Genomic DNA, 144,179 nt, shown 5'->3' with positions numbered 1-144,179 from the left:
AACTTGTTCTATTTCTATGTATGATTCATGTCTTGTGATTTGCCAGTCGGACTATCCAGTGATGCAAAGTTATGAGGTTTCTTAAACATATGGCCTGGTTCAGTGGGCCTAATCAAGTGCGATTTTTTTTTGTGGAGTCGCAGCAGCGGTAATATGCAAATGCTAGTTTCAGCCTACTCTTTGTGTACTAGTGTACACCGGATAGTTCAAGCCCTAAGACACCCACTTTCAATGTCCATGGACAAATAAAATCAACCAGTGGTTCCAAACTTTACATCAGTTCCAAACAATACATCAGCCCACGATCACGTCCACCATCAACACTTGCCTATGGCTGGCACATTGTCCCTTCAGCAAAACAAGGCCTCTATGACAGCAGCTTCGCATTTTGGAACCCAGCTGTGTAGACTAACGCCTGTAATGCACCCACAGCATTCCCCTAAGACTGCCTTTTGTTTGCGTACACGTCAGGCCACCTCTCACATACCAACCTGGAAAGCCCATGGTATTGCCTCACCAATTCTAAAGCCAGCACCTCCGTACATAATAGCAGACTCTGGGCCCCATTTACAATCAAAATATAACCCCTTTAGCGCTCGCTAAAGGGGTTATACCATCTTCCTGTATTTCGTAAAAAGCGGTAATCTTAGATTACCGCTGTTTATACAGCATCACTCTCACCATCTAAAAGATGGCGAGAGCGATGCGGGCCCCATTGCCGGCAATGGAGACCCGGCGGTGCCTTTCCGGCTTCAACAAAGCCTTCCAGGCACTGCTGGGTCTCCCTGTCATGCACATGCGCAGACGGACCGTTGCGCATGCGCATGACACTGGAGCCCTTCACTGGCAGCGCTAGGCTGCCAGCAACCCAGCTGAGGACCTCACTGAGGACTTCGACTTCGCGGGACCTCGCCGGAGGGGTAAGTATTACCAAATACCAGTGGAATTTTCGTTTGTGTCACAGTGATACTAAACGAAAATTCACGCTGGTATTTCCCTTCGTTTGTAAATGGGGCCCTCTGTGTACAGCCAGAAGAAAACATGCTCTGTAGCGGTTATCAGGACTTTTTGCGCATGCGTTTTAGCAATTCGCTCAACTGAGCAAAGATTGGAATTGTGTCCACCTCTGGATAAAGACCATAAAATGGGGTAATTAGGATGACATGAAGTTCAGTCTAAATATCCTATACTGTACATTATGGAAATAATTACTAAAAGTGAGGCTAGACTGAAAAAATAAATTAAATAGATCAAAATAGTTTTCCCTTTATTAAAGTACAATGTTAAAATGACCAAGTAGTTGGTTACTGAGATAAACATCTGAAGACTTATTCAAAGTATGGAAACTACTATAAATCTTGTATCAACTTGTAACTTTAGCTGTGGACAAGTAACGTTTTTCTGAATAACAGCAGTCCTATAAAGAAATGTTGTCATAACACACTGCTCCCTACGCCCAAATGTAATAGCCTGCAATGTATGGGCACGGTGCAAGTTCAGCGATGTACTGTAACTGCTAGATTTTAGTCAGTAGTTAGTTTTAAAACAACATGAACCTTATTTTGCCTTGACACATTACATCTAGTGACTGTCGCTAAAATCACGCCGATGCTCACAAACATGCTATTATATTTTATTTATTTGTGTAATGTGATTCACTGAATTAAATTCACTTATATTGCTAATGTATTCTCTAAGTTAAGTTACTAGTACACAGGAAAATTTTATTTCATATTAAAGATTTAAGAAATGTTGAATAGGTCGGGGGTTTATGGTGGAAATAAATAAACAATTGATGTACAGGCTGGAAATTATGCCATAATGATTATATATATTACTTTACTCAGACAGTACCTCCAATACATATAATTTCTAAGGGGATGGCAACATTCTTATGATCAGAGATATATTTACTAAGCAATGGTTTTGCATTTCTCATTAGTTTTCTGGTGGTTTTGCAATCAGCGTATTAACTAGAGAACAGACCAAATGGAAGTCACAGTTTAGAATACAATTGAACATCGGTTCACATCAACGTTTATTACATTACAAGTATGCAGTATAAACTCCATTTTTACTAAACAGTGGTTTTAGAACCTCTGCAAATCTGCCAGAATACCTGGCCAGCACATGATGCAGTGGTGCAAATTATATGCTACGGACAAGGTAGCGATTCCCAGGACCTTCACACCTATTTTTTAAGTTAGCTTCTGTGTCGCATCATAAGTGCATTGAAAGTATTTTATAAACTTACAGCAGGAATAATATTTGTGTCACGATGGAGTTGGCACAAAGTCTCAGATTAAGAACAGCTCTGCATGGTAGGATGCATGGAGTGACTCACCTGTATCCATACCTGATATTTCAAGTTGCACACTGCTACAGTACTGCATGCAATGCAAGCAGCTGTGTCCAGGGTACTTGTGCATTGCACTATTGTTGCAGAACAGTTGTGACTAAGATGCACATTAGGTACACAACTGTGGGTGATGTATTAGCCTCCACCCAGCAGTGCCCCCAGTAGTAGCCTCCCCCCAGCAGTGCCCCCAGTTGTAGCCTCCCCCCAGCAGAGCCCTCAGTAGTAGCCTCCCCCCAGAAGTGCCCCCAGTAGTAGCCTCCCCCCAGACAGACACACATGTAAAAAAAATAAAAAAACTCCACTTACTTAATCCCCGCTCCGGCATCCGCTCCTCTGTCCGCCGGGCTCTGGCAGTCCCCGCAGGCCACTTGCATGATGGGAAAGACATTATGACATCTCTCCCATAACCCACATTGGGAGCCGGAAAATGGAGCTCATGAGTGAGCTTCAGCCCGGCTCCGGCAGTGGGCGCAGCAGCCGATGTCAGTCTGTCTGACTCTCACCGGCTGCGAAAACAAACACACAGGTTGTGGCGCCAGCAGCTGTGTGATTGTTCCTATTAGTGTAGTGCGGACTGCACTTATGTGCGGTCCACACTACTGCCCTGCAGGGCTGGCGTTCTTAGGCAGCTGTCTAAGTTTGCCTAGTGGTAGCACCGGCCCTGGCTATATGGTGCAATTTGAGAATAGTTGTACAGTAGGTGGACTCATCTGTAAATGACCTGCCTCAGGTAGGTAATTGAAAGTACCGCACAGCTTAAAAAGATCTGTGCATGCTTTTATTAAAAAACTGTGAAAAACTGATGGCACTTGGAGAACCACAAAGGTAGCATTCCTTGACATTAATGGCCCGCTGAAACCTATTGTCTACCTTTAAGAATATATTAAAAAAGACAGGACACACACCGCAGAAAAAATACTTTTATTATATCTGTACCCAAAGCCCTGAGGCTACGGAGAAGAGCCTTGGGCTTAAAGCCCATGGCTGATTATACCTTCTGTAGGTTAAGCCATGTCCTTTTTAGGGTGTTTCCAGCCCTGAGCTCACCAGTCTAAGGCTGGTTGACATTATAGAAGATGGTCAACATGATGTATGTCTCCCTGCTATAGTATTACCAGCAGTTATTGTTTGTTAGTGAAAAATAGAGGGGACTTCATGACATTTTTTTCTCCTATTACTCACTTGCAACCTAGGCTTAGAGGCCTAGTGCTGGTTTGCATAAAAGCCTGCAGAATCTCATTGGTTTGTCCTTGGGTTTGTGGCAGGAGAGGGTCCCAAAAACCAGTGGTCATCAATGGCGGTTTTAAAATGAAAATCAAAAATGCTGCCAACTAATTGTGAGGGATCACTGCACATCTACAATTTTTAAAATTGTGATGCAAAGTTTTATGTCTTAACATTGCTCTAAAGCAGGGATGGGGAACCTCAGGCCTGAGGGCCATATAAGGTCCCTGGAATCATTTAGTCTGGCCTTCAGAGCTTTTTTCTGCTAGCCTCATCTGGATAGCAAGGTGCCTATAATGGCACTCTGCGGCCAGAATCTATACAGCAGTGCCACCTGGAGCTGCCCTTACAGCTCCCCAGAGCATCCTCAGGATGCTCCACGCATTGCTGTAATCACTGGCGGTTGTGGCCCAGTCCCAGTGTGACATTACACAGAGGGGGCATGGCCTGCATGAATAATGTTATATCAAAACGGCCCTCGGCAGAAAAAAGGTTCCCCACCCCTGTTCTAAAGTGTAATTCTCTGCCAAACATACAGAATAGCAAATACATAATTTACCTTTAAAAATGAGTGGATACATTGGTGTATCTATAATGGGTCCCTAGGCCCAGAAGGACCCACACTACACACCCTACACCCATATAAAATGTATACTAGTCTCTCCGTATTTCTGTGTCCGGTGGGTGTGACAGACTAAAATCACCTGAAAAATGGTGCAGCAGCCATTTTCCCGGTGATTTGAGCATATGCAGTAGAGATGTCTCCAGGAACATAACATGGACACCATGTTTCCAGAGCCCTGTGCATGCGCAGTAGACTCTGGCACAAATCCAGGGAGATGAAGACCCGCATGGAGGCTGCATACGGGGCCCCCTCCTTTCTTAAACTGCCCCTGGGAGGATATTGTACTCTCCTAAATAAGCTTTATAGTCTGGGTACAGTACATACATATTAAAAAATACAGTGGTTTAGTGATAATGACAAGCTTTCACAATAATGGCCACATTTTGTACATATAATCTCTTATTCATTTAAAATCACAATTTTTTTGGATGATTTTCTTTAGAGTCCTTCGAATGTCTTCATTTTTCAGACTGTATATAATAGGATTTAATAATGGTGTCACCATTGTGTAGAGAACAGACACTATCTTCTGTAGACTCAATGAGCTTTCTTTGGCTGGAATAACATAATTAATAACTAGGGTACCGCAGTAGGTGCACACAATAGTCAGGTGAGAGCTGCAGGTGGAGAAGGCTTTCTGTCTTCCTGAAGCAGACAGGATTCCAAAGATGGTATGGAAAATGTAGATGTAAGTTAAAGTGATAAAAGCTAACGGGAAAAACAACAGAGGAATAGAAAATGCAATATTTCCTATTTCCACTGTAGATGTATCAGAGCAGGAAAGTTTAAGAATGGGTGAAAGGTCACAGAAAAAATGGTCAATGACATTGGATCCACAGAATGACATGTGGGCTATCTGTACAACAGTCGTCAGTGGGAGAGCAATTCCAGATGCCCAGGAGGAGATGACCAAATATATGCAAAGGTGAAGGTCCATGATGGAGGTGTAATGCAGTGGGTTACAAATAGCCACATAGCGGTCATAGGACATGGCGGTGAGAAGTAAGCATTCTGCAATGGTTGATAATCCAAAGAAATAAAACTGTGTAAGGCAGGCACCAACTGGGAACGCGCTGCCACCTTTCAATGTAACATCAAGCATTTTTGGAACAATAGCTGTGGGGAGGAGGATGTCAGTCAATGACAAATGACTGAGGAAGAAGTACATAGGAGAATCTATGTGATTTGTGGTGACCACTAAGCAGATGATCATGCTGTTTGCAGATAATATGATGATGTAGCTTAGCAGGAAGAAGAGGAAGATTAAAGTCTTCATGTAATGAATGTTCCCAAAGCCTACGAGCCAGAACTCCTCAACCACTGTCTTGTTCAGATGACTATCCCACTTCTGTTTTAAAAGGTAAATAAAATAATATTGAATGCATTCAAACAACCATGGAAATGTTGTTTAGTGAAATTAAACCTTGCTTGCAGCACCCCTGAAGCTGCGGATTCTTCAGGGGTGCTGCAAGCAAGGCAGGAGTCCTGCTTCAATATCAGTCTGGTTTCAGCCACTCAAGAATCCTGATATTCATCTCACAAACACATATGAGTACAAGATGGAAACACACAGAATACAGAAAGATGTGTCCTTTATAGTGTCAAAACCAGCCTCCACCCATGACATAAATTGAAAAAAGCCCTGGGAATTCTCCTCCAATCCTAATAGATTTTTCAGCAGGGTCAACAACTTGTGAGAGGATTTAGGCTGCACTGAGCCACCCAATAAGGATTGGATTTCTCCGAGCCAATAGCAAAGCCTTTATTAGTTTGATTTGCATGCTTACTCTGACCAGTCATGAAGGTAGGAGACTCTTATTGAAGACAAGAGGGCTTTAACCACATAGATACTAGATACCATTTTTGAGCATCAACATGGCAGACTGAGGGCTAAGCACCTTCATATTATTTTGTATCTGTGCGACAAGATAAAAGTCTTAATAAAGCTTTTTATGTTAACCTATGTGATGGCAGATAAAGTCTTTATGTGGTGACTGCTTCCAGTTACTTTTGTGTATAGTGTAGCCTGAGGACCCATCTGAGGGGATATTTTGGATTTAGAACCCCAGCAAATACCCTATTTTGTGCACGTTCTGCACAGAGTGGAATTGTTTCATCGCTGGCAAATCAGTTGCTCCTTGCATTTCTTTGAAATTAAAATTGCCTACAAAAATATCTTTTTTAAATTATTTAAAGTGCCATCAATAATAAACCTACCTCAAAAATTAACCATTGTGAAATACTGCATATAGGGTTATAGGGTCTGATTCATTACCGATCGCAACTGTGATTATGCTCGCAATCGGCCGATTGTTGCGTTCTGTGCATGTGTATGCATTGCAGTAAGTGAAGATTCCACTGCAGTCGGGTTTGCGATCACAGTGACTACGCAGACCCATCACAGAGTGATTGACAGGAAGTACCGATTGGGGGTGGTCAGCAATACGCAGGCATGCCAGTGCGTTTGAATGCCACTGATTATTCGTGCATAAATTAACCATTATGATGTCATATGCAGCCCGAGGTTAGCAATTCCTGAGTAAGGTCAGACCTTGTGCAAGTGTGCGTGAGGCTGCGATGGTACCCAATGTTACCAATGATTTTGCAGTCTTGCTTAGTATTACGGATGTGTGTAAGGTAAAGTGGGCATCCTTATGTTAGGCTGCGTAAGACATTGCAATTGCAATCATTAGCATATCTTTGCAGTGAGACTGCATGCGTAATCGCTATTGCGATCGCAATAGTGATCCTTACTGAATCAGACCTACAGTGTACTACATCAATGCAGCACTTAAAATCCTATATATAAAATTAATTGGTCCATACACCCCTGCACTGATTGGGACAAAACTAATGTGAGGTGGTCCAGTTGGATCCTGGACAGATTTTAGGGGAGTAAGGGTCCTGGTTGGACCTCCCATTGGTGTACGCTGGGCAGAACTTTGACTCAGGGAAGCTATTCTTATCCTTCCCCTGGATGGATTTGGACAAAAACTTCACAAAGTGGTAACATTGGATCCTAGAAGACATACTAGGAGGTTGAGTTCCCATCAGACCTCCAGTTGGTGTATGCTAAGCAGAACTCTGACCTGGGCATGCTGGTCAGAACTTTGACCTGGGGAGCCTGTTCTGGCCCTTCCACTGGATGGATTTGGACAAAAACTTCACAGAGTGGTAACATTGAATCCTGGAAGCCAAATTAGGGGATTGAGGTCCTGGTTGGACATCCCATTGGTGTAAGTTGTGCAGAACTTTGACCCAGGCAGCCTGTTCTGAGCCTTCCAATGGATGGATCATCACAGAGGGATGGCAATAGGTCTGGTCTGGGCAATGGAGTGGTTGAGGTCTTGATCGGACCTCACAGTGGAGTGCACTGGGCAGAACTTTGACCCAGAAAGCATGTTCTGGTTCTTCCACTGGGTGGATTTGGATGACATCACATAATGAAACTTAATAACTTGGGGAATTAAATATGGGAAATTCTGGGTACTTTAGCTAATGTTATATAAAACAGCTGAATGCATAGCTATTTAAGAAAAGTTTATTGTGCTTATCTAGAATATCCAGTTTTGTTTAAATTGTTTCTGTATGTGTATAGGTGCACATTTATTATATGGTTGCTAAGTAAACTAAAATAGACTTACTGTACACTCAATATAAATATAGGCCTTGCAGCCACATTTTATCGAAGCCAACTAGCAAATATACTACATAGATTACCAAGGTAGGTATGGACCACATAAACACTACATGATTAGAAAAACACATAATATACAAAACACTAATTAAAATAGTAAGTGTCCGACCTGTGTAATGTACCTCCTAGAGGTACATCTGAAAAGCGAGCATTATCTTCTAAAGTTTGCAGGTGAAAAGTTCTAGATATTGATTCTTCTCACTTTTGAGAAAATATAGTAATTAATTCATATATTATATACTAAAAGTTATCTTTTAATACTATTTAAACCACTGTTGTAATTTTAATATTTAGTGCCTGGGGCAAAAGAAGTAATTTCTTACCCCCCCAAGACCTCAAGAATAAATAAATTAACCCAAAAATATAATTCTAAGTTTCCCCTTCCAACACTATGCCCTGACTGCCTGCCAATCCAGCACAGTCATAGTTATAGCTCTAATTTAAACTACTGTTTACTAACCGTGGAAGTTTTCTTTTTGATGTTTGCCACCATGAAATTTATTCAATGGTGTTCTGATGGTGGCTTCTTTTTTTTAATTCCTAGTAGCTATGCATCCCCTGGCTCCTTGGCTGCTGTCTGCATTAGGGAATCTTCGTAGGTTTGTCCTGGTTGCTGATCAGCACTGTCAATGTCAGCTGTAACACAGCAGAGCAGTGCAGTACTGTCTCTCCTCCTTGGTGCCTGGCTGTAAAAATACATGGACTCACTTCAGGAGCCTCCCCACCTATGCCAGGCATGCTGGAGCTGTATATGTACGGTACCCTACAGTACAGCACTGCTACATTAAAGAGTACACAGTATGTATGTTGTTGCTCTGGCCCCAACCCTGATCCCACCCCTAGTCCCACCCCACTCCCTGCCTACCACGCTGCAGCGGTATCTGCAAATCCGCTTATAATATAAATAATTTTTACCATCAGATTTTATTGATGCAATGGTTAGTTACCATCGTATTGAAAATTTAAATAGTGGAAACCCAGCTGATGTCCATACCTAGTGCATATTTTCAGTGGGATGTAGTTATTATCCCAACGGTCAGGATGTTGGTGCTCAGAAAACTGCAGCTGGAAACCCGATGGTAATTATTAGGGTTAGGGGGAGGGCTATGTTTATGGTTTGGATTAGGTTAGGCTGTGGGAGAGGAGGTTAGGAAGTGGGGACAGGGGTTAGGGTTAAGCTGCAAGGGGGGAGAGTTAGGGTTAGGGAGTGGGGACAGGGGTTAGTGTTAGGCTGTGGGTGGGGCAAGTTAGGTTTAGGGAGTGGGGACAGGGGTTAGGGTTAGGCTTCAAGGAGGGAGAGTTAGGGTTAGGCTGTGAGGGGGGGCTGGTTAGGAGGAGTGTTAGGGGTTAGGGTACTTACCTAGTTGGGTCTTACTGTTGGGATGCCACTGTCGGTATTGTGACCACCGGTATCCCATACCCAATCCATTTTCAGTAAGTGAATGTGCACATATACTATGTATGCGAGAATAGTCTCCACTGACTGGAGATGAGGAATGTGATCCACAGTGAAGCTACCGTTCCCTGCCCAGTTTCTAACCAGTCCTAAGGGTCAAGTGTGTTGGGCTGAGAACCATCATTAAATAGGTTTTTGGGTGAAGTTTTTGCACCCAGTGAGGCTAATTCTGAGTTATTAGTAAAGCAAAAAAAAAAAAAACGGAACTCTGCACTGGGACAGACCATGCTGCAATACACGAGGGGCAAATACATTTATTATGTCTGAATGCAGGGTATATACTGGTTGCTTTTGCATGTAGCCCACAAATGCTGGACAGCTTTATTCTTACACTGCAATTTAGATGTGAGTTTGGACCTCTTCCCAAATGACATCTATCTGCACATTCTATATCTGCCCCACCTGTAGGAGAACATGGTTTTACCAAAGTGTTTTTTGTACGTATTTGCTCCCTCTTCAGAATCAGTCTCAGTGGCTACTCCTTCCTCTATATCAGCACCTACTGTATAATGACAATTATATAGAGATATACTTGACGGATAATGTCAGGAGCACTAACAGAGAACAACCCAAATGCAGCATTTATTAGCAATTTATTCCACATTTGAGTAAGATGTAGCAGCATTTTTTATTATTTATTTATTTTCTAAAGAATGGATATTAAATTAAAGTAAACATGAAAAAAATAGGGCCCCACCCCACATCTTACCATAGTCTCTGTGTGTGTTGCAATCTCTTTGGAATTAGCATTTTCTTAGGTGATGCATTATTAAGTTGACTACATTCAACCTTTTATATTGGAATTCAGCAACAGAACATATAAGCGTACAATGCTCAGAGGGACATATACAGATATTCCCCAATGGTCACAGTATATTCAAGAAATAATTGGAAGCTGTGGCTTATTACTAAAGCAATTAAAGTATCTTCAGCTACAATAAAGAATAGGTAATTAGACTTAAATTGTACATGGACATGCTTATTTAAAAAGTATATATCTACAGTAGGCAGGTAATATGTATTGGTTATTTTACTCAGGTGTAGGATAAATACATTGTATACTCTGCAACACTGCCCATACAACAAATATTCACATTGAGCAACACTGACAATCCAAAAAAATATACTATGTGCATTTAGGGCTTAATGTTAAGTTTGGATATAATCGCAAACCAAGGTTATGGATGGAAAATTGTAAAGCAACACGTAATCGCGTTTGTAGGCAAAGTTTAAAAGCAAAACATGAGATGCCTTATATTAGGCATGTAATGTTTTATTTTGTCTTGAAAACAAAATATGTATTTACTATTAGGTGTTAGTTGAATAAACAGAACCTCTCAAAACCTGCAGGTATAAATCTCTTTCTCATATGCATATCATGATAATAATAATAATAATAATAATAATAATAATAATAATAATAATAATAATAATAATAATAACAACAACAACAACTTGCTAAAACACACTCACAATAATGTGATAAATGCATGAGCAATGGAAATAATAAAAATTGATCATTAATCATCTTTAAAAGAGAATCTACAATCAGCCAGTCATCATCATCAACATGTATTTTACCAGCCCTCAGGCCCCACTAATGGTACATACAGTAGAGTTCTTAGTAAATAAATGAAGTGGTAGTCCCGGCGCTGAGCACCTAATGGAGGGTGCAAAATCTAGAAGAGGGGTTCAAACTGGGGTAGCAGCAAGGAACATACACAAATTCTGTATTGATATGCAAAGATGGATGTAAATATAAAGAGGAAAGTCGGCACTCAACCCAATCAAAAAACACTCAACCTCATAAGCAGAAAATAGTCAATAATTAAATTATAATACTATAATGAAGAAAATAGAAAATAGCAGAAACAGTAAACAGATGATAAATGCTGTCTGAAGTAATTGGGTAATTAATGAAGATGTGTATATGGAGAGACAAACCAAACAGATAAAAATCTAGGATAAATATACTATATAAAAGCAAAAATTTGTCATTCTGTCTTTCTATACAAATCCACAGTTTACAAGCCACGTTCGTGAAATTTTACATACGAGCGTATTAAAACACGGTGGAGGCAACTAAAAAAATTTAAATCAAGATGAATTACTGTTAATTTTTAATTAATGAAAAACCACAATTTTTGCATAGTATTCGCCCACTACAGGTCAGGTATGGAATTACAAAAGGATTTAGCTTATCTACTATTTTTTCTTTTCTATCTTCTCTACTATATAAAAGCAAAAATGTGTCCTTCTGTACTTCTGTATTTCTATACAAATCCACAGTTTAAAAGCAAAGATCATGACATTTTACATATGAGCGTATTAAAACACAGCGGAGGCAACTAAAAAAAAATGAAATCAAGTTGAATTACTGTTAATTTTTAATTAATATAAAACAACAATTTTTGCATAGTATTCACCCACTACATGTCAGGTACGGAATTACAAAAGGATTTCACTTATCTACATTTTTTTTATTTTCTATCTTCTCTACTGAATCGAAATTAATTACTGTTACTTTTTAATTAATTAAAAAACACAATTTTTGCATAGCATTCGCCCTCTACAGGTCAGGTATGGAATTAGAAAAGAATTTAGCTTATCTCCTATTTTTTCTTTTCTATCTTCTTTACTATGTAAAAGCAAAAATGTGTCCTTCTGTACATCTGTCTTTCTATACAAATCCACAGTTTACAAGCAAAGATCATGACATTTTACATATGAGCATATTAAAACACAGTGGAGGCAACCAAAAATTTTTTTTTAAATGGAAATTAATTACTTTTACTATTTAATTAATTAAAAAACACAATTTTTGCTGGATGCTCATTGTGGGGCCTCACAGCATATGGGTAGGGCCACTGAACAATCGTTTTGTGTTGTCATGTTTTGTCATGATCTTAATGTTTTTTATCAAAGAGAGCTTTAGCAGACTTTGCCAGCATTCTCAGCTCTCTGACTATACCAAATTACGCAACAAAATTGACTTCTTTCTTTGAACTGTGGGCCTGATTCAGAGCCACTCGTAAGTGGCAGCTCGTTCGCTCCGAGCGATGTTTGCCCAACTGCGCATGCGTACGGATCGTTATACGCATGTGCGAACCAGTCAGTGCGGTCGAAATTCATGTGCTCGCAAAATAGCGAATGCCTGCTAATTTGAGTGACAGAATGAGGCGTATGTGGGTGGTAACAGGGGAAGGTGCTTGAAAACGGGGAGTGGAGATCCGATTGCAGGCGTGCTTAAAGGTCAAAACGGGCGTTTTAAGGGAGTGCATAATTAATCCAGCAGCGTCATTGACCATGTCACTTGTTTTTTTTTAACTCAGAACTGCTCGCAAAATAGTGGTTGAAAGAACCAACCACAAGAATAGCGAGCAGTTCATACGCTGGTCGATGTACTTGATTAATCTAATAAATAGCGGACATGACGTATGGTGCGAGCGGCCAGGGGGCATATTTTTCAAATTTACGTTCGCATGTTTTGCTCGCTCGTTCAGACTTAGAGGCGTGAACAGACCACAAACTGCGAACGGTTCATTTGAATAGCCACCCCTTTTTAGAAAACGAACGACCGCAAATAGCGAGCGGCTCTGAATGAGGGCCTGTGTCAAAAGGATGACTTTGCACAGACCCTGTTGTACTGTGAGCTGCCAAAATATTACACATGGAATGCTTCTCCAAAAGTTTGTCTGTGCAGAAAACATGGAGTCGCTGTAGATGGTCATCCTGGTATCAGAGCAACAGAAGCTCTTGGCCGAGTTTACACTGTACATCTGACAAATTTTGAATGCTTCTATTTCTGAAGTTTGCTTTACACTGATACAGGTCCTACTTCCTTTGAAGACATTAGGACCATTGATGGGGAAGTCTGTCACACTTTCGTGAGGCCTGCCTAAGGAGAAGTTTGCTGGAGGATGATGTTTAAACAAACATTCTTAAAATCCTGGGCAATGCCAGGTACTCCAACTAGTATATCATAAATCAGTAAGTTGGTATTAGTACTAAAATATATTTAATATTATAATAATAATGACCAAATAAAACAAAATCAACACATACCATTCAAAATGTATCAAATACTACTACAATCGACAGTAATAAAAAGAATAAACAGAATAGTTGCAGATCTCCTAAAAATAGTAACATGTGTCACTGGATACTGTAAGTTCCCTTTTCCCAAGCTCCGGAAGCAACTGATAGAAACATATACCACAAATCTCCAGCTGTATATAATGAATCAAAATATTCGAGAGGTACAGATCTGCCCAGCTATTTTGTTGCTCATGGCGTGGCGTGAGTCGCGCCATGGACTTGTGGCGTGGCGTGCAGGCCTCTGAGTCGCGCCATGGACTTGTGGAATACTGTGGTATTCTTCAACGAAGGATATGGTACGGCATGTAATACAGTGCTTAACCGCTGGGTGGCGAGTGCTCCACTTTTGTAATTGCATGTAATATAGTGCTTAACCGCTGGGTGGCGAGTGCTCCACTGTACTGAATGTCTATCATATTCACAGCATTTGCATGAACACACAACCCATACTGTATTTTTAATGTCGCATAATATACTGTACAAATCACTGCACATACTGTATTGTACATACGGTATGGTGCAGTAACTGAATAGTAGAGAAGTTGCCGGAGTTGTTGTCACGGTATAACCGATACTGTAGAATAATTAGATGCACGCACAGCTTTCACTGATATGGGATGCATTACAGTATGACATTTTTTTTTTTTTAAATTAAAAACAGCAGCGGGAGGAGTGCACAAGGATGAGGCCACTCTCTGTGGTTCACTGTAGCTGTCGTGTGGGCTAGTGGTTAGGTGATCACTTTGGTAGAATTATGGTCCGGGGTTCGATCCCTGGAAAAGAATATACTGTACCGTACTGTATATTTTTTTTTGTCACTGTCTGCTCTGGACACTGTAGTGCCCAGAGAGGGCTCTGTACTGTACTGTATTTCACTGAATAGTGATTTCATACTGTGGCTATGGTGCGCCCAGAAACCGCAAAACGCAAACATGCGACAACGCATATGCGGGTACAAATTAGCGTTGCCTCCCAAACTGATGACATTGGTGATGCTGCTCCAATCTTGCACACTAAGTACGGTAGTAGTGGGATCTGTAGGAGAGAGAGCTCTCTGTATTACACGGTTGGTGCTACGGTGGCTGTCAGCCATCTGCGATGGATTAGAAATGGAGGGGGTTACAATGGGATCTGTGGCGCCAAGCCATACGCCATGTAGCGCTATGCTATCACTGAGCATGCGCAGTTGGCTGTATTACTGCAGTCGGTACAGTATTGTATTCTGTTGCATTTCCATCTCTGGCGGGTGCATGCCCAGTAGGAGGGTTGCGATGGGATTTCTGGCGCATGCCCAATGGGCCGAGAGTCATACACAGTGCATCAGGTCCCTTCCCCCAAAGCAAGCCAAGAGCCTCACATTACCATAATAAAGGAAGCTTTGTTAATCCATTTACTGTAAGCAGTCAGCTCTGCCCTAGTGTCCTGAAAAATGCTACGAATTGTCACCATTGCCAAAGACACCATCCCCCATCTGCAAGGACAACTAGTGTGCTGCTATGAATGTGCCTGTACTGAATATTCAAAAGTGACAGTGCCCTACAATTTAGCACCACAGAATAGAGATTTCATAACTGCAGGAACTGTTAGTGAAACTACTGTCTAGAATGTGAGACAGGCCTCTGCATCACAAACTGTGCGCCCAGAAACCGCAAAACGCAAACATGCGACAATGCATATGTGGTCTCAGCCTCACGCACTATGGCTACGTCCCGTGGACTGTGTCTGAGAGTGCTTTCCGTCTGTGAGAGAGCGCTCTGTGTTCAAAGCAGACTGTGCGTTTGATGCGCAAAATAGCGTTGCATCCCAAACTGATGACATTGGTGATGCTGCTCCAACCTTGCACACTAAGTACGGTAGTAGTGGGATCTGTAGGAGAGAGAGCTCTCTGTATTACACGGTTGGCGCTACGGTGGCTGTCAGCCATCTGCGATGGATTAGAAATGGAGGGGGTTACAATGGGATCTGTGGCGCCAAGCCATACGCCATGTAGCACTATGCTATCACTGAGCATGCGCAGTTGGCTGTATTACTGCAGTCGGTACAGTATTGTATTCTGTTGCATTTCCATCTCTGGTGGGCGCATGCCCAGTAGGAGGGTTGCGATGGGATTTCTGGCGCATGCCCATTGGGCCGAGAGTCATACACAGTGCATCAGGTCCCTTCCCCCAAAGCAAGCCAAGAGCCTCACATTACCATAATAAAGGAAGCTTTGTTAATCCATTTACTGTAAGCAGTCAGCTCTGCCCTAGTGTCCTGAAAAATGCTACGAATTGTCACCATTGCCAAAGACACCATCACCAGTCTGCTAGGACAACAAGTGTGCCGCTATGAATGTGCCTGTACTGAATATTCAAAAGTGATGGTGCCCTACAATTTAGCACCACAGAATAGTGATTTCATAACTGCAGGAACTGTTAGTGAAACTACTGTCTAGAATGTGAGACAGGCCTCTGCATCACAAACTGTGCGCCCAGAAACCGCAAAACGCAAACATGCGACAACGCATATGCGGTCTCAGCCTCGCGCACTATGGCTACGTCCCTTGGACTGTGTCTGAGAGTGCTTTCCGTCTGTGAGAGAGCGCTCTGTGTTCAAAGCTGACTGTGCGTTTGATGCGCAAAATAGCGTTGCTTCCCAAACTGATGACATTGGTGATGCTGCTCCAACCTTGCACCCTAAGTACGGTAGTAGTGGGATCTGTAGGAGAGAGAGCTCTCTGTATTACACGGTTGGCGCTACGGTGACTGTCAGCCATCTGCGATGGATTAGAAATGGAGGGGGTTACAATGGGATCTGTGGTGCCAAGCCATACGCCATGTAGCGCTATGCTATCACTGAGCATGCGTAGTTGGCTGTATTACTGCAGTCGGTACAGTATTGTATTCTGTTGCATTTCCATCTCTGGCGGGCGCATGCCCAGTAGGAGGGTTGCGATGGGATTTCTGGCGCATGCCCAGTGGGCCGAGAGTCATACACAGTGCATCAGGTCCCTTCCCCCAAAGCAAGCCAAGAGCCTCACATTACCATAATAAAGGAAGCTTTGTTAGTCCATTTACTGTAAGCAGTCAGCTCTGCCCTAGTGTCCTGAAAAATGCTACGAATTGTCACCATTGCCAAAGACACCATCCCCCGTCTGCTAGGACAACTAGTGTGCCGCTATGAATGTGCCTGTACTGAATTTTCAAAAGTGACGGTGCCCTACAAATTAGCACCACAGAATAGTGATTTCATAACTGCAGGAACTGTTAGTGAAACTACTGTCTAGAATGTGAGACAGGCCTCTGCATCACAAACTGTGCGCCCAGAAACCGCAAAACGCAAACATGCGACAACGCATATGCGGTCTCAGCCTCGCGCACTATGGCTACGTCCCTTGGACTGTGTCTGAGAGTGCTTTCCATCTGTGAGAGAGCGCTCTGTGTTCAAAGCTGACTGTGCGTTTGATGTGCAAAATAGCGTTGCATCCCAAACTGATGACATTGGTGATGCTGCTCCAACCTTGCACACTAAGTACGGTAGTAGTGGGATCTGTAGGAGAGAGAGCTCTCTGTATTACACGGTTGGCGCTACGGTGGCTGTCAGCCATCTGCGATGGATTAGAAATGGAGGGGGTTACAATGGGATCTGTGGCGCCAAGCCATACGCCATGTAGCACTATGCTATCACTGAGCATGCGCAGTTGGCTGTATTACTGCAGTCGGTACAGTATTGTATTCTGTTGCATTTCCATCTCTGGCGGGCGCATGCCCAGTAGGAGGGTTGCGATGGGATTTCTGGCGCATGCCAAGTGGGCCGAGAGTCATACACAGTGCATCAGGTCCCTTCCCCCAAAGCAAGCCAAGAGCCTCACATTACCATAATAAAGGAAGCTTTGTTAATCCATTTACTGTAAGCAGTCAGCTCTGCCCTAGTGTCCTGAAAAATGCTACGAATTGTCACCATTGCCAAAGACACCATCCCCCGTCTGCTAGGACAACTAGTGTGCCGCTATGAATGTGCCTGTACTGAATATTCAAAACTGACTTTGCCACTACGGTTATGACTACATTACAGTGCACCACAGACGCCTGCCGTAACAAGAGAATTAGTGTCGGCGTGCGTCGTGCGTCATGCGATGTATGACATGCGTCACTGGCTAGTCAAAATGTCTTCTGTCAGGGCAAGACGCTACTCGTCCGGCGAGCTCTTTGTCTTGGTTAAGTGGCGGGACCAAGCGTTCGCCACTAACCAAGACAAAGTGCTCGCCTACAGAGCCGCGAGTAATGAAATATACAGCCAATATGGCATTCGCCGCTCGGGTCGCTCACTGCAGCGCAGGTGGAGTGACCTGCTTCGGAGGGACAGGCCTCCACTACATTGAATTCAGAGGCGAATAATTCGTAGTAAGTACAGCATTGCTGTATAATCACATGAATTACAGTATATTGTACAATAACGAATACAGTACAATGCATGACTCTGACATACTGTACATTACTGTACACTGCACTGTAGGGTGTTGGATAGTACAGTATCTGACGATGACTGACAGTTAGTGTAATGGTAAATAATCAAACCAATACATTACTCTGCCTGTACAACCCTTTTGCGGGTTCGAAGCTTGAAAGGTTACACTTTTTATTTTTTATTAACAAGGTTAGACTTTTTCGTCAAAGTACTGTGGCATAGAAATACCAGAATTTCTGGATAATGTACTGTATTAGTGAAGATTTAAAACAAAATAAAATTACCGTATAAAGTATGTACTTTAAAGGTCTCGAACCAGCGGGACAAGAAAATGGTAGATGCAGTAGGGCTAGGCATTAGCCCCCTAGACTACTGCATCTACTGTACTGTAGTTCCTAGAGTCAGGGAATCACTACAATATATACCGTATTGTACTTACCACTACAGTTATAAGTACCATATAATACAGACAACTGGGCATGCGCAGTGCTATGAGACTCAATACGCCACAGTGTAGCGTGCAACAATGCGGTATACTGTATGGCGTACCGTATGGAGCAACAAACTACAGTACTGTAGCTGGGCACATATACAGTACAATAGATTGATTTTTGTAAGGGTTGGATAACAAGACTGAACTACAGTACTATAGTGAACATTAAAAAAATCCATTAAATTATAAAGGTCTCAAACATAAGGAGAGAAGTGTAAGCAAGACGGATCACCTAAGCCCTTGCTCACAAGTCTCTCCTAGTCCTCTACAGTACTTTATGTGACATCTACAGTACCATACGATGACGTACAGTACTCAGGCGTCTGAAGCGTAGAGGTAAGAAATCGTACTTCTACATTGCAGACGTCTGTACAACCCGGGTTCAAAACCAGGAAGCTTAATAATGAAGCTTTTCATTATTATTAGACAGTCAAGGTTACACTTTTTATTTTTAATATTATTATTACACAGTCAGTGTAATAATAACACACTTTCACTGTGTGTGAATCATGACCTGGTACTGTACAGTATGATATTCCATACTGTACGCCATGGCGTACAGTACATAGCCATAGCACTACAAGGGTATGGCTATGGCGCAGCACCACTGGCAATGCATTGCAACCCCACCACTGGGCACAAGCCAGAGATCCTATTTGTACCGTAACCCATCAGAACTGGCTATAAGTTACCACAATGCAAACTGTGCTGACAGTTGACACAATTTTGCGGTTTAAATGCTGAGTCAGTTTCTACTAGAGAGACCCCTCTCTTATACACAGTCAACTATCAGTTACTAAACATATTAAATTAATAATGTTACCAAGTCTAAGACAGCATTTTCATTGACGCAAGTTTGCGCTCTGCATCTGCACTACAAACTGCTGTTAGTCCACTACTGTAGCACCTTATGTACTGTAGTAATGAATTTACTATTGTGTATACTGTGCGGTACTGTAAGTCTCGGACAGTGCAGAATGGCACTAGTGTGAAAATTCAACAGTACTGTTGGCAATACAGACAACTGGGTATGCGCCATAAAATAGCGCTCCTTGATGTATGGCTTGGCTCCACTGGACATGGGGCACACATTCCATTGTGATTAAAATCCGGCCACTGGGCAAGCGCAGACATTGACGCAATTTTGCGGTTTAAACGCCGAGTCAGTTTGTACTATAGAGACCCCTCTCTTATACACAGTCAACTATCAGTTACTAAACATATTAAATTAATAATGTTACCAAGTCTAAGACAGCATTTTCATTGACGCAAGTTTGCGCTCTGCATCTGCACTACAAACTTCTGTTAGTCCACTACTGTAGCACCTTATGTACTGTAGTAATGAATTTACTATTGTGTATACTGTGCGGTACTGTAAGTCTCAGACAGTGCAGAATGGCACTAGTGTGAAAATTCAACAGTACTGTTGGCAATACAGACAACTGGGTATGCGCCATAAAATAGCGCTACTTAATGTATGGCTTGGCTCCACTGGACATGGGGCACACATTCCATTGTGATTAAAATCCGACCACTGGGCACGCGCAGACATTGACGCAATTTTGCGGTTTAAACGCGCAGTCAGTTTGAAATACAGAAACCAGTTTCTTTAACAGGGCCCATTGCCACTTGATGGTCATAATAAATAACTATAATGTCTGCGTTCATGTCAGCGCCGGCATTGACGCAAGTTTGCGTTCTAAGGTACAGTACTGTATGTACAATAATAAAAATCCTAGTTTCGCTGTTTGACTCCCGAAGCACTGGGCAGACATGCGCTCCACATGTACTGTATTGAATACTGAATATTTTAAGTGAAGATTTTAAAAATAAATAAAAAAAACATACTGTATTTTCAAGGTCTCGAACCCACGGAACAAGAAGAGAGGAGAAGCAGTGAGACTAGGCATTAGACCGCTAGGCCACACGCTTCACCCATTAATAGAGTTCTGTAGTTTGTAAAGTCTAATGTCTAAGCTTCTGTCAAACAATCATCGGCCGGTGATACAGAACATACCGTACGGTACATTGGAAAGTGACACCTGGTGGGCAAAATGTTGTATTACACATCATGAAATCACACGCATGCGCTATGTAGTTTAGGAAAAGTGACACCTGGTGGGCAAAAAGTTGTATTACACTTAATGAAATCTGATGCATGCGCTATGTAGTTTAGGAATAGTGACATCTGGTGGGCAAAATGTTGTATTACACGTAATGACTTTTTTCACTAATAAACTTTCTTTGTGGCACGACTCATGGCGTGGTGTGTGGCGCGCCATACGTGGCGTGAGAGATAGCGCTGTGATGTCATGTTATAGCTGGGCACATCAGTAAATGAATAAGCTTGGCAAATATCTGTCTTTATTAGATGTATAATCTGGAGAGTGGCAATAACAGATAAGTATTTCATATATTGAAGCAGATCTAACATGCCATGCTGTGACCTGAAATGAGAGTAGCCACTTGTGGTGATATGCACATTATCGAATGGATGCAGCGGCAGAGCTCAATGTTAGAACCTATAGCGTCTAGTGCACTGACCTGGGCTTTAACTTATTGGAAGGGAAAGGTGTCCGTGTGTAGCGGGGGGCCCCCTTTAATATTCACTTTCCCAAGTAAGCATCATATGCCGCTGTGAAAGCAGTCTAGTTAAGCCGGATGAATGGGTACCATGCAGAGTCCTTCGTAGCAGTCTCCACCTGCAGAGAAATCAATTACAGCTGGCCATAGGCTCTTAGCCTCACTAGGAATAGCCTGCAGAATCATGGTCAGTGAAATAACCGAAGCAAGGTAGTCCTGTAGGAGATCAATATAACTGGGTCGTAGTGATACAAACATCCTACGCAACGTGTTTTGTCACAGTAGCATGTGTCTTTTTCAAACTCACACACTCACAATAACATGATAAATGCATAAGCAATGCAAAAAATTTAAATTGATCATTAATCATCTTTAAAAGAGAATCTACAATCAGCCAGTCATCATCATCAAGGTGTATTTTACCAGCCCTCAGGCCCCACTAATGGTAGATACAGTAGAGTTCTTAGTAGAGTCATCAAATCTGCATAAACATATATTCGTGTCCCATGCTGTCTTGGCAAGCTCAGAGCCAATTTGTGCACTTTATGCCATATACAGTAACCTGGATTAAGCCTCGCTAAGCATCAGCCTCTTAGTGATTAGGGTAACATGCATGATCCCAACTTGTCTCCAGGAGCTGCAAGTGCAAGTCAGGTGCCCACACAAGTAACTACCCTCATCTCCAGATTCATGTCTTAGGAAGTGTATCTGACACATATTTACAGTGTCATTTGTTTGTATCCCTTTCACCTTTGCTTCCACTGATGAGCCTTGGAGTATTGCAAGGCTCAGTTCTAGGTTCTCTGCTCTTCTTCACCTGTAGTTATCTAATCATTTCTTTACACTTGTCGTCCTGATTAATACACTTCTCTAACAGGAAATTTTGGTTATAAGCTAAGATTTATACAATATGGATTAATATAAGCAACCTATTTCACTCTCTATCACTCTACAGGTTCCTTTGATTCATTATAGCATAGAGTAATTATTCCATAGGTACACTGTACATCTAGCCCTCATGAGTTCCCATCACTAATGACATTGTACTGTCAGTGATCTAGATAGTAATGAATGGAAGTGCTCTGTATGTTCACAGGGCCCGATTCAGACCACTTGCTAGGCTGCATTCGCACATAGCCTGCCAAAGTTTCCAATGTGTGCATGTGTATAATATGCAGTGCGCATGTGCGAACTAGTCCATGCAATCGAGAAGCGCTCACACCCTGTACATATATACCTCACTAGGATGAGTGACAGGATGTGCCGTTTGTGGGTGGTGTCAGGGGTTGATCGATGGAGATGGGGGTGTGGTGGTGTGAATGCAGGCGTGTCTGTGTCTGAACGCCATTTCAAGGGAGTGCATAATTAAGATGCAGCGTCAGCATACACGTCACATGGCTGGATTACACACAGCAGCACTCGCTGTGCTTGTGGTAGGGTATGGTCAGCCACAAGTGCTGCACATGTGTCCGATGTTACTTGATGTTACCAATTGTTGCATACACTTCCTGGAGATGACGTGTATTACTAAGGGAAGGTTGACATCTTATGACATGCTGGTGGGCATCTAAATACACATCACAATTGAAAGCCAAGACATAGTGGGAGTGTTAATTTCTTGCCGTGCGCTCATGGGATTTGCATACATTGGCAGCTGATGGATGCGTGCGAACGCATCTAGTGAGCAGGTCTGAATCACTGAAAATGCTGAGAACACCAGAATGTCAGCAATGTGTTGGTTTATAACCCAATGCACATCACCAGGAGCTTGGGTTCCCTGTCTCTAAATACAGGTTATTACATCCTATAATTAGGAGGACAAAATATCACCTCAAATTGTGGTGACTTAAAGGGCCAAATATAATAGTGACATGATTCCAGTGTATTTATGATAACTTCCAGGTCACCATATATAGCAGAATGTGTCTACTGTACACATAAACTTGCCAGAATTGTACCTCAATTAATCCCACTGTGACACAACTCTACCTCCTGCTGATTTTTTAAAGTTAAACATTCATCTCACCATATGTAACTTGTTAAACAGTAGATGGGCCTCAGGACTATCTTCCTGTGCTCCAACTGTTTCAATTATGTTAAAATTAAATTATTTAAAACCAACACTAGTGCTTCTGCCTATGCTGTGATAAGTCCATTATATGAGAAGTTATTATTTCTTGAAACCACCTTATTCTCTCACATGTTTTTCACACACTGCTGTCTATGGTCTTATTGTGTTTTTATGTGTTTTTCACTTGGGACTTGGAACTATTTATTCCTCCTTCAAGCGTTAACCAGAAGTGATACTTGAATTCAGAATCTCACCAGATACTGGCTTCATGAAGATAGCCTTATCATATATATCCCATAAAGGCTGATCCAATAACATAAACTCACACTTTCACATGATGGTTACAAGATTTCTTTTAAAGAAACAGAAAAAAGATATTGTACACATTATTCAATGCCCAGTCAAGAAATAGATAATAATAAACATTTTACTTATACTTAACAATTTGTGAACAGAAAATATGTAAAGAATAAATACAAGATAATATAAAGACAACATTTGTAGTTACATGCAGCATGTTATCCTAGAAATTCATTCCCCAGTCCTCTCTAACAGCCTTTAGTCACAGTATTTATACTTTTCTCTATCTCTGTTAATTTACATAAACATGACGTTACATTTATATATTAATCATTATAGTGGGATATCCAGAACTTGATTGGATGCATCCTCCATCTTGGTGGCCTTGGCTTCACTTAGCGATCATCATTGGTCAGTAATTACATGGGGTGCTACTTATCCAACGTCACTTGGATATTTGGATGCTATCCATAAGTCAACGTCATCTTCGCACGTGTATTCCTTATCTGAAATATCTTTCAGAACAAACTATGTAGCGAGTGCATGGAAGCCATTTTAGGAATCGCTATTATATTTTTATTTGTTAGTTATTAAAAATAGAACTTTTCAAAATCGATATTAGTTATTACAAATAGAACTCTCTGCATCGCTGTACTGCACTGAATTTATAAACATTTTATAACTAGAAATGTTATGTCTGTGGACACTGTGTTCTGTGAATATACCACTAGACTATCCAGTCTGGTTATAATATACTTCGTTGTTTTTCTATCTCTCTCTAGTAATTACCTATATTGCATCCAGGTGTACTGCTTGAGATAGATTTGCTGTGTTTCTCAACGATGCCTCCTTAATTTTAATTCTATTTGTAATTATAATTATATTGTTTGTGATGGTATGTTTTGTAATGTTATTATGTTATAGATTCTTTCTATTATACTAGCTTTATAATATTAGCAGTATTTAATTTTTTGTATCTTGACAATTAAAGACATCTGTGTCTATTAATTAACTGTTATGAGAATTTCATTGGCTGAGTGAATAGTTAAATAGCCTACCTTTTAGTCCTCCATCATACCTTCTGATGAAACGGTTACAATATTACAACTGAGAAACGCGTTAAGGATCTGAGGACTGTTATGTATGCTGATCCACCATTACTGTGATCTCAGTACTAAGTGCTTAAACCATGGGGGACTTTCTCTGGATATCAAGTTACCATTCTTGGCCGCAGCTACAACCTCTGCAGTCTCTTTCATCCACTGGCCGTGATGTGTTGCTCCCGCTGACCTGGCTCCACTAACATTGGGTGGCTGCTGTCTACAGATCTAGGGGAGCGTGATTCACTGAGAACCTGCACACCTCTGCTGCTGCTGTTCCAGGATAGCACTGGTGAATAATATCTAAAAGCAGAGGTGAGGTGCATTCATGGCAGTGAGGCAGAATATATTATCAGCAATTGGCTAATAAATAAATATCCTTGTCCCATATCAAATGTACTGGATTTTTGAGAGACTTTGGAGGACTGCTTATTCATATATATATATATATATATATATATATATATATATATATATATATACCACATAAGAAGTCCACCTAAGAGCTCACACCTGTAAAGGTGTAGGTGGCAGATAACAACATCTATCCTTCTGTACCGGGGCAGGTTTACTAAAAGTTGTTTTATGCGATTTATGTATTTATTTGTATTGTAAATTGTTTATAGTTTTATCTCTGTTGATATACCAAGAATAAAATATTCAGGTATAAGAATTATGGGATACCATAGGGCTTTTATTTTATGAACAATATCCAAAACATAAACTTATGGTTAGTTGAAGACTAACTAGAGGGTTGTGTTTGACCAACAACTAATATTGCAATAAATCCACCTTAGTGGTGGAAATTTCTTCTGTTCAATTAATACTCAAAGTTGTAGCGTACCAAAGGTACCCCTTCTCTTTCATTTCTATTTTTAGGGCCTCTACTAACAGAGGTCCACCTAATTTTTGCAGCTGAACCAGTGTACGTGCGATATAAGGGTTCATTTTGTGTATATATATATATATATATATATTTACTTCATACCATACTTCTCCCATTATATATCTCAAGCACCAACTTTTCTTCTTTGCTTGGGTTATTTTGTGATTTTAAATTGATAAATTATGTTTAATTATATGTTCTAACAATCACATTATTTTAAATTAATTTGTTCTTATCCACCTTTTGGTGCTCTCTATTGTTTATTTATGTCTTTTTGACCCAGATCAGTTTTAGGGCCCATTCCCAAAGGTGCAGGCTATTTTTTTCAGGCCTGCACCCCTAAACCCCAATACTGCACTTTTTTTGGCAAGCAAAAAGCTCTTGAAAACTTAACCCCATTTTTTTATCATTGACTTTTCACACCAGCAAAAAGTCAAAGAAATTAAATATGGGGATAATTCAAAAAGGCAAAAATGACGTGATCGGACATAAATTATCGCCGAATCTGACTTTTCACTAGGTGGAAAAGGATCACCATATTCATTTTGAAGGTCTTTCTGCCTAGGCGGAAAGTTAATTCAATGCAATAGGCGAAAAAGTTTCGCTTATGAATAGCAGGCGGAAAAAAGTGCAGAATTGGGGTTTTGGGGTGCAACATTGCAGAAACCTCTATGCAGCCTTCTGACAGTCCCTCAAAGGAAAAGCCTAAAAATTTTGAATAAAACCCAATGTATAACACCCCAAAAAATCACTTTCATTTTGGGTGCTTAAAAATAAAAAAATAAAAAAATGGGGGACAAAGTTAAAAAAATAGTGATTTAGACTCCAGGGGGTCCCCAAGTATGCCCCAAGTATTTAATTAATTGCAGGTGCTTGCAGCAGGTGTTTTTTAAATATTATTTAATCTTAACTTTATCATCTTTAAAATATGCTAGCCCCCAATTTCAAGTACACCAAATTTGGTAGGATAAGTTATTTTCTGCAAAAAAAACCCAGAATACTATTTTTCACCACTTATACAAAATGCAATTTAGCAGCTATTGAGCCCGTTTAAAAAACACCACATACCTTCAGCAAGCCAAATCTGTGGTAACCATAGCTAACCCCCTTGTCAGAGCATCTTTTGAGGGGTGTCAGGCTGATTTCACCAAAACTGACATGACTTTCTGCTTGTTTAAGTTTCGTCAGGTCCTGTTTTCGGGTCCCATTTTCAAGTTTGCGCATGATACTTTTCCGTCTGCAAAACAGGCGAAGTAGGCGAAAACTCCGTGAGGCAGAAAAGTATCGCGGGTCCACTCAAATTGAATACGACTAACACAAAAAAAAAAACATGGGAAAAAACATGACTCACCAGGATGCCTTGGAGCAGGAGGTTGATCCATATCCTCTATATGGTCGCCAGGCAGTACTTCAGGAGAAAAAACCTGCTTCAACTCCTCCTCAAAGCTGCTAAACAATATCTGGACATGGCGTCCTCCACCGGTTTTGCGTGCTTCTCACATCTCATCTGCCATTTTTCCCTTTAAACCTCGCTTAACATCATTATATCTTTTTTTAATATTTTTCACTTCATGGGGGCAGGAACCAACAGCAGTAACAGCATCCAAAACAGTTTGCCACATAGCTTGTTTACGGGCCAATGGGGTCTTATGTGCATCTTCACCAAGGAGGTGACTATACAACGGCACAATTGTATGGACTAAGGCACATTTCTCTGCATGTGTAAAATGCACATTGCACCCTGTCTGCTATTTCCCAGGGCGTGGAGCAACTTCCACCTCAACATCCTCCTCCTCACCCTCTTCCTCCTCACTACCCTCCTCCTGTGTAGCATCACTGCTCCCCTCCTCCTACTAACTCTCGTCACCCCTTCTGTGTCTGTAAGACATGGTAGTGTAATCACTATTAGGCCAAAAAAAAACACACCTCTAACCTTCACAACCTCCTTCCCAAACCTATCAAAGACCAAAATGGAGGAACAGGGGTTTATATACAGTAGGGTCTGCATTGATCAGCAGTTATTGTTGTGCCAATGGTTGTCTTTGTTTTAAACTGATTTAGTAAGCTTTTGAAATTTGCATTTTGGTTGGTGCAAAAATCAAATTTTTTTTGGAGTGTAATCTCACGGAAACTCACATGTCACAAACATCAGTGCTTCAAAACTGACACCCTATTGAATTTGCGAGTTTCAGGACAAACTCGCACTTTTTTAAAGTGCGAGTTTGTACTGTTACCAAAACTGACACCCTATTACATTTGTCCCTATATGTTCTCTCATAACTCCTACTAAAAAGTACTAATACAAAAAAAGAATAAATCATTACTATTTTTCACCAGGAAAAGGTGCTGTACACTTTCTAGTATAGTATAGATTGCTTCCAGTGTTGTTTCAATAATTTCACACACACAATCATTGTATTCCAGTAATAATGCCAGGCAAGAGTAAGATAAATTTGTCAAAAATATTCTCTAAGGCTAGAGCAGCAAAAATTGCTTTCAGTGGTTACATTTCTGCACATACACAAATGAGAATGTACAGGCAAGCTCAGCGACAAATTAAGCTTTGAGCATCTGAGACCCAAGAGCAGACTATTATGCACCAAAAAGCTCCTGCTGACTATCAAACCTCCTTTCATGCATCCCAATCGGACAAACAACACAATGCAAGGCTTCAACAGAAACATGTTATATGCACTAATTTGAAGAGGGCTAATTTGGTTTATATGCCATAGATGGCATTTTACTATGATCCTTTCATCGAATACAGAGCTCAATGCAATGACAGCATTTCATATCCAGTAGAGTTCCTTAAAGATATCAAGGGTATATTCTCATAAACTCAACCTCAAAGTTGGGATTCCAGTGCTATTGATGTGCAGCATTGATGCACCCAAACCATGTAACAGTACAAGATTACATATTACAAGTCTCAACAAACTATAATTGGAGCTACCATTTTGACAGGATAAGCAAAGGGAGAAACTCATACCCAGGATTCCCATAATTCCTACAGATCTAACATTTCAATTTAAGCATCTCCAATTCCCCCTGAAGCTAGTGTTTGCCATGTCCATCAACAAATCACAGGGCCAAACTCTGAAACTGGCCAGTATACACTTGGAGATATCTTGTTTTTCTCATGGACAGCTTTATTTTGCGTGCTATTAAGTTTCAAGCAGTGGCAATCTGTAACTATTAGCAGAAAGAAAAACATTAAATGTTGTCTAGAAAACTGCCCAGCAATGAACTTCACTACTATTGTTTATATTCTTCATAATATTACTTTAAATCTCACTCTGATGTCCGCATACAAAATCTCCTATCAATTTAAATCTAAAGACATTTGCTCATGGACTTGCCTAGGCACTGTCGGGTACTATAGCTAGTTGACAATAAAATCTTGGTTTCAAAAACATTATAGCAACCATATAAGAATAACTGGGTCATAAACTATTTTATTTTAAAAAGACTTTTAACGTTCAAAATAATTTCCTACGTTAGTCTATATATGGTAAATACGTTTTCTCATTAACCTGAGAATTTCCTGAAATTCCTCTATTTGTACAAATGCAACAAATTGTCCCTCTTGAAGCTTTGTGGCCCTATCTTGGGTTATGGAGTTAGGTAATCTTGCCAATTTTAGATATTTCTTTCTAATTATTAAGCCAATACTTGTATTGAAGTTTCTTCCTAGAAAACATGCAGCATTTGGTATATTTTGGATATGCAATCATAGAAGATATTCTTCTTTTTATTGGGAAGAGAGACAATAATTAGTGTAAATTTTGAGGAAATTTATTTGGGATATTGACCATGATTTTCTTTTATTTATTTTTTTCTAATCACAAATTTGTTAATTCTTAGCATTTTGGAAGACAATTAATGTATTTAATCTGAATAAAATGAGTTCCTAAAACCCATGTGCAAAATAACAAAATGTGTAAACACTTTCAGCAAGCTGGCTTCTTGGTGACTGAATTAGTTACTCACAAAATATTCAACTGTATTCCCTATTGGTCTTGTTTGGGTCATTCCAATTCCTCCTCAACACTCTTAGATCACAAGAGCTTTTTTCAAGGTAATCACCACACAGTAGTTGCCCTGACCAGACTTTTCTGTTGATACATTTACTTCTGCTTTCAGCAGACAGAGAGATGTCCAGTTTAATAATGGTATCATTGATGATCTCTATGTGTTTCATCTGTATTAAATTAACTCTCATGATGACACCTTGCATTCACCAGAAACTTAAATCTCACTTAAACTAATAATTATTACACAAATATAGCATGTGCCTCCCCAGGCATGTTAATTCATTAGAGCTCAAAGATAACGCTGATAAAGTTGTAGGACTTATTTAGAAAATTTCTCCAGGGTTAAATTACAAGGAAAAACAGGTGAATAAAAAAGACATACATATATAAATGCAAAGAATGATGCAGGTATAAGAAAATGAGAAAGAATTAGAATCCTAAATTGTCTTATGCTGACATCTTAGGGAATCTGTGTATGGAGGGAGACCACCAGGGACCACAATGGGGATGCACTCTAAGCTCTCAGTTAGTCCTTGAAGAGTGAACCCAGTCCAGCAGGAGTAGCTTCCTCTTATGGTTCCATAGCCACCTCTCCCTCAGCAGCCCCCCACCCTTCCCAGGCTAAAAATGACTGACCTTTGTTCCCCCAGGGTCTGTGTAGATGTAAATTAGCACAGCTACAAGACCTAAACACTCATATAACAGTAGTTGCCCTGACCAGACTTTTCTGTTGATACATTTACTATTACTTTCAGCAGACAGAGAGTTGTCCAGTTTGATAATTTTATCAGTGATGATATATATGTTTCATCTGTGTTAAATCAAACTTAATCAGGGAATGCCTCTGAGAGCAGAGGGTCCCAACCGTGGTCCTCAAGGCATCCCAACAGTCCAGGTTTTAGAGATATCCATGTTTGAGCAAAAGTGGTTAAATAAAATTGACTGAAGTACTAATTAAATCACCTTTGGTCAAGCATGAATATCACTAAAACCTGGACTGTTAGGGTTCGTTGAGGACTGCGTTTGGGGACCTCTGCTCTGAGAGGTTTCTAGAATGTACAGTGCACATACTGATGAGTCCCCATACATCTATCCTCCATGTGCTACTATTATAGTCACATTACACATAACTTGTGAGCACCATGTGACTCGGTAGCACTGAGCTTCTTTATATGGGACTTTTTCCCTTCAAATGTGTCTTTTTCTCACAGTAATGTGAATAGAATGCACAGCAGCTGCTGATTAAAATGATATGCAGCATGCCTATATTCTGTGTGCGACTGTGGGTGTATCTGCATGCAAAATGCTATGTTACAGTGTAAAAGCCAAGTCTTTTCATGTGTCCTAATGTGCAAGGACTGAGATGCCCACTTTGAGCATTTTTAGATGTTCAATAACAATTGGTGTGTCTTTAAATGCACCCATTGTTTGAACAATTGAAACTTGCATCAGTCCTATGCTCCTGTAGGTGCAGATTCTCCATCTGTGTATTGCCTCAGATGTGAGTAATGAAGTGTCTGAGTGGAGAAGCACTTTCAGCAACACACCTGTAACACTCCCATACAATGCAACATCTCTGTACTTCCGAAGAGCTACCTATTGTCACTGACTAGGAACCCCCAATACATCTCTAATACATTTCAGAGATCCTTAGCAGTACAGCTACTCTGTGAGCAGACAATCAGGACACATGCATAGTGCAACTTAAAAGCAGGTGTAGTAGAAGCACATTGCTCCACTGAAGGTCACATTGGCATGATGTGCTCTTCATATTCAGGCCCTATTCCCAGCTAAAATGAATAACATTTCAGGAATTCCTTGGTGTTGTACACATCTTTCCAATCAGGGATACCCTGAGTTTATTGAAGACAGAATGGGATAGGATGGGAGAGAAAGTCTTCCAATTCAGGACTTCATAATGATTTGTTCAGAGGATTAGTGTCCTCTGGGGATCACACATGGTCACCAGTAAATAATCAGAGGTCAAAACATTTTCAAATGAGGGTATCCCTAAGTATGTGAGTTCCAGGATATGGGAGACAGAGCACTTTTATTTCTCTCTAACCTATTTCTTGGCTGTAAAAAAATATGCTGGAAGGGGCAGTATGTGAAGATGGCATTGCAGACTTGATGTGATGATGTCATCGTGCCCTATCACCCGGGTCCAAGCAAGAGCAACTATAGGGACTTTTATGTAAATTTCCCCCATTTTGAAACCCTGCAGTGCTTAGAAAGCCAATTTCAGCATTAGCAGTTGAAGGGGTTATTACTTTTTGATGCTGCTGTACATGCAATTTAACCTTTTATTATTGCTTTCTTTGTACTTGTGGAACATAAGATTTAAGGCAGGCCTTCATTTCCTGATTTCTAAGGCTGTAGATTATAGTATTAAGTAGTGGAATCCCAATTGTGTATAATATAGAGAGGATCTTGTTTAGCTTTAGTGAGTTCTGTTGAGAAGGTACCAAATATATTATAAATAATGACCAAAAGTACATGCAGACAGATGCGAGATGTGAGCTGCAAGTGGAGAACATTTTCTGTCTAATTGTTTCTATGGAAATGTAAAGAATGGTCCAAAATATGGACACGTAGCTAAGAATGATCAACACAAATGGGAAGATACAAAGAGTAATGGTTATTATTAAGGCTCCCACTTTCACCATGGAGGTATCTGTAGAAGACAATTGTAAAATTGTAGCTAGATCACAAAATAAATAATCCAAAGTGTTTAAGCCATAGAACTGTAAATTGCACATTGTCATCATAAAGATTAACATCACTATAAATGCAAAGAGCCAAGCCCTCACTGCTAGGTGATTATGAGTTCTCATGTTCATAATGGAGGAATATCTCAAAGGGTTGCAGATGGCCATAACTGTGAGGAGAAGACATTCAGCACTTCCAGTTGATATTCCAAAGTAGAACTGAGCAATACAAGCATATAAGGACATTGATCCACTACCACCCCACACAATATAGAGCATTTTTGGCATTACTACAGAGGTGAACATGATCTCACATACAGATAAATTACAAAAATAGAAGTACATTGGTGAATGGAGCCTTGGACTAGTCATTATCAAGCTAACAATAAGTGTGTTTCCAATTAGGACAGTGAGATAAAGTGTGAGAAATATAGCAAGTATAAAAGTATTCATTTCATGGGTATTTTCAAACTTCAGGAGAACCAGCTCTAACACTTTTCTATTGTTTGGTCCACAGGAACCCTGAATATGAGATAATAATATTATTGTTTTAGTTATATATTAAACAAACTGCAGCGCAAAGACAGAAGACAAGTATTGTCTATAGTTGTATTAATTGTGTCTATCTTCACCTGCTAAAATAGAGTAAGGAGACTTGGAACCCTTTTCTTAGACTAAAAGAATAATTAACAAATATTCAAACCTATACAGTTATAGAATACAGCCAGTTATAGAATACAGTAAGTAGATTTTCACATAAAATTATATAAAGCCAGGTTTAAGACCATTTCCTAATGTAGCAGATATAAGCTATGAAGGCAGAGCTGTAAATAGGGCCCTGAGTGCCCTGTGCTGGCCCTGCCCCCTTGTACGTGACATGATGTAGTGCAAAAGGGGGCGAGGCCACCAGCACCTGAAGCTGCAGAAGTGCCTGGAGCATCTTCAAGACACTCCGGGCAGCTGTAATTATGTCAGGCTTCAGGGGTGAGAATATTGGCAGCAGCATCTTGTCACCTTTGATCCTAGCAGGTATGTATGAGGGTTAGGGTTAGGCTTTGGGTTTGATTTATGGTTATGCACTAGAGGGAGGATTAGAGTTATACCTCTTTTACACCAGAGCAAAAACCTGGGTTATTGCTGGGTCTACCTGGGTCACAGCTCAGTGTAAAAGGGTCCCTGAAATATTACCTGGGTCAAGTGACCTAGCAGTCCAACCCAGGTAGCTACCAGGATTAGACCCAGGATAGACATGGGTAATGGTGCAGTGTACATGGCGCTACCCAGGTTATTTGACCTGGGTCATGCCTAAGATGAGCTGATTGATTGTTGTGGAGCAGTCATCTCCCACTTCTTATTACCTCACAAGTTAAGCAGGGCAGACCCAGGTTCAGTGTGAATGGGGCTGACCTGAGAATTACCCAGATCAAAGGTGCTGTGTAAATGGTATCTGACCTAGGTTGGAACTATGTCTGAAAACCCTGATTGGACCCATGTTTTTGGTGGAAAAGAGGTATTAGACTGCGGGAGGGAAGGGTTGGGGTTAGGCAGTGGGGAGGGAGGGTTAGGGGTTAGTGTAGGTGTACTTACCTTTGGGCATCAGGATTTTGACTGCCAGAATCCCACACCCAACCCATTGAACCATATTCCAGGGCAATAATTATATCAAATACAACTCATATGCATGCAAACATAATTTCATCAGTCTATAATTAACACCTATAAAGTGTAGTATCATGCAGTCCTTATACACATAGCATATACTGTACATTTAGACCATTCGATGGTTCTGTCATATGAGTCTACCAACATATGTTGTGTTCCTATAGGAACTTATGCAATTGGAAATATTTAACATATATTAGTTTTATTCATTGTTTGGTCTTATTAATAATCAGATTTTTAGTCTAAGGTACAAACGTATAAGTTAAGAAGATAAAGTGACTAAGTATACTAGGTCCCTTCTGCTGTCTGCCGTGTGCCATAAAGACAGCGAATAGTAGATGAGAGAGGTATATTCATGTGCATTCCCAAAGCTGAAAGAAGGTACTGTAGTATTACATCTGCTGTCAGTGCCACAGTTCGAGTCCTTGAAAATAAACATGTGTGAAGAGAAGTTAATTAATGAGCTGATGAGTGCAAATGAAAAACAGCAGAAATAAAGTAAATATATGATATCATTTAATATGGACAATGAAACAGTATAGCAAACAATCTTGCTTGTAGTTGGAACATTTATACCAGATCAACTTAACAAATAATCCTGACAATGAGTGTTGTTATATAATTACAGTTCTAGAGACAACTGCAGCTGCATATGATTGACATCTTAAATTAGTGTCAGATAGCAATGAAGGGAGCAGGGGTAGACAACCCTGATCCTCAGAACTATCAACAGTCCATGTTTTCCAGGTCTCCTCTGACAATCACCAGACAAATAATTAGCTCCACCTGTGGATATTTTCAAATGTTTTAGTGAGTAAAAAACCTGTGCACCAGCTGGGTGGTCTGGGATATGTGAACTGTTAGTAGCTCTCAAGGACCGAGGTTGGCTAACCCTGATCTATGGTAATGGATTCACCTACTATGCAATAGTAATATAAAGATAGGAAGGGATGGTACCTGACCTGACTCCATGGAAAAAGAGGATTGCGGGTCTGACTGTGGAGATGAGGGTGTCAGCTGTGCTCACATAAGGAAATATAATGTGTGTATCACTCTTTCCTGACTAGATCACAAGTAAAAGTGAGATCCCATCTAGAAGGTAGACAGCTAAGCCAGAAATATAATTAAAGATTGAATGGAAATTTTCTATTCTAACCATTGGAATATTTGGACAACATGGAATGGTATCATGTAGTTCACTACCTTCCTAAGGTCTGTAATTCATTTATCAGTACAGAACTTGCAAGTCACATTCAATGTACACCATCACCATTGTTTACTTGTAGGGCACCACAAACTCAGCTGAACCAGACAGTCAATAATGAAATAATGCAAAATACAACATAAAGACAAAAATTTTGTTATAAAAGAATTGCAGACATAAGGGGATTAGAGGCCCTTGTGAGATCTTACAGTTTAGAATGCAGGAGAAAGTTTGAGATAAGAATGGACATGAAGAGGGGATGAAAGATTCAAAGTTAGAGGAGAGTAGTCAGGTGGAGTAGGGAGTTTCCTCAGAGAAATGAGATGTATATTCTATGTTCTGTGATAACGATTTATATTTGACATTAAATAGGAGCTAACAGTTTGTATCCCTTTGGCCTAAAATAGTTATACTTAAACCTAAAAAAACTTTTTTTTTTAAATAAAAAATATTTGATAATAAGCAAACGTGATTTTTTAAAATATATATTATTATTGGAAGAACAAGATTGGAAATAGCTATATTATTATTATTATTATTATTATTATTATTATTATTATTATTATTATTATTATCATCCTTTATTTATATGGCGCCACAAAGGTTCCGCAGCACCTTACACAGTACATAAATGAACACACAAGAAAAACAGTTAATAGTAATAGAAAACAATGCAGGACAAGGATAAGGTTTATATACATTGCTGTATAACACAAGCAGCAGGGCATCAGCAACCAAATGTTGGGTGCCAATTGGGGAGTTAGGAGTAAATTATACTATAAGTAGGGATAGGGGAAGCACATGAGGGACGAGGGTCATGCTCGTGCGAGCTTACATTCTAAAGGGGAGCGGCAGACAGACAGAGGCAACACAGATGGGGTAGATAGTGAGGAAGGAGGGAGCCATGGTGTGGGATCATTTTTACAATACCTTTAATAATCAAACTAGCTTAGGTTTTCTGATTTTTTACAGGTACAGTAAATCTGGTGGAAGAGATGCTGATTTGGAACTAAGGGGTATATTTACCATTGACAGTTTGGTCTATTCAGGAGTTTCAAGCAGGCAATGAATAAGAGGCCAGCCTTTAGGAAACAACCAATGTTTTTGTAATGACAAGTATAGAAACCTCATATTTACTAGGTGTTGATTTTATACACCAAAGAAAAACTGTTCCAATCAACTTTTATCTGCGGAGGCAAATAGAGACAAATTGGTTTGGCCAGCCCAACCTTTATGTACTATATATCTCTATTATAAGTCACTGAACATACTGGTGATCAAATTTTGAGTCCACACTTTTACAATTGATTGTATGTTTTACAACATGTATGTCTATTGTTGCATTAGATGTTCACTAATATTACTTGTTTATTTAGCCAATAAATTATTTTCTTTTATATATGGTCTTCAGTACATAACAATTTGCGCTTCTATTGGTGGTTTATGTATCACCTTTTTCTGTCTATTGTCTAAAGGTAATCCAGATGACCAAATTTATCATTATAGAGTATTACATATTCATATTGCTAAGTGATTTTGAACCTGGTATTTGGGTTTTTATGAAAACTGACAAGAGCAGGGCTGGCGCTACCATTAGTCAGCTTTGGGCAGCTGCCTAGGGGCGCCGCGCTCTGGCGGGGGTGCCGGTGAGTCTACCTAACAAAAGAAAGATGTCTCTCAGAAACATTTTTCTTTTACGTGGTGCTGTCAGGACCGGATTACTGGTAGGATGAGCTGCCAGGCTCCCCCTCACACAGAGATTGTCACCAGGATGGAGCAGCGCCCAGACCCCTAGCCCCCATTTGCCAGTGGAGGCAGAGCAGACACAGATGAGGAATGGAGGAGCACAGCACAAGATGAAAGGATGGCCTGAGGTCAGTGAACAAATGGATAGAACACTGGGGGAGCAGGGGTGGCAGAGTGAAGCTTGCAAACCTAGCACCATCCCTGGACAGGAGATAATCAGAGAGCTATGTATTTAATGGTCCTGATTCAGGAGAGAATGCTGCTGCATCTTCTCTTGCATCTTCTGCCAGAGTCTTGGCTGCAGTAATTTGCAAATGCTAGTACCAGCCTTCACCTGGTTTAGTAACCTGTGTCTAAATGAACAAGGACTGATACATCCACTTTCAGCATCTCTGCACAGTATCAAAGCCGGTAATTCCTTAGACACTATTATCGCGCTCGCCATCTATACTTGCACCAACAATATGGCTGGTGCAGTTTCCCTGGCTGACTATGGCCTCTGTAGCTGTGCATTTGGAGACACAGCTGCTTTCACTGACACACCTGCACTGCTAGCCACCTCCCATTATGGCCCAGGAACTCCCTTCACTTTGCTGCCCCATATCTGACACTGTCTGCTTATGTAATACTGTGGCTGTAGCCAATAATGGGCCAAATGTAATAGGGATAGAGTTTAGAAAATGTGAGTTTTCTCACTTTTTAAACTTGGCCAATGTAATAGAGTCCGAGAACAAAGCAACAGAGCAAACTTTCATGTTGTTATACTAAAAAACTCTCATCAAGATATTTTCTCATTTTGCAGATAAAACTCAACCAATGTGAGAGGTTACTGCTAAACTCTCACATTTTCTAAACTCTCACCCTATTACATTTGGCCCTTAGTGTTTGTATGAGTCTCTTTGCTCACCACAAACATGAGATAAGCTGCACTCCACCAACTAAATAGAATGAGCTAGAAGTAAGAAGCAGAGGAACATTAGCAGCTTAATGATGTACCACAGTACCTAGGCAGGTAGGTTTTTTATGGTGTTGTTGAACATGAATGATGTGTTTCTATCATAATAACTAAAGGAACCTTTATGATCTCATCCAGGATCATCTTCAGTAAGACAATACAAGGTCAATATCAGTATTAGGTCTGCATAAGCTGCTGCTTTCTCTTATTTTTTTGCAGAGGTTCCTTTAAGTCACAGTGGCTTGAGTGAAGGGTCTTTTAGCCTTCTATAACTTCATAGGCATGTTCTGGGATCTATATAATCATATTTGGCAGTCAGCATCCAGGCACAGGTCAGTGCTATTCATAAATAGGCATCATGTATTTAGTAGTCAATACATTTTCAGGTGATTTCTGATGCAAAAATGAATATAATGATTGTTGTTACATGATACAATAGCTGAAGTCAGGATGATCTGTTGCAGAATCTGGCCTTAAAGCTACCAGATACATTAGATTGTGCAATAGACAGTGAGCAGGAAGGGCTCTTGTTACTGTTAGGAGACTCTCTGAACACAGATATTGGGAAACAGGCGAGACAGTCTTTGATTAACAACTACTTCACATGTAAGTATAGTTGCCCTTAATGTTTGGATTTTGTTTTATGACTCTTTATAAGCTTACCTTGGTGTTTTGTTTATATGTGCTGCTTTCAACACAGGTGATTAAATTTTGAAAGACAAAGCAAACCAAATTACTCCAAAACATATTATTCATAAACAAGAGGAACTGAATTGTTATAATTTCTTAAATATCTCCTAAATGAAAGCAACATTTCAAATAAAAGTAAAGAAGAAATAGCACATTGTGTTTATATTCCCTAAAACCTGACAAAAACATAAGGAAGTCCAGCAACTAAACCAATTGTATTTTCTCCTTTAAGTATATGAGGCCTGGAAGGGGTCTTTAGGGTGATCCCATGAATAGTCACCTCTGGTGCAGAGGTTATGTCTTTACAGATTTGGGGGGGCCAGACTTGTTGGTGACTGCTGCTGGCAGATGTTGTGTGGCCTTCAGCCAGATGAGTTAAGATTTGGCCAGGAAATGAAGCAATATACTGTAATTCCTTCATTCTCTAATACAGTATCATTTGTTTGGGAAATTGCATTCTAATATAAGATGTAGTTTGGGCCTCTATAGCTCTGGTCATCCTCTTTATTCTGTCATGTTAAAAATCATATTTTGTCTCCCTATCTGTCTAATAATAATTTTGCATGGTGTTAAGGTCTACTTAAGTTCTTTTTAAAATAGGCAATGACCACCATGTCCACTGCTGGATCTCTGGAAATGAGCACAGGTGGGAGCAGTATGGTTTCCTTGCAAATAAGATGCAGGTGGGGTTATTGAGAATAAGTGAAGACTGATTAAGTCTTTCCCTTGTTTTTCTCCAGGGACAGCATGTGGATTTTGTGTCTGATCATCTCCCACTATAACAGGGCATTATGTTAGAGATAAAGAAGGATAAGTATGTTGCAAGCATATTATTTTATCTTTTCTTTTTTTCTAAATTTACAAAAAACAAGAATTCTTTAAAAAAAAATCGCTGTGAGACAAAAAAAATTGTATAACAAAGCAAAAAACACCAAAAATAAATAAATAAAATACTTAAGAGCCTTGCAGTTTAAACGGGTTACATTGCTTAAAACAAAGACTTTATATGAAACAAACACTGTAAACACATTAAGAAAGAAATTTGGTTTACAAAATTAAAGGGTATTTATCATAATCATTGATCATAATCATTGATAAATAAATTAAATAGTAGGAGATTGTGATAGCAGCTAAAGTGTGTCTTATAAAGAAAATGCTAGCAAACCCTTTAAATAAAAATTTAAATATGAGGCATTCACCAGCTGGTTCCTCAGGAGTTGCACATAATGATTGCACCACTGTTGAGAGTGAGAAAGCAGGCATGACTGAATGATTTCCGGCCTTACAGCTGTAATAATTATTAAAATTGCAAAAAATAATATGACAATTATTACTGCATCAACATTTAAAATGTATGCATTTACCTGGTACCTCCTCATCTGTACTTTATCTTGCACCGGATGGAGACTTTTTCTAGGGTGGTGCTTCTGTCAATGTGTCTCATCATAATATAATTAAACATTTCTGCCAGACTTTGTTTTTGATGGCTGGCTGTTCCCATTACCTCTTTTTCCACCTTCTGTAAATTAGTACCTAACTCTGGGTTTCTATCCTCCTCTAATCTACCTTTCATCTTCATCTCTGTATTAGCACAATACAGACAAGACAAATACTGAAAAAAAATAAAACCTTCTAGAAATGTAATACTCTACTCCACGCTAGCACACCAGGGGCACTCAAATATAAAAACAGACACAACAGAAAAATAATGAAACAATAGAAAAAGTAATACAAATGTTTAAAGTACAGAAGAATATCCAATAAGAGAGACAACTTACAGCACCCACTTTACCTTTTAACAAAAAAATGACCGACCACTCCTAAAGCCACAAATTTCAGCATTTTGGCGCAACTCATAAGTGGTAGATTTATTTATCGCTGGTGCTGGATAGACAATCTATTTGAACCATGAAAATGGGTTGCTAGGGCCCTTTAAGTGAAATTTGGCATCTTTTCGTTTTTTATTTATTTTTATGGTTTCTTTTTAGAAGTGTTTTTGTAAATTGTGTATGTTATTTTTAGTTTTTTGATTCAATGTTGCTTCATGTGTTTTAATGGTTCAGAGACATTATTATTATTATTATTATTCATCTTTACTTTAATCGAAAATGCAAATATCATGCCTGGTCATAAGACCAAAAAAGCCACCTCTTATACATGGAATTATTTTAACCAAATCCTGACAAAAATTGTCTGGCCATCTACCTTTTGTAAAGTTTTTTCAGATTCTGCTAAAATAATATCAAGCAGTCCAGCATCAGCTATTTACCTTCTCTCAGCTATATGCCAGACGTGCAATCTCCTCATTAATTATTGGAGGTAGTCCTGCATCCAATTTGCTAAGGCTGACTGACTCCTTATCAAGTATTACTGAGAAGGATCCTTGAACACTAGGCCTGCTGCTATTTGGGGTGAATCTTCATCCAAGAAGGGGATCAAGAAGACTACTAGTAATTACAAAAAACAATTGACTGTTAAACAATCCTTTGAAAGACAATTTACTGTTAAACAATCCTTTGAAAGATGAAGCAAGTATAAAAACTGCTATCCAGTTGCACGGCAGAACACTGAAGTCATGATGGCTATGCCAGCATTAGATCTGCATCCAATATCCACCATCAATGCATGTGATTTTAAACAGTTAATTGAGGTCCTGGGTCCAAGCTATCAAATTCAATCTTAATTCCATATTTCTCACCTGTACCAGGACATTGAAAATAAATATTTTTTGGCATAAAAAAATGCCTTTGTACCTACAATCCACTTAACCACAGATATGTGGACAAGTGGTAGTGGTCAAACTAAAGATTACATGACTATGACAGCCCACTGGGTGGGTTTATCTCCTTCAGCAGCATCTAACACACAATGCCAGCTCATTCACAGGTACTCTCTGTATCACTGGCTTCACAAAGAGGCATACCAGTGTCATTAGAAAAGCTAAGAGATGTCATAGCAAAAATGGCTTACCTTGCTAGGTCTCTCCTCAGGATTTGTCATTGCTGATAACAGAACAAATATTGTGAGAGCATTATAACTGTGTGAATTTGAAAATGTCTCATGTTTTGCACATACAATCAACTTAGTAGTACAGATTTTTTTTTAAATGACAAGAGATGCTATGTGTTTGTGCTGTTGCTCTGTTGCTTTGTTTAGCCAGCCAGCCTTTGATCATATTGGTGAACAATATTGTGAGCAGTGATGTAGTCAAAATAGACAGGAAATTACTGAAAAATGTGTGTTATGGAGGTTAGTAATACTGTAGGAACAAAACCAGGTCCAAATTGCATGATTTTAGCTATTTTTAACATTTTTTATAAAAAATACAGATCCAAAACCATAACAAAAGAGGGTAATTTTGCCAAAACCAAAACATGACAATGAAATAGAACCAAATTCAAAACAAGGGATTAACATACATCTGTACTTCTAATTAGTGATAGTTTTTCCCCTAATTTAGAAAAACATCTCTGGGGATCTTGTTTAGTGGCATATTTATTTATCTGGGTGCAAATACGTTTTCTAAGTTTAACAAATAAAACTTGATATCCATCTTGTTGGTTTTTATCAACTTCTATGGTTCCAAATATATTGTATCTAACAAATAAAGTAGGTACCCAATATATTCTTTGTTGAGCTTTTCATGCATGTAAAGTTGTTGAGTAGAATTTGTATTGAAGTCAGGTTGAGATGTTGGGACATTCTGTATGTGTTTGTCTGATGGATTATTAAATCATTCATAATTACTTTGTGAGGACAATATTTTTCTCTCTTTTTTAGATCTACCAAGCCCTTTTACATTATGCAATATTATTAGTAAAGACATAATAGTGGGAGTAAAATTGTAGTTGACATATTTTCATAAGACTAGAATTTAGAATATACATTTCATTTTTATGTCCTGTAGAAATCAAATTAAAGGAATTTGGGTTCAGGAATGAAAAATAAATAAATAAGAATAAGTGGCACTTGATGGAATTAAGACTGGTCAAAGGTGCTAGTTAAATTAAATGTATTATATAACGTTCCATAATCACCCATTATTAGCAAGGGGCTATGCACCTAGGAGGAGGTATGGGATGGCAATGCTAAGCTTTATTATTGTAAAAATATTTACTATTATATATAATATATATTATATATTTAATATTTATTTATTTAATATTGACCAATGCTGATTGCCACAAATTTACTGGAAGACCTCATTTTAACCCTCCTGTTATATAGATATAGAGAACACTTCTTGAGTTTTCTTTACTTCAAAGTGCCCATTAATGAAATAATAAAGACAAATTCCTTATTTTACCTAAATAATTTGAATAACCTTGCCTTTTTTACTGTATGATCCGTCAAGGATCTGGAACCCAATTTATACTCCCAAACACACTCTTAAATAATACTGTTTTTTTTCCTGGCTCTAGAAAAAAGGAAAGTAAAAGTTAGACCAACGAAGCAAAAAAAAGTTGAATCTCTCTGTAGCATTTGATACTGTGGACCATGGGATTCTATTTGAGTGACTTTCTGTAGAGTGCATGGTACAGTCCATAGCTGTTTCAAATAATTTCTCACCAGCAGGTCACAGAGTTGCTTTTAGAGTAAACTCTTCATCACCAGTGCCACTTCCATGTTTTGTCCCATAGTGTTCTGTACTATCTCTAATGCTATTTGCATTATACATGCTATCACTTGGTGAAATAATCATATGTCATGACCTGGGCTATCACTGCTATGCAGATGATATACAAATGTACCTGTCCTATTCTCCAGGTACTGAAAACCTAATACCAACCCTAAGTGACTGTCTAGCTGAGCTCGAGGAGTGAATGAATGCTAGTTGACTGTGACTGAACTGTGAAAAAACTGAGGTTATGATGATAGTTCATAGGAGATGGATACAGCATGGCAAAGTAACAGGAATAATGATTGGGGGTTCAGAACTACAAAACACTGAACATGTGTGTTATCTGGTGTTGTCCTGGATAGTGGCTTGACACTTAAACATCAGATATCAGGCACAATCAAATCCTCATTCTTTCATCTGAGGAACATAGCCAGAATCAAGCACATAATTCCCTCAGAAAATCTGCCCAGAGTCATACATGCATTTATATCATTATGCCTAGACTACTGCAATGCCATCCCTTAGAATGTAAGCTTCTATGAGCAGGGCCCTCCTTGACCCTCTTGTGCTTCTACTTACTCTACCTTCATCTATTTCTTACTCTCTACCAGGGCACCTAACACTTGGTTGCTTTGCATTGTTGCTTATCTGGGTGTTATGGTTGCAAATGTAGCAAAGTATATTATCCATGTCCTGTAATGTATTGTATTCTACTGTACTGTAAGTCATTGTAAATTATTATTATTATTATTATTATTATTATTATTACCAGTTATTTATATAGCGCACACATATTCCGCAGCGCTTTACAGAGAATATCTTACCATTCACATCAGTCCCTGCCCCAGTGGAGCTTATACTCTATATTACCTGCCACATGCTCACACACATACACACTATGGTCAATGTTGTTGGGGAGCCAATTAACCTACCAGTATATTTTTTGAGTGTGGGAGGAAACTGGAGTACCCGGAGGAAACCCACGCAAGCACAGGGAGAATATACAAACACCACATTGTAAATCAAACTATTCATTTATGGACTTTGAAAGGCACTGCGGAACACTTGTGGCGCCATATAAATAAATGATAATAATAATAATAATAATAATAATAATAATAATAATAATAATCTATGTTGGTCTCCCAGCAACATAATTGCACCACTTGCAGATGGTACAAAATGCAGCTGCTAGGCTATTAACCAACCAGCCTCATTCCAGCCACATGACACCCATTCTCTACTTCATATTCTGGTTGCCTGTAAGGTGGTGAATCAGTTTCAAGATTGGCTTACTGACTTTCAAAGCCCTACATGACCAGTGCCCAAGGTACCTGAAGTAGCTTCAAATTCCTTACTGCCCCAATCAAATACTGCAAACTGTTGACAAACAACTGTTGACAAACAACTATTAACAGTATGAAGGATCTCCTGGAATTCATTTGGGGGTTGAGATTTCAGCTTTGTATCTCCGACTCTATGAAAATCGCTTCCCTGCACATTTCGAGAAGCCTCCACTCTAGATTACTTCAAAATCAGACTCAAGACTTTCCTGTTCACCCAAGCATTTCACAAATGTCCCTTGTTAAGCTTGTTTTATATTTTATGTTTTAAAGGCAAGTGTAAAGCACTGAGTCCTATTAGGAGAAACATGCTATATAAATAACATTATTATTATTATTATTATTATTATTATTATTATTATTATTATTATTATTATTATTATTATTATTACAAGTGGGATTTTGTTTGCATCAAAAGTTTTGGGAGAAACTTTTCGTACAATATTAGATTTCCACCATAGTTGTTACATCTGCAAAAGCTGTCTATAGTACTTTGATGAAATAAAAATGTTGATTACAATTTGTTAAAACAAAAGTATTCTATGATTTTATTCTTGTCTTTAATTGTTTAAGAGTTCTACTGTATGCTCAAATTTGAGATAACATTGAGTTATTAAAATAAATTTCAATTAAAAATGGAAAAAAGTGGGTGTTCTAAAACTTTTGACGAGCAATGTGTATTCTTTAATACTTGTGGTTAATCACAATTCTTTTTTAATTATTTATTTGCAGTTACTGTTAGCAGTACAAATAATAATAATCATCATCATCATTTGAATTTTTCTACAAAACTCTATAGCACCAGAAAGTCAAAAGTAGGGGTGAGCGGGTTCGGATTTCTGAAATCCGAACCCCCCCCCGAGCCCCCCCGATCCGAGGCCGATCCGAGTCAGGCTCGACTTTTCCCACCTGACTCGGAACTGAAATCAAGGCAAAACATCATCATCCCGCCTTCCGGGTCTAGCGGGTTTTGGATCCTATATAAGGTACCCGCGTCGGCGCCATTTTCTCACTCGGCTGTGGACAGTGAAGAGGGAGGGTGGGAGTTAGGGCTGGCTGGGCTGTGTAGTGTAGTGTAGTGTAGTGTTGTGCTGTGTTGTGCTGCGCTGTGCTGCTGTTGTCCATATGGGCAGTGTCCACTCCTCCAAAGTCCATAGGGGCTGGCTGGACTGTGTTGTGCAGTCAGTTGCCAATAGGGGCTGTGTCCACTCCAAATGTCCTGTGCAGTGTCCCAGTCCTAAAGGGGTGCTGTAGTGTTGTCCAGGGGGTGCTCTGTCCATCAGTGGTGCTCCCCCCAAGAGCAAAAAAAAATTCTGTGTTTGTGAATTGTGTGCACAGTAGGCGCACGTGCATCAACAAAGTAGTGCCAAGTGTGCACCTGTGTCATAAGTAAAGGGCCTGCTGGCTTGACCGTTAAAGGGTGCTGTAACCCCCAAAGTGCACTCCAAACAAAATAAAAAATATTTTCTGTGTTTGTGAATTGTGTGCACTGTGGCTGCACGTGCATCAACAAAGGAGCAGCGCCAAGCGTGCGCCTGTGTCCCATTAGTAAGGACCGGCTGACTTGTCCGTTAAAGGGTGCTGTAACCCCCAAAGTACACTCCAAAAAAATATATATATTTTCTGTGTTTGTGAATTGTGTGCACTGTAGCCGCACGTGCATCAACAAAGTAGTGCCAAGCGTGCGCCTGTGTCCCATAAGTAAAGGGCTGGCTGGCTTGTCCGTTAAAGGGTGCTGTAACCCCCAAAGAGCACTCCAAACAAAATAAAAAAATATTTTCTGTGTTTGTGAATTGTGTGCACTGTGGCTGCACGTGTATCAACAAAGGAGCCGCGCCAAGCATGCGCCTGTGTCCCATAAATAAAGGGCCGGCTGGCTCATTTCTTAATGGGTGGTGTAACCCACAAAGTGCACTAGTCTCCAACAAAAATAAAAAAATATTCTCTGTGTTTGTGTGCGCCTTAGCCGCATGTATATATCAATATAACATAAATGGAGGACCAAACTTTCTCCGATAAAAATAAAATATTGAAAGATCAAGAACCATTTCCTCATAGTGCTGTTGCAGCTGCTGGGAGTTGTTCATTATCCCAGAGAGGAAGTAGGAACACCACTACTTTTACTAAACAATTGACCCTCCAACAGTCCTTAGCGAGGAGGATGAAGTACGAAAGCAGTCATCCTGAAGCAAAACGTATAACTGAGGCCTTGACTGCTATGTTGGTGTTAGACATGCGTCCGGTATCCGCCATTAGTGCAGTGGGATTTAGACAATTGATGGTGGTAGTGTGTCCCCGGTTCCAAATCCCGTCTATATTCCACCTGCATCCTCAAAGCAGCAGCGACAAGCATGCGTCTGTCTGTTAAAGGGTGGTGTAACCCCCAAGGAGCGCTCCACAAAAAATAAAAAATTCTTCTTCTTTTTCCTGTTTTTGTGAAATGTGTGGGCTGTAGCCGCAACTGCATCCTCAAAGCAGCAGCGACAAGCATGCGTCTATCTGTTAAAGGGTGATGTAACCCCCAAAGTGCGCTCCAACCAAAATAAAATAATCTTCTTTTTTTCTGTGTTTGTGTGTGAAATGTATGCGCAGTAGCTGCACCTGCATTCTCAAAGCAGCAGCGACAAGCGTGCATCTGTCTGTTAAAGGGTGGTGTAACCATCAAAGTGCGCTCCACAAAAAATGAAAAATTCTTTTTTTTTCTGTATTTGTGAATTGTGTGCACTGTAGCTGCACGTGCATCAACAAAGGAGCAGCGCCAAGCATGCGCCTGTGTCCCATAAGTCTGTTAAAGGGTGGTGTAACCCCCAAAGTGCTCCAAAAAATAAAAAACTATTTTTTTTCTGTGTTTGTGACTTGTGTGCGATGTAGCCACACGTGCATCAACACAGTAGCAGTGCCAAGTGTGCGCCTGTGTCATAAGTCAAGGGCCGGTTTAGACATCTGGTCCGGACTGAAGGATGTGCCAACAATTTCTGACAAGTGTACTGTCACTGCATATGATACTGTCTTCAAAGCTGCAGTGACAAGCGTGCATCTGTCTGTTAAAGGGTGGTGTAACCCTCAAAGTGCGCTCCACAAACAATGAAATAATTCTTTTTTTTAATGTCTTTGTGAATTGTGTGGGCTGTAGCCACGCCTGCATCCTCAAAGCAGCAGCGACAAGCGTGCATCTGTCTGTTAAAGGGTGGTGTAACCCTCAAAGTGCACTCCACAAACAATGAAATTATTCTTTTTTTTAATGTCTTTGTGAATTGTGTGGGCTGTAGCCACGCCTGCATCCTCAAAGCAGCAGCGACAAGCGTGCATCTGTCTGTTAAAGGGTGGTGTAACCCTCAAAGTGCACTCCACAAACAATAAAAAAATTCTTCTTTTTTTTCTGTGTTTGTGAATTGTGTGGGCTGTAGCCGCACCTGCATCCTCAAAGCAGCAGCTACAAGTGTGCGTCTGTCTGTTAAAGGGGGGTGTAACCCCCAAAGTGTGCTCCAAACAAAATAAAATAATCTTCTTTTTTTCTGTGTTTGTGTGTGAAATGTATGCGCAGTAGCCGCACCTGCATCCTCAAAGCAGCAGTGACAAGCGTGGGTCTGTCTGTTAAAGGGTGGTGTAACCCTCAAAGTGCGCTCCAAATATATATTTTTTTCTGTCTTTGTGAATTGTGTGCACTGTAGCCGCACCTGCATCCTCAAAGCAGCAGCGACAAGGGTGCATATGTCTGCTAAATGATTACATCGGTGACAGCATCCAAGTAGGCATGTCAGACAGTCCGTACATGTACTGGCAGGAAAAAGAGGTAATTTGGAGGCCCCTGTACAAACTGGCTCTATTTTACCTGAGTTGCCCCCCTCCAGTGTGTACTCCAAAAGAGTGTTTAGTGCAGCCAGGAACCTTGTCAGCAAAAGGCGTAGGAGGTTGCTTCCACAAAATGTGGAGAAGATGATGTTCATAAAAATGAATTACCAACTCTTCCAGGGAGACCAGCCTCCAGAACGTACAGAGGGACCTGTGGTGGTGGATTCCAGTGGGGACAAATTAATTCTCTGTGAGGATGAGGATGTACACAACACTGAAGAGGGTGAGGAATCGGTGGATGAGGAGGATGAGGACGACATCTTGCCTCCGTAGAGCCAGTTTGTGCAGGGACAGATTAATTGCCAGCTTGTTTTGTGGAGGCCCAAACGAACCAATCATTTCAGCCACAGTCGTGTGGCAGACCCTGGCGCTGAAATTATTGGTTTGTTAAAGTGTGCATGTCTTGTTTATTCAACATAAGGGTGGGTGGAAGGGCCCAAGGACAAATCCATCTTGCACCTCTTTTTTTTCTTTGCATTATGTACTGTTTGGGGCCTAGTTTTTCAAACTGCCATCCTGTCTGCCACTGCAGTGTCACTCCTAGATGGACCACGTGTTTGTGCCGCCCACTCGTGTCACTTAGCATAGTCATCCAGCTACCTCGGTGCAACCTTTTGGGCATACAAACACTATTGTGAGGTGTGAGGTGTTCATAATAGACTGGAAATGAGTGGAGATTAAGGTTATTGAGGTTAATAATAGCATAGGAGCAGAAAAACACACAAATTCTGTGATTTTAGCTGTTTTTAAGCTTTTTTAAAAAAAAATAAAGATCCAGAACACAAAACCCAGACCCAAAACACGGAACGGTGGTTTTGGCAAAACCAATCCAGATCCAAAACACGAAGTAAGATCCAGATCCAACACCAAAACACAAAACACGAAAAGTGGCCGGTGCACACCCCTAGTCAAAAGTAACAAAATATACAAAATTACAGTTGCATATAAAACAGAATAACTACAGACCAGATTGATTGAAGAGGTAAAAGCATTAAGTGTAAAGATAGTCCATGGTCATGAAAGCTTGAAGTCTAGAGAGAGAAGGCAATGGTAAGACAATAGGAGCTAAAGAGACTCAAACATGGAATTGTAGCTGTTAGATCATGAAAACAGAGTAGTTCTACATGGGACCAGGGGAAGCTGTTAAAGTGTAATTATTTAAAACACTGTTTTTGACTACTTATTAGTCATAATTATATATATACATATTAGTTATATTCCCTTATTTCAATCTTTGCCACATAGTATAGTATAGTTGTACACAGAGTGTTTGCACAGTTTAATTACCTTATCAACAGAACTGTCCAAGGCCTGTTTTCTAACACACACTCCCAGAGCCAAACACACACTTAGGATATCTGAAACAAAGGTTCTGGACATTTCCTTTGATAGTCACACCCACAGGTGAGGGACAGAAGCTCAATATTATCATCTCTCACTCAGACATCATGGATTCAGAAACACCTGCATTTAGAAGATGGCTCTTTCTCTCGATGGATAAATATCACTTTATCTTAACCCACACATGGCCAGATAATGGAACTTGGATTACATAGATTTATATGTGAAATAGAAGGCTCACATGGGCTTTGCTTTAATGGTTAAAGGATATTGTGCTTATGCGATAGATTGTAGAAATATTGTAGGAGTTTGAATATTATTAACTGTATATTGTAGTTCTGTTGAGTTTTGTGTACCTACAGTATAGTGATTTATAGTGGATTCTTTGTCTATTCATATATCACAAGTTTATGGTTTGACTAGCTTTAAGAGTAATGATTATTATGTGATGATGTCAGGGCTGGCCCTAGCCAATTTGGTGCCCTAGCCAAGATTTTGGCTGGTGTTCCCTAGCAGATAATCCCACCACCAATCTTAAAGTGGATACAAACCTGACAGATATATCTGTAGATTATGGTTGTTCATATGCACTGAAAAATGAACACATAGCAACCCCCTCCCCGTCAGCATCTGCAGCAAGTATAATGCCGCATACATACTTGATGATAAGTTGGATGATACGAACAATAATGATATTGTTCTTCACGTTCAATATCATCCAGTTTGTATGCAAGGCATCATTAGCTATGCACACTGCTGCGGATCATTAACAATGTCTTTCATTGCCAGTACTTGCAGGGCAACCTGACGATATTGTCAGGTTCTGCAAGTACCAGATGAGGAAGGGTGCCATCACTGAGCAATATTGGTAACGATATCATTTAGTGTGTATGTTCAATGTTATTAATGACATTGAGCCCAGCAGTGCAGGTGAAACACTTAACAATATCGCTCATGGAGAACAAGTGTGTATGCAGCTTAAGGGTGGTTTGCTGATTGCCTGTACACACAGCACGATGAGTAGATATATCTGCCAACAGCTGTGCTGCACAGCCAACGTGATATGTCTGTGAATAACTTGTTCACGGACATATCGTGTGTACGAGATATGTCGGCATCATTGCATTGGGAAGCCAATGTCTACATTACAAGTGCCAGAATCCCAATGCTGAAATCCCGACTGTTGGGATACCAAGGGTAAGTAGCAATGTTGGGGGGAGGGTTAGGGTTAGGTTTATGCACTAAGGGGTGCGGGTTAGGTTTAAGATGCAAGTAGAGGAAGGTTAGGTTCTGGAACTAGGTGGTGAGGTAAGGTTTAGGCACTAGGGGGGAAGGTTAGGGTTAGGCACCAAAAAGGGAGGGTTAGGGGAGGGAGCGGGGGAGGGTTAGAATACTGACCAAAAAGTGTCTGTATGCTAACCCTGTCGGAATGCTAGGGTCAGGATTCTGACCACCGGGTGTTTATACACAGATGCCAGATGATATCTATCTCTCTCTCTCTCTCTCTCTCTCTCTCTCTCTATATATATATATATATATATATATATATTATATACACATTATATATAATAGGTGGGGTATTTATTGCTAGTGGCCGGGATGCTGCTGGTTAGAATCCCGACAGCAGCATCCCAGCAGTTAGAACCTCAACACCAATCAGTAAGTATGCTAGCACTAACCATAACCCCTACTCTAACCCTCCCTCCCCAGTGCCTAAACCTTACCTCCTCCCCTAGTGCCTAAGCCTATCCTCCCCCTCTCCATTCCCTAAAACTAACACTTCCTCCCAGATGCCTAAAATCTAACCTTCCGCCTAGTGCCTAAGCTTAAACTTCACCTCCCTGACCCTAAACCTAACTCTCCCTCCCTGATGCTTAACCATAACTTTCCCTCTAGGGCCTAACCCTCTCAGAACTGCCAATACTTACCTTCAGAATGGCGGCAGTTGGGATACTCATGCCAGGATCCAAAATATATAATATATATCACATTAAATATATACTCCACCCCAGCCAGTCACATGGTTGTGAAGCCAGAATGAGCTTCTATGCAGAAGCTCATTCTGACTTGGCTCTGGCTGTCACCTAACAGGTTGACTGCTGCGCTGTCCGATCGAAGCTAAGCTTCAATTGCAGTAGCAGCAGGGGGAAGAACTGCAGAGCCATGGAATGCCCCTAGACATTTCAGATGCCCTAGGCATTTGTTTAGAATACCTATGCCTAGGGCCAGCTCTTGATGTTGTACCATATTCGTTCATATCTGGATGGCTGGCTGTAGTAACAGTATCAGATATATATATATATATATATATATATATATATATTGTTGCTGTAACTTTAGATGTATCCGATGAAGAAGATATGGTTAGATGTGTGGGGCATTGTGGAATCAAAGATGGACACGTTCCTTGTGCTCTTGCACCTCTCCGCATTGAACCATGTGTTTGGAACAATGATGCAGCCTGGGATGCATATGAATGTGAATACTGGCTGCATTCTAATAGGATTGTGTGGTATGTGTTGTACTGTTGTAGTGTCATAGCCCGCAACAGAGACCCCAGGATCAGACTCCATCACTAACCTTTGCAGGCACTGACCCATGGTGTCTCCCGGCTCCCACAATGTGCAGCTTTGTCTTCTCCCTCTGGTGTGGGTCCCCCACTTCCATGCCAGCTCCTGCTGACTGCTCCAGCTCCAATACTCACATCCTGGAAATGCTGCCCTCCAGCCCATGGGTGCGGCCATCTTGGTTTTGCCCATGTGACTCAACTACTACCAATTAGGATGTTTCTCCTTATTTCTCAGACAATCAGCATCCTGTGGATCCTACAAAAGGATTCCCTGTTGCACTCACAAATTGCCAGTGCCAGAAGTCCCTTAGTCTGACTAAGTTAGTCCCTTCACTGAGCTCCATTAGTATTTGCTATCATCCAGCAAATTCTTCTGCAAACAGCTTCCCAGGCTTTCCAAGCAGCCTGTGCTTCCCAGGCGCACAAAGTAGCTCCCATGCTACCACCATTAACCTTACGGCTTCCCAGCTGCACCAAGTAGCTTCTGTGCTACCACCATTCACCTTACAGCTTCCCAGCCGCACCAAGTAGCTTCCGTGCTGTCACCAGATTTCAGCCATCCTTCTACATGCACTCATAAGTATCTACAGTTTTATACTCTTTCATGCATAGAAACTTCATCAAACCAAGTCTCCTCTAGAGAGCATCTGAGTTTAGTAGTACAGGTCCAAGACCCAGCCCAGGAACATAGCCTCAAAATACCATGTCTGTGGCAGTTTGGACTGGCCCTATGGACTCAACAAGTGGTCAGGGATCTGGTGCGGATTCCCTTCAAGATTTTCTTTCATGTCTGGAAAGACAAGAGACTTCCCAAGCTCATCTCATCCAATTTATTCAGGATATGTCATCTCGCTTGAATAGCATTCAGGCTCTGTTATCAAATCATGCTACTACTAATGCTCAAGCTGCAATTTCCTCCTTTGTGGTGTCTCTGCCTGCAGTTCCACCTACTCCTTGGCTCCAACTCGCACTTCCCAGCAAGTTTAATGGCAACCCCAAACTATGCAGGAGTTTCCTAAACCAGTGCGAGATTCATTTTGAACTTCAACCGGCCAACTTCCTGACTGCCAGAACCCGAGTAGCTTATATTATTTTGCTGCTCTCCGGACAAGCACTCGATCGGGTCTCACCACTCTGGGAAAAATCTGATCCGCTACTCTCTAACTACCCTAAATTAATTTCTATGTTTCAAAGGATCTTTGATGAGCCTGGAAGAACCATGTCCACCTCAACAGATATTCTCTGTCTTCGGCAAGGCAGTAAAATGGTCGGACAGTATGTCATCCAATTCCGAACCTTGTAATCAGAGCTCAACTGGAATGAGGATGCTCACATTGCAGCCTTTTGGAGTGGGCTTTTGGAAAGGCTCAAAGACAATCTAGCCTCCTGTTATCTTCCTTCTAAATTGGATGAGTTAATTTCTCTCTGTAATAAAGTGGATCTACGGCATAGAGAGCAAGCTCTGGAGAGAGGAAGATTCAACTATGGAAAACTATGCCCTGCTCCTCGAATACATTCACCCCCTGTGGGCAAAGAACCCAAGCAGGTTAACCATTCCCGTTTGTCTGCTAAGGAGCGACAGAAGAGACAGAGACAGAATCTCTGTATGTATTGTGGATAGTCTCAACATCTAATTAAAACTTGTCCCATCCTTTCAGGAAATGCCTCCTCCTAATTTTTGACAGAGAGGTTAAGTTAGGAGTTGCTATTGACTCACCTAGGAAATCAGATTCCACCATCTAGGCTCATTTGAAGCATCCTCAGGGTACTAAAGTCATTCTAGCTCTTTTAGATTCTGGAGCTGCAGAAAACTTTGTGACTACAGACTTTGTCCAAAAACATCAGATTTCTGTCGAAGTATTACCCCAAGTCATCACTTTAATGGCTATCAATGGTAGCCATATTATTAGTGGTACCATCACTCATCGCACCAAGTCACTTAAACTTACCATCAGAGTGCTTCATTCTGAGGAATTGTCATACCTAATGATTCCCAAAGCCTCTCACTATCTATTTCTTGATTAACCTGGCTACAGAGACATTCTCCACTAATCGACTGATCAGCCATGCAAATAATCTCCTGGAGTACTAATTATTTCAAGAACTGCCTTCATCGATTAATACCTGTTCGGTCCTCTGATCTACAGCTTCCTGTGGGTCTGCCTGAATCTTATTCTAAGTTTATAGACATGTTCAGCAAACAGAATGCAGATTTATTACCTCCCCATCGCAGTTGGGATTGTCCCATAGACCTGATTCCTGGGAAGAATCCTCCTAGAGGACGAACTTATCCTCTTTCGCTTCCAGAGACTCAAACCATGTCCGAGTATATCACGAAAAACTTAAACAAAGGTTTCATCCGACCCTCCACATCTCCAGCTGGGGCTGGATTTTTCTTTGTTAAAAAGAAAGATGGTGGTTTACACCCATATATTGACTACCAAGGTCTCAACGATATATCAATTATTAATCGCTATCCTCTTCCCCTCATAATTTAATTGTTTAACAGGGTAAAAGGGGCCACAGTTTTCACCAAGCTGGATTTAAGAGGTGCCTACAATTTAATTGGTATTCGCCCCAGAGATGAATGGAAAACAGCCTTCAACACCAGAGATGGGCACTATGAGTATCTTGTTATGCCCTTTGGTCTCTGCAATGCCCCAGCTGTTTTTCAATTTTTCATCAATTGAATTTTCCAGGATCTTCTGTACAAAAGTGTGGTCATCTATTTAGATGATATCTTGATTTTCTCTCAGGACTTAGAGAGCCATCGGAATCAAGTAAATGAGGTCCTTCTGAGGTTATGCTCCAACCAGCTCTTCTGCAAACTGGAGAATTGCCTTTTCAAAGTATCCAGTGTACCATTTTTTGGGTACATCATCTCTGGAATTAATCTTCAAATGGATTCCGCAAAACTTCAACCTGTTCTTGATTGATCTATCCTGACATCTCTTAAATCTATACAGCAGTTCATAGGTTTTGCCAACTATTACCGCAAGTTTGTAAATGGATTATCCACACTGGTTGCTCCTATCTCTTAAAGGAGCACATCCAACCAAATGGTCTGTAGAAGCTACTTCTGCCTTTCAACTTCTTAAGCAGGCATTCATCTCTGATTCTGTTTTGAAGCAGCCAGATCTTACATGACCCTTCAATCTTGAAGTCGATTTATCTTCAGAGGGAGTTGGAGGAGTTCTCTCTCAACATTTTGAAGATGAGAAGCTACACCTCTGTGGATTCTATTCCCAGAGATTTCTGCCAGCAGGAACTATTCCATTGGTGGCTACTCGCCATAAAATTGGCTCTCGAGGAATGGCGATATCTTTTAGAGGGGGCTCAGTATCCAATCACCATTTTTACAGACCACAAGAATTTACTAAAGTCTGCCAATTGTTTGAATCCCCGGCAAGTCAGATGGGCAATGTTATTTTCTTGGTTCAACTTCAAACTCTCCTATCATACTGGATCACAAAATTGTAAAGCCGAAACTCTTTCTCGTTCCATGGAAAGTGGTTCCAAACAGTTCACTGAACAGTCTCATCCAATCCTGGATCCAAATTCTTTTGCTTTTACCAATGTCTTCATGACGCCTCCTGTTGGGAAAACATTCGTTGTTCCTCATCTCCAAAAAAAGTTGTTGCAGTGGGCTCATACGTCTCATTTCTCTGGACACTTTGGTATTGACCAAACTCTTGAATTTGTCTGGCGATATTTTTGGTGGCCTTCAATGAAAGCGGATGTTATCTCCTTCATTTCCTCATGTGTCATGTGTGCTCAGCACAAAGTGCCTCGGCAGGCTACATCTGGGCAACTCCAACCACTAACCATGCCTTTACAGCCATGGACACACTTGTCAATGGACTTAATCACTGATCTTCCTCCATCTCGAAGTCACAATACAATCTGGGTTACCGTGGAGAGGTTTCTAAAATGGACCATTTTGTACCCCTTACTGGGCTCCCACCTGCGCCATTGCTTGCTCAAAACTTTATAAAAGAGATCTTCAGACTTCTACCACAAGAAATCATCTCTGAAAGAGGAATACAGTTCGCGATGAAGTTTTGGAGGTCACTCTGTTTGGCTCTTTGGTTGTAATATTCCACCGCATACAGTCCTCAAACCAAAGGACAAATTAGTGTGAAAATATCAAAGTTGAGCTTGACCGGAATATTCACAGTTTATTCACAGTTTATTCACAGTTTATTAGAATATTAAATACTTCATCACAAACTGTACTCCTCTTTCAGAGATGATTTCTTGAGGTCAAGCTCAACTTTGATATTTACACACTAATTGAGACATTTGTTTATTATTCACTAAACTGTGAATATTCCTGACAGTTTGTGGTAATATAATTAGGATAAAATGAATCCTTTAACCATGGCAATATTAGCTATGGCAGCAGTTTACATCAGCAGTTAAGAACTTGATATTAATGTTGACACTCTCTGTCAATTTTCATTTTGGCATTTGCAATATTATCTGCAACTCATATAACCAGGACTGTTTGCTTGTCTCCATATTAGTAGACACAGCATTAATAAGTGTCTATAAATAACACATTTATGAGACTGAAAGTTTATTAAGTCCAGTGTTTAAATGTATATACTGATAGATATATTACAGTACTCTAACAAACTATGAACATTCTGGACAGCTTTAACTTTGATATATGCATATCGAGTGATTTACTGTCCACTACATTGTGAATATTTTTGACAGCTCGGCTGGATGAATAAAAGTTCAAAAAAACTGGGGATGACAGGCGCGTTTCACCCCTCCTTCCACTATGGGGGCTTTTTCAAAGAGTAATCCATGTCTCCCTCAGTCGTCTTTTTTATACCACATGGTGATTTTTAATTAATATTAATTGTGTTGAATTAACTATTTGTTGTAAGCTGGAGATCAAATCAGATATTCATTTTTACACACCTAGATATACTAACCCAATTTAAGAGATTGACCAATTGAAAATCACCATGAGGTATACAAAAGAACAGAGGCAGAACCAAAAAGGCAAGATAAAGTAAACATAATCACATATATATATATATATATATAATGGGAAGACATTTTGTTACGACATTTGGTCCCAGAAGGCAATTTTTTTCTGTCAATTGAGGATGATGGTTATAAAAAAACAATATCCATGCTACAGGTCATTTACTGTGGGAGACCACTCATTCACTCACATCACCAAGAGTAGAGTATTGGTAGCACAATATAACTACAATACTGATTGCCAGAAAACTAGAGATGTGCTGTTTGGTTTACTCTGATTTATTCGGATCTCAAAAACAGCATCATATTGGCTATCAGGCTGTCATTTGTTTTGGATAGCCAATAAGAAAAATCCGAACTAATCCGAACTTGCGATAATTAAAACCAAATAAAACCGAACCCGCACATCTCTATAGACAACATCTGTTTTTTACCAAGAATTCTAAAAAACTCTTATTCACTATCTCTTCATCTCCTGCCTTAACTACTGCCACATCCTGCTGTCCTGCTGTCTGGCCTTCCACTCATCTATCTTCCACTCACCTATCTTCCACTCACCTACCTAAAAATTCTGTCAATGTCCCAATATTTATGGACCTGACTGTATAAGAGTTTTTTTATCAGGATTTGAGTTAAAGTGGTTTCTTAAGATCCTGATTAGAAATACTTTTGACTTTCTTTTTTGTGTATGTAATGATCTGTCGGTATTTAGTAAAGTGTGTGTTTTTAAAAGCAGAGTTGTTGCCCATATCAACCAATAAGATTCTAGCTATTATCTTCTAGAATTTGCTACATGAATAATAAGTAGAAAATGATAGGTTGCTATGGACAGCAACGTCACTTCTAAAAACCTGCATCTTGGTAAATATACCCCCTGATCTTGTTTTATTTTTATCTTTCCCTTTTCCCATCTGAGGTTTTTTTTAGTTTAGGCTCTCCACATGATTACTTAGAAGAAAGATTCAATTGGATTGGCCTTCATTCTATTTTTTGTGTGTATAATTTCTTTCTGTGTAATTTAATTTCTTATGTGTTGGTACAACATACCTATATATGTGTATGAATCTTTTGCACCCTGAGAGTTATAATGAGATTTCCATTTGCATAATTTTATGATGCTTATTCATATTACAGTAAATTATATTAGATTATTTTTTTAGGTAAAATAAATATAATTGCTTTATGCTCTCCAGGTCTCAGAAACATTTGTGCCATGTATTCATTATGTACATTTATCATGTTCATGTTACCAATGTCATGACTGTGATAAAGCTTTCTTGGACCATTTCTGGTTTGCAGACCAGAGCAAAATGTCGGGTTTATAAACAGAGCCCCTCCTTTATAAATTTCCTTGAAAAAATATTGTTTGAGATACAATATCACTGGCTGATCGTCATGCATCCTCCCTTGTGTGCTGGGTGATTGATATTGATCAACCAGCACACCACATACTTACTGTCAACTATAGCAACCCGAGATCAATGATCGTTGGTCCCTATAATAACTTACTTGATATCGAGCAAGTTGACTGGCATGCACGGCCGATGGACAATATCACTATCATCCATACATGGCCATGCAAAGCTGGTATAAGGTAAGTTGGTAGGGTCATTTTTAAGAGCAATTTGAATGATAATGGTAACAATAATGATATTGATATCATTTTTGTTCTAATCGCCCTTTAAAATCGGTATGTGTGTATGCACCATTGGGAATTAGGCAGAGATTACCTACTGGTTGATTATTCTATTAAGAAGCAAGTAGGTTGAAGTTGCAGATAATCCTCAATAAATCCATAAAACCCTTCCTAATAATTCTGTAACCACGTAGTAAGCACTCTTTGTTTTTATATTTATGTATAAAATTGTTTCCATATAAAATGTATTCCATGGTCTATACCAGTGGTGTCAATCTCGGGCCATCCAGCTGCAGTGGAACTACACATCTCAGGATGTACTGCCACAGTTTTGCTCTTAGGGCATGCTAAAACTGTAGAAGGGCTAGCTGGGATGTGTAGTTCCACTGCAGCTGGATGGCCCAAGTTTGACACCACTGGTCTACACTATGGGGGTCTACGTAATAAGCCTATGAGAGAAATCAAGTGGATGGAGATAAAGTACCAACCAATCAGCTCCTGGCAATTTTCAAACACAGCCTATAAAGTGACAGGAGCTGATTGGGGTCTTTATCTCTCTCCAAGGCTTAGTAAATACTAAATAGATCCCTATATTCCTTTGTTTTACCCATTCTTTCCACTTGATAAATGTCTGGGTGGTTATTTCTAAACCTTATAGAAGATGATGAAACAATCTACATACTATATGACCTATTACATACAGGCTTGCCTACCCTTCCAAATGTCTCACCAGCCTCTGGATTTACGGGTGTAGCTCCCGCCCCCCGGAAAGGTAGGCAAGCCTCCCGGCAGCCAGCGACCCTCCCGACATCCCCCCAGATTAAACTAGAAACCCCAGCTGCGGGTGGGGGGCAGTGATGTGATTCGCACTGAATCGCGTCATTGTGGCCCCGACCCCTGCTTCACAATGCTGAAAATAACAGCATTGTGAAGAGGGGGCAGGGCCTGGATGATGTAATTGTGTGGCACTGCAACCAATATGACATCAATTACTGGCCATGCCCCCCACCGTTAGCCGACAATCAGCTCCCTCCCAGAAGGAGGGAGCTGATTGTCGGCAAGTATGGTTATATAATAGGTGTGACTTCTGTGGTGGTAGAGATGATAACAGTAACCCCTCTTTGTTGGAAAAAGAAATTACCTATTTGATAAGGATTACACAATTTCCCTATTAGTTCCAATAAACACTTCACAAAAGTGAATTGTAATTTGTATTATTTGATTACACTATGTAATTGTACTCTCCTTTTTCCATTGGATTCAGAAGAGGAAGAAAATAAAGTAACTACTCTGATACAATCATATGTCCATATAAACAAGTATGTTTTAATGTGAATGATAATTATTACCTTTATTAGTTTATTATTTTAGGAACATTTGTACAAGTAGGGGCAGGTCAGTGCACAAGGTCCATATAGGAGATCAAAAAAACAAATTATTATCCTCTAACATAAAGCATATTACAGATACATTTCCTTTAATGAGTATGAAAGAAACTTAAAAAATATATATTATAGATACTGGTGGTGCTCTCCTAGGGGTAAAATTACTAAGGATTGAGTCTGGTTGAGTTTTTTTTTTATGGTGATTTGTCACTCCTGAAACTCTCAAATTTACCGAGAAGTGAGTTTAGCTGAAAGTGAGATGTCCGATGGTGAATCAGAATGAGATATCTCCCCCGAGTAGCATGTTTTGCAGGAGATTACTCACCCAAGATTGCTGTTTCTTCTCTCTGCAAAACTCTCCCGAGCAAGCAGCCCGCACATATCAGTGAGATATGTGAAGGCTGCTTGTGTTTTAGGCTGTTAAAAAATGGGTTATATGTTAGTAAAAGCTTAACCTGCCCCTGATTTTCCAGCCAGTCCTGATTCCTAATATTATAGGGAACAAAATGAGTAGGGTTCTACCTTAATTTAGGAATCAGAAGCTGGCTGCAGGGTCAGTCCTGGTTTTAATTGTAGGTGGAAATAAAATGTGCAGGGGTCTTTCTATAATTAAAACTAGCACCGGACCCAAACTGACAGAGCTGTAATGCCACACCCCAGAGACCCTTTTACAGGGGCTCCATGGCCAAAGCATTATCAGCCCAAACCGGTCAGGCTAAGCCGGTCATGGATACCCCTGCTTACAGAATGTATAAAACAATCAGGATCCAGCCTGAAAATTTTGCATTTACAGAGAAAAGGCACCACAGTGACAAATGAGTGCTAATAAGCATGTCTTGGAGGTGGAAAATACTCATTCCTTACACATAGACAAAAACATGTACATATAACATTTTAATTGGTTTTATTGACTTTGTCAAGACAGTGTCACGGATTAGGCAATATTATATTTTCTATACAGTATTCATTAGATAATTTAATTACATATTTGAACTGGAGTTTAATACTATAATGAAAACACACTTCACATGTAACAGTTACTATAAAATGTAATAAATGACATTAAAGTTAATGGCTGATAAAATGGCTTTCACTCTTTCTAAAAATGTAAAGGATACAATAAAAAAGCCTAATGTATCCAATTGATAATTTCTAACTTAAATTTGAATTATCTGGACAAAGTAATATGAAATATTTGCTATCCTCTCATACTCTTTGACATTACTGTGTTATGGCTGTACCAATTGCTTTCTTTGTACTGAAGTAAGATATAAAGCATGCCTTCATTTCCTGATTTCTCAGACTGTAGATTATAGGATTAAGTAGTGGAGTCACAATTGTGTATAATAGAGAGAGGATTTTGTTTAGATTTAATGAGACCTGTTGAGGAGGAACCAAATAAACAATGAATATAGCCCCAAAGTACGTACAGACAGATGCAAGATGTGAACTGCAAGTGGAGAACGTTTTCTGACTTACAGTTTTGATAGAAATTTGAAGGATGGTCCAAAATATAAACACATAGCTAAGAATGATCAACACAAATGGGAAGAGGAACAGAATTGTGATTATCAGTTGAATTTCTATTTCTGCCAAGGAGGTATCTGAAGAAGACAACTGTAGAAGTGGAGCTAAATCACAAAACAGATAATCCATAGTGTTTAAATCACAGAACTGTAAATTGCAGATTGCATTGGTTATGCTGATCATCACTATAAAACTAGAGAGCCAAGCCCACACTGCCAGATAGATACATGTCCTGATGGTCATGACTGTGGGATATCTCAAAGGGTTGCAGATGGCCAGGTATCTGTCATAGGCCATAACTGTGAGGAAAAAGCACTCAACATTCCCAGCTGATGCACCCAAGTAAATCTGAATGATGCAACCATACAATGACATGGATCCTCTATCCCACCACACAACATAGAGCATGACTGGTGCTCCTAAAGACATGTAAAGCATTTCACTTACAGACAGATTACAAAGAAAAAAGTACATTGGAGAATGGAGCCTTGGACAGGTAGTTATTAAACTAATAATCACCATGTTTCCAATTACAGTGAAAATATAAGCTGTAAGAATTAGAGCAAAAATCTAATTCTTTATTTTTTGGAGATTGCCAAAACCAAGAAGAACCACCCCCAGCACTTCTGTCTTGTTCTGTCCACAAGGAGCCTGGTAAATGAGAATTTATCATTATTTTTTGTTCTGTAGTTGGACTTTAAATAGATGAGGAATGTACTGCACAGAAAACTGATACATTTTACAAAGGTGTTTCCTCTTACATCCTTGACGATCATTCTATAAATGTGCATATGCATCATGCCATGTGGTTAGCTGCAGTAGTGTGCACTATGCACCATGCAATACTATGGAGTTGTGGGTGCGAATACAGTGCGCTTATACGCTCACCGGCACATGGCTCTCACCATGCCTTGCACAATTTTTCCCGCGTACACAGCAATGATGTAGCAGATCTGTATCTGTTTTAGTAATCTTTACCTGCCTACTTGGTGTTTTTGTGAGGTGATTTACAAATAGGGGTGGGTGTGCCATTTTTGCCATACATATGTGTCCTCATGCATCTTTGCCGAACTCACTACAAACGTACGCATGCATCGCGCCATGCAATTAGCCGAGGCCACTTGCGCTACGCTATGCCATGGCTTGTGCGCTGTTCACACTATGCAATCCTATGGAGTTGTGGATGCGAACGCAGCGTGTGTACCTGCTAGTGTATATGCGACTCACACCATGAGTGGTGCGATTTGCTGCTAAAATGGCAAAGATACAAGAGGACACATCTGTACCATGTTGTAATTTATTAATCCATAGTCATTTACTGCCTTTGCACAATCGTCCCCCTCCTCACTTAAATTATCTTTCCATTTCTGTAAAATCGTCCACCCAATATTTGGCACCTGGACGAATATCACATGTACTATTTCCACCAATGAGCTGTCAGTGTGCATATACAAAACATTACAGGTCAGGACATTTTCTACATCAAATCATTGATAATAAAAATAATAATAATAACAATAATAATAATAATAATGATAATAACATATAAGGTTGTTGGAGAATATGCAGATTCTGTACATAGTAGAGGAAGTTCTTGTTATATGAGTTTAAAATCTGAAGCAATCAGATATTGCTGTTACCAAATATTCATTATATACTGTGTAATAAGTATCTATATTGTAATATTTTAAGTTAGTGGAGTGTCTTCTATGTGTCAATTTTATGTATCTTTTGCTGTAATATTGTCTGAATATTTAGCAAAAGCTATTATAACATCTCAAACAATAATTTAGAATTACATAATTTACACATTAAAATTATAGTGATATTCCATAAATCTTCTGGTCTACAGAAACAATTATTATTATTATTATTATTATAGATCTGTAGGTCTGGTTTCCAGAAAGCTAACGACAATCAAATTTAGAGGTTCTGAGTCATAATAAGTCCCATCTCAGTTCTCTTTTTAATTTCTGACTTGAACATGGTCTCCACTTGGTTCTGTGGTCAGTTTAGAACTTTGTTTTCAAAAACAAACTTGGGCAATGTATTCCATGTAAACAGGTCAAAATTACATGATTTTTGCTGTTTTTATCAATTTTTTCAGGGATCCAAAACGAAAACTACCGAAATAAAATTAAATACATAACCAAAACCATTGAGAGTGGTTTGGCAAAACCAAAATGTGAAGATGAATTAAGAACCAAAATATGGAGGTCTGTGCACATCTTTAATTATAATTTTTATTTATATAGTGCCAATATTTAACACAGTGCTGTTTAGAGAAAATTTACCATTCACATTGGTCCTTGCCCCATTGGAATTACAGTCTAAATTTTCTAACACACAGAGCTCAATCAACCTACCAATGTTTTGGAATACGGGAGTAAACCAGAGCACCTGGAGGAAACCCACACAAGCAAAGGGAAACAATGCAAAATCCCATAATACTCCCACACCCTTTGGTTAAATATGATTAATTTGCAAAAGCTCAGTTTCCACCCCAAAATGACACTATTAATGGAAAGATAGATCTGGCTAAGATTTGTCCAACTCAGAATAAGACGGACATATGCAAAAATGCATATATTTCTTTCTGAGTGTACGTTTTATTTGTGTGACTAGAATCAGCCTCTATGTCTTCACTTATAAGGTGGCTGGCTGGGGTTAGTGAATGAAGTTGAAGGAACCCCACACTACTTGGAATATGTAACGTTCATATCTAGATCTGGGATGATAATAGCCAAAAGCTAATTACTATATCTGGGACTACAATGGGTGAAAGCTCATGACTAGATCTGGGATGGCAAAGGGCAAATAGTAATTTGTGTGTGGTTGGGGTAAGGTTTATAGGATATTTGCACTACACTATAAGGAGTAGGAATATATATATATATATATATATATATATATATATATATATATATATATTAAGCCAGGACCTATATTCATGCTTAAAATGTGTGCAAGCATGAGCCAAATGTGGCAGATCAAAGATCATATGTCTGAGTATCTGAATGTCTGTGTAAGGACTGGCCAGATAGTAAGGCCGTGAAGTGGTTGGTCAGCTTGACAAATTATTGAACTAAAATTCCCTGTATTGAAAGGAATTAAATTTTGAAAAGTAAGTGAATGCCGAGTGTGTGATATATTTTTTGTTGATCGTCTGGTCACATACAGTACCAGGAGCACCACATATGGTTGAGGGCCGTGGATTAAGCCTGTCTCATATATATATATATATATATTAGGGGTGAGCGGGTTCGGATTTCTGAAATCCGAACCCCCCCGAGCCCCCCCGATCCGAGTCCGATCCGAGTCAGGCTCGACTTTTCCCGCCTGACTCGGATCTGACATCGAGGCAAAACGTCATCATCCCGCCTTCCGAGTCTCGCGGGTTTTGGATCCTATATATGGTACCCGCGTCGGCGCCATTTTCTCACTCGGCTGTGGACAGTGAAGAGGGAGGGTGGGAGTTAGTGCTGTGTAGTGTAGTGTAGTGTAGTGCTGCTGTTGTCCACTACTTCAAAGTCCATAGGGGCTGGCTGTGTTGTGCTGTGCTGCTGTTGTTAATAGGGGCTGTGTCCACTACTTCAAAGTCCATAGGGGCTGGCTGGACTGTGTTGTGCAGTCAGTTCTCCATAGGGGCTGTGTCCACTCCAAAGTCCTGTGCAGTGTCCCAGTCCTAAAGGGGTGCTGTAGTGTTGTCCAGGGGGTGCTCTGTCCATCAGGGGTGCTCCCCCCAAGTGCTAAAAAAATAATATATTTTCTGTGTTTGTGAATTGTGTGCGCAGTAGCCGCACGTGCATCAACAAAGTAGTGCCAAGCGTGCGCCTGTGTCATAAGTAAAGGGCCGGCTGGCTTGACCGTTAAAGGGTGCTGTAACCCCCGAAAGTACACTCCAGTCCAAACCAAAAAAAAATTATTTTCTGTGTTTGTGAATTGTGTGCGCAGTAGCCGCACGTGCATCAACAAAGTAGTGCCAAGCGTGCGCCTGTGTCATAAGTAAAGGGCCGGCTGGCTTGACCGTTAAGGGTGCTGTAACCCCCGAAAGTACACTCCAGTCCAAACCAAAAAAAAAATTATTTTCTGTGTTTGTGAATTGTGTGCGCAGTAGGCGCACGTGCATCAACAAAGTAGTGCCAAGCGTGCGCCTGTGTCATAAGTAAAGGGCCGGCTGGCTTGATCGTTAAGGGTGCTGTAACCCCCAAAAGTACACTCCAGTCCAAACCAAAAAAAAAATTATTTTCTGTGTTTGTGAATTGTGTGCGCAGTAGCCGCACGTGCATCAACAAAGTAGTGCCAAACGTGCGCCTGTGTCATAAGTAAAGGGCCGGCTGGCTTGACCGTTAAGGGTGCTGTAACCCCCGAAAGTACACTCCAGTCCAAACCAAAAAAAAAATTATTTTCTGTGTTTGTGAATTGTGTGCGCAGTAGCCGCATGTGCATCAACAAAGTAGTGCCAAACGTGCGCCTGTGTCATAAGTAAAGGGCCGGCTGGCTTGACCGTTAAGGGTGCTGTAACCCCCGAAAGTACACTCCAGTCCAAACCCAAAAAAAAATTATTTTCTGTGTTTGTGAATTGTGTGCGCAGTAGCCGCACGTGCATCAACAAAGTAGTGCCAAGCGTGCGCCTGTGTCATAAGTAAAGGGCCGGCTGGCTTGACCGTTAAGGGTGCTGTAACCCCCGAAAGTACACTCCAGTCCAAACCTAAAAAAAAATTATTTTCTGTGTTTGTGAATTGTGTGCGCAGTAGCCGCACGTGCATCAACAAAGTAGTGCCAAGCGTGCGCCTGTGTCATAAGTAAAGGGCCAGCTGGCTTGACCGTTAAAGGGTGCTGTAACCCCCGAAAGTACACTCCAGTCCAAACCAAAAAAAAATTATTTTCTTTGTTTGTGAATTGTGTGCGCAGTAGCCGCACGTGCATCAACAAAGTAGTGCCAAGCTTGCGCCTGTGTCATAAGTAAAGGGCCGGCTGGCTTGACCGTTAAGGGTGCTGTAACCCCTGAAAGTACACTCCAGTCCAAACCTAAAAAAAAATTATTTTCTGTGTTTGTGAATTGTGTGCGCAGTAGCCGCACGTGCTTCAACAAAGTAGTGCCAAGCGTGCGCCTGTGTCATAAGTAAAGGGCCGGCTGGCTTGACCGTTAAGGGTGCTGTAACCCCCGAAAGTACACTCCAGTCCAAACCAAAAAAAAAAATATTTTCTGTGTTTGTGAATTGTGTGCGCAGTAGCCGCACGTGCATCAACAAAGTAGTGCCAAGCGTGCGCCTGTGTCATAAGTAAAGGGCCGGCTGGCTTGACCGTTAAGGGTGCTGTAACCCCCGAAAGTACACTCCAGTCCAAACCAAAAAAAAAATTATTTTCTGTGTTTGTGAATTGTGTGCGCAGTAGCCGCACGTGCATCAACAAAGTAGTGCCAAACGTGCGCCTGTGTCATAAGTAAAGGGCCGGCTGGCTTGACCGTTAAGGGTGCTGTAACCCCCGAAAGTACACTCCAGTCCAAACCAAAAAAAAAATTATTTTCTGTGTTTGTGAATTGTGTGCGCAGTAGCCGCACGTGCATCAACAAAGTAGTGCCAAACGTGCGCCTGTGTCATAAGTAAAGGGCCGGCTGGCTTGACCGTTAAAGGTGCTGTAACCCCCGAAAGTACACTCCAGTCCAAACCAAAAAAAAAATTATTTTCTGTGTTTGTGAATTGTGTGCGCAGTAGCCGCACGTGCATCAACAAAGTAGTGCCAAGCGTGCACCTGTGTCATAAGTAAAGGGCCGGCTGGCTTGACCGTTAAAGGGTGCTGTAACCCCCAAAGTACACTCCAGTCCAAACCAAAAAAAAATTATTTTCTGTGTTTGTGAATTGTGTGCGCAGTAGCCGCACGTGCATCAACAAAGTAGTGCCAAGAGTGCGCCTGTGTCATAAGTAAAGGGCCGGCTGGCTTGACCGTTAAAGGGTGCTGTAACCCACAAAGTACACTCCAGTCCAAACCAAAAAAAAAATTATTTTCTGTGTTTAGCCGCACGTATATATCAAATCGATATAACATAAATGGAGGACCAAACTTTCTCCGATAAAAATAAAATAGAGAAAGATCAAGAACCACTTCCTCCTAGTGCTGAAGCTGCTGCCACTAGTCATGACATAGACGATAACATGCCATCAACGTCGTCTGCCAAGGCCGATGCCCAATGTCATAGTAGAGGGCACATACAATCCCAAATGGCAAAGTTCAGGAAAATGACCTTGAAAAAGACATTTAAATCAGCTGAAGAGAAACGTAAACTTGCCAATATGCCATTTACGACACGGAGTGGCAAGGAACGGCTAAGGTCGATCCCTAGTATGTTCATGACTAGTGGTTCAGCTTCACATGACGATGGAAGCACTCCTCCCACTAAAAAAATCAAAAGAGTTAAGCTGGCAAAAGCACAGCGAAGAACTGTGCTTTCTAAGAAGATATCACAAATCCCCAAGGAGAGTCCAAGTGTGGTGGTGGTTGCGATGCCTGACCTTCCCAGCACTGGACGGGAAGAGGTGGCTCTTTCCACCATTTGCACGCCCCCTGCAAGTGCTGAAAGGAGCACCCACAGTCCACTTGCTGATATGCAAATTGAAGATGTCACTGTTTAAGTACAACAGGATGAGGATACTGGTGTAGCTGGCGCTGAGGAGGAAGTTGGCGAGGAGGATTCTGATGGTGATGTGGTTTGTTTAAATCAGGCTCCGGGGGAGACAGTTGTTGTCCGTGGGATGAAAAAGCCCATCACGGTCATGCCTGGGCAGAAGACCAAACATTCCACCTCTTTGGTCTGGCAATATTTCTATCCAAATCCGGACAACAACTGTCTTGCCATATGTACCATATGTAAAGGTGAAATAAGTAGGGGTAGGGACGTCAACCACCTAGGAACATCCTCCCTTATACGGCACCTGCAGCGCGTTCATAAAAAGTTACTGTCAAGTTCAGAAACTTTGGCTCAGACCGTAAGCAGTCCAGGGACACCTAAATCCCGTTGTCCTGTTGTATCCAAGCGCCTGCAAACCACACCGTCAACTCCCTCCTCGTCAATTTCCTCCTTAGTCAGGATCGGAAGTAGTCCTGCAGGCCATATCACTGGCATGACTGACTCTCCTATCCGGGGTTCCTCCGGAGGATCCTGCATTGCTACGCCTACTGCTGCCGCTGCTGCTGTTGCTGCTGCTGCTGGGAGTCGTTCATCATCCCAGAGAGGAAGTAGGAACACCACTACTTTTACTAAACAATTGACCCTCCAACAGTCCTTAGCGAGGAGGATGAAGTACGACAGCAGTCATCCTGAAGCAAAACTTATAACTGAGGCCTTGACTGCTATGTTGGTGTTAGACGTGCGTCCGGTATCCGCCATTAGTGCAGTGGGATTTAGACAATTGATGGAGGTAGTGTGTCCCCGGTTCCAAATCCCGTCTAGATTCCACTTCACTAGGCAGGCGATACCGAGACTGTACAGAAACGTCAGAAAAAGTGTCCTCAGTGTCCTGAAAAATGCCGTTGTACACAATGTCCACTTAACCACGGACATGTGGACAAGTGGAACAGGGCAGACTAAGGACTATATGACTGTGACAGCCCACTGGGTAGATGTATCACCTTACGCAGCAACAGCAGCAGCGTCACCAGTAGCAGCATCTCAGAAACGCCAGCTCGTTACAAGGCAGGCTACGCTGTGTATCACCGGTTTCAGTAAGAGGCACACCGCCGACAACCTCTTAGAGAAACTGAGGGAAATCATCGCCCAGTGGCTTACCCCACTTAGACTCTCCTGGGGATTTGTGATATCTGACAACGCCACCAATATTGTGCGGGCATTACATCTGGGCAAATTCCAGCACGTCCCATGTTTTGCTCACACAATAAACTTGGTGGTGCAGAATTTTCTGAAAAGCGACAGGGGCGTGCAGGAGACGCTTTGGGTGGCCCGAAAAATTTCTGGCCACTTTCGCCATTCAGCGACTGCGTGCCGAAGACTGGAGCGCCAGCAAACACTCTTGAACCTGCCCCGCCATCACCTGAAGCAAGAGGTTGTGACGCGGTGGAACTCAACCCTCTATATGCTTCAGAGGATGGAGGAGCAGCAAAAGGCCATACAAGCCTATACATCCACCTATGACATAGGCAAAGGAGGGGGTATGCACCTGACTCAAGCGCAGTGGAGAATGATTTCCGTGTTGTGCAAGGTTCTTCAGCCCTTCGAACTTGCCACACGTGAAGTCAGTTCAGACACTGCCAGCTTGAGTCAGGTCATTCCCCTCATCAGGCTTTTGCAGAAGCAGCTGGAGAAAGTGAAGGAGGAGCTAAGACGGAGCGATTCCGCTCGGCATGTGGGACTTGTGGATGAAGCCCTTCATTCGCTTTGCCAGGATTCCAGGGTGGTCAATCTGTTGAAATCAGACCACTACATTTTGGCCACCGTGCTCGATCCTAGGTTTAAAGCCTATGTGGTGTCTCTCTTTCCGGCCGACACAAGCCTGCAGAGGTGCAAAGACCTGCTGGTGAACACACTGTCAGCTGAAGCGGAACGTGACACGTCAACGGCTCCTTCTTCATTTTCTCCCGCAACTGGGGCTGCCAGGAAAAAACTTAGGTATCCTAAGCAACCCGCTGGCGGTGATGCAGGGCAGGCAGGACCAAGTTTGGACATCTGGTCCGGACTGAAGGACCTGGCAACAATTTCTGACATGTCTACTGTCACTGCATATGATACTGTCACCATTGACAGAATGGTGGAGGATTACATCGGTGACAGCATCCAAGTAGGCATGTCAGACAGTCCATACCTGTACTGGCAGGAAAAAGAGGCAATTTGGAGGCCCCTGTACAAACTGGCTCTATTTTACCTGGGTTGCCCCCCCTCCAGTGTGTACTCCGAAAGAGTGTTTAGTGCAGCCGGGAACCTTGTCAGCGAAAGGCGTAGGAGGTTGCTTCCACAGAATGTGGAGAAGATGATGTTCATCAAAATGAATTATCAGCTCTTCCAGGGAGACCAGCCTCCAGAACGTACAGAGGTACCTGTGGTGGTGGATTCAAGTGGGGACGAGTTAATACTTTGTGAGGATGAGGATGTACACACTGAAGAGGGTGAGGAATCGGTGGATGAGGAGGATGAGGATGACATCTTGCCTCCGTAGAGCCAGTTTGTGCAGGGACACATTAATTGCCAGCTTGTTTTGTGGTGGCCCAAACGAACCAATCATTTCAGCCACAGTTGTGTGGCAGACCCTGGCGCTGAAATGATTGATTTGTTAAAGTGTGCATGTCCTGTTTATACAACATAAGGGTGGGTGGGAGGGCCCAAGGACAATTCCATCTTGCACCTCTTTTTTTCTTTGCATTATGTACAGTTTGGGGCCTAGTTTTTCTAACTGCCATCCTGTCTGCCACTGCAGTGTCACTCCTAGATGGGTCACGTGTTTGTGCCGCCCACTCGTGTCGCTTAGCATAGTCATCCAGCTACCTCGGTGCAACCTTTTGGACATAAAAACACTATTGTGAGGTGTGAGGTGTTCAGAATAGACTGGAAATGAGTGGAAATTAAGGTTATTGAGGTTAATAATAGCATAGGAGCAGAAAAACCTACAAATTCTGTGATTTTAGCTGTTTTTATGCTTTTTTTCAAAAAAATACAGATCCAAAACACAAAACCCAGAACCCAAAACACGGAAGGGTGGTTTTGGCAAAACCAATCCAGATCCAAAACACGAAGAAAGATCCAGATCCAAAACCAAAACACAAAACACGAAAAGTGGCCGGTGCACACCCCTAATATATATATATATATATATGCAAAGTCAGAAATCCACTGCACTCGCCGCCCCTAGATTTGGGGTGCAGACCTGCACTCGCCATTCCCATGACTGGGGTGCAAGTGGCCTGTGACCACATTGCTTAAATAAATAAAATCAGAAAACCCTGCACTCACCATGTTTAAACACTCACAATGATGTATAAATAAATAAATAAATAAATAATGTGGATTTAGTTCATGGATTGATCAATGCATTTAAGCCCGCAGCCCACATCACGGGACCCCACTTTCTGCAGTTCCTACACTATCCGTCACACTGATGGAAACCTGGTAGCTGCTATCACATAGTTTAGACTGAAAAAATGTTACCTGGTTTAAAGCTCACCTGCCAGCTAATGGCTTTTAAAGGTAAGGCAGTCACCTGACATAGCTTCTATCACACTACCAAAAAGACAGCTGACACAGGTTAATATAAACGAGTTTGCACATAGGGTTCATGAGAAAACTATGATCACAAAAGGTTAATTAAAAATTAAGACTTTGTTTATGCAGTTAATTTTTAATTAACCTTTTGTGATAGCTTTCTCATGCACCCTATGTGCAAACTCGTATATATTAACCTGTGTCTGCTGTCTTTTTGGTAGTGTGATAGAAGCTATGTCAGGTGACTGCCTTACCTTTAAAAGCCATTAGCTGGTGGCTCTGTGTTTGTGCTGTGTAGCGCTGACCGAACTCTGTCCAGTCAGCGCTACACACTTCACTCTAGTATAAGCCGAGGGGGTACTTTTTCAGCACAAAAAATGTGGTGAAAAAATCAGCTTATACTTGAGTATATATGGTAATTAAAAATAAGAATTGATCAATTAAAAGGTTGTTTATAATAATTTGTTTAAAAATAAATGTAAGGGTGGCATCAATGGGTGCCCAAAGTTGGTAACCTAAGGAGAACTAGTGGGTTTCTTAACCCAAAGGAAATAGAATGCAAAAAAGGAGAGTATTTCTGGTGCAGAGAAGGCTACTTTACATATATAAACTTATTGTGAAAATTCCGCTATGTAAAATTAGTCAATTTTTCTTCATAAATGGGAGTCAAGCAATATAGCACTGTTAAATTTAATGTAATTACTTAAGATATAAGTGGTCAAACACCCTCCTACCCTTACCCAAACATTGGTAGGGGGTCCTTTTTTTAGGATCTGCCAGTGTTTATTTAGAGCCCTCTTTTTTTATTTATTTGTGTTGACTGCTATTGGAAGTCCCAAATGCCCATTCAAAATGATTACACTTATAAAAAGCTATATATAAAATGTATTTTGTATTTATGATATATATGTCTATATGTTGTTATATTTTGTTTAATTAAAGTTGTGGGAAAGATGTTGATGATGTGCCCCGGTAAATTTTTTAACCCTCCATTAGAAATAATAAGGCTTTTGATACCAGCATCTCCCAATACATATATGGTTATCTGCAAAAGGGATTGGAAAGTGACGTTACCATATTGCCTTAAACTAACAAGAAGCTGGTACAGGGCAACGCTATCAGCGTCTGGAGTTATTATACCTAGGGGTAAATTTACTAAAGGTCAATTTGATGGTGGATTTTAAGTGCAATTTAGTTCACCTCAAACCGACTCAAATCGAACAGTGAAAAACCTGTTTTTTTTACCACATTTACTAATGGTTGATTTGTGTTGTGATTCGCAAAAAAATTAAATTTTATTTGGTTTTGAACAGTGATTTTCTGTTCGATTTGACATGTTCATGTACAAATCGAATGGCAAATCCCACTTCAAATCGAACTGCAAGTCCCCGACAGCATAGAACTGCTTCATGCTTTAACTTTCAGCATGAGCAGTTAGTTTTCACACAGATACATGCAGACATCAGTGAGATGCCTGCATGTATCTGACTGTAACAAGCAAACAAATAGTTAAATGATACATGCAGGCATCTCACTGATGTCTGCATGTATCTGTATTAATTAGACCTGCTCATGCTCAAATCAAAAGCATGAAGCAGGTTTATTCATTTGGGGATTTGAAGTCGGATTTTGAGTTCGATTTCAAAACAAATTATAGTAAATAAGGGTTTTGTGTGTTGGTCTATGTAAAAGTAACAATGTTTTCCCGATGTTTGATTTGAGGTCGATTTGACTAAAATTCGATTTGAAATTTGATTTTACACTTGATTTGGCCTTTAGTAAATACGCATATGCAAAATCAAATACAAATTGAATGAAAATCGCATGCCAAATCAATCAAAATGCCAAATTGACCTTTAGTAAATTTACCCCCTTATGTCAAAGGAGGATGCAAGATGGACTGTTCTTACTTATATTGTTACAGATTGTCATAACAATGATGTCATGGAGGAATCACGTGACCGGTCTGGAAGAGAATTTAATCTGAGCGCCTGACGGCAAGTAATGTAGTCAGCAGGTTTATGTATTACTTAGCAGCAGCGCTGGTTGCAGAAGATTAGCTGGACAGGGCTTTGTAAGAGAAGGGAAAGTAATTTGGGGCAGTAGTAATGGGTGTATCCAACAAACTGTCCAGGGCTCTCACTGGTGATTATTAACCAACTGTGATTACGGAACTATCTGCTGTCAGCTCTGCACCTGGGACTGGTAATTGTTTAATTTCTGCCAGTGCAATTGTGAATGTTTATTTCGGGAAGTTGTATGTTTTTATAAAAGTAATTGGTGCTTTAATAAGTATTATACTATAAACTTTTTCTCTCCATTTTTGGGTACATATACACACACCCATGTGTAGCATGCAGACCTTAGAGGGATAATAGTGACATTACGTTCATTCCCTGGTTTGCAGAGAAGTTCATGGACATGGAAAGTTCACCATCAAGGAGGAAGATGCTGTTTTGGTGAAGTTATATAAGAATGTGTTTTGCATTGTTATACATTTGATACTGTATGTTGTGGTGCTAATATATAGTGCCAGTAAGATGGATAGTCATTTATTAATTTGTCCCTTGTGTCGGGGTGTGGAGGGTCACCCTGGAAAATCATTTGTATAGACTGTATTTTGTTGTGCATTTAGGGGTAAAATTACTAAGAATCGAGTCTGATCAAGCTTTTTTTTCAACTCGATTAGCCTCGCCAAAACTCGGGTGATTTGTTGCTTCTGAAACTCACAAATTTACTAAGAAGTGAGTTTAGCTGAGAGTGAGTTGGCTGATGGTGAAGCAGATTGAGATTTCTCCCCCGAGTAGCAAGTTTAGAATGAGATTACTCACCCAAGTTTACCATGTCTTCTCTCTGCCTAACTCTCCCAAACAAGTAGCCTGCACATATCTGTGAGATATTTGAAGGCTGCTTGTGTGGTCTACCTGTAAAAACGGTTTAATTTTTATTTTAAATGACATAGGGTCCCCTCATAAAAGCAAAACCAGCCCCTGGCTGCTCAGCCAGTCCTGGTTCCTAAAAATACAAGGAAAAGTGAATAGTGTCTGCCCATATTTTAGGAACCAGCACCTGTCTACTGAGCAGTCAGGAGCTGGATAGTGGTGTATGTGGTCATACACATACACAACTAATGTAAGTGTCTGGTCTGGATGTCAGTTTGTTTTCTTGCTAAGACACATGGATGCTGCGGAGACCGGCACCAGGAAGGAGATGTGTATTTTTTTTTAGGTACCCCCATTGGATTCTACTAGAGAAGGGGACTGAGCAATGGGTAACAGGTAAGTACTGCATGTGAGTGAGGTAGGTGTATGTAATTAAGTTATACTTGACATGGTGTGTGCATTGTGGTTTTTTTACTTTTTTTTTACTGTGTGGGTACGGTTGTCGGCCACCTACTGGCACTTGTAGTTCCAAAGGGCAGGCATGCTGACACCTGTAACTCCATGGTAAAAAACAATAGTTTTACACTATTTACAATACTATTACCCCCTATATCCACCACTCCAGGGGTGCAGGGAAGAGCACTGGGCTTCAGATTAATCCTGGGTTGTCAGAAGAGGGAGGACCCCCTTATTGGGGGGTACCCACCTCACCTGAGATTCCCGACTTGGGCTTGGGTTGCGAATGCTTTGGCTGGGGTGACTCGGTGATAAGGTGCCCTGGCTGTGGCATTACACCCCAGCTGGATTTGAGCCTAGTGCTGGTTTTAAATATAGGGAGAACCCTACACAATTTCCTCCCCCCCTATTTTTAAAACCATGTCTTGCTTAGCAGCCAGGTGCTGGTGCCTAAAACATGGGGGGGCCCTATTCATTTATTTCCCGTACTTTTAGGAACCAAGACTGGCTGAGCAGCCCGGGGCTGGTTATTGTCATTATTTTTTTTAATTAACACTTTAGAGAAGGTTACCATGCAGAAACATACACAAATCACACTGATCTGTGTATGTTTCTGGAAAACTCGTAGCTCTGGAGGGAGTCTACAGTATTTTAAACTTCTGATTAGCTGCAAGTTTGCTACAATTACACCAGAGATTGTAATCTTGTTTCTTAGTAATTTCCCGATTTGTATCTTTTCCATGAAAAGTACTTCAGAGTTTCGCCGATGGTGAGTTTATTTGAGTTTGCAATCTCACCCAAGTTTTTCAGTGAAAAGAGAAAAATCTCTCCATAACTCACCCAAGTTTATATTTAAAAAATTTGCGAGTGGAACAAAATACCTAAACTTACCCAAGATTGCAATCTCTACCAAACTTAAATCTTAGTGAATTTATCCCTTAAAGCACTTGTGATATTTTTTAATAAATTCATTTGATTATTGATTGTAATTTTGTGTTGGTCATTCCTTCATTTTCACTACATTTAACAATCCTATGTTACTAAACTCCCATTTATGTAGAGTAAGTGACTAGTTTTATGGGATGAGGACAATATCCCGACTATGGGGATTCTGATGCTCAGAATCCCGGCATAAGCATCTTGACTGACAGAATCCTGAAAGTAAACAGCAGGGTTGGGGGGAGGGTTAGCATTATGGTTTAATGTTAGGCACTAAGGGGAGGGTTAGGGTTAGGCAATAACAGGGGAAAAAGTGAAGTATTGTGAATATTTACCAGATGCACTCTCCAGTTTATCACTTCCCAGAGCTTAGTACATCTGGCCCTTGGTCTTGTATATATTGTTGATGTAACTGCAGATGTATTTGATGAAGAAGATATGGTTAGATGTGTGGTGCATTGTGGGATCAAAGAAGAACACACCATGTGTTCTTGCACCTCTCCCCTGAACCATTTGCTTGGAACAATGGAACAGCCTGGGATGCACAGGATTGTGAATACTGGCTGCATTATGATATAGCTGTAATATGGTGGACTTTAGGATATATTGTTGTTTTAGCTGTAGATAAATATGTGTTGAAGATGGAATAGTTGGATAGTGTCACCAGCTCATATGTATTATACAATGTTATAGTTTATGCATTCTGGAATACTATATAATAGAGTCTTTGCCTGAAATCTATCACACAGTTGTGGCGTGTATGTTTTAGGTCAAGATTGGATGGTAATTGTTTTGGGACTTGCTGAACATTGATGCCCCTTTTATGGAGACATCTTTAAAGTGAGCTGAGCTCCACTTCTCACTAACGGGTATCATATATGCCAAGTGAATTATTGGTGTCATTCACTTATTACCATGTATTCTTAGCAATCCACATCCGTTATCTAATTTGTGTATTTATAATAGTTTGTATTGCAAAGATGTAATGAATAAGTTTGTATAGTGTCATAATTATGATCATAGGCTTGAATCAGTGTTGTTGGAACAATTAATCTAATTTGTTTAAATAGGTCAGACTTTGCAGGTTTGTGGTTTAAAGAGACTATAGGGTCATGGGAGTTTTCCCACATTCAAAATGGAGCTTAGCTTTAGGCCATGTGGACTGGAAACACAGGAACATGTTACATGCCATACTCCCACACTCCATACTAACTCTATATCTCTCTGTATTTCTATTTATCTCTCTGTATCTTACTTTGTATGTGACTAATACTGTTTTATGATATACTATATGTGAACTTTATGAGAATAAATTGTTAATAATAATATACTTTTTCTCTATGTTATACTTGTGTGCACTCTTTCTTAAATGAAATAATCCAAGTAATTCAAAGTTATTTTTCCTAGGTAAATCATTGAAAGTAAACTATTAATGGTCTAAAATTAGTTATTAATTATGTTATCTTATTTAATGATAAAAAATAATATTTGCTTCAAGGATATGAGATTAAAACAAGGCGGAAAATGAATAGAGATTCAAACAAAAAACCCACACCTTTTTTAAATGTTTTAGTGAAAAGTTGGACATTGAGCAAGTATTTGAAGGATTGAAGGGTCTGATGAGTCAGGTCAGGTGGGGTAGGCAGTTTTTAAGTGGGAAGCATATATTGGAGACAAGATTAAGAGATTGTTACCAGAGAGGAAGAAACAGGGGAGTGGATGTGTGAATACAGGCATTGCCGAGCATCTTAACTCCATTTCAGAGGTGTGCATAATTAAGAGGCAGCATCATAGTACATGTCACCTGGTTGAATTTTACACAGAAGTGCTGCCAGTGCGTGCGGTAGGGTAAAGTCAACCACAAGTGCTGCGAATGCATCTTATGGTTACATACACTTCCTGGAGATGGTGTGTGCAAGTGGGTGTCTTAAGACAGGCAGGTGGGCATTTGCATACACAAAGTGATTGCATGCCAAGACATAGTGGGTATGCTAATGCCTTGGTGTGTGATTGCTTGCCTTGCTGGGGGTGCGCCAGATTTTCATACGCGGGGTGCATGCAAACGCATCTAATGAGCGGGTCTGATTCGAGCCCATTGAGTGTTAATTCAGGCTAGAAGTATAGTGATGTCAAAACAATGTTTACACAAGCAGAAATGTTCTGGATTTACAATCTAAAGACTTTGCTTCTAAGAGTTTTTAATCAGGATTTGAGTTAAAGTGGTTTCCTAAGATCCTGATTAGAAATACTTATGACTTTTGTGTGTATGTAATGATCTGTGGGTATTTAGTAAAGTGTGAGTTTTTAAAAGCAGAGTTGTTGCTCATATCAACCATTCAGATTCCAGCTATTGTTGGGGTGATGAGGCTTCCTACCCCTGGATAATGGTATGAGAAATGCTGCTCCTATTTTATTAATTTTCCTTACAGCTGGCTGGGAAGATAAGGAAACTCAACACACTTCTGATGAATTCCACTTAGCTCTCAGAGGAACATCCCCTTTGAGTCGTCTTTTATAAGTTCAGAAAACTGCTGTCACAAACATTTACCAAAAATTGTTTGACAGAAAAGAATGCATATGATTGGTTTAACAAGTACATAGGATGTGTCAATGCATCCTCAGTTTGTCTTTTTTTCACAGTGTCCAGACTTAGTATACTATTCTGGGATTCTTCAGCTGCTCCTCTCCTTCAGCTGCTTGTTCAGTATACCGTAATGTGGTTCAATCTCATGATATTTGTGTAAAGGAAAATGGCTTTTTCTCATAAATACTGATGAATCATACAGTATGTTTTAAATAAACACTATAAATTATTATAGACTCTCACAATCCCCTCTTTTTATTAAAATATACTATCCTTCCCTTACTGGAGTCATGGCTTTCATAGTATCTATATTACTTCCATAGTCACCCTATGCAAGTAGATGCAAGCATCATTCATCACCTGAATACCAAGAACCCCGGCACATCTTTCCCTAGAACGAGGGGTATCTTCCAACATCAGTACTACAGAAAACACATTTCTTCTCAGGTGTGATCAATGTAATTCTTTCACACGCTAAACACTTTTCCCACTTGGAGGCGCTCTTCTTATGTGTGACAAAGAGAGTCCCTACCGATGCAGATGCTTTATTTACCATTTTCCTAAAATTATAAGATAGATAGCAATTCCACAAAATGAGCAAAATGAATACAATGATTATAACAATTACTGGGTGAATGAGACCACTAAACATCCTTTTGACTGAAGGTGAGTTACCTGTGAACACATCCCACCAATGGTGCTGTAAATTATCTTTTAACTGTGTGGCTACTTCCACCAATTTCTCTGCTTCTACAATTGTCTGCATTTGTGCATGATGGGCAGAATAGTTTACTTTCTGTAAGTGGTGAGCAAGTTTTTCTGTATTATTAATGGCATTAAAGATACTTTGGAGATTTACTGTAAGGTTATGGGAAGGTATCTTAGTCACCTGAAATTCAAAATGTACATCTTCTTGTCTCTTCACTTAGAAAACATACAGTAAGTAGTGTTCTTCCACCAGAGGTGTGTAACGTTAAATTAGCATCCAGAAAAAGGATTTGGTAAATTATAGAGGGAAGTTATATTCATATCATATGTGACTAGGCATACAACCGGAGGCTCTACCTCTATAAACATATCCACCTCTTTATCATGCAATTCCCAGTTGCATACACTGGTTGGGTATTCTAACTTACAAGGCTCATATAGCTGTGTTTGCTGAGGACATACTAATCCATCATCAGTATCAGTGAATAGGGATATGTCATGTGTCCTATTACTGGTGTCTATGTGTGTACCTCTCATTGGGAGAGTCCACAACTGAGTGAATCCAGTAGTTGTCTACAAGGGGACTGGTAAGATGAAGTACTTACACATAACCTGTTTCTGTGTGAAATTATACACATGAACTTCTCCCATGCAAAAGTTGTCAGTACACAAAATCTTCTTTCCCTGAATTTGTAACCATAACAAAGAAGATATATTAAACATCCTTCTGTATACTTGTTCGTTGCCTGTCATTAACTGTTTCTGTGCTTTACCCTTTTGCTGCTTGGTTCTGAGAGAACATTCTGTCCAATTAAACAGTTCAGAAAAATTTGTTGACAGGTAAAGTGTGTTAAACAATGTGCTATTGAACACCTGTAAATATTCATTACCCCAGGATATACTGGCCTGTAATGGGGTAAATACTGTAGGCATCCATGTAGCTTGCATTGTAACTAATCTTCTCATATCTTCTCCTGCATTACTCATTTTGCTTGCTAAAGTTTCTATATTTATACTATTAAGTAACCCTATACCTGTACCTGATGCTCCTAGCAATGTATCATACCATTCTCTCTTTTGTCTGCTATAGCATTTTGGATCTGGGGGGAAAGAAATATTAAATCTTAATATAGTGGTTTGTCTTTGGGTACCCACATTTACACAAGTGGAGGGAACTTAAACTAGTGAGTCATTCCTTATAGTGGGTTACTATTTAGTATGTACATCCTTGTCATAATTACTGAATTATTTGGTAATTGCATGGTATTAGTGCAAACTAGCACTACACCTCTTTCTATAGTTGTTGGACTTCCTATGGTTATACCAGGGTCCGTACTATTGACACCTAATACCCCATGCCCACGTTTTCTTAAATTCTTTATAACCCATAAACTTATCAGTACAACACTTAATTTTTATTCCACTTATGATAGTAATATTATCATGCTCCCTTGGTGCCCAGTAGAGATGCCTTTCATTATATTGTCGCAAACTTTTTACATATATCGAACCTCCTGACCAGGTTACATTAAATATGTGTAACTGGTGAGTCTGGTTACCATAGACCACCCTAGAGTACTCTATTTGTCCTCCTGTTGTCCCTTGGTGTATGCGCAATACCCTTAGACTAAGCATAGCCAACATTATCACATAAAAAGGATTCATGATGGTGGTTCAATCTTGACTGTCAACTTCTTGCAATGTGAGGTGTGTATCCAAGTGCTCTTTCCTTAAATTTTCACTGAAGTTGGTGTAGTCAACAGAACCTGATATGGACCATCAAATCTTGGCTCCAGAGACTTTCTGATGTGTCTCTTAGTGTATACCCAATTGCCCGGTTCCAATGAATGTACACCTGGTACCGCTTCTGGGTCAGGAAGGGAGGAGAAAACTAAAAAATGGATGTTATTCACTTGATTACAAAGCTTAGCTACATAGTCTGTTAAATCTGCATGATTGTGCTGCAACTGTTGGGGGGAACTAACAATCTGTCTTAGGAGGTCTTAAGAATAGTTTCTCATAAGTTGGCAGCTTATGTTTCTTACGGGGGGGTGGTTCTTACTGAATATAAAGCTATGGGCAGATAGTACACCCATGTCTTGCCTGTCTGTGCCATGATCTTTTGTATCTTTAGTTTGAGGGTACCATTAAGTATCTACACACCCACTGGCCAGTTAGAGAAGAGGTCTGTACAAACGAGGGCGTACTCATATGTCCCCACCCTAGGCAACTGAATATAGTCTATCTGCTGTCTCTGAAATGGGTATAATGGCTTTGGTGTATGTTTTTGTGGTACTTTTACTGTCTGTCCTGGATTGTGTTTCTAACACACCTGGCATGATGCTACATATGCTGTAGCTGCTGCATTAAAGCCTGGTGCTATCCAGTGCTGGAGCACCATGTTTACCATGGCCTCCTTTGAATTATGCACTGGACCATGGGCCAGCTGTGTCATCAGGGGATATAAGGCCCTTGGGAGGCACACCTGGTGGCTTTAACACAATGCATATTAACACAAGTGGATCCCTCTTTCTCCCAGCCTCTCTTTTTGCCTTCTATGGCTTGTTCTTGAAACTGGTGTAAAGCCTGTAGGTCCAAGGGGTCTTTCGTTGTGTCTGTTTCTATACCATAGAGGGCTGGGATAGCTAACAGGGCAGCTTACTTAGCCACAGCATCTGCTTTGGCATTCCCCTTGGCCTCAGCTGTTGTTTCCTTGGTGTGTGCTTGCACCTTTAAAATGGCTACACTACTTGGAAGCTGTAAGGCTGCAAACAACCATCTAATGAGCTCAGCATGCTTAATGGTTTTACCAGCCGAGCCCAAAAAAACCCTACTCTTCCAAATAGGCCCAAAATCATGGGCCACACCCCAGGTGTACCTGGAGTTAGTGTAAATGTTTGCTGTCATTATACATGCCTCAGTGAGTGCCCTCAATTCTGCTTCCTGTGCTGAGCAGGAAGGTGGGAGTGGTTGCTGAATCAATACCTCAACTAAGGTGGTGACTGCATAACCTGTTCTTGGGGACCCTTCATGATAATATCTAGAGCCATCTACAAACAATTCCCACTCTGGATTAGATAAGGGAACATCTGTTACATTTTCTAGTTCCTTCATTTCCATTTGCATAAGTTGAAGACAATTATGGTCAGAAAAAATTTGATTTGTATTTTTATGTGACTGTATTTGCAGTACATTATCCCCCTCATCATCCTCACTGTTGTGTTCCTTATTGCCATCACCTCGTATGTCTCCCTCACTATTCCCCTCTTTTGAATCCTGAGTTGGAAGCAATGTAGCAGGATTCAACACTGTGCACCTCTTAATGGTCACATTGGTAGGGCTTAGTAGGGCTACCTCATACTTGGTTAACCTGGCTGCAGAAAGATGCTTAGTTCTGGCCTGGTTAAGTATTTCTGTTACTGAGTGGGGAACCTGTATGATCAATGAGTGGTCCAGTACTAAAACTGCTGCCTTGTTGTTAAGCATAGCGGCAGCTGCTACTGCTCTTATACAAGAGGGTGCTCCTTTGATTATACTATCAAGCTGCAATGAATAATATGCCACGGGCTATTGTTTACCACCGTGTTCCTGCACTAATAGCCCTTCAGCATGTCCTTGTGTTTCATGACAGAATAACATAAAAGGCCTGTCATATCTGAGTAATTCTAGTGCTGGTGCTTGGGTAATTGTAGTTTTTATCTGCATAAAAGCTTTCTTCTGTTCTGATGTTAATATTACTGTTTTGTATTTTGTATCTGTCAACGCATTATAGAGGGGCTGCATTATGAGGGATGTGTTGGCAATCCATTCCATCAATACTCTATTAGAACTAGAAATGCTCTGAGTTGCCTGGTGGTAGTGGGCTCTGGCACTTTCTGTATAGTGGATATCCTATCTTGTGTGAAATGTCTTGTACCTTGAGAAATACAATGTCCTAAAAAGGTAACTTGTGCTTGAGCTGTTTGCAATTTTTCTTTTGATACTCTGCAATGTTGTTCACATAGAAAAGCAAGTAATGATTTGGTTTCACTTTGACACTGTCCCTCTATATCTGCACACAGGAGCAAATCATTCACATACTGCAACAATCTGGGTGGTCTCAAACTGTGGTCTCCACCCTTGCAGTATGATGGGCATAGCCTTTGTAAATGCAGATGGAGAGGTTGCCCCTCCATAGGGTTATCTAGTCCAGCAATACTGTTTGCCCATACTTGTAAAAGCTAAATAAAGCTGACACTCTGATGTAAGAGGTACAGAAAAGAAATAAATAAATGAATTAATAAATTAGCTAGTCTATTACTGTGAAATGAGTTGCTGTTGCTTGCATGTGGTTTAATAAGGTGTGTGGATTAGGCACTATAGGTACGTCCACCACCAACCATTTGTTTACCTCTCTTAGATCATGCACCATCTGGTATTCCTGTTTACTATCTGCCCCCACCTTCCTTTTCACCAGAAATAAAGGGGTGCTCCATGGGGACCTACATTCTCTTATAACCCCTGTTTTCTGATATGCAGCAATCTGCCACTGTAGGGCCTTTTCCTGATCTCTGGTCAATGGGTATTATTTAATCTTTCCTGGCACTACACCTGGTTTTAAGGTGAGTGTAACAGGATGTACATCCAGTAATCCCACATCTGTTTTACCCTTAGACCATAATTTTTCAAGGTCATCTGAAAGCCAGTCAGGGATCATCACTTCTATCTGTCTGGTGTTGCAGCAAATATATTGCTGCTGCTATCTGACATTGAAGATCCTGCCCTGTACATCCTTTCAGAATTACATTACCATCCCTGTACTCAATGGTAGCTTGTAATTCATTAAGGATATCTGCTCCTAACAAATCAACTGGACAGGATGTGGAGGTCAGGAATTGTACAGGCACTTTAATTTCTGCTGACCCCACTGCAACTTTTATGGGCTTTACTAACATGTAAGGATATGGTATGTCCTGTTCCAGGAATTGTCTGATTTGTTACATATTTCTTGGGAACATCTTCTGCCCTTAAAACGGTACGGCTTGCGCCAGTGTCTATTATACAGTCAATTTGTTCCCCCCAGGTAGTGTCAATTGTATTATTCCCTTGGGACCTGAGATACTAATAGTGGATTGTGGGGGACCTGACACTGGACAGCATATTGCTATGTGCTGTTTGAACCCTTACTCCAAATTGCTCCCTTTTCTTTGCCCAGTCCTTATATTTCTGACAATCCCTTTTCATGTGCCCTGCTTTATGACAGAAGAAACTTCTTCTGGAGATACTTTCCTATTATCTGTGGTCTGTCTAGGATCTATACTGAATTTGGGTTCTTACTCTTATCATAACTGCTGCATTCTGGGGATTTGGTTCAAACACCTCCTGTGTAGTTACAGGATAAGCCTCTACAGATGTGTTTTGCTATGAGGGTGGACCTGACCCTTTCTGAATATACATCTGTTCACCCCCACAGTGTTCACAGCCACAAGGTTCATCATTAGTGCCTGTGGCTTGCTTCTTGCACATCTGTGTCCTGTTTCTGTTTTTATTAAACATCCAAGGCATTAAGGTGCCTGACCATCCTAGGGCTGAAATTTCCTCCTGCATAAGGCAGTGGAGGAGCTGGTCGTGTAACTGGTGATAAGTGTGGAGGTGATGGATAATGAGGTGATCTGGTTAAGCCTTGTTGATTACAAGGTTCCCCTGGCAAGGGCACTTGATTACCACAAAAAAGACAATTAGTGTTAGCATTAGGTACACATTTACCACATCCTGGGCATTTCTTGCCATCCCTTACTGGTGTGGTAATTGGAGCCAAACTTGGATATTTTGGGCTTAAATCAGGGGCTGTTAGTGATGCTTGTTGATTTACAAAAGGGATCACTGGGACAGGCCTCACAGTATTTGGACCACAATCTGCCATAAACTCAGTGTCTTGTGTTACCTCCTGTTCTTTATGTATTTCTTTGGCTACCTTTAACCAAGCCTGTACTTGCTGCCTACTTTCTTACACTCTATCCAAGCCTTGTTTTCTTTTGCAAAGGTTTCCCATCTTACAGGATCCAGGGAAACCACACTGGGCATCCCTGCTTTCTGTAGTATATTTTGAATATCTTTATGTGCACTTTTCCCCTCCATGTATTCAACTAGATCTGCAGGAGGACATGGTAATTCTTTTACCATGCCTGTACTGCCCTGAGCCCCTATTATGGGTTACCGCTCCAAGTTTTTCCTGAATCCCCTGAGGAATCTTTATTTTATTCAAAAGAACATTCACTTATTCCTGTGTTCCTACTGGGTAACTATACAACAAAACCTGTCTTTTCAGCTTCAAATGCCTATCAGCTGGCAACCCCCTAATAACTGTACAAGCTACTACTGAACTAACCCTGCATAAATTACTGGGTAACTAATTTATTAGTCCAGCCTAGTCTTTATCTATCCTATTAGCCAAATATGTTGACACACTTTGAGGCAAGTATATACCACAGATGTAATAAATCTCTGATTTATTACAGCTATTAGATTAGGATTATAAATGATTTGGTTTACTGTAATATCACTACACAAGTTCACTCCTCACACTTTAGTTATATGTTGTTCATATATCAGGCTTTAGAGACCTGTTATCCCGTCCTTAAAAAGACAATACAGTATTCCCAATGTCACTATAACACTCCCACAGATTATGACCCACTGTTCAAATCCTTCTGGCATGCTACTTAGATGAATAACATGTACAACCCTCCAGCCCCAGTCGCCCCTAGGGGTAACAATGAGGAAATGTGAAGGACCCTATCCCGAATCAATGGGCACCTTTCTCTGCACTCCTAAACACTTTTGCTGTGCTTAGGCGTTAGGTGTCACTGTTTACAGCTACTCTGAGAGCAAGGAGATCAGTGAATGTCTCAACTCAGGGGTCACACCTCTCAAAAGACAAGACAAGCCTATAATTGCAGATGAGAAGTGCAGTCTTTGGTTGATTATTTAAAGATCTGGTTCCTTCATATACATCTCACAGTTAGCACACATACAATCACACTCCTTTCACTCACTTCAAGAGAAGACAACTTATACTTTAAAAGAGCAGGTTTGGCATACAATATATTCATAGATCCCCGATTAGCCCATCCATACTGAACCCCACAATACTAATTAGGAAGCACAGAAGAGAGCATTGAAAAGTGCAAATGCGCATTTATTTTTCAATACTCACCGATCTGAATTTTCTTCTGCAGTTCCAAATTTTCTAGTGGATATTAGTCAGTACAGACAGGCAGTTGGGGATCCCAGACGAGTACCCCAAAAATGTTTGGGGTGATGAGGAATCCTACCCCTGGATCATGGTATGAGAAACACTGCTTCTATTTTATTAATTTTCCTTGCAGCCGGCTGGGAAGATAAGGAAACTCAACACACTTGTGATGAATTCCCCTTAGCTCTCAGAGGTACATCCCCTTTGAGCCGTCTTTTAGACATTCAGAAAACTGCTGTCACAAACATTTGCCAAAAATGGTTTGACAGAAAAGAATACATATGATTGGTTTAACAAGTACATAGGATGTGTCAATGCATCTTCAGTTTGTCTTTATTTCACAGTAACCAGACCTAGTATCCTATTCTGGGATTCTTCAGCTGCTGCTCTCTTTCTGCTGCTTGTTCAGTATACCGTAATGTGGTTCAATCTCATGATATTTGTGTAAAGGAAAATGTTTTTTTTCATAAATACTGATGAATTATACAGTATGTTTTAAATAAACACTATAAATTATTAAAGACTCTCACACTATTGTCTTCTAGAATGTGCTACATAAATGATAAGTAGAAAATGATTGGTTGCTATGGACAACAATTTCACTTCTAAAACCCTGCATCTTGGTAAATTTACCCCCTGATCTTGTTTTATTTTTATCTTTCCCTTTTCCCATCTGATGTTTTTTTTAGTTTAGGCTCTCCACATGATTACTTAGAAGAAATATTCAATTGGATTTGCTTTCATTCTTTTTTTTGTGTGTATAATATCATTCTGTGCAATTTATTTTCTTGTGTGTTTGTACAACATATTTCTATATGTGTATGAATCTTTTGCACCCTGAGAGTCATAATGAGATTTCCATTTGCATAATTTTATGATGCTTATTCATATTATAGTGAATTATATTAGAGTCTTTTTATGTAATCCAATATAATTGCTGTATGTGCTCCAGGTTTCAGAAGCATTTGTGTCATGTATTCATTATGTACATTTATCATGTTCATGTTACCAATGTCATGACTGTGATAAAGCTTTGTTGGACCATTTCTGGTTTGCAAACCAGAGCCCAATAGTCCACTTTTTTGTGTCGGGTATATAAATAGAGCTCATCCTATATAAATTTCCTTGAAAAAATATTGTTTGAGATGCATCAGTGGTTCTAATGGTGCATACAGACGTAGCAATCTGCCAGCAATACAATATCGATGGGTGATCATCATGCACCCTCTCTGGTGTGCTGGGTGATTTATATCAATCACCGAGCACACCACATACTTGCCATCAACTATAGCGACCCACGATCAATGATCGTGGGTCCCTATAGTAACTTGCTTGATATCGAGCAAGGTGACTGGCATGCATGGCTGATGGACGAGATAACTATCGTCCATACATGGCTGCGCAAAGCTGGTCGAAGGTAAATTGGTAGGGTCATTTTTAAAGACCAATTTGAATGATAATGGTAACAATATTGATATAATTTTGTTCTAATCGCTCTTAAAATCAGTACGTGTGTATGCACCATTAGGAATTAGGCAGAGATCACCTACTGGTTGATTATTCTATTAAGAAGCCAGTAGGTTGAGGTTGCAGAGAATCCTCAAGAAATCCATAAAACCCTCCCTAATTATTCTGTAACCAGGATAGTATGCACTCTTTGTTATTATATTTATGTATAAAATGTTATCCATATAAAACGTATTACATGGTGGTGTCAAACTCGGGCTACCCATTTGCAGAGCAGCTACACATACCAGGATAGATTGCCACAGTTTTGCTCTTGCATGGCATGCTAAAACTGTAGCAGGACTAGCTGGGATGTGTAGTTCCACTGCAGCTGGATGGCCCAAGTTAGATACTACTGGTCTACACTATGGGGGTCTATGTACTAAGCCTATGAGAGAAATAAAGGGGATGGGGATAAAGTACCAGCCAATCAGCTCCTAACATTTTTTCAAACACAGCCTATAAAGTGACAGGAGCTGATTGGTATCTTTATCTCTCTCCAAGGCTTAGTAAATACTAAATAGACCCCTATATTCCTTTGTTCTATCCATTCTTTCCACTTGATAAATGTCTGGGTGGTTATTTCTAAACCTTATAGAAGATGATGAAACAATCTACATACTATATGACCTATTACATACAGGCTTGCCTACCCTTCCAAATGTCTCACCAGCCTCTGGATTTACGGGTGTAGCTCCCGCCCCCCGGAAAGGTAGGCAAGCCTCCCGGCAGCCAGCGACCCTCCCGACATCCCCCCAGATTAAACTAGAAACCCCAGCTGCGGGTGGGGGGCAGTGATGTGATTCGCACTGAATCGCGTCATTGTGGCCCCGACCCCTGCTTCACAATGCTGAAAATAACAGCATTGTGAAGAGGGGGCAGGGCCTGGATGATGTAATTGTGTGGCACTGCAACCAATATGACATCAATTACTGGCCATGCCCCCCACCGTTAGCCGACAATCAGCTCCCTCCCAGAAGGAGGGAGCTGATTGTCGGCAAGTATGGTTATATAATAGGTGTGACTTCTGTGGTGGTAGAGATGATAACAGTAACCCCTCTTTGTTGGAAAAAGAAATGACCTAAATGATAAGGATTACACAATTTCCCTATTAGTTCCAATAAACACTTCACAAAAGTGAATTTTTATTTTCTATTATTTGATTACACTATGTAATTGTACTCCCCTGTTTCTATTGGATTCAGAAGAGGAAGAAAATAAAGTAACTACTCTGATACAATCATTTGTTCATAGAAACAAGTATGTTTTAATGTGAATGATAATTATTACCTTTAATAGCTTATTTGTTTTATGAACATTTGTACAAGTAGGGGTAGGTCAGTGCACAAGGTCCATATAAGATAACAAAAAACAAATGATTACCCTCTAAAATAAAGCATATTATAGAGAAATTTCCTATTATAAGCATGATGGTATCTTAAACAAAAATATTATAGATATTGGTGGTGCACCACTAGGGATACATTTAATAAGAATTGAGTCTGATCAAGTTTTTTTTTTTAAACTTGATTAGCTTCACCAAAACTCAGGTGATTTAAGTCTCATGAAACTCTCAAATTTACCAAGAAGTGACTTTAGCTGAGAGTGAGACGTCCGATGGTGAAGCAGAATGAGATATCTCTCCTGAGTAACATGTTTTGCAGGAGATTACTCACCTATGATTGCAGTGTCTTCTCACTGCAAAACTCTCCCGAGCCCAGCAGACTGCAAATATCAGTGAGATATGTGAAGGCTGCTAATGTTCTAGGCTGCTAAAAAACTGGTTCATTGTTAGAAAAAGCTTAACCAGCCCCGGACTTGCCAGCCAGTCTTGGTTTCTAAAATTATATGGAACAAAATCAGTAGAGTTCCACCATAATTTATGAACCAGCACCTGGCTGCAGGGCCATTCCTGGTTTAATTATATGGGGAAAAATTTGCTAGGGGTCCCAAACCTACCAGGCTGTAATGACACAGCACAGAAAACCTTTTACCGGGGCTCCATGGCCAAAGCATTATCAGCCCAAGCCAGTCAGGCCAAGCTGGGGATCTTAGAGGAGGTGAGGACCAAAAAAGATGTCCCCCCTTTCCCTTAACCCCAGGCTTGCTTAAAAGCCCTGGGCTCTTCCCTTCACCCCTGGAGAAGTGGGTACGGAGGTTATAAAGTGAAAAATAGATGGAACTAAATAACGGTGGAACCCTACACATTTTGTTCCCCGTAATATTAGGAACCAGGACTTCCTGGCAAGTCCGGGGCTGGTTAAGCTTTAGGGGGGATACAATGTAATCTTTTTTAAAACATTTAACCTTTTTTAACCAATTTACAGGCAGAAACATACATGGATCACAGTGATCTGTGTATGTTTCTGCCAAACTCGCTGATCACAGGCAGGTGAATTTATTTCACAAGTTTTTACAGGTGTGTTGTCCCTTCTTATCAGAGTTTAGAAACTCTGCTTGATAAATTCCTGAATCCTATCTTCACTAGTGAAAAGGTTCGGTTCTTGAGTCTAGCAGTTGGTGAATTGTAGAGAGATTGCTTACTCTCCAGTCTTTTCCCATAGCAAAGGAGATTTCTCTCCCGAGCTTTACATAAGCAAATTTGCGAGTGGAAAAAAATGGCCAAACTCTTCAGAAATTGCTCACTCGACCAGACTTGATTCTTAGTACACTGAGTTAAAATATCAGGACTGGATTTAAAAGAGTAAAATACTTTTACAGGGGCACTCCTACAGGCATATATACAGTATATAAAATGTATCTTTTATTATTGCTCATAAAAAAACAAGAAATTAGTAACCTGTATTTAGGCGCTAATCAATGAAACTATATTACTAGTAGCAGCAGCCAACAGTGAGTTGTGTATACTCACTATGGTCTCTCAGAAAGAAAGACTAAATAACTAAAAAACAAAAATGTGGTTGCGCTTATTAATCCATATGATAGCAGAAATAACCTCAAAAAGCCATGAATATAATAAATATTTTATTTATGTATCAAACAAATAAATAAAACACTATGACATATACACAGAATCAACAATAAAGAACAATGTAAGAATAACTGACACCACCTATGTGGTCAGAAAAATTAAATTGGCTATCTATTGGAAATTGGCTATCTTACTCTAAGTGACTATTTCCTTGACATGCTAATGTACATTGATAGGCTAACATCTAGCCCGGATTCCTACGGTACCGCTGAACTGGGATTCACCTCACAGGCATGCTATGGCACAAGTTGGGGGGGCATATTCCATTATTGGGAAAGACTGTGAGTATCAATTTGGAACAACTCCTTTTGGGAGTTGAATATTTGGAGAAAAGAGATGAATTCACAGCATATATATATTTAAGCCAGGACCCATATTCATTCTTAAAATTTGTGCAAAAATGAGCCAAATGTGGCAGATCAAAGACCATATATCTGAGAGTCTGTGTAGGGGCTAGCCAGATGGGAAGACCACAAAGTGGTTTGTCAGCTTGACAAATTATTGAACTAATATTCCCTGTATTGAAAGGAATTACATTTTGAAAAGTAAGTGAATGTTGAGTGTGTGTGATAATTTTATGTAGATGACGTGGTCACATACAGTACCAAGGGCACCACATATGGTTGATGGCCATGGGTTAAGCCTGTAATTTATATATATATATATATATATATATATATATATATTAGGGTTGAGCGAGTTCGTATTTACTCGGTTCTTATCGCCACTTTACCACAAGTTCGGATTAGTTCGGATTTATTTTATTGGCTCTCCAAAACATGAGATAGCAAATAGCCAATAAAATGTTGCTTTGAGAACCGAGTAAATCCGAGTAAATCCGAACCCACTCATCACTAATATATATATATATATATATATATATATATATATATATATAATGTCTACATCTGACTTAAAATTGTTTTATTAGTGCTGCCTATTTTTGTTTGTAATCTGCATACTTTCAGTTATGTTCAAAATACGACCCACCTATGAGAGACCTTTAGGTAAATTTGCCAAGACACAGGTTATCAAAGCATTTTTGACCAAGGGATTTAAATCAGCCACTGTAATAAATTCTATGCCAAGCTTGATTTGCATGTACTACAGTTGTCATTTCAAATCCATCGGTCAAAGTCAATGGTCATTATCAGCTTTAATAACCCTCATCTTAGTAAATAGGTTCCCTTGTTTATGGTGCAAATTTACTTTGATACTAATAGGGGCTACTATCCCCATCAGATGGACGAGAGCAGTGTGGTCGCATTGATACAGAAGGAAATCTGCAGTTACTCCCAAGCACATGAAGCAGCCACATGTTCTTTACCTAAATCTCTGAATCATGCACAATATTCCTTCCAGGCAGGAAATAAAAGACATCTCCAGTCAGGCCAGAGGCGTATCTATAATGGGTGCAAGGTGTGTGGTGTACATAGGCCTCTGGGTACAGGGGGGCCCTCACTGAACACCCTGCACCCATATTATTTAAAACTTACCTCTCCGAGGTCCTGCTCCGGGTGTCAGCGATGTCGCCATGGCCATTTTTCCAGCGTTTTGCGCATACACAGTAGACACTCTAGTGCCCAGAGTCTACTAATACTCCGGTGGATGGCCAGCCATCTCAATCGGCTGCCGGTTACCGGGAAGAGAGAAGAGGGCCCTGGACGGGGAATTCACATGGGCCCCCTCCTTTCTAAAGACCCCCATGAGTCAGGCACTAGATTTTGGTACTGAAACAAGTAATCACAGGTTTAAAATACGTCTCAGTGTATAATATTATACAGTATGTTCTGTAACATTGACATAAAATAGCAGCTGAGTCTGATAGAGCTAGTAGAAGTGACTACAGTAACATAAATATATCCACATACACACTGGGGACTAAACAATTGTCTTGGAACTGAATCTCTAGCTATGAAATTAGGAAAAGCTGCACAATTAATTTACCAAACTTTATTAATTTTGACTATGTGTTCTTAGTGCTTAGAGTGTTTTCCTGCATGGCACTACAAGTCTCAGCATGGTAGCACCTTTAATTGCATTGGAAATTTGGCTGTGCAATCGAGTTCTACCTTTACAAAAATTATTCATGGAAAAATTAAAGTTCTTGTTTTTATTGCACATACAGTTTTACATTTTTTAAATACTCTGCAGAATATCACAAACTACTTACGGTATAATTTTTGAAAGCCATTCATTCATATTCCTACTCCGATCTGTCACCACCATTGTCTTTCCACCATTGTAGCAAACTGTTTAATCTCTGCCACACCAACGCACACAAGCTTTGTACATTTATTTATGTTTTTACAAAGCCAAATAACTTAACAACTTTTTTTGAACTGTGAGGTAGAAAAGTAGCACCCAGAGAAAACCCAAGCAACCAGTAAGAATGGTCCTAATAGTAACATGGTTCTGCCCAATGTAATAATTACTATACCAGGTCTATATACAACTGTACATAAAATATGAAGTAAAAAATACTTTTAATGTTAATAAAAATATGTCTCCATTTAAAACATATATAAACTTACCATGATGTTTTGGATTTTAGCCACATAAGGAATCCACCACTGACACCTGAGCTTCCCAGACCATGTGCAATGCAGTAACAGAGTAACACAGTACACAGCAAAACATTCACATGTCACTGCTTCAGTTTTCATCAGGAGTTGGGCCAAAGCTAGAAACCGTCAGATTTTATAATGTAAGATTTCTCATCACAGCTGGAGGGAATAAGGGGCAGTACCTCAGATGACTAAAACACAAAGGGAGTTGAATCAAAATTATACTTGTGTCTATGTGGGCTTCCAAATTACACTCCAATGACTATTATTAAATGTTTTGTTAAAAAAATTGAAAATTGACCTTTAAAATGTCTCCAATTTTCATAGGGTTTTGATAAAGTGTCTAAATATTACTGTGTACTATTCCTACTATGGTGACTTAATAATAATAATAATAATAATAATAATAATAATAATAATAATAATTATTATTATTATTATTATTATTATTATTTTGTTCAATGTACAGAATGAAATAAAAAATATGTTTTGGCAATATTGGGTCACAAATCTATTATTATTGGTTGAACCAAAACAAGTTAATTAAAAATAAGAATTGATCATTTAAAAGGTTGTTTATAATAATTTGTTTAAAAATAAATGTAAGGGTGGCATCAATGGGTGCCCAAAGTTGGTAACCTAAGGAGAACTAGTGGGTTTCTTAACCCAAAGGAAATAGAATTGAAAAAAGGTGAATATTTCTGGTGCAGAGAATGCTACTTTACATATATAAACTTATTGTGACAATTCCGCTATGTAAAATTAGTAAATGTTTCTACATAAATGGGAGCCAAGCAATATAGGACTGTTAAAGGTAAAGTCATTACTTAAGATATAAGTGGTCAAACACCCTCATTTATTTGTGTTGACTGCTATTGGAAGTCCCAAATGCCCATTCAAAATGATTACACTTATAAAAAGGTATATATAAAATGTATTGTGTATTTATGATATATATGTCTATCTCTTGTTATATTTTGTTTAATTAAAGTTGTGGGAAAGATGTTGATGATGTGCCCCGGTAAATTATTTAACCCTTCATTAGAAATAACAAGGCTTTTGATACCAGCATCTCCCAATACATATATGGTTGTCTGCAAAAGGGACTGGAAAGTGACGTTGCCATACTACCTTAAACTAACAGGAAGCTGGTACAGGGCAACACTATCAGCATCCGGAGTTATTACACCTAATGTTGAAAGTGGTGAAGGAGGATGCAAGATGGACTGTTCTTACTTATACCTTGTTATATAAAACACACAAAAACCAGTGCTAAAGAAGATGGACGGTTAATCTGTAGACAATAAGAATTACATGTATTTATAAAAAGCCAAGAAACAAGCAAATTATGCCACACGTGATAAATAAATAGCCAACACTCTTACTATCTGAATTCCAGAAAGATAATCTATATGGTATTAGAACAAAATATCTGATCCTGTGTATTGAAAAAGATATATATGACCTAGGACTCCTTCCACTGCATCGAAAGCTTTGAGATTTCAAGCAGTCATATAAATTGTCAGTACAATTGGTTTAGCATCCAAAGTGCAAATTGATTAGAGCTGTATATAATCCACCTGTATTATGTTCCGGCGCCTCAAAATGGAAAAAATGTTGAGGTCCAAAAGTATAGTCCAGTATTCACAGGATTCCCAGAGCAATCACCTCAACGCATTTCACTGGACAAGAATACACCCAGCTTCCTCAGCAGTGTGTATGTTGGTTCATATTGCTGGGGTTGTCAAATACCCTAAGATAATTAATCAGTTGGCAACACAAGTGATGGCAAAAGTAAAAAGAGAAACCATCCATCAAATTTAATTTAAAAAAGCCTGAATATGGCTAAAAATTAAAAAATAGGCAATCCCACTTACCCACGAAATGTAGTAAATAAATATTCATTGCAAGTGATAATCTATACAACATATTAGACGGCAATGCGGTCATGTGACACTAGGATGTCCCATGCCATACTTTAACTGGTTGTGTGAAAATGACACCTGCATACCGCACAATTCCAGATCTCTGGACACTGTCATAAAGTCATGCATCTGCCAACACAATGACGTATCCCAGACGACTGCCCACAACCATGCCATCGGGACCCAAGTGTAGAGTGAAAGCCTATAATAGTCATGTGTCAAGGCTGATTCGTTTGACGTTCTTTCACTGGATCACATGGCCATATGTGGGCCAATCACTGAAGCTATAGTATGAACTGCAATTCTCAGTAGTCTCCCTACTGATAATGTGATACTGTTCTTACTTATATTGTTACAGATTGCCATGACAATGATGTCATGGAGGTATCATGTGACCAGTCTGGAAGATAATTTGTCTTAAGCGCCAGCCGGCAAATAGGGTAGTCAGCAGGTCTATGTATTACTTAGCAGCTGCACTGGTTGCAGGAGATTAGCTGGACAGGGCTTTGTAAGAGAAGGGAAAGTGATTTGGGGCAGTAGAAATGGGTGTATCCAACAAACTGTCCAGGGCTCTCACTGGCGATTATTAACCAACTGTGATTACGGAACTATCTGCTGTCAGTTCTGCACCTGGGACAGGTAATTGTTTCATTTCTGAAAGTGCAATTGTGAATGTTTATTTCTGGAAGTTGTATGTTTTTATAAAAGTGAATGGTGCATTAACAAGTATTATACTATAAACTTTTTCTCTCCATTTTTGGTACATATACACACACCCATGTGGAGCATGCAGACATTAGAGGGATAATAGTGACATTAAGTTCATTCCCTGGTTTGCAGAGAATTTAATGGACATGGAAAGTTCACCATAAAGGAGGATGCTGTTTTGGTGAAGTTATATAAGAATGTGTTTTTTACATTGTTATACATATTATACTGTATGTTGTGGAGCTAATACATAGTGTCAGTAAGAAGGATAGTCATTTATTCATTTGTCACTTGTGTCGGGGTGTGGAGGGTCACCCTGGAAAATCATTTGTATAGGTTGCTTTTTTTGTGCACTTAGGGGTAAAATTACTGAGAATCTAGTCTGATCAAGTTTTGTTTTTAACTCGATTAACATCGCTGGAACTTGGGTGATTTGATGCTTCTGAAACTCACAAATTCAGTGAGTTTCAGAAGCTAGAGTGAGTTGGCTGATGGTGAACTAGATTGAGATTTCTCCCCTGAGTAGCAAGTTTAGAATGATATTACTCACCCAAGTTTACAGTGTGTTCTCTATGCCTAACTCTCCCAAACATGTAGCCTGCACATATCAGTGAGATATGTGAAGGCTGCTTGTGTGGACTACCTTATTTTTTTTATAATGACATAGGGTCTCCCCACAAAAGCATAACCAGCCCCTGGCTGCTCAGCCAGTCCTGTTCCTAAAAATATGGGGGAAAAATTAATAGTACCCCCTGTATTTTAGGAGCCAGTACCTGGCTACTGAGCAGTCAAGAGACGGTTAGCGGTGTATGTAGTCACACAAATACACAATTATTGTAAGTGTCTGGTCTGGATGGCAGTTTGTTTTTTTGCCAAGACACGTGGATGCTACGGAGACCGGCACCAGGAAGGAGATGAGTATTTTTTTTCATGTGCTCCATTGAATTCTACTAGAGAAGGGGACTGAGCGACGGGCAACAGGTAAGTATTTGAGTGAGGTAGGTGTATGTAATAAAGTTATACTTGACATGGTGTTTGTGTTGTGGTTTTTAACTATTTTTTACAGCATGGGTATGGTTGCCGGCCACTTACTGGCAATTGTAGTTCCACAAGTGCCAAAGGGCAGGCATGCTGGCACCTGTAGCTCCACGGTAAAAAACAATAATTTGACACTATTTACAGTACTATTACTGCCATATGCACTATTCCAGGGTGCGAGGAAGAGAACCGGGCTTCAGACTAAGCCTGGGGTGTTGGGAGAAGGGGGATCCCTGGCTTGGGCTGACTGGCTTGGAGTGTGAATGCTTTGGCTGGGGTGAACCGGTGATAGAGTGCCCTGGCAGTGGCATTACACTCCAGCTGGATTTGAGCCTGGTGCTGGTTTTAAATATAGAAGAGCCCTACACAATTTTACCCCCTATTTTTTAAAACCAGGTCTGGCTCAGCAGCCAGATGCTGGTTATGGGGGGACCCTATTGATTTTTTCTCCCGTATTTTTAGGAACCAGGACTGGCTGAGCATCTCGGGGCTAGTGATTGTCATTATTTTTAAAAAAATAACACTTTAAAGAAGGTTACCAAGCAGAAACATACACAAATCACATTGATCTGTGTATGTTTCTTGCAAAGTCGCAGCTCTGGAGGTAGTCTATTTGAAACTTCTAATTAGCTTCAAGTTTGCTACAATTACACCAGAGATTGTAATCTTGTTTCTTTGTAAATTCCCAATTTGTATCTTTTCCATGAAAAGTACTTCAGAGTTTGGCCAATGGTGAGTTTATTCGAGTTTGCAATCTCACCCAAGTTTTTCAGTGAAAAAAAAAAATCTATCCCAAACTCACCTAAGTTTATATTTAGTAAATTTGCAAGTTAAAAAAAATACCTAAACTTACCCAAGATTGCAATCTCAACCAAACTCAAATTTTAGTGAATGTATCCCTTAGAGCACTTGTGATTTTTTTTTTTAATAAATTCATTTGATTATTGATTGCAATTTTGTGTTGGTCATTCCGTATTTGCCAATTGCAGTCCATTTGGGTAAGAGGGTTTTTGATTATTTATATCTTAAAAATTTTCACTACATTTAACAATCCTATATTATTAAACTCCCATTTATTTAGATTAAGTGACTAGTTTTATGGGTTGAGGACAATGGGTCTGATTCAGACCCGCTCGCGAGCGCTGAGCGCTCGCAATTGGGTCATTGTTGGCCAAGTGTGCATGCACACGATAGAGCCAGCTGCTCCGTGTGCATGCGTGAGACCAAAATAATGATGGCCAAGCCATCGCTATGGGTCTCGCACCAAAGGGGGTGTGCTGTTGACGGTGGTTGACAGCACGCCCCCTTTGGTGGGTGTGCCGTGGGCATGGCTGGCCAGACAGAGGCGTTCCCATGGGAATGCCTACTGTCTGGGGCAGGCCCCACTGACATCACTAGTGATGTCAGTGGGAGTGCTTTTGGCTCTGATAGAGCCAAAAGCACTCCAGGGCTTGCGGCAATGAGACCCTACCACAAGGGTCTCATCGCAAGCCTGATGGTTGCGATGGTCTTGACCATCGCAACCATCATTTTGGCCGCTCACTACAGCTGTGTGTGGTCACCCACAGCTATGCAAGTGGCCAGAAGGCCATTCTTAAATTCAGAGGGATGGCCCTGATTCAGAGCGAGCGCTATGTCAGAGCGTCCGGCTCTGAATTAGGGCCAATATCCCGACCATGGGGATTCCAACGCCCAGAATCCCGGCATCAGCATCTCTACTGATGGAATCCTGAACGTACACACCGGGGGGTTGGGGGGAGGGTTAGCATTAGGGTTTAAAGTTAGGCACTAGGGGGAGGGTTAGGGTTAGGCACTAACCGGGGAAAAAGTGAAGCATTGTGAATATTTTGCGGATGCACTGTATCTTTCTATCCTCAATGGATACATTTCTCTTTCTCTTAACCCACACATGGTCAGATTATGGAACTTGGATTACATAGGTTTATATGTGAAATATATGGCTTACATGGACTTGGCATTAATGGTTAATGGATATTGTGCATAAGAGAATAATTTCAGAAATAATGTAGTAGTTTGAATAGTATTAACTGTATATTGTAGTTGTGTTGTGTTTTGTGTGCATAAGGTATAGTTAATTATAGTGGAGCCTTTGTATGTTCATATATCACAAGGTTATAATGCTGTGATGCATTTTATTAGCTTTAAGAGTAATAATTATTATGCGATGTAGTGCTGCATTTATTTATATCTGGATGGCTGGCTGTAGTAACAGTATTGGTCTTAAATATATTGTTGCTGTATCTGTAGATGTATTTGATGAAGAAGATATGGTTAGATGTGCAGTGCATTGTGGACTCAAAGAAGGACATGCCCATGTGTTCTTGCACCCCTCCCCTTTGAACCATTTGCTTGGAACAATGGTACAGCCTGGGATGCACACGATTGTGAATACTGGCTGTATTCTGATATAGCTGTTATATGGTTAACATTAGGCTATAATGTTGTTTTAGCTGTAGATAAATATGTGTTGAAGATGGAATAGTTGGAGGGTGTCATCAGCTCATATGTATTATACAATGTTATAGTTTATGCATTCTGGAATACTATGTAATAGAGTCTTTGGTGAAATCTATCACACAGTTTTGGTGTGTATGTTTCAGGTTAAGATTGGATGGAAATCATTTTAGAACTTGCTGAACATTGATGCCCCTTTTATTTAGAGATCTTTAAAGTGAGCTGAGCTCCACTTCTCATTAACGGATATCATATATGCCGAATGAATTATTGGTGTCATTCACCTATTACCATGTATCCTTAGCAATCCACATTCATTATCTAATTTGTGTACTTATAATAGTTTGCATTGCAAAGATGTCTGAATAAGTTTGTATAGTGTCATCATTATGATCATAGGCTTGAATCAGTGATGTAGGAACGATGAATCTAATTTGTTTAAATAGGTCAGGCATTACAGGTTTGTGGTTTACAGAGACTATAGGATCAATGGATTTTCCCTACATTCAAAATGGTGTTTAGCTTTAGGCCATGTGGACTGGAAACACAGGAACATGTGACATGCCATACTCCCACACCCCACACTAACTCTATCTCTATCTGTATTTCTATTTATCTCTCAATATCTTACTTTGTATGTGACTAATACGGTTTTATGATATACTATACGTGAACTTTAATAGAATCAATTGTTAATAATAATATACTTTTTCTCTATTATATACTTGTGTGCACTCTTTCTTAAATGAAATCATCCTAATAATTCAAATGTGTTTTTCATAGGTAAATCCTGAAAGTAGGGTATTAATGATGTAAAATTAGTTATTAATTATGTTATGTTATTTAATGATAAAAAAGAATATTGCTTCAAGGATATGAGATTAAAACAAGGTGGAAGGGGTGTGGCCTAGCAGCTCACCAAGCAGGATGCACATCTCTTCGCCTCCCACCAACCCTGCTTCCAACGGTCCAAAACCAGCCTCCCTCACATCCCAACACAGCTATCCAGCTACCCCCACTCTCCCCTTGTCACCGGGAGACAACTGCCGCCAACTCCAACTGCCGCGGCTGACCTACAGGCATCAGGCCTAGCACCACACCAAGGCCGAGGCCTCAATTAGTGGCTCGCACCCGACAGCAACTGACGGCTATTTCTGCCCACCCTTGGACCGCATCATTAGCCCAGCTTGTGTCCTTACATAGCGGGGACACTGTAGGCTGTCACCTGGAAGCCCCAGCTGGCCCTCAACCCCCATGTGGATCTCTCCATTAGCCATACTGGCATACTTCCAGGGGACACTGCAAGATACCAGAAGGCCCAGCTGGTCCTCAACCCCCATGCCTCTCAATTTCTGCTAAAACGGACCTGTTACATGTTATCTACTGAGAGGGAGAAGAGACGTGACCTCAGCTGCTCTGTCCGGCGGTGCCGCAAGTATCCACCTCTCAGACAGGAGAAGACGCCAGGGCTAAGGAGAGCTTGTGCCGTTGATCTGTTTGTTGAGGATCCTCTAATAGAGCTGGAAGCTCACTACTGAGGACACCCCCAAATGGAGAGCATTCCTTTGGGAATGCCTCCATTTGGCCACCCCCCCGCCTGCCTCCAAAATGGGGTGAGCTGTCAATCACAATTGATAGCCACCCCATTTTGTTGTGAGACCCATAGCGATGGAGCACCCTTTGCTGGCCAGGTCTCGTGCATGCGCACACCAAATCATGCTCCGGCATGTGCATGCACAGTGTGGGACCATCGACCTGCTTGCGAGCACTGTGAACTCACGAGCACTGTGAGCTCGCAAGCAGGTCTGTATCAGGCCCACAGTTTAATGCTCTTCTCTCACAAGAGTCAGACAAAAAGACTTTGGCCTTCATTCAGAGCTGTACGCTCTGAGCAGAGCGCACGCTCTGAATGAGGGCCGCCCTCCATAATTATGGAGCGTCCTCCTGTAGGCTCGTATAGCTGTGGGTCACCACCCACAGCCTATATGAGCGTGCAGTTTGATGGCCGCGATGGTCTTGACCATCGTGACCATCGCCACTGTGAGCCAAAGCCTGCGGTTGAGTTTCTCAACCACAAGGCCCGGAGTGATTTTGGCTCTATCAGAGCCAAAATCACTCCCACTGACATCACTAGTGATGTCAGTGGGCCGGCTTCTGACGGTAGGCGTTCCCATCGACAGCACAGCCCCTTTGATCAGACACAACGAGCGAAGGAAAGTCCTTCGCTCGTCGCGTCTGGCGCATGCGCATGACGGAGCTCCCGCCGTTGTGCGCATGCTCAGTGCACAACATCGACCCACTTGCGAGCGGACAGCCGCTTGTGAGTGGGTCTGAATCAGGCCCTTTATCTTCTAGATATAGATTTTACAGGTACGGGAATAAGTCAGGTAGGCTACTTTCTCATATTTTACAAGGACAACATACTTCAGCTGTAATTACAGCTTTGCAAGATGAGAAGGGAGTCACGAGGACAAAGACTGAGGAAGTACTAACTATTCTTATGGAGTTTTACTCCAAACTATATAGTCAGGGCTCTATATCCACAGAAAATAAAATTCAGTTTTGGGACTCTGTGACCTTACCCTGAACCACCCCAGAGCACATAGAAGCTCTACTGGCACCTATTTCAGAGGAGGAAGTAAGTAGAGTTGTTCAGTCTCTAAAATTGTCAAAAACCCCAGGCCCCGATGGACTCAGTGGGGAGTTCTTTAAGATACTTAAAGATAAAATTGTACCCACACTGACTACATTCTATAATTCTATAATAACTAATGGCTCCATGCCACTTTATTTTAATTAGATTAATACCCAAAACAGGTAAAGATCTCTTGTCCTCTGCCTCTTATAGGCCAATATCTTTACTTAACTCAGACTACAAAATATTCACAAAATTATTAGTGGAAAGGCTTAAAATCATAGGCCCTCATTCAGAGCCGTTCGCTATTTGCGGTCGTTCGTTTAAAAACAAGGGGTGGCTATTCAAATGATCCGTACGCACATTGCAGTCTGTTCACACCTCTAAATCTGAACGAACGAGCAAAACATACGCTCGTTTATTTGTTAAAAACGCCCCCTGGCCGCTCGCATCCTACGTCATGTCCGCTATTTATTAGATTAATCGAGTACATCGACAAGGGTATGAACTGCTCGCTATTCTTGTGGTTGGTGTTTGCTACCACAAATTTGCGAGCAGTTCTGGCTCTAAAATAACCCAGTGACGTGATCAATGACGCTGCTGTTTTAAATATACACACCCATAAAACGCCCGTTTTGACCTTTAAGCACGCCTGCGTTCGGATCTCCACTCCCCATTTTCAAGCACCTTCCCCTGTTACCACCCACATACGCCTCATTCTGTCACTCAAAATAGCAGGCACTCGCTATATAGCGTACAAACGATTTTCGGCCGCACTGACTGGTTCGCGCATGCGTACTAAAAAGCGTACGCATGCGCAGATGTGCAAACATCGCTCGGAACGAGCGTACTGCCGCTAACGAGCGGCTCTGAATGAGGGCCATAGTTCCTTTTTTAGTACATAAAGATCAGACAGGTTTTGTCTGGGGGAGACAGTAACAAATGTTAGAAAAGTGCTTACCCTGATATATCAGATCCAGTCTTCTTGGAGCTTGAGCCCCAATGTGTTACTCTCACTTGATGCAGAGAAAGCCTTCGATATTGTTACATGGGATCATCTTTTCCAGGCACTTGGCAGGTTTGGGTTCCCGGAGCCTTACCTAAATGTTATCAAATTGTTGTATCACACTCCATATACACAAATCTTTGTCAATGGACAATTGTCACAACCGTTCAATATACAATGTGGAATGAGGCAGGGCTGCCCTTTGTCTCCCCTGCTCTTCGCTCTAGCTCTTGAGCCACTGGCGGTGGCACTAAGGAACTGCCTGGACTTTCATGGCATACGGTTAGGAGCAAAACAGTATAAACTATCACTTCTTGCAGATATGCTTTTAATGCAATCTCAACCTGACATCTCTATCCCTGCCATTCTTAAAATAATCGGCACATTTAGCTCATTCGCTAGGTACAAAATAAATTACGACAAGTCTGAGGCGCTCCCATTGCAGAAACTCTCTCATAGTGATACACATCCAACTTTATTTGCCCCTTTTCGGTTAGTACATGACAAGATGACATATTTAAGAGTGTATATCACTGAATCCATAGCATTCCCTGATATAGAAAAGGGAGTGGAAGGTTTCTTTAGAAGATGGGGAAGCTTTAGACAACAATTTAATTGCACAATACAGCCTGGCATAATGAAAATCTTTGAAACTACAGTATGGTCTTTGAATAGAAAACTGTTGACCTTACCAACACAGGCAGATGAGTAGATTGTCTTTCTTCTACTTAACTTAAATGAATGGGCTTGCTGGTCTAACCAGTATACTGTATGTGGTAAACCTCATAAAATAAAGGTATCAATAATACACTATTATACACTTCATAGGTTGCAGAAAGGTATGGTAGGAATGTTATTTGACCAGACAGGACCTACACCCACCCTTTTCTCCCTTTATTTTACTTAAATATTTTGGATAATCTTTATGTATTGTATAATTTGTTATGATACCATCAAATTGCGTTGGCAACTTATTCGAGGTTATCTTGCCATTTGAATTCTTCATGTTTTATTGTATAATTTGATTCTAATTATATTTATGCCAACTGATGTATGAAAATATTTTTGCAAAATTCAATAAAAAAGAATTATGAAAAAAAAAAGGCACAAAAGGAATAGAAATGCAAATGAAAACCCACACCTTTTGAAAAGTTTTAGTGAAAAGGTTTACATTGAGCAAGTATTTGAAGGATTGAAGGGTTTGAGTCTAGTCAGGTGGGGTAGGCAGTTTTTGAGTGGGAGGCCTATCTTGGAGACAAAATTGAGAGATTGTTAACAGAGAGGAAGAAAGGCATAGAGCAGAGGCAGAACCAAAAAGACAAAATGAAGTACATATAATTGCACATATATATTTAATGGGAAAACATTTTATTAAGACATTAGGTCCCAGTAGGCAATTTTATTTTGTCAATTGAGGATGATGATTATGAAAAAAAATATATCCATGCTACAGGTAATTTACAGTGGAAGACCACTCATTCACTCACATAACCAGGAGGAGAGTATCAGTAGCACAATCTAACAATAATACTGATTGCCAGAAAACTAGAAATGTGCTGTTCGGTTTTACTCGGATTATTCGGATGTGTCCAGATCTCAAAATCAGCATCATATTGGCTGTCACGTGTTTTGGATAGCCAATAAGATAAATCCAAACTAATCTGAACTTGCGATAATTTGGCAATAAGAACCAAATAAATCCGAACCCACACATCTCTATAGACAACATCTGTTTTTTTTACCAAGAATGCTAAAAAAATCTCTTATTCACTGTCTCTTCATCTCCTGCCTTAGCTACTGTCACATCCTGCTGTCTGGCCTTCCACTCACCTATCTTCCACTAACCTATCTACCACTTACCTGTCTTCCACTCACCTATCTTCCACTTACCTACCTAAGCCCAATTCAGATTTTTGAAATTCCATAGCAAGACTTCCATAGCAAGACTGGTCTCCACATGTGTGCTGCACCACTTTGCAAATGAATATAGTTTCCCACAGAACCCGTCTCACAAGTAATACAGCATTTCATGTAAGGACACTTAATACTAAACCTCTAAAAATCTCAATTCAATAAACTATTCATTCTTGCCCTCTCACCAGCACATCGCCTCATCTCAGTCCAATCAAAAATATTTCTCGCTTGCCTCAACCAACTTAAGGAATTATCTACCAAGTCAGATCAGACTCTTTCAAAGCTGATAAAGATTTGCATTAACTTAAATCTTGTCACTTTAATAGAGATTATCCTACTACCGCCTATGCTACCCAAAGAAATGCACATTGTAAGACTGGTCCAAATTCTAATCTGAGCCACTTGGTTTCAGCTGTGCCCTCTTCCATTTAGAATGTAAGATGCCTTATAATCAGAGACTGTCCAACTCTCACTTTTTATTTGTTTTTTGTTTTGTCTGCCTTGTTTTCTTTACTACCTTGTAATGTGGCACTTTACAAATCTATGATAATAATACCGGTAAAGAGACAGGTATAGTATCAAAAAGTAAATTATAAAAAATCCCTTTTCCATGGACAGATTATCATTTTAGAGCATTCACTTCAATCTCTTTGGGTCGGGTTTGAGATCCCGGCTGTTGGGATGACAATGGTTAGAATACTGACGCAGCATCCCAACAGTCAGAATCCCGACACCCATACGGAACATGGTAAGTCCAACCCTTACCCCTATCCCTATCCCTCCCTCCCTGGTGCCTAACCCTAATCTCCCCCCTAGAGCCTAAATCTAACCTCCCCCTCTCCCTAGAGCCTAAACCTAACCTCCCCCCTAGTACCTAACCCTCCCCCTAGTGCCTAAACATAACCATGCACCCTAACCATCCCCCTAACCTCCGATACTTGTCTTCAGGGTGCAGGCATTCGGTATTCTGGTGTCCTACACTGTCGGGATTTCGGCACTGGTATTTCAGCTGACTGCATCCCATTCTATTCTTTGTAGGAATACAATGGAAAAAAGAGAGGAAAATGTCATTATGGTAACAAATATAGAACCTTAAAAATAATTTTGTAAAATGTTTAATGGAAATACAAAGACAAATGAGCAATACTCATCCTTTAGGTAAAGTTCTTTTTCTCTCCACCAAATTGTTCATGCATTTCAAATAATTATTTTTTCAAGGCAATGGGGAATGGAGAATCTGTTAATTCAAAACAAAAAGTGGATCTTCGGGCTTTGGTCTGCAAACCAGAATTAGGAAACAAATTTTCCATCATGACCATTTTTAGGAACATTGGGCCCGATTCAGACCCGCTCGCTAGGAAACATTTGAATGCAGGCAGACATTTTTTGCATATGCATCACAGTGCAAGAACCAGTCCGAGCTATCGGAAAGCATTCGCTCACCAGCCGTAGACAGCCTGGCAGAATGAGTGACAGGAGAAGCTGTTTGTGATTGGTGACAGGGACTGGCTGCTAGAAACAGGGGACTGGATGTGCGAATGCAGGCATGACCGAGCATCTTAACACCGTTTCAGAGGTGCACATAATTAAGAAGCAGCATCATAGTACACATCATTGGTTGAATTTTACACTGAAGTGCTCTCAGTGCTTGCAGTAGGGTATAGTCAAGCACAAGCGCTGCAAATGCATCCAATGGTACCGATGGTTACATATACTTCCTGGAGATGGCATGCGCAAGTGGGTGTCTTAAGACAGGCAGGTTGGCATCTGCATACACAGAGCGATCGCATGCCAAGAGATAGTGGGCATGCTAATGCATTTCTGTGTGATCGCTTCCTTTGCTTGGGGTGTGCCAGATTTGCACATGCTGGGTGCAGGAAAAATGCATCTAATGAGCGGGTCTGAATCGAGCCCATTGTGTGTTAAGTCAGGTTAGAAGTATAGTGATGTCGAAACAATGTTTACAAAAGCAGAAATGTTCTGGATTTACAATCTAAAGACTTTACTTCCCTGAGTTTTTAATCAGGATTTGAGTTAAAGTGGTTTCTTAAGATCCTGATTTGAAACACTTTTGACTTTTGTGTGTATGTAACGATTTTTGGGTATTTAGTAAAGTGTGGGTTTTTAAAAGCCGAGTTGTTACCCATATCAACTAATCAGATTCTAGTTATTATCTTCTAGAAGGTGCTACATAAATTATAAGTAGAATCTGATTGGTTGCTATGGACAACAATTTCACTTCTAAGGGCATGCTAAATATACCCCCTGATCTTGTTTTATTTTTATCTTTCCCTTTTCCCATCTGATGTTTTTTTTAGTTTAGGCTCTCCACATGATTACTTAGAAGAAATATTCAATTGGATTGGCTTTCATTCTTTTTTTTGTGTGTATAATATCTTTCTGTGCAATTTATTTTCTTGTGTGTTTGTACAATATATTTCTATATGTGTATGAATCTCTTGCACCCTGAGAGTCATAATGAGATTTCCATTTGTGTAATTTTATGATGCTTATTCATATTATAGTGAATTATGATAGAGTCATTTTTATGTAAAGGAAATATAATTGCTGTATGTGCTCCAGGTCTAAGAAGTATTTGTGTCATTTATTCATTATGTGCATTTATCATGTTAATGTTACCAATGTCATGACTGTGATAAAGCTTTGTTGGACCATTTCTGGTTTGCAGACCAGATCCCAGTAGTCCTCTTTTTATGTGACAGGTATATAAACAGAGCTCCTCCCCTATAATTTTCCTTGAAAAATTATTGTTTGAGATGCATCAGTGGTTCTAATGGTGCATACAGATATATTGATCTGGCAGCGATACAATTTCGCTGGCTGATCATCATGCACCCTCCCTGGTGTGCTGGGTGATTGATATCGATCACCCAGCACACCACATACTTACTGTCGACAATAGCGACCCGAGGTCAATGATGGTGGGTCCCTAAAGTTTCTTGCGCGATATCATGTTTACGAACCATTAGGAATTAGGCAAAGAGCACCTACTGCAGAGAGAATCCTTAGTAAATAGACCCCTATATTCCTTTGTTGTAACTATTCTTTCCACTGGATAAATGTCTGGGGTGGTTATTTCTAAACCTTATAGAAGATAATGAAACAATCTGTATACTGTATGAGCCGTTATATAATAGGTGTGACTTCTGTTGTGTTAGAGATGATAACAGTAACCGCTCTTTGTTGGAAAAAGAAATGACCTAAATGATAAGGATTACACAATTTCCCTATTAGTTCCAATAAACACTTCACAAAAGTGAATTGTAATTTGTATTATTTGATTACACTATGTAATTGTACTCTCCTTTTTCTTTTGCATTCAGAAGAGGAAGAAAATAAAGTAAATACTCTGATACAATCATATGTCCATAGAAACAAGTATGTTTTAATGTGAATGATAATTATTACCTTTATTAGCTTATTTATTTTACAAAACATTTGTACAAGTAGGGATAGGTCAGTGCACAAGGTCCATATAGGAGATCAAAAAAACAAATTATTATCATCTAACATAAAGCATATTACAGATACATTTCCTTTAATGCGTCTGAAAGAAACTTAAAAAATATATATTATAGATACTGGTGGTGCTCTCCTAGGGGTAAATTTACTAAGGATTGAGTCTGGTTGAGTTTTTTTTTTTTTTCGGTGATTTGTCACTCCTGAAACTCTAAAATTTACCAAGTAGTGAGTTTAGCTGAGAGTGAGATGTCCGATGGTGAAGAAGATCGAGATATCTCCCCCGAACGAGCAACCTGCACATATCAGTGAGATATGTGAAGGCTGCTTGTGGTTTAGGCTGTTAAAAAATGGGTTAATTGTTAGAAAAAGCTTAACCAGACCCTGAATTGCCAGCCAGTCCTTGTTCCTAATATTATAGGAAACAAAATCTTTAGGGTTCCACCATAATTTAGGAAGCAGCACCTGGCTGCAGGGTCAGACCTGGTTTTAATTGTAGGTGGAAAAAAATGCATAGGGGTCCCCCTATAAATAAAACTAGCAACAGACCCAAATCGACCGAGCTGTAATGCCACAGCCCAGAGACCCTTTTACTGGGGCTCCATGGCCAAAGCATTTTAAGCCCAAACCGGTCAGGCCAAGCCGGGGATCTCAGGGGAAGTGAGGACTCCCCAAAAAAAGGGGTCCTCCCTTTCCCTTAACCCCAGGCTTGGTCTAAAGCCCAGGGCTCTTCCCTGCCCACCTGGAGCGATGAGTACGGGGTAATAAAGTGAAAAACAGATGGAAACTAAATTACAGTGGAACCATACTCATTTTGTTCACCAGACTATTAGGAACCAGGACTGGCTGGCAAGTCTGGGGCTGAATAAGCTTTAGGGGGGGATGCTGCATCATTTTTTAAAAACTTTAACCAATTTACAGGCAGAAACATACATGGATCACAGTGATCAGTGTATGTTTCTGCCAAACTTGCAAATCACAGGCAGGTGAATTTATATCATGAGTTTTTAATAGGATTATTGTCCCTTCTCATGAGAGTTTAGAAACTCTCTGCTTGGTAAATTCACAAATCCTATCTTCACTAGTGAAAAGGTTCAGTTCTCGAGTCTAGCCGATGGTGAATTGAAAAAAGTTTGCTAACTCTCCACTATTTTCCCATAGCAAAAGGGGATTTCTATCCTGGGTTTTGCATTATTAAATTTGTGAGTGGAAAAAAATGCCGAAACTCTCCAAAGATTGCTAACTCAACCAGAATTGATTCTTAGTAAATTTACTCCTTATAGTCAAAATATCCGGACTGGATTTAAAAGTGTAAAATACTTTCGCAGGGGCACTCCTACAGGTATATATATGGTTTATAAAATGTATCTTTTATTATTGCTAATAAAAAAACAACATCAACAGCTACAGTGTAAACATATAATAAAATATAAATGAAAAATTATGAATACATACAAAATATATATACCACTTCAATGTATAGTAATGGCATATGATTCTGGTAATAGGCTCTGCATACAATCATAGAAAGAAATGCAATATAAAGTCAACAATATTAAAATATTTAGCAATTAATTGTTCTCAAACACCGACAGAAATTAGTCGAGTGTATATATTTAATAGAGATGTGTGGGTTCAATTTACTGTAAGTCCCAGTTTGGAGTCACTTTGGGGTTCTGAGTAGAACCGAGTCTTGACTCAGGAGTCCTCACAATGCGCAAACTTTGATTTAAAAAACAGATTTTGTGTGTTTTTGTTTGGATTTTAGTCTTGCCCTTGTGATTTCAGGTGCTGTGAGGTGGTCTTTAAATTACTAGAAATGATTGGAAATAATTTTTATTGAAGTTATTAACCCAAAGGACCAAAAACATGTCGAAATTAAATAATTTGAGCAGTTTTTATATACTTTTAGAGAAATTCAAAACCAAAATGAAATCTGACCCAAAACATTTGATGGTGCCAAAACCAAAATACAAAAATTAATTAGAACCAAAACCAAAAACACGGGGGTCTGTGCACATCTCTAATTCCAGGAACATTGGAAGGTTGAAGAGGCCCACGTCATGGACTTCTACTTTAGCACCAGGCCAGGTGCGACACCAATCTTTGTATTTGTTGCAAGTTTTTTGTTTTATTTAGCATAACAAAGTTTTGCATAGCTCTTAGTCTACTTTTTCAAGTGATCTGTCATTCTACAGTATACATCTATAATATTGTTGGTATGGATTGAATGACATTATTTTTTAGGGAAACATAAACAATGCACTGTGGGCCTGATTCAGAGCCGGACGCTATTTGCGCTCGCTCATTCAGAAAAAGGGGCCGGCTATTTAAATTGAAGGCTCGCTCTTTGCGGTCTGTTGACGCTTCTATGTCTGAGCAAGCAAACGAAACATGCGCTCGCTATTTTGTAAAGACGCCCCCTGGCTGCTCGCATCCTAAGTCATCTCCGCTATTTATTAGAGTACATCGAAAGGCATCTGAACTGCTCGCAGTGCTTGTGGTAGGTTTATCCTACCACAGTCATGCAAACAGTTCAGGCTAAGAAACAACCAAGTGATGTGGTCGATGACGCTGCTTTGTTAATTATGCACACCCTTAAAATGCCCGTTTTGACCGTTTGGCACACCTGCGTTTGGATCACCACTCCCCGTTCTCAAGCACCTTCCCCTGTTACCACCCACAAACGCCTCATCCTGTCACTCAAATTAGCAGGCACTCGCTATTTTGCGAGGGCTCAATTCCCGACCGCAATGACTGGTTGGCGCATGCGCATTATGACACATACGCATGTGCAGATGTGCGAACATCGCTCGGAGCGAACGATTGGCCGCTTATGAGCGGCTCTGAATCAGGCCCAGTGTTCACATAACTATGTGCTGAGTTTCAAGATGATAATATCTGAATTCTTCAAGGAGTGAAAGTGTAAATAAAATGCAAGATACAGTAGACTTGTCCATGTCTATTTAAATTTGCAAATTCTTCTGTGCTGTATATATAGATTTTAGGTAAGATTGAGATCCGGTGAGAGGGATGGTTAATGGATAAACTCTTTCCTAGAGTTTTACCAAAAAGATTCTTAATGCAAAATCTAATGTGTTGAAAGAATGCAACAGGCTGGAAGCAAAATTTGGATATTTTTTGTTATGTAAATATTAATCTACACATTCAGTACAAAAGGACAAACACAGTCATATTACAACCACAGAGATATACCTGAGTTGGTGACATCTTACAGACAGACCCGCTGACAAGTGGGCCCGGGTTAAGGGGTGTGGCCTACTCAAAGGAGGTGTGGCCACACCACCCTGAGGGAGAAAAAAAACATTTTTGCAGCACTGCAAAGTAGCTGTGAGCAGTCTCCCAGTTCAGCCCAGCACACAGAAGCATGTGCTGGGCTGCTGTGATGTAACAGGGATGGGCCGAGGCTCCGCACCCTCCAGCAACCGGTCCCCGTCCTCATGGTGCCCCTGCTTACAGAATGTAGAAATCTATCAGGATCCAGCCTGGAAACTTTGCATTTACAGAGACAGGGCACCACAGTGACAAATGAGTCCTGATAACCATGTCTTGGAGCTGGAAAATACTCATTGCTTACATACAGACAAAAACATGTATATATAACATTTTAATTGGTTTTATTGACTTTGACAAAACAATGTCATGGAGTAGGCAATATTATATTTTCTATACAATATTCATTAGAAAAATTAATGACATATTTGAAATGGCGTTTAATACTATAATGAAAACACACTTCACAGGACTCAATAAAAAAGCCTAATGTACCCAATTGATAATTTCTAACTTAAATTTGAATTGTCTGGACAAAGTAATATGAAATATTAGCTATCCTCTCATACTCTTTGACATTACTGTGTTATTGGCTGTACCAATTGCTTTCTTTGTACTGAAGGAAAGTAAGATATAAAGCAAGCCTTAATTTCCTGATTTCTTAGACTGTAGATTATAGGATTAAGTAGTGGAGTCACAATTGTGTATAATAGAGAGAGGATTTTGTTTAGATTTACTGAGACCTGTTGAGAAGGAATCAAGTAAACGATGAATATAGCCCCAAAGTACATACAGACAGACGCAAGATGTGAGCTGCAAGTGGAAAACGTTTTTTGACTCACAGTTTTGATAGAAATTTGAAGGATGGTCCAAAATATAAACACATAGCTAAGAATGATCAACACAAATGGGAAGAGGAACAAAATTGTGGCTATCAGTTGAATTTCTATTTCTGCCAGGGAGGTATCTGAAGAAGACAACTGTAGAAGTGGAGCTAAATCACAAAACAGATAATCCATAGTGTTTAAATCACAGAACCGTAAATTGCAGATTGCATTGGTTATGCTGATCATCACTATAAAACTAGAGAGCCAAGCCCACAATGCCAGATAGATACATGTCTTGAAGTTCATGATTGTGGGATATCTCAAAGGGTTGCAGATGGCCAGGTATCTGTCATAGGCCATAACTGTGAGGAGAAGGCACTCAGCATTCCCAGTTGATGCACCCAAGTAAATCTGAGAGATGCAAACATACAACGACATGGATCCTCTATCCCACCACACAACATAGAGCATGACTGGTGCACCTATAGATGTGTAAAGCATTTCACTTACAGACAGATTACAGAGAAAGAAGTACATTGGAGAATGGAGCCTTGGGCAGGTAGTTATCAAAATAATAATCACCATGTTTCCAATTACAGTGAAAATATAAGCTATAATAAATAGCGCAAAAATCAAATTCTTTATTTTTTGGAGATTGCCAAACCCGAGAAGAACCACCTCCTGCACTTCTGTCTTGTTCTGTCCACATGGAGCCTGGTAAATGAGAATTTATCATTATTTTTTGTTCTGTAGTTGAACTTTAAATAGATGAGGAATGTACTGCACAGAAAACTGATACATTTTACAAAGAGGTTTCCTCTTACATCCTTGATGATCATTCTACAAACGTGTGTATGCATCACACCTAGTGGTTACCTGCAGTAGTGTGCACTATGCACCATGCAATACTATGGAGTCATGGGTGCGAATACAGTGCGCTTATACGCTCGCGGCCACATGGCTCTCACCATGCCTTGCACAATTTTTCCCACATACACAGCAATGATGTAGCAGGACACAACTTTATATATTTTAATAATCTTTACCTGCCTACTTGGTGTTTTTGTGAGGTGACTTACAAATAGGGTTGGGTGCACCATTTTTGCCATACATATGTGTCCTCATGCATCTTTGCCGATCACACTACAAATGTATGCATGCATGGCACCATGCAATTAGCTGAGGCCACATGCGCTACACTATGCCATGTCTTGTGCGGCGTTCACACTATGTAATCCTATGGAATTATGCGTGCGAACGCAGCACATGTACCTGCTAGCGTATATGCGACTCACACCATGAGTGGAACGATTTGCTGCTGGACGAATATCACATGTAATATTTCCACCAATGAGCTGTCAGTGTACATATATATCAGGTGCCAAAACATTACAGGGCAGGACATTTTCTACTACAAATCAATGATGATGATAATAATAATAATAATAATAATAATAATAATAATAATAAACATATGTAAGGTTGTGGGAGAATATACTGATTCTGTACATAGTAGAGGAAGTTCTACTAATAAGAGTTTAAAATCTGAAGCAATCAGATATTGCTGTTACCAAATATTCATTATATATATTGTGTAATAAGTATCTATATTGTAATATTTTAAGTTAGTGGAGTGTCTTCTCTATGTAAATTTGATGTATCTTTTGCTGTAATATTGTCTGAATATTTCTCAATATCTATTATTAAATCTCAAACAATAATTTAGAACAACATATTTTACACATTAAAATTATTGTAATATTTCATAAATATTCTGGTCGACAGAAACAATTATTATTATAAGAGATCTGTCGGTCTGGTTTCTAGAAAACTAATGTTCAGTTAGTTCTCTTTTGAATTTCTGACTTGAACCTAGTCTCCACTCAGTTCTGCGGTCAGTTCAGAACTTTGTTTTCAAAAACAAACTCGGGCAATGTATTGCATGTAAACTGGTTAAAATTACATGATTTCTGCTGTTTTTATACATTTTTTTGAGAGATCCAAAACCAAAACTACCGAAATAAAATTAAATCTATAACCAAAACCCTTGAGAGTGGTTTGGCAAAACCAAAATGTGAAGATGAGTTAAGAACCAAAACAAGAAGGTCTGTGCACATCTCTAATTCTAATTTTTATTTAATAGTGCCAATATTTAACACAGTGCTGTTTAGAGAATATTTATCATTCACATTGGTCCTTGCCCCATTGGAATTACAGTCTAAATTTTCTAACACAAAGAGCTCAATCAACCTACCAAAGTTTTTGGAGTATGGGAGTAAACCAGAGCACCTGGAGAAAACCCACACAAGCAAAGGGAAACAATGCAAACTCCATACACTTCCATGATGCTCCCATAATACTCCCACACCCTGTGGTTAAATGTGATTACTTTGCAAAAGCTCAGTTTCCACCCCAAAATGACTTTATTACTGGAAATATAGATCTGGCAAAGATTTGTCCAACTCAGAATAAGACGGACATATGCAAAAATATTTATACTGTATTTCTTTGTGAGTGTATGTTTTATTTTTGTTACTTGAATCAGCACCTATGTCTTCACTTATAAGGTGGCTGGCTGGGGTTAGTGAATGAAGTTGAAGGAACCCCACACTACTTGGAATATGTAACGTTCATATCTAGATCTGGGATAATAGCCAAAAGCTCATGACTAGATCTGTGTTGACAATGGGAAAAGGAGATCAGGGATAACAATGAGAAACAGCTCATGACTAGATCTGGGATAACAATGAGAAACAGCTCATGACTAAATCTGTGATGACAATGGGCCAAAGCTAATTACTATATCTGGGATGACAATGGGCCAAAACTAATTACTATATCTGGGATGACAGTGGGTGAAAGTGTATGACTAGATCTGGGATGGCAAAGGGCAAACAGTTATTTGTGTGTGGCTGGGGCAGGGTTTATAGGATATCTGCACTAAACTATAAGGAGTAGGAATATATATATATATATATATATATATATATATATATATATATATATCTTTAAGCAAGGACCAATATTCATGCTTAAAATTTGTGCATGCATGAGCCAAATGTGGCAGATCAAAGATCATATATCTGAGAGTCTATGTAGGGGCAATCCAGATGGGAAGATCACAAAGTGGTTTATCAGGTTGACAAATTATTGAACTAATATTCCCTGTATTCAATGGAATTACATTTTGAGAAGTAAGTGAATGCTGAGAGTGTGTGATATTCTTTATGTAGATGGCATGGTCACATACAGTACCAATGGCACCCCATATGGTTGAGGGCCGTGGATTATGCCTGTAATTTATATATATATATATATATATATATATATATATAATGTCTGCATCTGACTTAAAATTGTTTTATTAGTGCTGCCTATTTTTGTTGGTAATCTGCATACTTTCAGTTAAGTTCAAAATACGACCCACCTATGAGAGACCTTTAGGTAAATTTGCCAAGACACAGGTTATCAAAGCATTTTTGACCAAGTGATTTAAATCAGCCACTGTAATAAATTCTATGCCAGGCTTGTTTTGCTTGTATTACAGTTGCCATTTCAAATCCATCGGTCAAAGTCAATGGTCATTATCAGCTTTAATAACCCTCATCTTAGTAAACATGTTCCCTTGTTTATGGTGCAAAATTACATTGATACTAATAGGGGCTACTATCCCCATCAGATGGACGAGAGCAGTGTGGTCACAATGATGCGGCGGCCTCTGAATACAGAAGGAAATCTGCAGTTTCTCCCAAGCACATGAAGCAGCCACATGTTCTTTACCTAAATCTCTGAATCATGCACAATATTCCTTCCATACAGGAAATCAAAAACATCTCCAGTCAGGCCAGAGGCGTATCTATAATGGGTGCAGGGTGTGTCGTGTACATAGGCCTGTGGGTACAGGGGGGGCCATCACTGAACACCCTGCACCCATATTATTTAAAACTTACCTCTCCGAGGTCCTGCTCCGGGTGTCAGCGATATTGCCATGGCCACTTTTCCAGCGTTTTACGCATACACAGTAGACACTCTAGTGCCCAGAGTCTACTAATACTCCAGTGGATGGCCAGCCATCTCAATCGGCTGCGGGTTACCAGAAGAGAGAAGGGGGCCCTGGATGGGGAATGCACATGGGCCCCCTACTTTCTAAAGACCCCCATGAGTCAGGCACTAGATTTTGGTACTGAAACAAGTAATCACAGGTTTAAAATACGTCTCAGTGTATAATATTATACAGTATGTTCTGTAACATTGACATAAAATAGCAGCTGAGTCTGATAGAGCTAGTAGAAGTGATTACAGTAACATAAATATATCCACATACACACTGGGGACTAAACAATTGTCTTGGTACTGAATCTCTAACTGTGAAATTAGGAAAAGCTGCACAATTAATTTACCAAACTTTATTCATTTTGACTATAAGTATTCTTAGTGCTTAAAGTGTTTTCCTGCATGGCACTACAAGTCTCAGCATGGTAGCACCTTTAATTGCATTGAAAATTTGGCTGTGCTATCGAGTTCCACCTTTACAAAAATTATTCATGGAAAAATTAAAGTTCTTGTTTTTATTGCACATACAGTTTTACATTTTTTAAATACTCTGCAGAATATCACAAATTACTTACGGTATAATTTTTGAAAGCCATTCATTCGTATTCCTACTCCGATCTGTCACCACCATTGGTTTTCCACCATTGTAGCAAACTGTTTAATCTCTGCCACACCAACGCACACAAGCTTTGTACATTTATTTCTTTTTTTACAAAGCCAAATAACTTACCAACTTGTTTTGAACTGTGAGGGTGAAAAGTAGCACCCAGAGAAAACCCAAGCAACCACTAAGAATGGTCCTAACAGTAACATGGTGCTGCCCAATATAATAATTACTATACCAGGTCTATATACAACTGTACATAAAATATGAAGTAAAAAATACTTTTAATGTAAATAAAAATGTCTCCATTTAAAACATATATAAACTTACCATGATGTTTAGGATTTTAGCCACATAAGGAATCCACCACTGACACCTGAGCTTCCCAGACCATGTGCAATGCCGTAACAAAGTAACACAGCACACAGCAAAACATTCACATGTCACTGCTTCAGTTTTCATCCTGAGTGAGTCCAAAGCTTGAAGCCATCAGATTTTATAATGCAAGATGTCTCATCGCAGCTGGAGGGAATAAGGGGCAGAACCTCAGATGACTAAAACACAAAGGGAGTTGAATCAAAATGATCCTTGTGTCTATGTGGGCTTCCAAATTATACTCCCATGACTATTATGAAATGTTGTGTTAAACAAGTTGAAAATTGTCCTTTAAGAGTTTTGATAAATTGTCTAAATATTACTGTGTACTATTCCTACTATGGTGACATAATAATAATAATAATAATAATAATAATAATAATAATAATAATAATAATAATAATAATAATAATAATAATAATAATTATTATTATTATTATTATTATTATTATTATTATTATTATTATTATATTTTTGTTCAATGTACAGAATGAAACAAAAATATGTATTGGCAATATTGGGTCACAAATCTATTATTATTGGTTGAACCAAAACAAGTTAATTAAAAATAAGAATTGATCATTTAAAAGGTTGTTTATAAAAATGTGTTTAAAAATAAATGTAAGGGTGGAATCAATGGGTGTCCAAACTGGGTAACCTAAGGAGAACTAGTGGGTTTCTTGACCCAAAGGAAACAGAATTGAAAAAAAGGAGAGTATTTCTGGTGCAGAGAATGCTACTTTACATATATAAACTTATTAACAATTCCGCTATGTAAAATTAGTTAATTTTTCTTAATAAATGGGAGCCAAGCAATATAGGACTGTTAAAGATAATGTCATTACTTAAGATATAAGTGGTCAAACACCCTCTAACCCTTACCCAAACATTGGTAGGGGGTCCTTTTTTAAGATCTGCCAGTGTTTATTTAGAGCCCTCTTTTTTATTTGTATTGACTGCTATTGGAGGTCCCAAATGCCCATTCAAAATTATTATGCTTTTAAAAAGATATATATAAAATGTCATGTGTATTTATGATATATATGTCTATGTGTTGTTATATTTTGTTTAATTAAAGTTGTGGGAAAGATGTTGATGATGTGCCCCAGTAAATTATTTAACCCTTCATTAGAAATAACAAAGCTTTTGATACCAGCATCTCCCAATACATATACGGTTGTCTGCAAAAGGGACTGGAAAGAGACGTTACCATATTACCTTAAACTAACAGGAAGCAGGTACAGGGCAACGCTATCAGCTTCCGGAGTTATTACACCTAAAGGTGAAAGTGGTGAAGGAGGATGCAAGATGGACTGTTCTTACTTATACCTTGTATTATAAAACACAGAAAAACCAGTGCTAAAAAAGATGGATGGTTAATCTTTAGACAATAAAAATTACATGCATTTATAAAAAGCCAAGAAACAAGCATATTATGCCACACAAATATCTGAATTCCAGAAAGATAATCTATATGGTATTGGAACAAAATCTCTGATCCTGTGTATTGAAAAAGATATATTGGACCTAGGACTCCTTCCACTGCATCCAAAGCTTTGAGATTTCAAGCAGCCATAGAAATTGTCAGTGCAATTGGTTTCAACACAGTCTTTAGCATCCAAAGTGCAAATTGATTAGAGCTGTATATAATCCACCTGTATTATGTTCTGGCGCTGCACTCAGTCATTGAAAAAATGTTGAGGTCCAAAAGTATAGTCCAGTATTCACAGGATTCCCAGAGCGATCACCTCAATGCGTTTCACTGGGCAAGAATACACCCAGCTTCCTCAGGAGTGTGTATGTTGGTTCATATTGCTGGGGTGGTTAAATACCCTAAGATAATTAATTAGTTGGCAACACATGTTATGGCAAAAGTAAAAAGAGAAACCATCCATCATATATATTTAAAAAAAACCTGAAAATGGCTAAAAATGTCAAAATAGACAATCCCACTTACCCACGAAATGTAGTAAAGAAATATTAATTGCAAGTGATAATCTATACTACATATTAGACGGCAATGCAGTCAAGTGACATCCTAGAGTCACATGATCCCATGCCATACTTTAACTGGTGGTGTGAAAATGACACCCGCATACCGCACAATTCCAGATCTCTGGGCACTGTCATACAGTCATGCATCTGCCAACAAAATGACATATCCCAGACGACTGCCCACAACCATGCCATCGGGACCCAAGTGTAGAGTGAAAGTCTATAATGGTCATGTGTAAAGGCTGCATCGTGTGACGTGCTGTCACTGGATCACATGGCCATAAGTGGGCCAATCACTGAAGCTATATTGTGAACTGCAATTCTCAGCAGTCTCCCTTCTGATAATGTGATACTGTTCTTACTTATATTGTTACAGATTGCCATGACAATGATGTCATGGAGGCATCACATGACCGGTCTGGAAGAGAATTTGATCTGAGCGGCAGCCGGCCAATTAGTTAGTCAGCAGGTCTATGTATTACTTAGCAGCTGCACTGGTTGCAGGAGTTTAGCTGGACAGGGCTTTGTAAGAGAAGGGAAAGTGATTTAGGGCAGTAATAATGGGCACATCCAACAAACTGTCCAGGGCTCTCACTGGCGATTTTTAATCAACTGTGCTCACGGAACTATCTGCTGTCAGTTCTGCACCTGGGACAGGTATTTGTTTCATTTCTGAAAGTGCAATTGTGAATGTTTATTTCTGGAAGTTTTATGTTTTTATAAAAGTGAATGGTGCATTAATAAGTATTATATTATAAACTTTTCCTCTCCATTTTTGGGTACATATACACACACCCATGTGGAGCATGCAGACCTTAGAGGTATAATAGTGACATTATGTTCATTCCCTGGTTTACAGAGAAGTTAATGGACATGGAAAGTTCACCATAAAGGAGGAGGATGCTGTTTTGGTGAATTTATATAAGAATGTGTTTTGCATTATTATACATTTTATACTGTATGTTGTGGTGCTAATACATAGTGTCAGTAAGAAGGATAGTCATAATTTCATTTGTCACTTGTGTCAGGGTGTGGAGGGCCACCCTGGAAAATCATTTGTATAGGCTCCTTTTTTTGCGCACTTAGGGGTAAAATTACTAAGAAGCTAGTCAAATAATTATAATAATAATAATTTTATTTATATAGCGCTTTTCTCCCATAGTACTCAAAGTTGCTTTACAGTCAGATTGAGTTTTTTTTTTTTACTCGATTAACATCACTGGAACTCGGGTGATTTGATGCTTCTGAAACTCACAAATTTATTAAGAAGTGAGTTTAGCTGAAAGTGAGTTGGCCAATGGTGAAGCAGATCGAGATTTCTCTCCCGAGTAGCAAGTTTAAATGAGATTACTCACCTGAGTTTACAGTGTGTTCTCTCTGCCTAACTCTCCCAAACAAGTAGCCTGCACATATCAGTGAGATATGTGAAGGCTTCTTGTGTGGTCTACCTGTAAAAAAAGAGTTTTTTTGTTTTTTTTAAATGATATAGGTTCCCCCCACAAAAGCATAACCAGCCCCTGGCTGCTCAGCCAGTCCTGGTTCCTAAAAATATGGGGGAAAATGAATAGTACCCACCTGTATTTTAGGAACCAGCACCTGACTACTGAGCAGTCAGGAGCTGGTTAGCGGTGTATGTGGACACACATACAGAATTATTGAAAGTGTCTGGTCTGGATGGCAGTTTGTTTTTTTGCCAAGACACGTGGATGCTACGGAGACCGGCACCAGGAAGGAGACAAGTATTTTTTTTTTCAAGTACCCCCATTGGATTCTACTAGAGAAGGGGACTGAGCGACGGGCAACACGTAAGTATGTGAGTGAGGTAGGTGTATATAATAAAGTTATACTTGACATGGTCTGTGTGTTGTGGTTTTTAACATGGGTATGGTTGCCGGCCACCTACTGGCACTTGTAGTTCCTCAAGTGCCAAAGGGCAGGCATGCTGGCACCTGTAACTCCACTATAAAAGACAACAGTTTTACACTATTTACAGTACAATTACCACCATACCCACCATTCCAGGGCTGCAGGGAAGAGAACCGGGCTTCAGACTAAGGCTGGGGTGTTGTGAGAAGGGGATCCCTGGCTTGGGCTGACCGGCTTGGGGTGTGAATGCTTTGGCTGGGGTGAACAGGTGATAGGGTGCCCTGGCAGTGGCAATACACCCCAGTTGGATTTGAGCCTGGTGCTGGTTTTAAATATAGAAGAGCCCAACATAATTTTACCTCCTATATTTAAAACCAGGTATGGCTCAGCAGCCAGATGCTGGTTCCTAAAATATGGGGGGACCCTAGTGATTTTTTCCCCTGTATTTTTAGGAACCAGAACTGGCTGAGCAGCCCCGGGCTGGTGATTGTCATTATTTTTTAAAAATTAACACTTTAAAGAAGGTTACCTAGCAGAAACATACTCAAATCACACTGATCTATGTATGTTTCTGGCAAACTCGAAGCACAGGAGGTAATCTATTTGAAACTTCTAATTAGCTTCAAGTTTCTTAGTAAATTCCCGATTTGTATCTTTTCCATGAAAAGTACTTCAGAATTTGGTCGATGGTGAGTTTATTCGAGTTTGCAATCTCACACAAGTTTTTCAGTGAAAAAAGAAAAATCTATCCCAAACTCACCCGAGTTTATATTTAGTAAATTTGCGAGTTAAAACAAATGCCTAAACTTACCCAAGATTGCAATCTCAACCGAACTCAAATCTTAGTGAATGTATCCCTTAGAGCACTTGTGATTTTCTTTTAATAAATTAATTTGATTAATGATTGCAATTTTGTGTTGGTCATTCCGTATTTGCCAATTGCAGGCCATTTGGGTAAGAGGGTGTTTGATTATTTATACCTTAAAAATGTTCACTTCATTTAGCAATCCTATATTACTATGCTCCCATTTATGTAGAGTAAGTGACTAGTTTTATGGGATGAGGACAATATCCCGACCATGGGGATTCCAATGCTCAGAATCTCGGCGTCATTATCTCGACTGACGGAATCCTGAATGTACACAGCGGGGTTGGGGGGAGGGTTAGCTTTACAGTTTAAAGTTAGGCACTAGGGGGAGGGTTAGGGTTAGGTACTAACAGGGGAAAAAGTGAAGCATTGTGAATACTTTCTGGATGCACTGTATCTTTCTCTCCTCAATGGAAACATTTCTCTTTCTCTTAACCCACACATGGTCAGATTATGGAACTTGGATTACATAGGTTTATATGTGAAATAGATGGCTAACATGGACATGACATTAATGGTTAATGGATATTGGGCCTGATTCAGACCCACTCGCGAGCGGCTGTCCGCTCACAAGTGGGTCGATGTTATGGACTGAGCATGCGCACGACGGAGGGAGCTCCGTCGTGCGCATGCGCCAGACGCGACGAGCGAAGGAAAGTCCTTCGCTCGTTGTGTCCGATCAAAGTGGGCGTGCTGTCAATGTTGATTGACAGCACGCCCCCTTTGGTGGGTGTGCCGGGGGCGTGCCTCCCTGACGGGGGCGTTCCCACGGGAACGCCTCCAGTCAGAAACCGGCCCACTGACATCACTAGTGATGTCAGTGGGAGTGATTTTGGCTCTGATAGAGCCAAAATCACTCCAGAGCTTGCGGTTGAAATCCTCAACCGCAGGCCCCGGCTCGCAAATTCGATGGTCGCGATGGTCTCAACCATCGCGACCATCACAATGCACACTCTTATAGCCTGTGGGTGGTGACCCACAGCTATACGAGCGTCCAGGAGGATGCTCCATGAAAATGGAGCCCGGCCCTCATTCAGAGCGTGCGCTCTGCTCAGAGCGTACGGCTCTGAATGAGGGCCATTGTGCTTAAGTGAAACATTTCAGAAATAATGTAGTAGTTTGAATAGTATTAACTGTATATTGTATTTGTGTTGTGTTTTGTGTGCATAAGGTATAGTGAATTATAGTGGAGCATTTGTATGTTCATATATCATAAGGTTATAAGGCAGTAATGCATTTTATTAGCTTTAAGAGTAATAATTATTATGTGATGTAGTACTGCATTTATTTATATCTGGATAGCTGGCTGTAGTAACAGTATTGGTCTTATATATATTGTTGCTGTATCTGTAGATGTATTTGATGAAGAAGATATGGTTAGATGTGCAGTGCATTTTGGAATCAAAGAAGGACACGCCCATGTGTTCTTGCACCCCTCCCCTTTGAACCATGTGCTTGGAACAATGGTACAGCCTGGGATGCACAGGATTGTGAATACTGGCTGTATTCTGATATAGCTGTTATATGGTTAACATTAAGATATATTGTTGTTTTAGCTGTATATATATATGTGTTGAAGATGGAATAGTTGGAGGGTGTCATCTGTTCATATGTATTATACAATGTTATAGTTTATGCATTCTGGAATACTATATTATAGATTCTTTGCCTGAAATCTATCACACAGTTGTGGCGCATATGTTTCAGGTTAAGATTGGATGGTAATCATTTTTGAACTTGCTGAACATTGTTGCCCCTTTTACCAAGACATCTTTAAAGTGAGCCGAGCACCACTTCGCACTAATGGGTATCATATATGCCAAGTGAATTATTTTTGTCATTCACTTATTACCATGTATCCTTAGCAATCCACATCCGTTAAATAATCTGTGTATTTATAATAGTTTGTATTGCAAAGATGTCTGAATAAGTTTGTTTAGTGTCATAATTATGATCATAGGCTTGAATCAGTGTTGTTGGAATGATGAATCTAATTTGTTTAAATAGGTCAGGCATTACAGGTTTGTGGTTTACAGAGACTATAGGATCATGGAAGTTTCCCTACATTCAAAATGGAGTTTAGCTTCAGGCCATGTGGACTGGACACACAGGAACATGTTACATGCCATACTCCCACACTCCATACTAACTCTATATCTCTCTATATCTTACTTTGTATGTGACTAATACTGTTTTATGATATGCTATATGTGAATTTTATGAGAATCAATTGTTAATAATAATATACTTTTTCTCTATGTTATACTTTTGTGCACTCTTTCTTAAATGAAATCATCCTAATGATTCAAAGGTATTTTCCCTAGGTAAATCTTTGCAAGAAGGCTATTAATGGGGTAAAATGAGTTATTAATTATGCTATCTTATTTAATGATAAAAAAAAGAATATTTGCTTCAAGGATATGAGATTAAAACAAGGCAGAAGGGGTGTGGCCTAGCAGCTCACCAAGCAGGATGCACATCTCTGCAGCTCCCACCAACCCTGCTTCCAATGGTCCAAAACCGGCCTCCCTCACATCCCAACAAAGCGATACAGCTCCCCCCACTCTCCACTTATCACCGGGAGACCAATGCCGCTGACTCCGACTGCCGCGGCTGACCTATGGGTATCAGGCCTAGCACAACACTGGAGCCAGGGCCCCAATTATTGGCACGCACCCGACGGCAACTGACGGCTATTTCTGCCCACCCATGGACCGCATCATTAGCCCTTACATAGAGGGGACACTGCAGGCTATCACCTGGAAGCCCCAGCAGGCCCTCAACCCCCATGTGGGCCCCCCTACTTCCACCTTTGGATCTCTCCATTAGCCATACTGGCATACTTCTGGTGGACAGTGCAAGGTACCAGAAGCCCCAGCTGGTCCTCAACCCCCCTGCCTCTCAATTTCTGCTAAAACAGACCTCCTGGATGTTACCTACCAAGACGGAGAAGAGACTTCAGCTGCACTGTCCGGCGGTGCCGCAAGTATCTACCTCTCAGACAGGAGAAGACGCTGGGGGTAAGAAGAGCTTGTGCCATTGAGCTGTTTGTTGAGGATCCCCCTCTACTGTCCCCAACACAGCTTCTCTAGCCTGCCACATATCTAGGAGTGACTAAAGAACAATATCCTGAGAAAGGCATGCATCATGGACCCAGCTTTGTGGTGGACCCTTCCTCCTGGTAGGGTGAAGAGCCACTCCATGCCTCTGTGTCATATCAATGGCCATTGACAAATACCTCTGCAGTATGAAACTGATTATTTGAATCACGATGAATCCATAAGGTGATGCCCTCTCCCTCCCCTCTCATGTCGATTTACGTGATCCAATGGTATATAAAATGATTTGTCTCTAGGGGATGACATATATATTGAGGTGAATTAATCTCATGTCGGTTGCTGGGATCCAATGGTATATAGAATGATCTATCTCTACAGGCGAGCTATATATTGAAGTTAATTAATCTATTATGCCCTCATTTGCTAGATCTTTTCTCTGCCTATAAAAGTCTGTGCCTATATTCAACTTAAAATTCCACATGGTTAGCAATGGAGAAGTTTGTCATGCCTAAGGCTCCACGATCACGAGGAGGTGGTCGCAAAGCAGATGGTTTACCAACAAACGCGGTAGGGCAGGACGAATCTTCGATAGAGGGTTCTAACCCACAAACTTCAAATCCCATTTCGTATAAAGACATTGCTAAAGCAATAAAAAGAAACCATGACACAATTATTACAGCAGCAGATGGATAAATTCACAGCATTTATTAAAGATTTAAAGAAACAGCTAACCCAGACAAATACACAGGTGAAAATGAATGAACAACGTTTAGGTGAAGCATTCCAAGATATTGCCCAATTGTGACAGCAAGTTGACTGAGATTCTAAACTTAAACTTCAAATTCAAAATAGAATCGATGACCTCGAAAACCGTTCAAGATGGAACAATTTACGCCTGGTGGGACTACCAAAAACCATTAAATCTGAGGCGTTGGTGGATTTTGTCTCAACCACACTGCCTTCACTACTACAGTTTACTTCAGATTCAGGTCCTCTGGTTATGGTGCGAGCGCACCATTTGGGTCCCACAACGGGAAATTTAAACATACGACCCAGAGCCATCATATTTTGCTGCCTTAATTATGCCCAAGAGGTGGAACTATGGAAGGCATTTAGGAAAGAGATTTGGTGGACTGGGAGTCCCATCGCCTTCTCCTGTTCCAAGACTTTTCGGCAGATGCTTCTAAGGCCCAGAGAGAGTTTACGCCAATATGCTCTGCTCTACTCAAGTCCAACTGATGTTTTGCACTTCTTTTTCTGGCCTGACTATGAATATTAAACGATGACAGTTTCATGGACTTTCTTACAGTTGATGAGGCACGAGGCTATCTACAGGTGGATGAGGGTGAGGCGACCGACCATGTCTCAGATTCAACTATGCTTGACCAGGACTGACGTAAGATCCAACCTTTATGGGTTTGCTTACTATAAAGCTTAAAAGCCCCTTCTATCTTTTCTTTGTTTTTGTGAAAAGAAAAGTATAGGGCTAATGTCATGCCTAACTGAACGTTTTACAAGCTTACTGTTCGGTAAACTCAAAGTGAGAGTTTGATGTTTTATCTCTGCTGATATTAGGGTGTAATATGAATAGTAGAATTTCTTCCATCATATTGACCAGTAATTAGGATGTATTGGTATGTGTGAACACCTCAAAATGAGCAATTACGCTAAGTTACTATTTGATCTAGTTTTATTGGAATCCCGGAAACCGGAGAGGGGTAGGTTATACCCTTTGTGACCTGAGGCATTTTCCCATGGTTTGGGGACATCCCTGCACTTCACGATGGAAATTTTGTTGGACAAAGGTTGCTCCTGAGCTCCCTTTGTCAAAGTTACTTGTTGATGTGTTTATATGTTTTACCCTCTTTTTGAATAGAAGGATGGCACCATGTTTGCATACTTTTTTATGTTTTTCCTTCCCCTGGTCCTGTCTGATACCTCTTATTTTTTATGATAAGATCTGGTGTACCTCCCGCTGCAAATTGTCTTTGGTTGTATCACAACCAATGGTCTTTGGTTGTGATATTTTACATATCTCCTACACTGTGTGACAGGCTTACCTCTACCGATAATATTTCCGAACACCTATTTCACTCAACATAAACTTAAAGTTGCTCTTTGATGGCCTTATTGAAATTTTGTACATTCAACGTTGGTGGAATTATTTCACCAGCTAAGAGAATGAAAATACTTACACTTCTGAACAAGTTAACTGTTGATGTAGCCATGTTACAGGAGACATATCTTACGGATGAGGAACATGAATAACTGACAAAGTTTAAATATAAAATAGTGGCTTATGCATCTTACAACTCGAAATCTAGAGGAACGGCTGTACTAATTAAAAAATCTGTACCTTACACTATACATACTAAGATATGTGATCCAAATGGAAGATTTGTGATAATGAATATATCTTTTGGTTCAAGACATATTACACTATGCTCTTTATATGCTCTGACTGTTTTTTGTAGATCCTTCTTCACGACAGTAGTCAGAAAACTTTATGCATATTTAGATTCTAGTATTTTAATTGGAGGAGATTTTAATACAGTGGCTGCACCACAACTGGATCACAATGGCCCCATGGCACAGAGAAAAATCTCTTCCCACAAAGGTATTAAGTTTATATGTACTCATTTGAATCTTGGTGATATCTGGAGTGAGAGAAACCCTACAACACGCGCATATATGTGTGTATCTGCTGCACATGGGTCTCTCTCCTGTCTAAACTACCTCCTTCTTTTGAAACACTTATCACCAAGTATCTCTGGGATAGATATTGATCTGGTTGCATTATCAGATCTTGAGATGGTGTGGCTTGACATAGATTCTGGGGATTCTGGGAGAGGACATAGACAGTGGAAATTTCCCATCTACATGGCCTCGTCTCGTAATTTCCAACAATCCTTACTTTCAGCTTGGGTAGATTATTCATCTAATAATGAGAACCATAAGTCAGACCCAGTCTTAATTTGGCAAATGGCAAAAAATGGTTTTGAAAGGTCATATAATTTCTTATACTAGAGCACAAATCATGTTACACTCTGATTCTTTTCCAGAGACAAAGGAAAACATGTCCAAATCATTTCATATATACTCAAAACATCCTACAACAGTGAACAGACTGAAATATGTCACCAATAAAACACAGGGCCTGATTCAGAGCCGGGCGCTCTTTCAGAGTGCTCGCTTTGAATTAGGGCGGCATTTTTTTTTTTAGAGACGGCCTCCTGACCGCTCGCTAAGCTGTGGTTGACCACCCACAGCATTTGCGAGTGGAAAGGTGATGGTCCTGATGGTCGCAACCATCAGGCTTGCAACGAGACCCTTGTGGTAGGGTCTCGTCCATCACAAGCCCCAGGTAGCTTCCGGCTCTAATAGAGCTGAAAGCTCACTACTGAGGCCACCCCAAAGTGGCAAGCATTCCTTCAGGAATGCCTCCATTTGGCCAGCCATCCCCCCTGCCTGCCTCCAAAATGGGATGAGCTGTCAATCACAATTGATAGCCACCCCATTTTGGTGTGAGACCCGTAGCGATGTAGCACCCGTCGCTGGCCAGGTCTCACGCATGTGCACACCAAAGCAGGCTCCGGCGTGTGCATGCACAGTGGGGGACCATCGACCCGCTTGCGAGCACTGTGCGCTCACGAGCACTGTGCGCTCGCGAGCAGGTCTGTATCACGCCCACAGTTTAATGCTCTTTCACAAGAGTCGGACAAAAATTTTTTAACTTCTAGATATAGATTTTACAGGTACGGGAATAAGTCAGGTAGGCTACTTTCTCATCTTTTACAAGGACAAGGTACTTCGGCTGTAATAACAGCTTTGCAAGATGAGAAGGGAGGACAAAGACTGAGGAAGTACTAACTATTCTTTTGGAGTTTTACTCCAAACTATATAGTCAGGGCTCTATATCCACAGAAAATAAAAAACAGTTTTGGGACTCTGTGACCTTACCATGAACCACCCCAGAGCACATAGAAGCTCTACTGGCACCTATTTCAGAGGAGTAAGTAAGTAGAGTTGTTCAGTCTCTAAAATTGTCAAAAACCCCAGGCCCCGATAGACTCAGTGGGGAGTTCTTTAAGATACTTAAAGATAAAATTGTACCCACACTGACTAAATTCTATAATACTATAATAACTAGTGGCTCCATGCCACTTTATTTTAATGCAGCGCTAATTAGATTAATACCCAAAACAGGTAAAGATCTCTTGTCCCCTGCCTCTTATAGGCCAATATCTTTACTTAACTCAGACTACAAAATATTCACAAAATGATTAGCGGAAAGGCTTAAAATCATAGTTTCTTTTTTAGTAAATAACGATCGGACAGGTTTTGTCTGGGGGAGACACTCAGAAACAATGTTAGAAAAGTGCTTACCCTGATATATCAGATCCAGTCTTCTGGGAGCTTGAGCCCCAATGTGTTACTCTCACTTGATGCAGAGAAAGCCTTCAATATGGTTACATGGGATCACCTTTTCCAGGCACTTGGTAGGTTTGGGTTCCCGGAGGCTTACCTAAATGTTATCAAATTGTTGCATCACGCTCCATATACACAAATCTTTGTCAATGGACAATTGTCACAACTGTTCAATATACAATGTGGAATGAGGTAGGGCTGCCCTTTGTCTCCCCTGCTCTTTGGTTTAGCTCTTGAGCCACTGGCGGTGGCGCTAAGGAACTGCCCAGAGTTTCATGGCATACGGTTAGGAGTGAAACAGTATAAACTATCACTTTTCGCAGATATGCTTTTAATGCAATCTCGACCTGACATCTCTATCCCTGCCATTCTTAAAATAATTGGCACATTTAGCTCATTCGCTGGGTACAAAATAAATTACAACAAGTCTGAGGCGCTCCCATTGCAGAAACTCTCTCATAGTGATACACATCCAACTTTATTTGCCCCTTTTCGGTTAGTACATGACAAGATCAAAAATTTAAGAGTGTACAGTATATCACTGAATCCGTAGCATTCCCTGATATAGAAAAGGGAGTGGAATTTTCTTTAGAAGATGGGGAATCTTTTGACAACATTTAAATTGCACAATAGAACCGGACATAATGAAAATCTTTGAAAATACGGTATGGTCTTTGAATAGAAAACTGTTGACCTTACCAACACAGGCAGATGAGTAGATTGTCTTTCTTCTACTTAACTTAAATGGATGGGCTTGCTGGTCTAACCAGTATACTGTATGTGGTAAACCTCATAAAATAAAGGTATTAATAATACACTATTATACAATTCATTGGTTGCAGAAAGGTATGGTAGGAATGTAAATGCGTGACCAGACAGGAACTACAGGACAGGACCCCCCCTTTTCTCCCTTTATTTTACTTAAATATTTTGGATAATCTTTATATATTGTATAATTTGTTATGATTCCATCAAATTACGTTGGCAACTTATTTGAGTTTATCTTGCCATTTGAATTCTTCATGTTTTATTGTATAATTTGATTCTAATCATATTTATGCCAACTGATGAATGTGAAAATATTTTTGCAAAAATTCAATAAAAAAGATTTATAAAAAAAAGGCGGAAAAGGAATAGAAAAACAAATGAAAACCCACACCTTTTGAAAGGTTTTAGTGAAAAGGTGTTTATTGAGCAAGTATTTGAAGGATTGAAGGGTTTGAGTCTAGTCAGGTGGGGTAGGCAGTTTTTGAGTGGGAGGCATATCTTGGAGACAAAATTGAGAGATTGTTAACAGAGAGGAAGAAAGGCATAGAGCAGAGGCAGAACCAGAAAGGCAAAATGAACTACATATAATTGCACATATATATTTAATGGGAAAACATTTTATTAAGACATTTGGTCCCAGTAGACAATTTTTATTTGTCAATTGAGGAAGATGATTATGAAAAAAATATATGCATGCTACAGGTCATTTACTGTGGAAGACCACTCATTCACTCACATCCCCAAGAGTAGAGTATTGGTAGCACATTCTAACAACAATATTGATTGCCAGAAAACTAGAGATGTGCTGTTCGGTTTTACTCAGATTTATTTGGATCTCAAAAACAGCATCATATTCGCTATCCAGCTGTCACTTGTTTTGGAAAGCCAATAAGATAACTAACTAATCTGAACTTGCGATAATTTGGCGATAAGAACCAAATAAAACCAGACCCGCACATCTCTACAGACATCTGTTTTTTTACCAAGAATGCTAAATAAAACTCTTATACACTGTCTCTTCATCTCCTGCCTTAGCTACTGCAACATCCTGCTATCTGGCCTTCCACTCACCTATCTTCCACTCACCTACCTAAGCCCAATTCATATTTTTGAAATTCCATAGCAAGACTGGTCTCCACATGTGTGCTGCACCACTTTGCAAATCAATATAGTGTCCCGCAGAACCGAAGTCTCACAAGTCATACAGCATTTCATGTAAAACCACTTGATACTACACCTCCATACATCTCAATTCAATAAACTATCACTCTTGCCCTCTCACCAGCACATCGCCCCCTCTCAATCCAATCAAAAAGACTTCTCCCTTGCTGCTACCAACTTGAGGAATTATCTACCAAGTCAGATCAGACTCTTTCAAAGCTGCTAAAGCTTTACATTATCTGAAAGCTTATCAATTTAATGTAAATTATCCTACTACCACCTATGCTACCCTCAGAAATGCACATTGTAAGACTGGACCAATATCTAATCTGCGCCACTTGGTTTCAGCTGTCCTGACACCCATATGGAACAAGGTAAGTCCGACCTTTACCCCTATCCATGTCCCTCCTTCCCTGGTGCCTAACCCTAATCCCCCTCCAGAGCCTAAATCTAACCTCCCCCTCCCCAAACCCTAAACCTAACAATCTCTCCCTGGTGCCTAAACCTAACCTCCCCCTAGTACCTAACGCTAACCCTCCCCCTAGTGCCTAAACCTAACCACGCACCTTAAACATCCCCTGAACCTTTGATACTTATCTGAGGGATGCAGGTGGTCGGTATTCTGGTGTCGGGATTCCTTCACTGTCAGGATTTTGGCACTAGTATTTCAGCCATCGGCATCCAGCATGCCGGGATGCTAACTGCACGCATTCTCTTCTTTGTAGGAATACAATGGAAAAAAGAGAGGAAAATTGTATTATGGTAACAAATATAAAACTTTGAAAATAAAATTGTAAAGTGTTTAATGGAAATACAAATGTGCAACGCTCATCCTTTAGGTAAAGTTATTTTTCACTCAACCAAATTGTTCATGTATTTCAAATAATAATTTTTTTAAGTCAATGTGGAATTGAGAATCTGTTGTTTCAACACAAAAAGTGGATCTTCGGGCTTTGGTCTGCAAACCAGAATTAGGAAATAAATTTTCCATCATGACCATTTTTATGAACATTGGGCCCAATTCAGACCTGCTCGCTAGGAAACATTTGAATGCAGGCAGCCATTTATTTGCATTCTGCGCATGTGTGCACATCACAGTAAACTAACCAGTCCGAGTGAACGGTAAGTGTTCACTAACTGGGCATAGACAGCCTGGCAGAATGAGTGACAGGAGAAGCTGTTTGTGGTTGGTGACAGGGGCTGGCTGCTAGAAACAGGAGAGTGGATGTGTGAATACAGGCATGCCCTAGCATCTCAACGCTGTTTCAGAGGTGTGCATAATTAAGAGGCAGAATCATAGTACACGTCACCTGGTTGAATTTTACACTAAAGTGCTTGCAGTGCTTGCAGTAGGGTATAGTCAACCATAAGTGTTGTGAATGCATCCAATGGAACCGATGGTTACATATATTTCCTGGAGATGGAGTGCACAAGTGGGCATTTTAAGACAGGCTGGTGCGCATCTGCATACACAAAGCGATCACATGCCAAGACATAGTGGGTTTGCTATTGCCATGCCTTGTGATTGCTTGCCTAGCTGGGGGTGTGCCAGATTTGCACATGCTGTTAGCATCTAAACGCATCTAATGAGTGGGTCTGATTCAAGCCCATTGTGTGTTAAGTCAGGCTAGAAGTATGGTGATGTCGAAACAATGTTTACAAAAGCAGAAATTACCTGGATTTACAATCTAAAGACTTTACTTCTAAGATTTTTTAATCAGGATTTGAGTTAAAGAGGTTTCTTAAGATCCTGATTAGAAATACTTTTGACTTTTGTGAGTATATAACGATCTGTCGGTATTTAGTAAAGTGTTAGTTATTAAAAACAGAGTTGTTGCCCATAACAACCATTCAGATTCTAGCTATTATCTTCTAGAAGGTGCTACATAAATGATAAGTAGAATCTGATTGGTTGCTATGGACAACAACTTCACTTCTAAAGAACCTGTATCTTGGTAAATATACCCCCTGATCTTGATTTATTTTTATCTTTCCCTTTTCCCATCTGATGTTTTTTTAGTTTAGGCTCTCCACATGATTACTTAGAAGAAATATTCAATTGGATTGGCTTTCATTCTATTTTTTGTGTGTATAATATCATTCTGTGCAATTTATTTTCTTGTGTATTTGTACAACATATTTCTATATGTGTATGAATCTCTTGCACCCTGATATTCATAATGAGATTTCTATTTGCATAATTTTATGATGCTTATTCATATTATAGTGAATTATATTAAAGTTTTAAAAAAAAATATATATATATAATTGCTTTATGCGCTCCAGGTCTCAGAAGCTTTTGTGTCATGTATTCATTATGTACATTTATCATGTTCATGTTATCAATGTCATGACTGTGATAAAGCTTTGTTGGACCATTTCTGGTTTGCAGACCAGAGACCAATTGTCCTCTTTTTTTTGTGTCGGGTATATAAACAGAGCTCCTCCTCTATAAATCAATTTGAAAAAATATTGTTTGAGATGCATCAGTTATGCTATAGAGTTAGGCAGAGAGCACCTACTGATTGATTATTCTATTAAGAAGGAAGTAGGTTGAGGTTGTAGAGGATCCTCAATAACTTCATAAAACCCTCCCTAATTATTCTGCAACCAGGGTAGTATGCACTTTTTGTATTTAAATGTATGTATAAAATTGTATCCATATAAAACATATTACATGGTCTACACTATGGGGGTCTATATACAAAGCCTACGAGAGAAATAAAGTGGATGGAGATAAAGTACTAACCAATCAGCTCTTGACATTTTTCAAACACCCTATAAAGTGACAGGAGCTGATTGATATCTTTATCTCTCTCCAAGGCTTAGTAAATAGACCCCACATTCCATTGTTTTAATCATTCTTTCCACTTAATAAATGTCTGGGATGGTTATTTCTAAACCTTATAGATTATGACGAAATTCTAAAAATCTGCATACTGTATGAGCCGTTATATAATAGGTGTGACTTCTTTGGTGATAAAGATAATAACAGTAGTCGCTTTTTGTTGGAAAAATAAATTACCTAAATGATAAGGATTACACAATATCCCTATTAGTTCCAATAAACACTTCACAAAAGTGAAGTTTAATTTGTATCATTTTATTACAATATGTAATTGTACTCTCCTTTTTCCATTGCATTCAGAAGAGGAAGAGAATAAAGTAACTACTCTGATACAATCATATGTCCATATAAACAAGTATGTTTTAATGTGAATGATAATTATTACCTTTATTAGTTTATTATTTTAGGAACATTTGTACAAGTAGGGGCAGGTCAGTGCACAAGGTCCATATAGGAGAACAAAAACCAAATTATTATCCTCTAACATAAAGCATATTACAGAAAAATTTCCTAGATTGAGTATGAGTGTATCTTAATAAAATAATATTATAAATATCGGTGGTGCACTCCAAGAGCCAAAATACCAGACTGGATTTGAAAGCGTAAAAGACTTTTACAGGGGCACTCCTATATATACATTTTATAAAATGGATCTTTTATTTTCGCTAACAAAAAAATACAACATCAACAGATATAAACATATAATAACATATAAATTAAAAAATATGAATGCAGAAAAAAGATATATACCACTTCAATGTATGGTAATGGCATTGTATTCTGGTTATAGGCTCTGCACACAATCATAGAAAGAAATGCAACATAAAGTCAACAATATTAAAATATTTAGTAATTAATTGTCCTCAAACACAGACAGAAATTGGTTGTATGTATATATTTAATAGAGATGTGCAGGTTCGGTTTACTGTAATACGAACACACCCAAACTTAGGAGTTCCAAGTCGAATAGAGTTCCAGTTTGGAATCACCTTGGGGTTCCGAGTGGAACCGAGTACTAACTCGGGTCTTCTCACGATGCTCAAACTTGGATTTAAAAAACAAATCTCGTGTGTTTTTGTCTTGCCATTGGGATTTCAGGTGCTGTGAGGTGGTCTTTAAATGACTAGAAATAACTGGAAATAATGTTTTTTGAAGATACTAATCCAAAGGAACAAAAGCAGGTCCAAATTAAACAATTTTAGCTGTTTTTACAATTTTGTAAAAGAAATTCAAAACCAAAATGAAATCTGAACCAAAACTGAGGGTGCCAAAACCAAAACAAAATAATGAATTAGAACCAAAACCAAAAACACAGGGGTCTGCGCACATCTATAATTCCAGAAAAAAGGAAGGTTGAAGAGGTACACATGTCATGGTCTTCTACTGTAGGACTTTTCCTTTAGCACCATGCCAGGTGCGACACCAATCTTTGTCTTTGCTGCATATGTTTTTTATTTTTTTTATTTTGGCATAACCAAGTAATGCATAGCTCTTAGTCTGCTTTTTCAAGTGACTGATTGTGTCAATCATTCTACAGTATACATCTATAATATTGTTGGTATGGATTGAATGACATTACATTTAGGGAAACATAAAGAATGCACTGTAGAGCTCATTCCGACCCGCTCGCTAAGTTGCATACTCTCGCTGCTGCTGATGGTGTGCATGGTTAATAATTGCAGTGCGCATGTGCATTCCTTAGTGAAAGTTCACAATGCACTCGCTCGCAGCACATAGACAGCCCAGCAGAGTGAGTGACAGGAGAAGCCGTTTGTAGGTGGTAACAGGGGCTGGCCATTAAAACGGGGTAGTGGAGGTGCAAACATAGGCATGCCTGAGCATCTCAATGGCGTGTTAGAGGTGTGCATAATTATAAGACAGTATCTTAGTACATGTCACCTCGCTTGTTTTTATACTGAATTGCTCGCAGTGCTTGCGGCAGGGTATAGTCAACTTCAAGCGCTGAGATAGCATCCGATGTTACCCGATGTTCTGATGGTTGCATACACTTCCTGGACATGACATGCACAAGTGGGCATTTTAAAACAGGCTGGTGGGTGTCTGCATACACTATGTGATCGCTCTCTAAGAAATACTGGGCGTGCTAATGACTTGCTGTGCGACAGCACTACCTATGCAATTTGCATACACAACGTGCGATCAATCAAGCCTTGTGTTCACGTAACTATATGCTGAGTTTCAAGATAATATTTTATTATTTAAGGTGTGAAGGTGTAAATAAGATACAAATATAGCGGACAGGTACAGTAGGCTTGTCCATGTCTATTTAATATGCAAATTATTCTCTGCTGTAGATATACATTAGATGTTAGGTAGGATTGAGATCTGGTGAAAGGGAAGGTTAATGGAGAAACACTTTCCTAGAGTTTTAACAAAAATATATTTTATATAAAATCTAATGCATTGAAAGAATGCACCATACTGGAAGCAATATTAATCTACACATTCGGTATAAAAGGACAAAAGGACAAATATAGTAACATTACAACCACAAAGATATACCTGAGTTGGTGACATCTTACAGAATGTATCCAGCCTGGAAATTTAGCATTTACAGAGACAAGGCACCACAGATACCAATGAGTGCTAATAACCATGTCTTGTAGCTGGATAATGCTCATTCCTTACACATAGACAAAAACATGTAAATATAACATTTTAATTGGTTTTATTGACTTTGACAAGATAGTATCACAGAGTAGGCAATATTAGGTTTTCTATAAAGTATTCATTAGACAAATGCATTACATATTTGAACTGGAGTTTAATACTATAATGAAAACACACTTCACATGTAACAGTTACTATAAAATGTAATAACTGATACTGAAGATCATGGCTGATAAAATGGCTTTTGTTCTTTCTAAAAATGTAAAGGAAACAATTAAAAAGCCAAATGTTTCCAATTGATAACCCTCTAACTTAATTTTAATGGTCTAGACCAGTGGTTCCCAAACTGTGTGCCTTGGCACCCTGGGGTGCCTTGGGACACTTGAAGGGGTGCCTCTGGTTTGTGGTCCACCACCAAATCAAATTATTTGTGATCAATGTAATGTAAATATGTGAACAAACAGAAGTGCAAACAGTCCACCACCACATATCTGAACCTAAGGATGACAGGTCAGCACAATTTACTTCACTTTACTATTTTACTATATTTTTTTTCTGAATTTCACAATAACAAACTTAAATTTAGAGGTGCCACAAAGACAGTGATGATACTCTAGGGCGCCGTGATCCAAAAAAGTTTGGGAACCACTGGTCTAGTCAAAATAATATGAAATATCTAATATCCTCTCATACTCTTTGACATTACTGTGTTATTGGCTGTACCAATTGCTTTCTTTGTACTGATGGAAAGTAAGATATACAGCATGCCTTCATTTCCTGATTTCTTAAACTATAGATTATAGGATTAAGTAGTGGAGTCACAATTGTGTATAACAGAGAGAGGATTTTGTTTAGATTTAATGAGACCTGTCGAGAAGGAACCAAATAAACAATGAATATAGCCCCAAAGAATGTACAGACAGATGCAAGATGTGAGCTGCAAGTGGAGAATGTTTTCTGACTCACAGTTTTGATAGAAATTTGAAGGATGGTCCAAAATATAGAGACATAGCTAAGAATGATCAACACAAATGGGAAGAGGAACAGAATCATGGCTAAAAGTTGAATTTCTATTTCTGCCAGGGAGGTATCTGAAGAAGACAACTGTAGAAGTGGAGCTAAATCACAAAACAGATAATCCATAGTGTTTAAATCACAGAACCGTAAATTGCAGATTGCATTGGCTATGCTGATCATCACTATAAAACTAGACAACCAAGCCCACACTGCCAGATAGATACATGTCCTGATGGTCATGATTGTGGGATATCTCAAAGGGTTGCAGATGGCCAGGTGTCTGTCATAGGCCATAACTGTGAGGAAAAAGCACTCAGCATTCCCAGTTGATGCACCCAAGTAGATCTGAGTGATGCATCCATACAATGACATGGATCCTCTATCCCACCACACAACATAGAGCATGATTGGTGCAACTATAGATGTGTAAAGCATTTCACTTACAGACAGATTACAGAGAAAGAAGTACATTGGAGAATGGAGCCTTGGGCAGGTAGTTATCAAACTAATAATCACCATGTTTCCAATTGCAGTGAAAATATAAGCTGTAAGAAATAGGGCAAAAATCAAATTCTTTATTTTTTGGAGATTGCCAAACCCGAGAAGAACCACCTCCAGCACTTCTGTCTTGTTCTGTTCACATGGAGCCTGGTAAATGAGAATTTATCATTATTTTTTGTTCTGCAGTTGGAGTTTAAATTGTTTTTGAATAATACATAGATGAGGAAATGTACTGCACAAAAAATGATAAATTTGATACAAATGTGTGCTCTTACATCCTTGCCGATTGCACTACAAATGTGCTAAAACATTGCGCCATACAATTACCTGCAGCAGCATACGCTATAGTAGACTATGAAATGCACTATCATCGCACCATGCCTTCCTATGGAGTCGTGTGTGCGAACGCAGCACGTATATCTGCTCACGGGTGCACACCTCACACCCAGTATGGCATGATTTGCCACATACACAGCAAAGATGTAGCTGGTCACATCTGTATCTATTTTAGTAATCTTAAGATGCCTACTTGGTGTTTTTGTGAGGTGACTTACAAATAGGGTTGGGTGCACCAGTTTTGCATAGATATGTGTAATCTTGCATCTTTCCCAATTGCGCTACAAATGTATGCATTCATCGTGCCATGCAATTAGCCGAGGCTGCGTGTGTATGGCATGCCTCATGCTGCGTTTGCACTATGCGACCCAATGGAGTAGTTGTGGGTGCGAACACAGCGCGTGTACCTGCTAGCGGGTATACGACTCACACCATATGTAGTGTGATTTGCTGCTAAAATGGCAAAGATGCAAGAGGACACATCTATTCCATGTTGTCATTTATTAATCCATAGTCATTTTACCTTTTTTACACATCCGTCCCCCCTCCTCACTTAACTTATATTTCCATTTCTGTAAAATCGTCCACCCAATATTTAGCACCTGGATGTGCAATATATTCCACCAAGGAGCTGTCACTGTACATATACATAAGGTGCCAAAACAATTACAGGTCAGGACATTTTCTACACCAAATCATAGATAATAATAATAATAATAATAATAATAATAATAATAATAATAATAATAATATTATTATTAACGTATAAGGTTGTTGGAGAATATGCAGATTCTGTTCATGGTAGAGGAAGTTCTTTTTGCAAGAGTTTAAAATCTGAATAATCAGATAATGCTGTTACCAAATATTCATTATATACTGTGTAATAAATATCTTTATTGTAATATTTTAAGTTAGTGGAGTGTCTTCTCTTTGTTAATTGTATTTATCTTTTGTTGTTGTATTGTCTTAATATGTCTCATAATCTGTTATAAAATCCTAAACAGTAATTTAGAACTACAAATTATACACAATAAAAATATAGTGATATTATATAAATCTTCTGGTCTACAGAAACAATTATTATTATTAGAGATGTGTGCGTCTGGTTTCCAGAAACCAACAACAATCAAATTTAGGTGTTCTGAGTTGTAACAAGTCTCATCAAGTTTTATTTTTCAATTTCTGACTTGAAACTGGTCTGCACTCGGTTCCGGAGTCAGTTCAGAACTTTGTTTTCAAACACAAACTCGGGTTATGTATTGCATGTAAACAAATCAAAATTACATGATTTTAGTTTTTTTTATTCATTTTTTGAGGGATCCAAAACCAAAATTACCAAAATAAAATTAAATCCATAACCAAAATCCTTGAGAGTGGTTTGGCAAAACCAAAATTTGAAGATGAATTAAGAGCCAAAACATGGAGGTCTGTGCACATCTCTAATTATAATTTTTTTTATATAGTGCCAATATTTAACACAGTGCTGTTTAGAGAATATTTATCATTCACATTTGTCCTTGCCCCATTGCAATTACAGTCTGCATTTTCTAACACACAGTGGCCCTGATTCAGAGCCGGACACTCTGACAGAGCGATTGCTCTGAATCAGGGCCGTCCCTCTTCATTTTTAGAGTGGCCACCTGGCCGCTCGAATAGCTGTGGGTGACCACCCACAGCTACAGCGAGCGGCCAGGAAGACGGTCGCGATGGTCAAGACCATCGCAACCATCGGGTTTGCGATGAGACCCTTGTGGTAGGGTCTCATTGCCGCAAGCCCTGGAGTGCTTTTGGCTCTATCAGAGCTGAAGCACTCCCACTTACATCACTTGTGATGTCAGTGGGGCCGGCCCCAGATGGTAGGTATTCCCATGGAAATGCCTCCGTCTGGCCAGCCACGCATCTGGCACGCCCACCAAAGGGGGCGTGCTGTCACTCACCATCGACAGCACGCCCCCTTTGTAGCGAGACCCATAGTGATGGCTTGGCCATCACTATCCGGGTCTCTTGCATGCACACGTCAAAGCTGGGTCTGTCGTGTGCATGCGCACTTGGCCAACATGGACCTGCTTGCGAGCGCTCAGCGCTCACGAGCGGGTCTGAATTAGGCCCAGAGCTCAATCAACCTACCAATGTTTTTGGAGTATGTGAGCAAACCAGAGCACCTGGAGGAAACTCACACAAGCAAAGGGAAACAATGCAATCTCCATATACCTCCATAATGCTCCTATAACACTCCCACAAAACAGGGTGGTTATTTGCATTTGCTTTGCTAAAGCTCAGATTTAATCCCAAAATGACTTTTTTAATGGAAAGATAGATCCGGCTAAGATTTGTCCAATGCATAATTAGATGGACATATGCAAAAATGCATATATTTCTTTTTGCGTGTGTGTTTTATTTGTGTGACAAGGAATCAGCCCCTATATCTTCACTTATAAAGTGGCAGGCTGGGGTTAGTGAATGAAGTTGAAACTTGGAAAATTTAAAGATCATAACTAGATCTCTGATGACAATAGCCAAAAGATCATGACTAGATCTGGAATGACTATGGGCTAAAGATCATGACTAGATCTGGGATGACAATGGGCTAAAGATCATGACTAGATCTGGAATGACTATGGGCTAAAGATCATGACTAGATCTGGGATGACAATGGGCTAAAGATCATGACTAGATCTGGGATAAAAAATGGGCAAAAGCTCATGATCTATATATTGGAAATAGATGTCTATATGTGTCTTAAAATAGTTTTATTAATGCTGTCTATTGTTGTTTGCAATCTTCAGTTATGTTCAAACTAAAACCCACCTGTGAGAGATCTTTATGTAAATTTACCAAGACGCTGGTTTTCCAAGCCTCTTTGACTATGGGATTTAAATCAGCCACTGTAATAAATTCTATGCTAGGCTTGTTTTGCATGTATTACAATTACCATTTCAAATCCATCAGTCAAAGTCAATGGTCATTGACAGCTTTGATAAACCTCATCTTAGTAAATATGTCCCGTGTTTATGGTGCAAATTAGGGGTGAGCGGGTTCGGATTTCTGAAATCCGAACCCCCCCGAGCCCCCCCGATCCGAGTCCGATCCGAGTCAGGCTCGACTTTTCCCGCCTGACTCGGATCTGACATCGAGGCAAAACGTCATCATCCCGCCTTCCGAGTCTCGCGGGTTTTGGATCCTATATAAGGTACCCGCGTCGGCGCCATTTTCTCACTCGGCTGTGGACAGTGAAGAGGGAGGGTGGGAGTTAGTGCTGTGTAGTGTAGTGTAGTGTAGTGCTGCTGTTGTCCACTACTTCAAAGTCCATAGGGGCTGGCTGTGTTGTGCTGTGCTGCTGTTGTTAATAGGGGCTGTGTCCACTACTTCAAAGTCCATAGGGGCTGGCTGGACTGTGTTGTGCAGTCAGTTCTCCATAGGGGCTGTGTCCACTCCAAAGTCCTGTGCAGTGTCCCAGTCCTAAAGGGGTGCTGTAGTGTTGTCCAGGGGGTGCTCTGTCCATCAGGGGTGCTCCCCCCAAGTGCTAAAAAAATAATATATTTTCTGTGTTTGTGAATTGTGTGCGCAGTAGCCGCACGTGCATCAACAAAGTAGTGCCAAGCGTGCGCCTGTGTCATAAGTAAAGGGCCGGCTGGCTTGACCGTTAAAGGGTGCTGTAACCCCCGAAAGTACACTCCAGTCCAAACCAAAAAAAAAATATTTTCTGTGTTTGTGAATTGTGTGCGCAGTAGCCGCACGTGCATCAACAAAGTAGTGCCAAGCGTGCGCCTGTGTCATAAGTAAAGGGCCGGCTGGCTTGACCATTAAGGGTGCTGTAACCCCCAAAAGTACACTCCAGTCCAAACCAAAAAAAAAATTATTTTCTGTGTTTGTGAATTGTGTGCGCAGTAGCCGCACGTGCATCAACAAAGTAGTGCCAAGCGTGCGCCTGTGTCCCATAAGTAAAAGGCCGGCTGGCTTGTCCGTTAAAGGGTGCTGTAACCCCCGAAAGTACACTCCAGTCCAAACCAAAAAAAAAATTATTTTCTGTGTTTGTGAATTGTGTGCGCAGTAGCCGCACGTGCATCAACAAAGTAGTGCCAAGCGTGCGCCTGTGTCATAAGTAAAGGGCCGGCTGGCTTGACCGTTAAGGGTGCTGTAACCCCCGAAAGTACACTCCAGTCCAAACCAAAAAAAAAATTATTTTCTGTGTTTGTGAATTGTGTGCGCAGTAGCCGCACGTGCATCAACAAAGTAGTGCCAAGCGTGCGCCTGTGTCATAAGTAAAGGGCCGGCTGGCTTGACCGTTAAAGGGTGCTGTAACCCCCGAAAGTACACTCCAGTCCAAACCAAAAAAAAATTATTTTCTGTGTTTGTGAATTGTGTGCGCAGTAGCCGCACGTGCATCAACAAAGTAGTGCCAAGCGTGCGCCTGTGTCATAAGTAAAGGGCCGGCTGGCTTGACCGTTAAGGGTGCTGTAACCCCCGAGAGTACACTCCAGTCCAAACCAAAAAAAAAATTATTTTCTGTGTTTGTGAATTGTGTGCGCAGTAGCCGCACGTGCATCAACAAAGTAGTGCCAAGCGTGCGCCTGTGTCATAAGTAAAGGGCCGGCTGGCTTGACCGTTAAAGGGTGCTGTAACCCCCGAAAGTACACTCCAGTCCAAACCAAAAAAAATTTATTTTCTGTGTTTGTGAAT

At 40.0% G+C, this 144,179-nt stretch overlaps 5 protein-coding genes across 5 annotated transcripts in view; all 5 read right to left on the bottom strand.

Moving 5' to 3' along the window:
* Positions 1–4,611: 4,611 nt before the first annotated feature.
* Positions 4,612–21,239, bottom strand: LOC148513897 (olfactory receptor 10J5-like). The gene is made up of 2 exons (XM_088481318.1): positions 21,072–21,239; positions 4,612–5,556 (listed from the first exon to the last, which is right to left on the bottom strand). Exons 1-2 carry the CDS (start codon positions 21,237–21,239, stop codon positions 4,612–4,614), a joined length of 1,113 nt encoding a protein of 370 aa, XP_088337444.1.
* A 10,439-nt stretch (positions 21,240–31,678) lies between these two features.
* LOC148513896 (olfactory receptor 10A7-like) lies at positions 31,679–39,916 on the bottom strand. Its single transcript, XM_088481317.1, has 2 exons — positions 39,842–39,916; positions 31,679–32,602 (listed from the first exon to the last, which is right to left on the bottom strand). The coding sequence occupies exons 1-2, from the start codon at positions 39,914–39,916 to the stop codon at positions 31,679–31,681; spliced, it is 999 nt and encodes a 332-aa protein (XP_088337443.1).
* A 21,390-nt stretch (positions 39,917–61,306) lies between these two features.
* On the bottom strand, positions 61,307–92,662 carry LOC148513895 (olfactory receptor 10AG1-like). The gene is made up of 2 exons (XM_088481316.1): positions 92,617–92,662; positions 61,307–62,160 (listed from the first exon to the last, which is right to left on the bottom strand). The coding sequence occupies exons 1-2, from the start codon at positions 92,660–92,662 to the stop codon at positions 61,307–61,309; spliced, it is 900 nt and encodes a 299-aa protein (XP_088337442.1).
* A 1,141-nt stretch (positions 92,663–93,803) lies between these two features.
* On the bottom strand, positions 93,804–113,828 carry LOC148513894 (olfactory receptor 10AG1-like). The gene is made up of 3 exons (XM_088481315.1): positions 113,814–113,828; positions 112,762–113,703; positions 93,804–93,878 (listed from the first exon to the last, which is right to left on the bottom strand). The coding sequence occupies exons 1-3, from the start codon at positions 113,826–113,828 to the stop codon at positions 93,804–93,806; spliced, it is 1,032 nt and encodes a 343-aa protein (XP_088337441.1).
* A 24,519-nt stretch (positions 113,829–138,347) lies between these two features.
* The window catches only part of LOC148513893 (olfactory receptor 10AG1-like), a 21,362-nt gene continuing 15,530 nt past the window's right edge, over positions 138,348–144,179 (bottom strand). Inside the window, exon 2 of the mRNA XM_088481314.1 lies at positions 138,348–139,310. Coding sequence (XP_088337440.1) covers positions 138,348–139,310 — 963 coding nt within the window. The remainder of the gene's footprint in view (positions 139,311–144,179) is intronic.

Source organism: Taudactylus pleione, unplaced genomic scaffold, assembly GCF_031769625.1.
Source record: "Taudactylus pleione unplaced genomic scaffold, aTauple2 ptg000268l, whole genome shotgun sequence".
In the NCBI taxonomy this organism is placed as follows: Eukaryota; Metazoa; Chordata; class Amphibia; order Anura; family Myobatrachidae; genus Taudactylus; species Taudactylus pleione.
The sequence above is the reverse complement of the archived record's forward strand: the minus strand, read 5'-3'. Positions and strand labels throughout refer to the sequence as shown.

Bases quoted from the DNA above. Each gene is read 5' to 3' on its own strand.
- LOC148513897 (XM_088481318.1), bottom strand. From the start codon at position 21,239: ATGTTTGTATCACTACGACCCAGTTATATTGATCTCCTACAGGACTAC. The intron at 5,557-21,071 runs GTACCCATTCAT...CTTTTAAAACAG, and splicing joins GCTACGAAGGACTCTGCATG to AAGTGGGATAGTCATCTGAA.
- LOC148513896 (XM_088481317.1), bottom strand. From the start codon at position 39,916: ATGAAGATGAAAGGTAGATTAGAGGAGGATAGAAACCCAGAGTTAGGT. The intron at 32,603-39,841 runs GTAATGGGAACA...TCTCATATTCAG, and splicing joins TACAGAAGGTGGAAAAAGAG to GGTTCCTGTGGACCAAACAA.
- LOC148513895 (XM_088481316.1), bottom strand. From the start codon at position 92,662: ATGGCCATGGCGACATCGCTGACACCCGGAGCAGGACCTCGGAGAG. The intron at 62,161-92,616 runs GTAAGTTTTAAA...TAATTCTTACAG, and splicing joins CGGAGCAGGACCTCGGAGAG to CTTATATTTTCACTGTAATT.
- LOC148513894 (XM_088481315.1), bottom strand. The intron at 93,879-112,761 runs GTACAGCCAATA...TTTGTGTTTTAG, and splicing joins CAGTACAAAGAAAGCAATTG to TCATCTGAGGTACTGCCCCT.